The sequence below is a fragment of the Macrobrachium rosenbergii genome, chromosome 29, assembly GCF_040412425.1.
Source record: "Macrobrachium rosenbergii isolate ZJJX-2024 chromosome 29, ASM4041242v1, whole genome shotgun sequence".
In the NCBI taxonomy this organism is placed as follows: domain Eukaryota; kingdom Metazoa; phylum Arthropoda; class Malacostraca; order Decapoda; family Palaemonidae; genus Macrobrachium; species Macrobrachium rosenbergii.
In genome coordinates this window covers 4,999,831-5,144,009 of record NC_089769.1, presented here as the reverse complement: position 1 = coordinate 5,144,009, position 144,179 = coordinate 4,999,831, and the positions used below count along the sequence as shown (strand labels likewise).

At 36.1% G+C, this 144,179-nt stretch overlaps 5 protein-coding genes and 2 long non-coding RNA genes across 11 annotated transcripts in view; 2 read left to right on the top strand and 5 right to left on the bottom strand.

Moving 5' to 3' along the window:
• LOC136854521 (uncharacterized) overlaps nt 1-6,726 on the bottom strand; it is an 8,289-nt gene extending 1,563 nt beyond the window's left edge. Inside the window, exons 1-6 of the mRNA XM_067130860.1 lie at nt 6,093-6,726; nt 2,115-2,204; nt 1,659-1,805; nt 1,083-1,274; nt 530-631; nt 203-322 (exon numbers count right to left, since the gene is read on the bottom strand). Of these exons, the coding sequence (XP_066986961.1) occupies nt 203-322; nt 530-631; nt 1,083-1,274; nt 1,659-1,805; nt 2,115-2,204; nt 6,093-6,222 (781 nt within the window). The 5' untranslated portion in view covers nt 6,223-6,726. The remainder of the gene's footprint in view (nt 1-202; nt 323-529; nt 632-1,082; nt 1,275-1,658; nt 1,806-2,114; nt 2,205-6,092) is intronic.
• A 1,059-nt stretch (nt 6,727-7,785) lies between these two features.
• LOC136854520 (micronuclear linker histone polyprotein-like) lies at nt 7,786-25,810 on the top strand. The gene is made up of 5 exons (XM_067130859.1): nt 7,786-8,101; nt 10,581-10,687; nt 11,509-11,695; nt 19,706-19,912; nt 20,924-25,810. The coding sequence occupies exons 2-5, from the start codon at nt 10,584-10,586 to the stop codon at nt 22,037-22,039; spliced, it is 1,614 nt and encodes a 537-aa protein (XP_066986960.1). The 5' UTR covers nt 7,786-8,101; nt 10,581-10,583; the 3' UTR covers nt 22,040-25,810.
• A 1,394-nt stretch (nt 25,811-27,204) lies between these two features.
• On the bottom strand, nt 27,205-44,867 carry LOC136854519 (sphingomyelin phosphodiesterase-like). Of its 2 annotated transcripts, none has more exons than XM_067130857.1 (12): nt 44,746-44,867; nt 42,626-42,811; nt 40,998-41,161; nt 37,529-37,690; nt 36,067-36,181; nt 35,370-35,482; nt 34,089-34,261; nt 33,485-33,679; nt 33,191-33,361; nt 32,366-32,549; nt 29,505-29,689; nt 27,205-27,748 (listed from the first exon to the last, which is right to left on the bottom strand). In XM_067130857.1, exons 1-12 carry the CDS (start codon nt 44,807-44,809, stop codon nt 27,586-27,588), a joined length of 1,875 nt encoding a protein of 624 aa, XP_066986958.1. In that variant the 5' UTR covers nt 44,810-44,867; the 3' UTR covers nt 27,205-27,585. The 2 variants fall into 2 exon arrangements, with proteins under 2 accessions (XP_066986958.1, XP_066986959.1); XM_067130858.1 differs by lacking the exon at nt 44,746-44,867 and adding an exon at nt 43,445-43,556.
• Nucleotides 44,868-45,401: 534 nt separating this feature from the next.
• On the bottom strand, nt 45,402-56,781 carry LOC136854518 (calcium-independent phospholipase A2-gamma-like). Of its 2 annotated transcripts, none has more exons than XM_067130856.1 (10): nt 56,647-56,781; nt 53,501-53,733; nt 52,385-52,554; nt 51,904-52,041; nt 51,606-51,760; nt 50,912-51,030; nt 50,090-50,295; nt 49,756-49,947; nt 48,730-48,928; nt 45,402-47,143 (listed from the first exon to the last, which is right to left on the bottom strand). In XM_067130856.1, exons 2-10 carry the CDS (start codon nt 53,727-53,729, stop codon nt 46,887-46,889), a joined length of 1,665 nt encoding a protein of 554 aa, XP_066986957.1. In that variant the 5' UTR covers nt 53,730-53,733; nt 56,647-56,781; the 3' UTR covers nt 45,402-46,886. The 2 variants fall into 2 exon arrangements, with proteins under 2 accessions (XP_066986957.1, XP_066986956.1); XM_067130855.1 differs by lacking the exon at nt 56,647-56,781 and adding an exon at nt 55,839-56,118.
• Nucleotides 56,782-69,276: 12,495 nt separating this feature from the next.
• LOC136854374 (uncharacterized) lies at nt 69,277-73,395 on the top strand. Of its 3 annotated transcripts, XR_010857682.1 has the most exons (6): nt 69,277-69,477; nt 70,723-71,206; nt 71,439-71,709; nt 72,339-72,474; nt 72,527-72,603; nt 73,095-73,395. It is a non-coding gene; the product is annotated as an uncharacterized lncRNA (long non-coding RNA). The 3 variants fall into 3 exon arrangements; XR_010857681.1 differs by having other exon boundaries at nt 69,277-69,408; nt 72,339-72,603; nt 73,095-73,393; XR_010857680.1 differs by having other exon boundaries at nt 72,339-72,603; nt 73,095-73,391.
• A 12,971-nt stretch (nt 73,396-86,366) lies between these two features.
• Nucleotides 86,367-94,817, bottom strand: LOC136854515 (uncharacterized). The gene is made up of 3 exons (XR_010857720.1): nt 94,562-94,817; nt 90,430-90,596; nt 86,367-90,096 (listed from the first exon to the last, which is right to left on the bottom strand). It is a non-coding gene; the product is annotated as an uncharacterized lncRNA (long non-coding RNA).
• A 9,915-nt stretch (nt 94,818-104,732) lies between these two features.
• LOC136854343 (RIB43A-like with coiled-coils protein 2) lies at nt 104,733-119,060 on the bottom strand. Its single transcript, XM_067130641.1, has 9 exons — nt 118,791-119,060; nt 116,864-117,004; nt 112,689-112,810; nt 112,022-112,147; nt 110,102-110,216; nt 109,155-109,309; nt 106,591-106,663; nt 105,832-105,938; nt 104,733-105,519 (listed from the first exon to the last, which is right to left on the bottom strand). Exons 1-9 carry the CDS (start codon nt 119,058-119,060, stop codon nt 105,378-105,380), a joined length of 1,251 nt encoding a protein of 416 aa, XP_066986742.1. The 3' UTR covers nt 104,733-105,377.
• Between the last annotated feature and the right edge of the window lie 25,119 nt (nt 119,061-144,179).

Genomic DNA, 144,179 nt, shown 5'->3' with positions numbered 1-144,179 from the left:
ATTGTGCATATAGAGAAATGATGAATGCCTCATTATTCAAACATTATGCAAGAATACTCTTCATAATTTACACGATTGTATAAAATATAAACCACGAACTATAATACCTTGTTGTGACAAGCTTTCAATTATCATCTTGCACAGTGCGTTCTGTCGGCATTCTCTCAAACGAGAAGCAAAGGGAAGGAAATATGCTACTTACTGTGTCTAGCACAGTCAACCATGGTGACCTTAATATTCCACCTTCTCTGGACAGAGATTCCTGATGTCAGAGAGATCTGAAGCTGCGTTGGATTACTCGCTTCCTCGACGTCTAGGTAATCTGAGTTGGGAGATTAATAATAATAATAATAATAATAATAATAATAATAATAATAATAATAATAGGAAACAACTTGCCCCCACGAAGACTGAGCAGTTTGATTAATTTTTGTGTCACTTTGATAAGAAGAAGAAGAAGAATGTCACACGACATAGAAGGGAAACGAAATGAGTGGAAAGAACGACTCTAATAAATATTGTCACTCACAGTGCCATTCTGCTGGCATGCTTCCACACAGGTACGTCAGCGTAGTGGTCGAAGTGCCTGAGACGACCGTGAATTTGTCGTTGAGACATTTCCCTTGGTTACCTGGGGAAAAAATGGTGCTGCAGATTAAAATAAAGATATATTTTATGACTCTATGGCGATTCTTTCAGTATTTGAAGGGAAAGCATTCTTTGTTAATGGCAAAATATATTTATAAACCTTCCATCAGGTGAATGGATGTCATAGATCTTAGCTCTGAAATAAAAGTCTTAAATTTTCGAGTGACTTATTTTTTTTCTTTTACCGTTCGGTATCTCGGCCTCAACAACGCCCCTTCCCACAAGACTTGGCGAGAAGAAGAATCACTGTAGCGGAGATGACGAGCTAGAAGCGCAATAAGCCTAAATACGACTAAAATAAATCATGGTAGCACGCACTCGTAAATCACACAAGAACTTCATGCTATTCGAGGCTGTCACGAAAGTTACTTTTGAAATCTTGGTATAAATGAGACGAAGCTTTCTCCCCTATAAGACTAATTGCAGCAACTCACTGGATGCTGCTGTAGCGTCGGGCTGCGACAGCTGAAAGTCGTAAAAGTCAAGCCTAAGCTGACAGGACGACGGGGATCTCGTGATGCTGTAGACGCAGGTCTGGGGAGAATCTGAGGTCGAGGCCGGGAAGTCTGGGTTTTGCAGGTGGGTGATGTTCATTGATGTACTTCCGCCGCAACTTCTGAGAGCCTCTGGAACCGGGAAAGAGGAAGGTTAGCGGAGCGTGTGGTCGGGTTCGATAAGGCAAGTGTTAATGATCATAATACGGTTCCAGAAACTTTTTAAAGCAAAGAATAATAGAGGGAAGAACTACTTCATAAATTTTAAGATTTGGGTGTCGTTACTTTGCAACGCATTATATTACTCAAAATTTATGAGACTAAATTTGTCGCTCACAAGGCACTTCAGTATTTTGAAGACTAAGATCAGAGTTATCCAAACTGGAATTAAAATTGATAAAGAAAGTTCTCGGCTTTATTTCCCTATAATATTAAACACAAACTAGATGAATCTAAAGAAATATGGATTGATTCGTCCATTCGCATCTCTAAACAACAGGTCCGGAATCCACTTACTGTAGCAACAGGTTCCGAAACCCAGAGCACAGGTTCCGATGCGCCTCCCACCGTAGTCTCTACACTGGCTCTGCGTCACGCAGAATCCATATTTCTTCCCAACCGTGCATTCCACGTTAGCGAACACCACCACAGTGAATATACTGACTGAATAATGAATAATCCACCATTGCAATTATGAAATGTAAAACAGAAAGGTTGAATAAGATCACTGACAAAACTAAGGAAGGCCATTAGATGCCACATATCCCTGAAATAGGCGTCTCAGTATAAAACACTATATGCTTTAAAAATCACTTCTGTTGACAAGGCTGAGGGTTGTAATTAAAAGAATTACTCATGATCAGTAGAGGAGAAAATTATCATTTGAGGAATTGTGTAGTTACCATATAGAGAAGGCGTTGTTTATTTACTTTAATGTGTGTGTTATGAAGAATAATATTTTCAGGTACTTACGTAATTTGTTCACACGCTCCGCCTCTGCGAAAGATGAGTTTTTGTCCGCCTCATTTGGGACGGTTTGTCGCCACGTAGGGCTGTCTCGCACTGAAAGAAAAGAAATCAATTATCTATCCATCTATCTATCCGTCTATCTATATATCTACCTATCTATCTGTATATATAATGTGTGTATGTATAAATACACAATCGTGTGATTGCATGGGTGTATGAGTAGCCTATCTGCTTTGTTGTATATTTGTGCCTGTTGTTTGAACCTACACACATGCATCAATAAGCTATATTACTGAAGAAAGTATAAAACGCTCTCTCTCTCTCTCTCTCTCTCTCTCTCTCTCTCTCTCTCTCTCTCTCTCTCTCTCTCTCTCTCTCTCTCTTTGTATTATATGTTTGAATAAATGAAGTACGCTGTTCTTTTTACAGTTAAAGGACAAGATAATGCACAGACGCGTGCGTGCATACGCAAAGCGCACAGTGATGCCATGCGCGGCACCTCCCATCGGTATACTTTGCCACAAAACCTCCATGAAAGCCAGAAAGATGAAGAATTATAACGGAAATGACAACCACAAACACTCTCATAATCATTCTCTGTTTAACAGTAACGTTCTCGCGCTATAATGCTCCGTAGGAAAATCGGTGTGGCTAAGCCAGCGCATCTAATAATAGTAAAAATAAAAAAAAGAACTATAAGTGGTGTAGATTCTCGTCCGACACGGAAACAAGATGCAGAGCTGTTTTGCGGTTTCAAAGAACGTTTAACCTAATTAAGAAGAAGAAGAGGAGTTGATGATCTTGCTCTCACAAGAGGAAGGGTTGGATCTCTCTCTCTCTCTCTCTCTCTCTCTCTCTCTCTCTCTCTCTCTCTCTCTCTCTCTCTCTCTCTCTCTCTCTCTTACCTATAAACCTTTTTTTGCTTTAAGAAGAGTAGCGCCAAACGAGTGTTCGAGAACCTGACTGTATGAACCAGTGGTGAATGGCTTTTCTCGGCAGTCAACTCTAGATACTGACCAGACCCACACCTGTTTAACTTCGCTGGTCGTACATAACAAACGCAAAAAAAGGACATATAAAAGAAACCGTGTAGGCAATTACCCCCACGAACAAAGCAAAGTAACACTTTTAAGGTGCGTAGTTTCACACGTACCATAAGTAGCCGCTTCCAAAATGTGTGTCACCTTTGCCTTGCGGTTCAGCTTGAGGATTCAAAAAGAAGAAACTACGAGCCACAGACCTCAACTGTTTGTAGGCTGATGAGACTATAAGAGTATACTTGCAAGTCGAAAATATAAATAGGAATAGGCTATACCTTGGTTGTTGCTTTCTCTCCGTACCGACTGTTTCCCCTGGAAAAATCTAGTTGTACTTGCACGCATAATTATGAATAACAGCAATTTTTAGAATTTCAAAGAGGCTTTCTTCTTCGCATGGCGTTGGCAATGATGCACAATTATAGACCCAAAAGTGTGTACATAAGGACATATGCATACTTACATCCATAGAAGGTTTTTACATGTACACAAAGTATTGTATTACAAAATTAAAGGAAGTTTTATACGTACATTGAATTTAGTCTTCAAACTTACATTTTCCCCGTAGGAGCGGTAGTCCCGTCAGTGCACCTCGTGCGAAGCACTGTAGGCACTGCTTAAGGTTCTCTGCAGCGTGCCTTCGGCCCCTAGCTGCAACCCCTTTCGTTCCTTTTACTGTACCTCCTTTCATATTCTCTTTCTTCCATCTTACTTCCCACCCTCTCCTAACAATTGATTCCATAGTGCGACTGCAAGTTTTTCCTTCTGTTACACCTTTCAAACTTGTACTATCAATCTCCGTTTCAGCGCTGAGTGATCTCACTGGTCTCAGTGCTTGGTCTTTGGCCTAAATTCTACATCTAATTCAAACCTACATTCGACCACGTAGAAATCACAAGGATTACGAGATTCTACAAAGGTAATCGGCTCCAATAGTAATTTTTTCTGCGTTGCTACTGGAATATCTCGACTTAGTCTAGAAATAAAAATTTGCGGGAAAGGGTTTAAAAATTTCCTGGGCTGGGGAATATGACATCGTAACGCCTCTACAAGATGAAAACCTGCGCTGATTTCAGAGGTTCAGCACCAAAGGCCAAAACATAAGTTCTCCACTGAAAGAAAGATTGATTGTTGGAAACTACTAAACAGGACTTCTTGTAAAATTATAATAAAAACAAGGTCCCGGAACACTACACACTATGTCCATGTTTATTCTATTCACGATTATATAAATATACACAAAAAACGACTGTCTGTTATCTATTGTAAAAGGCTAAATAATGTAGAAACGGCCTTGGATGCCAGAAGTTAGGTCTACTAGGCAACCACACGTGCCTAAATATTTGTTGTAAACATGCTGGCAGACAGGATGCGCCTAGACTCAAACGGCTGGATTATTAACTTTTTGAAAAAACTAAGAAAGCACAAGGAGAATTGATATTGCCTGCTAACTGTATTTCACACATTTTCTGAGAAAAAGTTTAGTTTAATAGAAACCCCTAAATATATATATATATATATATATATATATATATATATATATATATATATATATATATATATATATATATATATATATATATATATATTATAATGTGAAAGCTCAAGAATCTTCTTTGTAACCGGTAAGAGTTTCTTATTTCTCCAGAGCTAAAAGCTATATGGTTTGATAAACAGTTGCTCCTTTTGACAGGCCTCAGGTTGAATAACTCTCACGGAACACTGTTTAGCCATCAGGTCCCAAATGAAGTAGCAACCTGACTTTTCCTTATAGTTCGTAAACAGTTAATAGTTTACAATGTTAGGATACTATATGTTCTAGATCCAGAGATGAAGCTTTCAACTTGGTTGACCAAAAACGTGGGAGAATTAATTTCTTAAGGTTAGGTTTGCAAATCATAGTTCATTTAAGAATATCTGTGAATTCTATATGCTTATTGGGCACTTCCAGTAAGGTCCTGAAAATTCATCTGGAGACGATTATGTCGCCTTCTGTTGAATTTGGTTTGTTTTATCGTACAATACCCCTTTTTACATCATTCGTCAAATCGTAGTTTGTTGTTAATACCAAACTTCGATAGTTTTTCTTTTGATGGAAAAGGTTGAAATTCCAGGCAAAATCTAATCATTCTCAAAAATCTTTTAGTGGTCAAATCACAATCTATAGTTTTCCAGTTTGCCTGAGTCGTCTTCTTCTTTTTGTTGTATCCGAGAATAAACAAATTCATGCCCAGCCCTATAGGACAATGCCAAAAAAATCAAAAGATAACAAACCGCTGCCCTCGAGAATAATAGGTAAAACTTAGTGAAACAAAAAAACCTTTGCACAGAACTTATGGCATGACCTTGTGTTTTTGGTGTGATATTTTTCAATATCCTATTTGGCATGGAAAGACATTAAGGGCATGTTTTCATTCTTGCTTACATTTATATAAAATGAAATGAACAACAAAACTGCATTTTACCCTCTATTCCGAGGATTACTCTCCAAAGTATATTTTGATGGTTACTGGCCATATATCATGAGTACCACTTTAACCTCATCTAACTAATTCAACCAGCTTTGGGCTTTACTTCCTGATCTCCAGCGTTCTCATGAAATGCTTTCAACCTGTTTAGATACATTACGATACACCTTAGAAAGCACTCGGAAACGAACTCATTTTTACTGAGAATCATCACCTAAAGTTCACTTTTTTTTTTTTTTTTTTACCTAAAGTTTGCGATATGTACTAAGAATTCCTGTCAAAAATTAACAAGAATCTATATTCAAAATCAAGACATGCACCAAGAATATCCGTCTCAAGTTAAGATAAATTTACTGAGAATCTCTATCTAAAGAGTGATTCATCAGTAATCTGTCTAAAGATAAAATTTACAATCCCTATTTAAAATTAGCTAATTTTTACTGAAAATTCTTACCTAAAGCTCATATATTACTCACTGTATTTACTGTTACGGTCTCTCCTGTCAGTTGCAACAATGCTGACGTTATCTGCTGCCACAGCAATCGCAACCGTAATGCAAAAGAAGAACAAATAAATTCTTCCTTTGACTTCGTTTAATTCATCCATGGAAAGTCTGAATCTTTGGTCGAACCACCTCTATGGAAATGTGGGTTCGCCTGTTAAGTCTAATTTTGTCCCAAAAACGAACACTTTTCTGGACAGTCCTTTTATTATTTTGATGATTAGAATTAGCCTCCCAGGCTGGTTTAAGAAAAAAAAACTTGAATCAAGTCACTACAAACTTTTACACTGCAACGGCAACTTTTCAAACTAACCAGATAGCCTATATAATTCGTTACGTTGCGATGCTGCTGGTAAAATGCACTTAATGTATTAATAAATCTTAAAACTTTTGCTCAAGGTATAAAGGCTTTGGTCTTGAACTTTGAGATCACAGCACTCATCACTTCACAGCACTCGACAGAAAACAAATAGATAAATAAGTAAAAAAACTAGACCTAAGCAGAAGGTCGTTCGCTCTCGACTGCGAGCGAGAGGAGAATAAGACCTATTAGAAAATGGATCAATTCTGCATAGCCGTGGAGATGCGCGATCGTTCAGTATGCTAATGGCGCTGGCAGTAAACCGCCTTCGCATTTCGACGAGAACCTGCATCACGACGATTCGGAACTATGCTTCGGTTCCGTAGCTTGGAAGCAACAGAAATATGTGTATTTGCACACGGTATGATTAAAAGAATTATTATAAAGTAACTGCATAATTCTAAGTTACTAAATTTCAAATCTGTCATTGGATGCTTTAACGGCATGATTAAAAGAATTATTATAAAGTAACTGCATAGCGGTAATTTGCTAAATTTCAAATCCGTCATTGGATACTTTCTTGTGGTAATTCGTAGTCGAAATACGCGTGAAAATCAACACATTTTGCGCTAATACCATATTTTTCCTACCGCAGAAGTAGTTTCACTACGTTGTAGCCAATTATGGGATCCAAACATTTAATGGCCATTAGCATCTGTCATGTCTTCATCTGCATATGCTTTGTTGGAGGAGAAGAATGGTTACAAATTTGCATGTAGCCTTTTTTTAATAGCGTCGAAACCAGCAGGGCCCAAACGACCAGATTCTGGCTTGCCTTCTGAGAGAGAGAGAGAGAGAGATTGGTTTACTTTTTACTGGGTCTGAGAATATATTCCTACTAGTAATTTTGAAAAATAACTATTTAAACTGAATAATTTTGAAATTCATTACAAAAATTAATTTCTCCAATTACATAAAAACCGCATTGTAATGATATATGGCTTAACATATTTAACTTAAGGGTTGTGATTGATTCCGTTGTTTCAGTAATAAATTTAATAAAGTTACAATATGATTGACCCTCACTTTTGTGATTCTCTCTCTCTCTCTCTCTCTCTCTCTCTCTCTCTCTCTCTCTCTCTCTCTCTCTCTCTCTCTCTCTCTCTCTCTCAGGTTTAATTAGTAGCCTATGCATGATTATCTTTGAGTTAACATAATAGATCAGTGTAATATTCAGCTTATATTTTGTATTTTTTTATTTTCTAACGGTAATTCATATATTACCTTAATGAGAGAGAGAGAGAGATAATAACTAACATGGAATATATGAAAAAAGAATGAAACCTATCCACTTGCTTTTGTGACCATTTAAGGACTGAACTTATCGTCAAAACTTCAATCATACTATCATACACTGAACATTCCATGCTCATTATTTGTCTCAGATTACATGTTTTAACCTCAAAAAGTAAAAATGAAATAAAGTTTTATAAAACCGTAATTAAATAAGTGTCAGTTACCACGTTCAGGTCGTGCTCCGCCCACCCCCAATTTTAGAGAGGACGAATTCCCTTCGGACATAAACAAACCGTCAACTGTCAATTATTGGATTTAGTTGAGCCACCGAGCAGGATTTGCGTAAATCTTTATCAATATTCTTATTGGTATCATCATTTACAATCGTAAGTTGCTTTTTAAATAATCTTTTGATTTTGTAGTTATTTTTAGTAAAAAAAGTCAGGTTGATAAATTACGGCCATGAGACCTCAAGGTTACAGAACCTGTGCTTTGGCCAAATGGAGGTCCTTGATTTCGGCTAGTCTAGCCTTTATTTGTGTGTTCGTTTGTTTGTATGTTTGTTTTTCTGTTAATATACAACTAAAATTCTGTGTTTTAACTTTCAGTTCTCCAGTTACGTTAAGTTTAAACCGTGGTAGATTGTGCTTTTAAACCTGGAGGCCTACTCAAGGCCAAGTACTGTATATGTATAGTTTTTCTAGGATACTTATATGAATTTGACCACATTTCATTAGCTGTTTTGATTAACCGTTAAAGTGCCTCATTTTTGTGTCAAAATCTTGATTACCCATAATCATCCCTACTAGGCTTGTGTAAAAAATGGGTCCCTCGTGAAAAACTCCCAAAATGTAAGTTGTCCCTACCCCAGTACATCATGGAAATTTAGATTTTCCAGTAGTTTTTCCCTGGATTTTGATAAATTTGATATTCATTTTCTTGGAAAATGCATAATTAACCATCTGCGTCGAAGAATAATGGGGCCCTACAACTGGAAACTCAGTTTTTGGGTTGGGAACAAAATTAAGGGAAATACAGGGATGCATCTAACTTAACCTAACATGGAGTATTGAATCCATGCCTGCCTGGGAACTTGGGGTGGGGTGACACCCCATCCTCCCCCTCCCTGGTCCCTCACCTAACCTGATGTAGAATGCCTAAAGTCACAGAGTAAAATGCACAGATACATCTTTATCTAAGCTAACCCAACCTGGGGTTCAGATTTTTATGCATCCAAAACCCCCTAGTCCCCCTCCCATACCTAACCTGGGGTTACCATGAAACCTGTAAAAATCCAGAGATTTTTTTCTCTTTCTTGAAAAATTGTTGTGGTACATCTTGTAATATATGCAGGAACAACCATCATGCGGAGATGTAATGGCCAGACTGATTTGAAAACCATTTCCTATATGAAGAACAAGTGTTCCAATGGGTAAATTAACAGAAGCATTCGCAAGATCACTTAAGACACTGCTGTGTCTGAAAAGTCCTATCAAGTAAATATGGAGTTATGTAAACAGACTAAAGAATTTATGCATCTGCCCAATATCACAGAAGCTCTAATTAGTGATGAAATTGACTTAAGAAAAGTTGTTGCAATTATTGAGATTAAAACTAAAATGCACACAAAAATTATTTATTTAAATAAGCATGGGTAGCTTGTAAAATTTGCTGAAAAACTAGGGTTTTTGTGTTGAAGAGAACAGAAATAAGTGAATTAGAGGTGTATCTTGTGATTTCCTAACCTGCCCTGATGTTGGCCATACATACCCTACTTGACAAGGGTGGGGTTTCCAGTTAAGGAAAGGGTTCTCAAACTGAAACCCGTTCAAATTTGGCTAATATGGTTTATACATATAATTTAGTGCAAATGTTAATTATTACTTTTCTAATATTTTTTTGTTTGACATTAAAGAGGTTGATAAATTAATGACATTAAAGAGGTTGATATTAATTTTGATTAAATCTAATAATATTGGGGGACACTGAAATTACAAGGTTTTGGTTAGGGAATATGGAAACGAGAGAAATAGAAAGATGTATCCCTACAATCATAGTCTAATCTTTCCCATTTTGAGCTAAAATAGGTTGCCAGATCTTGGCTAACAGGAATGACCCTTACCTAACCTTACTTTGGGTGATGTAAATCTAAGAGTGAAATACAGGGTTGCATCGTAGTCTCAAGTATATTTAGGGCTTAGAGTCCTACTTGTTCATGAGTCCAGATAATCTTGCTCTGGCACAGAGCCCTATCAGCACTGTTGACTTGTATCAGGATGCTTAGGAGCTTCAGAAACCATAGGATCCCTTATCATTCTCATAACCAGCAATTACATATCGTGTTGATAAGCAACTTGGCAGACAAGAGGAGTAATTGCAATTGTCTTAGGACTGCAGACCAGAGGCTGTTATCCTTTCATCCATCTGCATAGTCCAAGAAGCCAAAGGGAAAAGTGCTGGCTTGAAACCTTGGGATTGTTTTGGGGGGGTCTCCCACTCACCCATGCACAACTAGTTTAACACCTTTTTTTATTTCAGAATTCAATATTTGTTCCTATTTTAAAAGGCTCTGATTTGTATATTTTGGAAAAACACATTACTTTTAAAAATCTGATGTGTACCACCTTTCATTTTGTAAAGATTTCATGCTATGGTCAGGAGACAAGCAGCCATATTGTATAAATTTGGCCAGATACTTTGATTTGAGAATTTCATCTTGGAGGAATTTTTCATTTTATAGTTTTGTTTCTCTGTGCATGGTTAGTTATATCTATATATATATGATATGGCCATCAAAATATCCATATGTAATAACTTATTGTGAAACTATTACGTATAGTGATTTGAGTCATTTTACTTCCACAGCCCATGAGTGACTGTTATTGGATGTGGCGTGGCCAATTATGTGTTGGTTCCAAGAACATTGGTCCCACAACAATATGGTCAGACAGAAATACACTCATTCCAGATATGTAAGTATAAACTGCATTGAACTGCAGTTAAATACATTCATAATCTTACTTCTTGATTTTTTTACAGAATTAGACTGCCTTTATATTGTAATCCATAAATACTTGTGGTATGGAATACATGAATAGTTTTTCATGCCTCGTTGTACAGTATTTTGGTAAATTCATGCAATAGTGTTCACTAAACCATACTTTAAGGAATGTTAAACATTCTATTTAATAAATGCTGTATTTTTATACTTTTGTTTTTAATCAGCACCATTAATTTACACAAAGCAATAAAGTTGATAGTACCTATGTTAGCTAATTGTTGTTGCTGAGTAACACATACTGTCTGCATAGTGTAAATATGTTTTGCACATTTTTATGTATCCTGCTGTTACTTAGCTAGTTTCCTGCTACAGGTGTAGGTAATTGATGTCTGTATGTTTCTACTGAATAGGCTACATATGTCCACACAAAATTTATCAGTGTCGAGATGACATAAGAATGTTATACACTGCGCTCTATTTGAGTATCATTTGATTTAAACAGGCATTCCTTGCATGCCATACATATAAAAACTGTAAATATTTAACTCAAAAAAATTTTAGTATTTGGGTAAATTTGGATAAGAAAAAAAAATGTTCCAATTAAACTCTAAAACTTAACCTGTTTATTGGGTTATAAAGTGTAAAAAGAATATCAGTGAATTAGGTTTGTCCCACAACTGTCCAATTAAAATGATCCAGAAAGGTATAAGAAAGTAGTTTCACTGGAATTTTTTAGGGGTAGAATACTTGATACTATATTGCCTTTCTTGTATTCTTACTATTTCATCACAGTGGTGTTGACCTCAAGATGACCTCATTTGCTGAGTATACTGTTCTGTGGGATATAATTGGTACAAGGAACATTGATCTTTCTGATGGATCTGTGAACATCAGTGGGAAGGATGTCAGTGTCTTTAGTCTGGAAGGTCATGGCCCTCATTTTGAACAACTCTCACAGGAGTTGACACAAACGTCGAAGGTAAGATTTTCATCAGAAATGTTTATTTACAATACCATTTCATAAGATTTAGGTGTATTTGTATTAATGAATCTTTGGTTTTTGGAGAGAACATTTCAACTTTGACACTTGTGATGCTCTAAACATCCATCTCTCTTTTGGTGAAATTTTAATCTTACTTGGGTAAAAACTGGTTTTAAGATTATTGAAGTGGCCTTGAGGTCTAGAGGACATTTTACCCTCTTTTGGTCCAGAGTTCCATAATTGTTACATACCCTTTCTACTTGGCTTATTGTATGCTTTATATCATTTTGTGAGTAATGGACCATTAACCCATTTTCATTACAACCAAGGCACCCATTTTCTTTAATTTGAGCCATCTAGTGAGTGTTTTAGGAACTACAGTGTAAACAAACACATTGTCTCCAAGTATAGCAGTGTACAAGGTTGGTTTACTTTCTGTCATATTTGTGGTTTGTCTTCTAACCATCACAATAAAATTTAACAGTTTGTGCCATATTTAGAACACAGATTTTATTTTGTTAGGCACTTTTGTAAAAGAAGAAGACGAAGACTTTTGTAAAAACACATTTTCCCATTTAATAATATAGGTCAGGATAGTAGTAGTAAGGAATTATTTATAATGAATGATTTATTTTTTATAAAAAGAGATGGTAAAACTTTACGTTAGTTGCACAGCCTGATTCCCCCTAGTCGTCAACAGGGACAGGTTCCTCATGCCTAACTTTTCCTATAATGCCAGGTCCTGACCTAACCAGATCTTACCTACCTAACCTAACTTAGGGTGGCATGCCCTGACCTGGCTGGGGCTTTGCCTCCCCCTGGACCCCCCAAAAAGGCTGCAACCTGTCCTGGCCGGCGACTGGTGTGAGTCAGGCTGCGCAACTAAAGTAAATTTTTATCAGAGAGACTTACCGAAAAATTTAGATAGTGCTCTCAAGACTTTCCAGGTGATAGTGACACATTCACATTCACCTGGTAATACTTCAGCATGTTTTGTGCTAGGTATATCGTGTTCTGGAGAGTCTAGCTCTTTTTTTCTTATCTGGCTGGGCTGCGCTATTTGATGCCTTTAAGACAATTCTAGCACGAAGTATAGTGCTTATTCAGCTGATAACATGTATGGTACACACTGATAGCCTTTCATAGTCTTTTGCCCTACTGTATTGAAACAATTTCTGCATTATCATTGTTATAGGAGACCGCTCTTCCTCTCTTTTCCCGAACTATGCTGTAGAGTCGTAGGCTACTGTAAGATAAAGTCAAAAGATTGGTTCTGTTAATGAGAATACTAATACTGAACAGATGGCGGTGGGAGGAGAAAGTTGAGAGTTTAACTGGGTGGGAGGAGAAAGGCAAGGGGTTACTTTGGTGTAGGATTAACGAAGCTTTTAATTCGACTCAAAACATTTTCTATCACACAAGATGCGGTCCTAAAACAGCAGAAGCAGACATCGTGTTATAGAGATACTTTTACTATTTACTTAAAATTTTCTATTCAAATAAGAATTAATATGTATTATCGGCATGCATGCATCCAACACTTTATGTGCTTCTGTTTGTTATTAATTTCATTTCATTTAATCTATTGCTTTCTTCTCTATCGATGATTTTGTCCATGTTAACAAGCACAGAATCTACATATCTAAAGGAATTACCTGACCTTACTAACTCTACTTCTTTTCCATTCGCATTGGCATTAATTAACTGTGACCCTTCAAAGAACAAATTAGCGTAAAAAGAGACGACCTACTCTGCATTTCTTCATCCCGCTCTTTTATTGTACTTCCAGCAATGCCCTTTTCTTTACAAAGATTATGAGTATGAAATCATACAGCCAGTGTTTTTGAGAAATGGCTTAAGGACTCCAGATTTAAAGATTGGCTCAGAAAAGTAGGGGGCGATGACAAGAAAGGACTGTTTAGTAAACATCGTCAGAGAGTAATCGCTTTCAAGAAAATTTGTCGAGTCATGATCAACAGATTCTCTCTTTATTGCAAGTCATTGCTCAGTTAGTGATAGACCATCTCACTGATTTATGTAAAACTTATTTCTCTGACAGCAAAGGTTGTAGTGACATCAAGCTGCATAGATCTAAGTGTAGTGCCACAATATTCAATGTCATTGCACCACATTTCACTGAAGATCTAAAGTGTGACATAGGGAACAGAAATTATAGCTTGATTATTGATGAAAGCAATGATGTGTCAGTTACAAAACTGTTGAGTGTACTGTAATAAGATATGATTCAGAAAACGATAGGAAATTTGTGGTAACATTTCATGCAATGGTTGAATTAAAAGAATGTAATGCTGATGCAATTTGTTGTGCTTTAAAGAAGTGTCTTGGTGATAAAGGATTATACAAAAAAAGTTACTTGTTATTGGTACTGCAATGCATCTGCAATGACTGGCATAAATAGTGGTGTTTATGCTAAGCCAAAAAGTGAAGTACTATCTAATTTGATTCTAATCAAGTGTGTTTGCCATTCATTACAATTAGCAGTGTCACATGCAACTGCTGAATGTCTGCCATGCAACATAGAATTTCTTGTTAAAGAAACTTACAATTGGTTTGCATATTCATCTGTTCGGCAAGGCAGATATAAGGATGTATATTCATGTTTAAATGATGGACTGAAGCCACTAAAATATATACAAGTGAGTCAGACACGTTGGATGTCTGTTGAGGGAGCAGTTGTTAGAATTATGTAACAGTGAGTCGAGTTGCTGGCTCATTTTGGAATGGCAAAGGGTAATGAAAAATGGGTCGAGTTGCAGGCTCACTTTGGGATGGCAAAGGGTAGTGAAAAATGTTATGCAGCTGATATGCTCCATTCAGTGTACAGTGACAGAAAAAATGATGTGTACTTAATGCTTCTAAAATCAGTGCATGGGGAAGTCCAAAGAGTTAACAAAGCCTTTGAGGCAGAAGAAAGTGATCCAACGAAACTTTTAAATGACCTAGTCATTTTAGTAAATTTACTGTGCTGATATGCTCCATTCAGTGTACAGTGACAAAAAATTGTGTACTTTTAAGGCAGAAGAAAGTGTTCCAACATAACTTTAATGACCCAGTCAATTTAGTAAATTCACTGTGCTCAAAAATCCTAATTCCAGGAAGGAGAATTACAGATGACCTTGTTGAAAATCATTTAGACCCAAATCCATACTTTAGGTATGAATTTGAGACATGTGCAAAATCAGTCTAACAAATTAGGAAAATCCCACATCAGGAATTTTTGCTTCAAGTTTTTAATTCACCTGATTAAGCAACTTCGGCAGCGTTTACCCGACAATGCATCTGTTACGTACAGTGTCCTCTATAAGCGTGAATGAGTGTTTAAAACCAAAGAAAAGAGACATCAGTAATTCATCAAAGCTGTTAGTTAGTGATCCCACAGTTATAACAAATACTGTAGTGAGTTTCAGTGGAAAAGGCTTCATATAGAATGGTCGGAAACCAGTACAATTCTTTAAGATTTTGGTCAGAAGTGTCCAGTTACAGAGATTCAATGGGTGAGAATCCTTTGGAAGATCTTGCTAACTTAGCAGTGTCGATGCTATCACTGCCTCAGTCCAGTGCTGTAGAATGAATGTGAAAACATTGAATTCAGCCCTTTCTGCGCATTATGGATTGAGGAGAAATGGAAAATGTTGCCAGGAGTATAAGCTACCTAAAAGTGTTGTCGATGCAGTTGGAGAGATGGAAGAATACTGAAATCAAGAGGAGCCTGGAATGTCCCAAGGGATGGAGATGGAGGCTTCAGCAGCAGAGATTGCATTAGGTGAAGACTTTGACATTCCTGAGCTTAGTCTAGAATAATTAATTAGTAAATTGGCTGAATTTGTAAATATACACTAATGTTGAAAGGTGATTCAGTAAAGAACAGATTTTACTATAGCATTATTTTCTTTTCCTCAGTATTCTTTTTATAAACATTTTTCCTTAATTGAAAAATAGAAAATGAAAACTTCGATATTCCAGAGCTTTTTTTTAGTAAATTGTGAATAGTCACAATTTTTTACTTATGCTATTCATGATATAAATATAATTAAACAAAGAACAGGTTTCACTACGGCATTATTTCCTTTTCATCAGTATTTTGTTTATAAGCATTATTTTCTTAAAATTTTGGTGAAAATGAGAAACTGAAGACTTTCATATTCCAGAGTTTAGTCTGTTGGAATTGATAAACTGGAACAATTTCTTATCCACTCAGTATAGAAATACGATTAAATAAAAACCAGACTTTCATTTATTTTATTCATTGTTCTATTTAAGAGAATTTTTATCTGAATCTTAGTTAAAACTAGTTTTAAACTAGAAATTTAAGTCTATAAATTACTTTGGCATTTCAAAATATCCTAGTCCTCCTAAGAAAGGATTTAGCACATTTTGGAAGCTCCTGCACCGTGTTTTTATCTTTGATGAAAATGGTGCACAGTTATCTAGAGAATCAGATTCAACTAGGTGTTTTCCTGTGATAAATCTTGACTTATTTGTCATCAAACCAAACTAGATAAAACTGCAGACTGCTACTACTTACTGATGCACACTAGTCCCTAACTGGAATATTTACTACCTTTTGTGTATATTTTTTATGCTTTTTGTTTATGATTGATATTTACCGTCATCTTTTTGTGTTTGTACGTTCCTCTCCAAGGGGCCGGTAGTAAACACGGCATCCATTTTGCACGTAAACTGGTAGTTACCGAACTAGAGGGACGCAGCAGTACTCTGTAGTTTCACCCCAAACTACAGTATTTATAACTCATCTATACCTTTTTTGCCTTTATTAGCCAGAACTCACTCACTTCATCAAGGTGTTTTGGCTTGGCTTAACCTTAACCTTTGGTAATGTCTCTAGTCTATTCTAGATTTACTTAATCAATCATAGCCAAACTGTGTTTTGACCTAGCCTGGTCAAGCTTTTACTTTGCACAGCAGTAATACTGTTCAAAGGAAATCGGAATCAAATGGTATAACCCTAAGAAAACAAATGGGGATTTAAAAGATCTGTTTTATTTGATGCCCAAGGGGCTAGTTAATAATTTAGATTTTATACTGGGAATATTCAACAATTAGTCTGAACTGGGAATGATGTATCGAGCATTATCATCGTTAATTTTTTTTGTAGTGAAAATTATGACAAACACCAAGAAATAAAAAATGAGCCATGATAGAAGAGATGAGGAAAGTGCGCGAGTGTAGGTTCTTTTATTTCTTAATTAAATATTGGTTTGCTTCTGTGTCTGACTCTGATGTGATAGCATAATAGTGAAATGGAAATGTTTTGCTTGATCGTGTTTTGTATGGTACCCATAGTTGAAAAGCCTTTTAAAATTTTTCTCCTGGAGCGGACCTCGGGTAAGTGGATCTGCAGATACGGGGGTACAATTGTACTGTACATGGTTTCTTTGTGTTACACAACTAAAAATTGCATTAAATTGTGAGTGTATGATAGCATAATTTACTCCTAATTTTCAAGTTGAATTTGAGGATTGAATTGTTCACAGTTTTCATAAAAAATTGTATGAAATATATTTTTGAGTTTTGTTGTGATCTGCTGTAATCTGCAAATGCTTTTTTGTTGAGTAGGTTTGCAAGATTCCCATTTGATATTTTAATTGATTATCTCATTTATTTGGCCTTGTTAATCCTCTTATAAAGATTACTACTTTGCATTTCTTTTTCTGTACGGGGGCTACTTTCCTTATTGGAACCATTGTGCTTGTAGCATGTTGTCTTTGAGCCATGAGCCCCTCGTTTTGAGACAGTCTCCTCAATCACAAAAAAACTCGGGAGAAACAAAACTCATGGCTTCTCTCTCTGTTCCTTTATTTGTCTCTGTCTCTCTACCAAGATTCAAAAACATCTTGGGGAGCAAGCAAGTCCCATAGTTCTTTTACGTATCTCAATTCATTCTAAAAAATCACATTCGTGGTATGGACAAGACACACAAATCAGTTGGTACACCAAATCGGAGTTTCAACAGCAAAAAATGGCAATAAACTACCAAAAAAAGGTATAAATACGACTAGGCACAGGTGGTGGCCGGCAAGGCATGGGATGGGGGAAAAAGATGCAATCATCAAATACAAGGGGAAACTCTGTATTTGTTTTACAACCCAAATACAATTTACAAGGATTATGCACACACTATAGTTGTCATATAAGAAAATATTTACCAGTTATTCAGTACGTGCTTCTTAAAAAGGGTGGATTTTAAGAATAATTCAAATGTTTTGATAAAATATAAACACAGGGTTGGGAGCGTTCTGTTTGGACAAAAAACATACATTTAACATAGCATTCTGCTTTTCCAACTAGGGTCGCAGCTTAGCTAGCAATAATATACGTTGAGGTTGCCTGCCGTTATGGCATCAATGAGTCGACTGTAAGGTACAAACACGAGAGAGAAGTTAATCTGCGAAGCCATTGCTCCACTTACACTGTGCTATCTGCTTCTGGCATGGGAGATCCCAGACCTCCCCAAAGTCGGAGCTGAACCCAACATTCTTCTTCCTTAATTAAAGTGCAGGAGTCCTGCTGAAAAGAAAAACGAGATAATCGATATAGTACAAACAAAGATTGACCAGAAGGAAGATCAGACAACTGATAACTGGAGTCCATTCTAATGGCTAGTCAATGAGGAACCAGTCAGGGGAAGTATGTACCCTGTTTGTAAGATCTTAACACATTTATGGCCCATGTCAGGATGAGTTTTGATTGACAGTGATCTTGTTATTATGGCGATGGTAAGAAAAAGGTGTTCACATTTGTGCTGGTTTTTAACGGAAGAAAATGTACCAAAGGTTTAATTGAAGGAAGGAATCTCCTGTGATCCCGAGTTTGAGGTAAACCAGGTCTTGTTTATAGTTGCATCGCTTCTCTAGCAGAATATTTGAGATGGGCAAAAAGTAGTCCAGCAAAGGCACCATAAACTTCTGAGGTGGGCATAATTGAGACCAAGATGTCAGTCTCTTGTCTATATGCACTCAATGTGAGGAGAATCTGTGTACAGTATACAAGTATCATGCACAGTGCTAAGCCTCATTTGACAATAGGTTGAAAGGATTATGCTCTAATTTTGAATTATACGTAAGAATTAATTGGATGATAAAAGTTAAGTTTTACAGCATAAATTTGTGAGACTGCCTTGAAAAATTTTGTACTTTTGTTATTGTATTGCTTAACCTAATCTGGTGTTGAATATCAAGAAGTAAAACACTAATCACCTTTGGTGTTTTAGACAATAGTTGGATCCTATTTATTTATTTATTTTTTATGGTTATTTGTGAAGTTTAGTTAAGATTTATCTTTTATAACCGAGTTTAGAAGAGATGTAAGTCATCTCTGTGGATGGTCCACTGGCAGGTTAATAAGTTCATATTTGCATATCTAGTGACTCATTTGTCAGTGTTTATATCATAAATATTAAGACAAATATTGACTGTTTTGATGAATAATCCCCATGACGTAATCCCTGAATGCACTTTTGTTGTAATTAAACCTGCTTATAACAATTACCCAATTTTCATTCAACACTTTATTTCAAGTAGTATTGACGAATCTTTGACAGAAATAAATATAAGAATAATCAACATTTTTGGATGATCTAATTTTAGATTTTATGAAGGTGCAGTTTATCAAGTAAGGTCTAATATGTATATGCGTGAATAGGAAACCTTGTTGCCTAACTCTGGGAGATAAGAACAATAACTCAGTGGTCTTGTTCAACTTTATTTGTAAATACTGATACTATAGTAATGTATAGTACAGGTAGTCCCCAGTTATCGGTGGGGGTTTCGTTCTGAGGGTGTGATGATAACCGAAAATTGGTGATTTTCGGCGCTGAAAATTGGTGATTTTCGTTGCTAGGCAAGCGCTGTGAAACCAGATTGCCGTTAACTGAGCCCGCTGTTAACCGGGGACTGCCTGTTTTGGTTTAAGAGTAAGGTCTTGACAGTGCTTTCAACTCCTAATTGTTTGACCATTATTTTACAGCCTCAGATTCTCATTGGTGAACTCTACAATCCTGGGATTCGCTTTGTTGTAGTAATATTCCCCAATTGCCCTGAAGTGGAGAAGATAGGACTGAAAGAGAATTCGGGTAAAATTGTTTCCTCCATGAATGTTATCTTTATATCATGCTCTAGTGCACAGAAGCAAGAGGACATTTACAGAAGTGAAAGAAGTGTTCAGTTACCCAAGGTAAATATTCATACAGTGAAGTTTCTTTTGTTGAACTTTTTTATAATCATTTGGATTTCTTTTATATTGTAATGCATTTTTATGCTTAGCTTACAGCAAAAGAAACCTCTTATTCCACAGCCTGCATAACCTGTAATTGTTTAAACAATTGAGACAGTAATAACATAGGGCCAGACTTAACACAATGGGAAATTTCTCATTTTTCTTGCAAGATAATTGCTTGCTTGTACTATATGACATGTTCATTGCTCTTCTTTATTGTTATGGTACATCGACCTTGCTCCCCTCATGCTCCTAGAACCCATCACAAATGAAATTCACACCTTTCAATATACTCTTCTCACCCTTATGTGCCCCTCACATTGCTTTTCCTTCCATTTTAGATTGTGGAAAAAATGAGTGGGTTTAGGATTAGGGACTCTCCTAGACATTGCAGATTGGTTAGTGGTATACAACACAAACCAGTTGTTCTGAGGCCTCCTCTGGTGTTGTATAAGATGCAGTATGTCTCAAAAAGGGAAATTCAAGTTAATTACTCTGTGTTTTCTCAGTTTGCCTAGCAGATTGTCTCAAAAGTTTGTCCATCACCCAAAACCCGTTATAGATACAGTAATCATATGAGGATTCCCATCCATTAAGGGTTAACCAAATTCCTCAAAATTTTACACAATTTAAGACTAGACCTTTCTTATGGATGACATGTGTTTTTCATAAATGAAATTATTACATTTCTGCAGACTATTTGGTTTTTAAAATAGAGATTAAAAAAGATTACATTTGTATTTTTCAAACTAATGCTTGAAAGTTATTAAGGGACTCTGTGCCTTACTAATTTAATTTCTCGTGGTCTTTTCTCAATTAGCTGTTTAATTTCACATTTTCACATCAGATCCTCAGGAAAAGCTCTCATGAGAGTCTAGGTATGTGACTTGGTGGTCAGTCTGTGCCATGTATTTTAATTTAACTCAGAATATTGACTTCTTGATCTCCAGGTATGTCTGTGTTTTTCAGATGGAAAAGGCAATGTCATGTCACAAGAGCAAGGAAAGCTATTCCACGAGGATTGGTGCGGGGAAGACCATGACAGAATATGGTAACGTAATGCAAAGTAAAGAACAAAATGATAAGGAGAATGACAGAAATAATAGCCATTATTGTGAAAATCAGGATGATGTGCAAAAGCCACCTTCAGAAGTGATCCTAAAAGAGCCACAGGACTTGGAGAAGAAGAAAACCCCCAAAATGGGTTTGGAAAATGGAGGAGGTGGGATGGAAGAGAAGTCGATAAAGGCCAAACATGAGAAAAGTGAAAAAGGTGGTAAGGATAAAGATAGAAATGATAATAGTGAAGGTACCTGTCATAAAAGAGGCAGAGAGAAGTCAGTCAGGTCTAGAGAAAAGTCGGGAGAGAGAGCGGATAAAGCAATCTGTGAGAAAAGTGACAAAGGATCCCTTTCAAAAGACAGAAATAAGAACGATAGTGACCAATATCATAAAGGCCATACCGGTAAAATGAAGAGTAAATTTTTAGAGACAGTTAAGGGAGATGGAGAGAATGATGGCGGCAAGTACCAGAAAGACAAGGCCCAGATGGCTGAATCTCCTAAAAAGAAATATGAAACATCTGCTAATAGAAGCAAGCTCAGGAATAAAAGAGACGGTGAACGAAGTGAAGAGCGCACTCGAAAACCGGATAGAGATGAGAAACACCATAACAAGTGTCAAGACAGAGAAAAAGCAAGTCATCATTCAGGTTTTGCAGATAGTTCTAATGTCAGTGAAGTAAAGGCAGATAAAAGTACAGACAAATTTCATCGGAAATATAGTGGTAAAGAGAAAGAAGAGAGAAATTTTGATAAAAAGGATAAGAAAGAATACGTCCCAGCTGGAGGCACTAATTCCATCTCTGCAAAGCATAGTGAAAAGAATAAAAAGAATGAGATGAAGGGAGAGGGGACAAAGATGGAAAATAAAAAAAAATCGAGGTTTTTAAAAGAGATTGGGGATAATGCAAACCACAGAAGTTTGAGTAATTCAGAGGATACACAGGAACAAGAACATTCATTGAACAAACGGGAAAAAAGCGTCTGTTGCCCAGAAAAGTGCCTTATCCCGTACTTTGAGTAGCTTCTCATTAGCTGGGATTAAAACCCACAATGTATTTAAAAAGAATTTTAGTAAGAGTTCTTTTTGCATAAACAGTCCTGATTATACCTCTGTACCTAAAGAGATGAAAAAACCAGACCTTTTAAAAGGTTGTTTTAAAGATGACTCGAGGTGCTTATCATTACCAGATGTGCTGTCAGTCTCCAAGACAGCCAACGAAGTCGGTAAAGAAAAAGAAAAGCTTCGTATCAGGAAAACATTAAAATCCAGTATTTGTGATATCCTGAAGAAACTCGAGTCACCAAAGAAGAATGACAAGAAAAGGAATAATGGGAGTGAAAGGAAGAGGAAACATGATGGTGTGAGTGCCAGTTCCATATCAAAAGAGACCAAGCAAAGCCCAAAGAGAAACAAAAAAGATCATGAAAAAAACGAATGCTTTTTGGCACCAAAGACCGACTGTAATGAGGGGAACTCTGACAAGGAAAGTGGAAGGAATCGGGATATTGCCAAGCAGTGTTTTACTGAATTTGATCAAAGTAAAACACCTGTGTGTTCTGAAGGCTTAAAAAGTGGCGGACAAGTTTCTGAGAGAGTTAAGGATGTTGAGAAGTTAAAGGACACAGTTGATATGCCTACAGCACCACATGGTGATGTTTTTGATCCTAGCAGCAGTGGTATTCGATTCTCCAAAGAATTCACAGGTACTGCATGATACTTGTAGTGGTAATAACAGAGTTTTTAATGTGAAAGTGAAATCTCCTTCAAAAATGTTGGCACGGTCTAGTTGTGAGCAATTAGAGGAAAATGCTATAAAGATGAGAAATTGCAAGGTTAGACTAAATGACATCCTGGAGAGACCTGAATATGTGTACTTGAAGTATAGTCCACCTGTTAGTAGTTTTCATAGTCAACTTGACACTGTGTCATACAATGAAGAATGTTTAATGTGTCAAAGAAGTTGTTTATGTAAATTTTCAGCTGTGGGTCAGAGCATAGCTCACAAACTTGATGTTGAAACATTGGTTGATGACAGAGGCCAGGAGAATATACAGTTTCCAGTAACCATTAAAGAATTTACAAAAGCCAGTGTAAACACGTACATGGATATGTTGGTTGATGCTACTGAACCTGGAGCGTTAAGTGCATGTGATGAAGTGGGTGATCCCTTGCAAGACCAGCCACTAGACCTCTCGGTACAATGTAACTTTATAGGGAAAACTGGTGTTGGCCTCCAAGAAAGTTACAAGAGGAATGATATGCCAAAGGATGTTGATGAACTTTCACTGAACCAGAAGTCTGAGAAACAATTTCTGCTCGAACGATTCTTGGCAACCATGAACTCGGATAATATCAGTCTTCAAGAGTCTTGTATAAATCTATCTGAGAAGAAGCAAGAGGATTTGTCATGTGAAGGTGAACATTCTGTCTTGCATGATGTTCATATTCCTGAAGGACAGCATCCACATAATGATGGAGTCAAAGAAGAGTCTCTGGCACTTCGTGTCGAAAGTCAGGATCTTTCAGTTCTCCCAGTCTTGCAAGATAATCTAATCTCAAGTTCTGGACGATTGGGGCATACCCCAGAGGTGTATGGTGCAGAGATAGGTTTTAATGACAATTTCTTGTCAGATGTGTCACCCAGTCCGCATAATTTGAAAAGCAGTGCTAATTCCATATCTTCAAGCGATCATGTTGTTGAAAGTTTACCAGAGCAGTCTAAACCAGTACTAACCAGTCCTGGAGAAGGCATCTATTCACATTTATTTCCTGAAAATTCAGGAAATGCTTATGTTCCAGATGCATCAGCCTATAACAATGGTGAGGACAGAAACAAAGCTGAATCATTTCAGAAACAAACTGAACCCGAAACAACTCAGTCAAGTCCAAGTTCAGGAAATGTTGCTGAAGGGGAAGCGAATCAGCTGGATAATGCTGCTACTTACTATGATGGGGAAATTATTTTTGTGTTAAGTGTGATGCTACCTCAGGTCCACTGCCTAGGTGTAGTGAATCAGAAACACATGTCACCCCAGAGAACTCTGAAAGAATCTCAAAGTTGCTGTATACACCAACAACCTTCGGCATTGAAAACCTCTGTAATGTTATTAGAAATTCAGTATCGACAAACTGTAAAATGAAAGGGAGGTTCACAGGAGTGGAAGAGGATTCTGATGAAAGTGACAAGTATATTCAGAATGTTAATGCTGTTTTGATAAAAAAAATTCGGATGTTACAAGCAGATGCTAATCAGTCTGGAGTGGAGAAGGCAACAAATAGTTTCTCTGTCATTCCTGATGTAGCAGTGAATGAGAACATTCAGGTTGCAGGTACTAATGACGAAATGGCTGATGATAATGATTTTGCTCCAATGGATACCAGTTCAGTTTTTACCCCAGACGTGGACTACCATCCAAACTGGAAGGAAAGAATTCTTTTTTATTTCTGTCAAGATAAAACAAAGCCAACTGTACAAAAGTTCCACCTCATAAATGCTAATCAGAATGATATTGCTAAGCTTAAGCTTTTGGCCACAAGATATAAGCTTGTTAACACTACAATGAGTGGTGTGATGAATTCAAGAGGTAATGTTTATGTACGTCCAGAACACATGGAAGATCTGCTTGAGAATGATCAGCTGCAGGCTGTTTGCAGCTGTCCTGACATAAATTTTGGGGTGTGTTTGTCACTAAATGACATTTTAAAAGTTGTTGGACGTCAAATACTAAAATCAAAGTTCCTTTTGCTTATTCACCATACTTCATTTCTAGATATCTCCTTAGCAAAGTTAATAACGACAGTGGTTAGAGATTTTGAGCGCGACCAAGAGCACCACCATCAGATTTTCATAACTTCCTATACTTTGAAAGTATGTTATTGGAGTCTTGTGAGCAGTCAGAAGGCGGAAGGTAAAGAAAAAGAAGCGTATGATATTGTTGTAAAGAACATGTGCAGTTTATTAAAGTGCATTAGTGCAGGTGCTGGGAAAATTGTTGATGGAGGCTTGTGGAAAAAATTAGGGCCTGACTCATCCATATGTGAATTTATCACATGTTTAAGAGTGACTCACAAAAATCTAAATTATATTCATAGACATGCTGCTGTAGTTGTGGGTGAGAAGAATGATTCTTTGAGATCATCATCATCATTATTTTATGAAATTGCCACTGCCAGAGGAGTTCTGTCAAGAGTTTGACCCTGGAAATTTAGTCATTCATCCTAAGTTGTCGTGTGTTCTTATTTTAAAACCAAAGAGTTTATTTGCAATTGTATTAGAGTATATTTATCTAATACATACATGTTATGTGGTGCTGCTTCCTCCTCAAATATATGTAGTTTGTATGATTTGAAGGTGGGGAAAACACACTACAATTAATACTTAAGTCATTCTGTGTTTTAAACTTTTTAGAATATGCAAGGTGGCCACCTTTGCTGTAGATTAACTTTAGTCTAGTGTACTTTTCAATTACAGTATTTTATTTTTCTTGTCTTTTTTGTAGCTGATTTTATCTTGTTTTAATTTGTATGAAAATTATATGTTGTTTTGGTGGCTTATAGCTCAGGCAGTGAATGAAATTTGCTATCAGTTATGTTGTATTGTGATTTTCAGATCAAACTACTGTTGACAGTAGACTGTACAGTACTTTGAATCTCTCTCTTTCTCTCTCTAATATTTTCCTTTTTCCAAGTTGCATGATATACTTGTCAGGTTATCAGGGTAAGATATCCTAGCTCAAGGATATTTAGTTTCTCTTTGTAAGTGCTTTACATAAAGATGTGTGTCAGGTATAACATTCTTTATTAGAGAAATTAAATGTCCTTATGCACTTACTTCCACCTTACTTCCATCCATCAAGCACAGATTATGGTTCCAAACACAATTTTGAATTTTTTCTGAATCGCTCATTACAGTGTCTGGTTAAACTACTGAATAATAATATCTGGTTGAATTTTGTAAAATTTGATAACACTTTTTAGTTAGTCTCTCTCTCTCTCTCTCTCTTGATAACACTTTTTAGTTAGTCTCTCTCTCTCTCTCTCTCTCTAATTAGATCCCACCGAATTCCGAACTTCTTTTACCTTTACCTTACTTAAATTTCCACCTCTCACTGTAAGTCCTCCAGGTGAACCCCATAAAAGTTAATTAATGGGAAATTACAGTATATCCTATTAATTACCACCTGCTCTCTCATTCTGAATTCTAGGACTGTAATTTCCCTTGATTTCTAAGTTATTGTCTATTGTGTCAAGAAGGTTTTACGTTCGGGTTCTTTATCTAAAACACTTTTGGAGTCTTGAGTAATTTTCACCATTGAAAACCAGGAAGTACTTTGCATTTTTTAAAATTAATTTTTGTAATTTTTTTTAGAAAGAAAATGCTACAGTGAATTTAAGGTGGTAATCAGTGTAAAAGTGAATTGATTATGGCTTTCACAGAAGACTGGATTTCAGTAACCAAATCTAAATTGCCCTCGTGAACGTTGCTGTTGCTCTCCCAAAGCTGGTACTATACTGCATAGAATTGTATATGGAAATAACCATGCATATGGCTCCCATTGAACTTTGCACAGTTGGTGGAAGGTATGTAAAATAGAGCATTACATCTTGCCATAACTTTGCATGTTAATTTTTGTAACTCGAAGTGCCTACACAGTATTCAGCAGTGATTAGGATTTATGATTGCAGATTCCATAACATTATTTTAATTACATTATCACTTTCTCATTGATCCTAAACATAGTTATACAGTATGATTCGATTTTTGCTTTGTAGAGAATCCCTGATGCTTACTTGAACTATGGATATTGATCCCATCCTCTGCCCATACTTCAAGCTAAGCTCTAAAGCCTTTGTTGGAATGTTGGCAGAGGGCATCTAGTGTAGAAATCTCTGGCTCTAAAATAATCTCCATACTTCTTTGTTTGTTTTGCTTTAGTGCCTGAGTTAATTCATCTACATTGATGGGAAGTGTGTCCCTACAACATTGCAATCAATTGCTTTTTATGGAGGTGTCTTAAGATTCATTACATGTATTGTAGATTAGAATTAAGTACACAGTGTGTTATTTTGTAATCCATTTTAAGGAACATTGATATATTTTCATGATGTGAGTAATTATCAAATGATATATTTTCATGATGTGAGTAACTATTTGATAAAGCATAAATGGAAAGAAAGAAGAAAAATTCTTATGTTCTGGAGTACTATATTGCTTTATAAAGTGTTAAATAAAGTATTTAACAGTTTTAAACAGTTTCAAGTCTCAGTGCGGAACTGTAATGAGCAGCATTGATTAAGTTGGTTCTGATTCATTGTAAATTATATGATACATTAACAGAGTATGCAAATAAAGGTGATTAAATAATTTTATACTTTTTAATTTTACTGTAGCTCCAGTTTTAATTTCACTGTAGTGCCAGTGGTGGGTTATATGACCCAGATTTCACACATTCATTTATTCCCAGTTATATGCTGTCGAAGTTAGGTCATAGATGTGAGTAAAGATAGAAATTATGGTTACCTAAAGTTTTACATTTTTTGTGTTCCCACAAGTAACAAAACGATCTCTAGTTACTTGAAATTTTATCAAAATTTTTCTTTCTCTGAATGGCCCCATAACAGGCATCAAGATCATTACGATCTGAAGTCATCACATCACAGAGTCGTTGTTCATAGCACAAGTCATCACAGCCCATAGCCAAGTAAGGGTCTCCGACGCTGACGAAGTTCCTGTCAGAATGCAGGTGGATAGAAAGATTAGTGGATAAATGAATAAGGGAAGGTCATAATTCTAAATTATTCCTACAGGAATACAAACCATTGCTTTATATAGGAGTATCTTTCAGCGCAAGCTGGAAACCAGTTGAAAGTTGGTAACAAGGTAGTTAACCAGGCGAATATCCCTCTCACTCACTCACCGTCACCTTCACTTTTCTTTCGGCCGCTGCGAGAGTGATGTGCTGCTGCTCTTCCCTACTGACTGATTGAAAGGTTTGGTGGATGAGTATTAATCATTTCTTCCCCTGTTTTGGTGTGCTTGTCCATTTTTTTATATTGCTGGTCTCTGAATTTTATTTTATGGATAAAAACAGTGTTATGACACTGTGAGGGACAGGGTCGCCCTTGTGGGCAATTCATGTTGCCCCAAGCAAGGGACCCTCCTACTGTATGTGCTCCTTGCAGGGGAATGACTTCCCCCTGCAATGAATGAATATTATGGGAATCCTCAGTGGCTCAAGTTTGGGATGAGGAGGAAAAGAGAGAATATTTCTGCCAGAGACACCAACGAATCCATCTAGCTCCTTCCTTCCCGCCATTTTCCAGTCCTTTTTGCTCTGTTAGTGTTTCTCCCTCAAGGGGAGTAACACTTGGCCTAAACACAAAATTGGTCATGCCCTCACAGTTGAGGACATAGCTGTTTCTGATGGAGTCACTCCATCAGCATCCCTGTCACCCTCGAATGATTCTGACTTGACACCGATGCTCCCAATTCTGGAAGAAAGATTTTGTTGTTTCAGTACCTCGGAAAGACATGACCTTCCATTAATATCCCAGGAAACCTGTAGTGGTGGTTCTTCCAGTAGCAGACCTCTTGGTGCTTTGGAGCAGTGTCTGGGCTGAAGTGTGTGCTGGAGTAGGATGAGTTAGGGGTGAGCACACTTTGGGTATCTGTTCTCTATCTGGGATGGGGAGGCTTTCCCTCATCCTCTCTCCTACAACAAGGGGAAAGAGGGCATGGTAGAGTTTACACCTCAACCCTTTCCTTGTGATGGCCAAAAATGAACTGCCTCTCAAAATGAACGGTTCTCCCTTATATTCTTAACTTGAGTACTGTAACCCCTTCTTGCTTTAGGAGGGGCACTGTGTCCCAGGACCCTACAGCTCTGACCAACATTTTTGCCTGGCTGGTAGGAGGTTACAGAAACCGTGCTTCCCCTGCTTGTAGCGCAACTGAGATCATGGAAATTCTGCAGTGGCTTTCAACTCCTCTCAGTTGTAGGGGACTGACTTCCCTCCTAAGGAATAATTCCCATATAAAAGGTGATGGTTTGCATTCCTGTTGGAACGATAACAAATTTTTAATAATTTGTGTTTTTCCTAGCACAGTAATACAAACCAGAGCCTTTTATATTTCTTCCCGCCTCAGCCATCCCAGCCCATGCGACTGAAGGAAAAGCAAATGTGGTGGTTGGTGAGTAAGGGTTAGTTACTCCCCTTATCACCCCCATCTCCACCTGTTAACCACCTTGTTATCAAGCTTTGACCGGTTTCCAGCTTGTGCTGAAAGACACTCCATAAAGGCTGTTGTTAGTACACCTACAAAAAATATAGATGATTATTCAAAATTTTTCATATTAGGGATAAGGTAGTAACAACTACATTTTTACACGCTTATTGGATAGAGCATCTTTTGTGGTTGACAGAGATAACTTATATTTCCAAGATCAATGTGCATAGAATATTGTTGAAAATGATTAGACATTACCTCCAGTAAACATCAAACAATGTCCTGTCTTCAGCCATCCTTAGACCCAACTGGTGCCAGTCTTCAGGCTTGAGACTTTGCATCCCATAAGCATCCTTGGCACTGTAGAGTTCATACCACCTGGTGACATTTGTTTCATGGGCTTCTGTCAGGTTCATGACATACGTTGAGTGGTCCAGAACCATCTGTAATGAGAAAGAGAAAGCTTGTCTTCAGATTCAGATTAGTTTCATTTTTCCATATAATGTGAATTTCATGCACACAAGGCCTGTTGAAATGTTCTAAAGTTGATGTATCCTGTCCCCTTAATTGGCAGTACCACTGGTGCCAATATGAGAAATTTTGAAGGTAATTTGTATTTTTCCTAACTATACAAACCTGAGGTCTTTGTTATAGGAATTACCATCAGTGTAGCTGGAACCAGCTGTTAAACTTTTACGAAGGTGGTATGGTAGTTAACTACCGAACGACTTGCGTGGGAGTCCTGCCCGCCTGCCCGGCAGAGCGTCACTTTACTTTCGGCCCAGGTAAACTTTTGTTAGCTTGGGGGTGGCATGAGGCAGGCATGAAACTACAGTATAAAGACCTCAGGTTTGTATGGTTAGGAAAAATACAAATTACTCTCAAAATATGTCATCTGTTCCCACACAATATACAAACCTTTTGGTCTTGTTATAGGAAGACATACTTCCTGAGGGAGGAAGCTCGGTAAGTTTCTGAACTGACTTTTAGTTCGCCACACCCAGGCCATCTCCCTGGTCGAGAGATCAAGGAAGAGGACCGTGCCTCTGACAAAATGAACAAAGTATAGGAACTGTATAGTCAATTGTCAGACTTCTGGGCACTTCTCGAATAGATGGGTATAAAAGCAACATCATTCAAGAAGAAGGGCTAAGTTGAATCTTGTTGGAGACAATGATAAGGCTATGTGTAAGCAGTGGGTTTGTATTGTCTGTCCCTCTCTCCTCTTGCTAAGAGAGAGAGAAAAGGATCTGCCTCTATATATCTGTTAGATTATAGAAAGGATGCTCAGTTATATAACACTTGCCTGCATTGACACCTGTTCCAGCTTGTGAAGGATCAATAACCTACCCTGCCTGCAGGGGAGGGTAATGTCGAAGGAAAGAGGGAGGGGGAGAGGACCAGTCACTCAACACACACACTCGTCTGCAACCGTACACCTTAGGTGAGATGCTACCTATCATCTTAGAGGAGCCTGGTAAGCTACACAACTTGAGCAACCACTATAGGACCAAAGGAAAACGTGTCCAGGGACTTGTGGGCAATATCCCGAAGGTTCGTGTACTCAAAGCTTCCATGGGACGCAAGAGCTCCATGGAAGACCTCTCAGCTCTGAAGTCCAAGGAGATTCGAACAAAGGCAGGCATAGTACTATGCTTACAGACAGAGATCTGAGCAGAAGTGCTGGGGGTTCCGTACCTACGCCGCATCATAAACCGAAAATCGTCATAAACCAAAAAATTGTTGAAAATCGTCAAAAATCCAAAGAAAACCTTACTTTTAATGGTTTTGGTGCATTGAAAATTATGTAAACTGCATTTTTATTGAGTTTTTCTTCATAAAAACCTCAAAATTTTTATTATCTGCCGTTCTGGAGCCATATTTCTTCTGTCGGATCGGTGTCATAAGCGTCGTAACCCTGGAACGTGTCGTAAACCGGGAAATAATTTCTGATGAATACATTTGAAAAGTGTCGTAACCCCGGAACGTCGTAAGCCGGACCCATCGTAAACCGGGGACTGCCTGTATATTTGTTGTAAAATATTTAGCCTACATAAATTTACTGAGATCAGGAGTTAGTTATAGATGATTTGTTTAACCAAGCCTCTGAACTCTTTTAGGGTTCTTCTCGGGCTGGAGTCTGAGATCAGGAGATGCAGTAAGTTTTTTGGAGGTATACATGTTTTTTCTGATATTTCTTTGCACTTTTCTTTGCAAAATTACAATTATAAATGACATCATATCATAAAAGATAAGAACTAAAACGAACAGCATTCCCTGAGAATATTTATGAGCAAATAAATAAAAAGATGTCATGGGAGAGAGGAACAGACATCACCCCATCATGGGAGAAATGAACAAGACATCACCCCATCAAGTCAAGAACAATACTGATCTACCTGAGATGCCCACTAATTGAGCTGAGCTGAATTCTAAAATTGCCACCATTCATTTTGGGGCCATTGAAGTGATGGAAACTCTTTCCCGCTCGATACAGCCAAATTGTATGGCGCGTAATATTAGTACCCCTCAGAGGGGACCCTTTCACCACCCAAAACCTGTTTGAGATCCTCTCATGAGGGGATCCATCCACTAAAGGTTAGTGGAATAAAAAGGACAGTTCTACCTCTCTCTAGTTGGATACAGAAAATAAAATTTCTTTATTACGACTATAGACTCCAATGGCTATTTACGAGGTTATGAAAAAAAGCAAATGAATCTTTTGGTGACGGCTGACTGGCCTTGTCTTGAAAGTGAAATTCATTTCATGTTAAAGGGTTATAAGTAAGTTTTCAATCTGAAATAAGCTTAAATAGCCAAATACATGGTTGTATACTGTACTAGGGGTTGTATACATGTGGTGTACAGATGGGTGACACCCTATATGACCTAATGTATTCCCCACAACATCAAAGAAAGATAATGCATACGTTATGTTATTCAATTGTCTGGCTAGCCATCCATCTATATTCACATGGAGAAGACAGATACCTACTTCTGGGGAAAGAACATTTTAATGCTACCTTTGAAATTTGGATGTTATAGCTGCACGCGCAGTGACATTCAAGTTATATTTATGCGTTTGAATTATAATGACCACGAAAAAGTACATAAATTACCCTGGTTGTCTCTGGTCTCTCTCCATCAATAGTGTAAACCCTGTAAGCTGGGTTGAGGTAATACCATGGAGTTTGGCTTGGTGCAACATACGCCACGCCTATAGGCCTATCACCATCGTGGAAAACTTCGAATTCATCGTAGTGTGTGTGACCAAAGAACTGTCCACGAATGATGTTTTCGTACCTGGAAACCAATATTATTTAGAAAAAAAAAATGAGGGATACTTTTTATTGATATGACTGATGTCAAGTTCTGGACAACCTACTCATTTGATTTCCAATAATTGAAAGTGCAACTAATTGTTATAATTGCCATTTTAACTTGAGTTATATGAATATCCAATTCTATTGCCATTCACCTCCAAATTTGATAATCATATTCACTTGCTTGAATGAACAGAATAAATTAGACTTAAAATTACTTTCCATTTGTATTAATGTCTACCTGGTATTCAGAAATAAGATACGTACTTACGCCCACAGTATCCAAAGAATTAAGCATTGCTAGAAATCTCAAAATGAAATTAGAGTTTATAGATCTTGGAAAAAAACCCTACATATTCTTCATAGCTTTTTCTCAGTACAACATTTTCTGTCTATCGGGCCATCCATAAGTCTTAAAATTCTGATGATTGTAAATTACCTACAGGCCAACAGATCTAATTTAAAAGTTCTAGTTTCACTGGCAAAATCTAGGTCTTAAAACACATTTTCACTACTACCAGCATTTCAGAATGATTTCATTAAAACTGTTGTGAGATACAAAGATTAATATTAGATACAGTATAAATAAATACTTCACACTGAAATTGTGTCAATCCTGACCTCCTGATAATCCTGTTGTATTCTCTGGACCAGGTCCTCTCGTTACTCAAAAGCCCTGGTGGTATGTGACCTAGCAAATGGACTAGTTCCCCTTCCTGTTCAGCTTTCCAGAGCTCATTCTCAAGCCAAGCCAACTCATGAGCAACGTCATTGGAATTCTGATAAAGCCATCTGTCAAGAGTCAAATTCTTATTGCTCTGATAATTAGCATGCTGTTTTTGCTATCAATATCATTACTACGGCATGTCTGCAGGTGTGTATATTTATCATCAAAACTTCAAATGGTACACTCACACATCAGCACCATATCCAAACATGGAGTTTACAGAAATGATCCTGAATCCAGGCATTATTGGAACAGAGTAAAATCCAGCATATAGCACTGTAGAGATATCAAGGTCTGGAATGACAAGTGCCCACTGGGCTGCAAGAGATTCGTATAGCCAATCAGCTGCTAGTTCTGCTGGAACATTGTCAGGGTCAGGATACCTGTTGTAAGAGTGAAAATGTGTAGATATTAACTATTCCTTTAATTCCTTATGCTGTAGAGTAAATGAAATAATAATACTGTATACCCTTATAAAATACTGTGTGTAGGGTAGTGGATGAATTGTTCAGATTTCTCTATTGCAACATGCTGGTCACTGGTAAAGACCCACTGGAAAAATAGGCTGATAATGCTGACAAAGCCATGTATTCAGGGAGTGACACTGGTGTCCATATAGTCTAAACAATCATGAATGAAATATCCATGAGTGAAAAGAGAAGAAGGAAACACCTGTCAAACCAATGAATGGGTCAATAATAACATCAATAAAAACCAAACCAAAAACACACTGATACATAACTGTTCTGGATATGTAAGCCTGCCAAATAAAAAACTGTAGGAATATCTTACTGATCCAGGGGACTCATTTCATGGTTTCCAATAACAGGAAAGACGGGAATGTCAGGGAAGTAGGCCTGGATCATTTCGTTTGTCTCCTTGACGAGTCTCATGTTCCATTCTTTAGATGTTGACCACATGTTGTGAGGCACGACGTCTCCTGTCCACATCACATAACTCAAATCCTAAAAATACAGCTTTTTGAGTTTTGAATTTATATATCCTAGCAATAAACAATAAGAGATGATGGGTAAATTGGGAAATGGAAAGCCTAATAGACAATCTTCACTGAGTTAGAAAAAACCAAGATTTGCCCTAATAAGTAAAGAAAACAATGAGAGCTGAAATTCTGAAAAAAATTAGGCCAAGATTGTCTGTAAAATGTAAGATGTAAAAACATATTTAGGTAACTTCTAGATAACATTCAATTCACTGTCTCACTATATAAAAATCACTGTGAGATTTCTCAAGTCATTCAAGGCCATGAGAGATATATTTGACTGTTATCAATAATGAATGCCTTGGGAACGTGTGAAATACTCTTTAGCCGGCTAAAGTAGCAGCTGTCGTTGTTATCAACACACTAGTAACAAGATAAAGTAATTTTTTCCCACTGTATAAAAAGATAAGTAAAAAGATAAGTGTTTTGATATTACAATATATAGCATGGAATACAGTCATGGAAAGACAAGTAAGCGCACATTTATATATGCAAAAGTACAAATACAAAAAAATATATTTAAGAAAAAAGCATAGGCATACAGTACTATTTCCCTGTCGTCATTTTCATATAAGATCAAAGAAAAGATGAAAAGAAGTCTTACAAGAATTTAAGTTGACTGTGAAAGCGTAAAATTCATACACATCTACTTTTGATGAAGTTAAGATAGCATGTACTGTGTGGTGGAAATAAAGAGAGAGAGAAGAACTGAAGACTTGAATATTAAACAGGTTTCATGTATTTAAGAGGCTTGGATTCAGTGTCCAGTGTGATGAAGGTGGCTATATATGTAAACAAGATTTTATTTCAAGCAATAAAGAGAAAAAACAGCATGATCTAAGATACAGTCTTAATATTTAATACAGGTTTTTAAGAATCCTAATGGAAACAGACTTAAACTGGTGCTTTCTTTAACTTAAATGTCTGTGAGTTAAATTCAGTTTTCCACATAACAGTCACTACAGAGGGCACTGAACATACCTTGTACTCGCATATACAGAGACATCCCCTCTCATTCAAAATACTAGAAATAAAATACCTGAATATCTCTGGCAGCATAAAATCACTCATACCTGATGCTCAGATGTGATGTGAGCCAACATGTCTTCCAGCATCCATGGAGGGGAACCACAAGAACGGTAGTCGCCCCAGAACCATGCCTCTCCATCTGGAGTTGGTGGTTCTCCTGTAGAAGGAAGCCCTTTGTGAACAGTGACACCATACCAACAGTGAAATCTACTCTCACTTCATTCTCATCTATTGGAAAGGGAAATTTCAACAACAACTAAAGTACCCAGTGGACATAATAGATAAATAGTTTCTTCAATCTTTCTCAGCAACAAGCTGGAATATCACAAGTTCAGTGAACTGGGTGCAAGTTTCTATTTTTCTATCATTTCTTGGGAAACTGTCATCTCATACAAACTGTGATATGGCTTTGCTGATTACAGAGAAGTCTTGGAGTACCGTAATTAAGCAAGATGAAACAGAATTTAAAAATAGAAGTAAGGGAAGTACATTATCTATGTTTTACAATTATTAGTGATTACTAAATGAGAGATCCCATGGCTTTGCTGATAACAGATAAGTCTTGTAGTGTGACAAATAAGCAAGACAGAAACAGAATTTAAAAACAGAAGTACATTACAAATACCTACTGTACTGGTATTTGATAAACATGAAAGAGAGAATAGGTAATGTGCTGAATTATTTCCTGAGAAAGAACAGAAACCATGGGTCGGAAGGAAGACCACACAAAGCTCTCCTTACCCCATTCTGACCTACAGCAGAGTGGTTCCCCACATTGAGCATTGGACCCTGGGACATATAAGGGATCCATGTGAGTATCCGAAATTTGTAGTACCTTTATTGTGGGATCGGTTGGCTGGATTGCATCACATACACCAGGAGCACAGTTATGAAAAATATGGAAAAATACGAGTTCAAATATAATCAGCTTTGGGGATCTTTTTAATTAATTTTTCCTATTACCATTTAACTTTCATAAATTTTTTCATATGGCAAAGTTAAGTTTCATTATCAGCCATATACAAAAAAATTCCTTTTACCAAATGTAAAATTAAACTTTCATAATTTCTTCACCCTACAAGAAATCACACAGCTCATGGATTGAAAGTAAATCTCATTCTTACAATCTACTTCTCAAAGAATTCTAAACTGAACATCCATTTTATTAATAAGAATTCTAAACTGAACATCCATTTTATTTATATGTCATCAACCATTCTCTCTGTTCAAAAGCAATAATGGCACAAAATAATTTTTTCAAGGAAACCCTAAACTGTTGCAATCTAATGGGGAGCACCTGATGGACCCCATGAGGCCATTAGGAGGGCCACCTGAAAATAAAGCAATAAGATGATGATGAAGATGATGATTATACTATACCGTAAAACACTGATCCATCTTTTCACCCATCTTGAACCATCTATGACATTTTCATTTTATCTTTCATTAGAACCTCCTTCGCCTCATGCAATAAAAAACAGACATTCAAGTCTAGATCCTCCAGGTTGATTCCTTGTGTTCACACTCGTCACACTCACTTCACTTCCATAATTAAGACCAAACTAAACAACCTCAGCATATGTCGTAACTGTTAGTACTTCTCTTGACATTCCTCTGCTGTCTGTAATTCTCTACTTTAAGTTCAACTGTCCTCTCATCATTAGATTTACTTTTAAAAAACCTATCTATATTGACAACTAAACTTTCATTTCCATATGTTCCAAGCATTCAGTTGCAATCACTACCTTACAATGACTAGCATTTGCTTTCACCATTGTCATCTTAAAAACTGAAGAACTCCTTATGCGGTCTTTGAGACATCTCTTCACTTTCACCAGTCAACACTCTCATTCATACTCATTAACCCCTCTCCTTGCCAGGGTCTTAATTAACAAACCTTATATCTCACGACTCCATCTATATAAATATCAGGCAGTCATAATATAAAACATGCCCTTATTTGAGACACTGCAACACCGTACCAGTCACTCTCCTTTCAAGCATTGTAGTTTCTGAATTCTCAGAAGCATACTGTAACACCAGACCATTCACTCTCCTTTCCCGTGTTACAGCTTCTGACTCGCCCTTGTCTGAGACATTCTGTAACACCAAACCAATCACTCTCCCTTCCAAAGTCAAAATGTCTGAATTCTTGATGGAAAACTAAAGAAGAAATAGAAAAAGTATGATCTTAATTTCTTACATCTGGTAAGATGATGGGAACAACAGGTGGTTTTCCATCATGAATTTCGACTGACCAGTCTCTCTCTGGCCGGGTGGTGTTGCAGCCGTTGGAACTCATAACCATACCACAAAAATCCGCTGGGTAGATGGGGTCATGGGTAAAAATATAGTAAAAGATTGGCTGGAAAGAAAAATTTGAGTTATATCATTAATCATAGGTTAAGTATTCTACTGTATGCTTAAATGTTACTCCATGGACACATTAACATATGGCAATTCTAATCAATAAACTTATGTCATTTTCGATTTTCATCTAAGCAGTGCGAACTACTCTTAGAAATGGTTCCATAATGCAAAAGGAAAATGCAGTGAAAAAATAGGAGGTTAACTTGAGTAAGCCAGTCTTGTGTTGATAAACACAGGCAGATAATGTACAAGTGACAACATGTAAATTCATCATAGCAATGAGTTCAAATAGGAAGTCAAAACTGTAGGCCTATTCTTGTCACTATCAGCAGAGGACACAGTGCTGTAGAAAATGAGAGGCTGAATCCAGAGACACCAATTCAAGATAAATGAACAGTTGCATATAGAAGGAAATTGAAAACTTAAAGGAAAAGTTAAAAAAAAAAATACATCAGAAACAAATCAATTTAAGGCATAGCCTCTTGGAAAGTGAATAAAATTAGGATTGAGGATGAAGAAAGCATTAATAAGGAACACTTCTCAGTACAGTCTAAAAAAATCAGTCTCTGAACAAATGCAAACAGGATTAACAAAATATAAAAAACACAGCTTCATCATCCCCAACTTTGTGAACATAAGGTAAGCTACAACACCACATTCTGTGCATCAAGCATAAATCTTGACCAAGGGACACCTAGATTTATCAATCTTTAAAGATTATTCTACTAGTTTCAAACATAAACATAGTTTAACATTCCTACAGCATACTGATATTTTCAAGAATGATTAGAATGTGGGCTTTTCTTCAGGGCCTAAATGGATGAATTTTTAAAAATATTTTTTAAATGTTTAATATCTCAAGAAACATACCCTAGAGTGAGTAAAAAAAAAGCCACAATAATGTAACTGATAAACTGTATTTTTCAAGATACAAAAAAATACAAAAAAGGATAAAAACAAGGGAGCTTTCGGCCGTTTGTGCAATGGTCCTCTTCACCCAACAGTCGAACGCTCCCTTGTTTTCATCCTTTTTTGTATTTTTTGTGTCTTGAAAAATACAGTTTATCATTTACATTATTGTGGCTTTTTTACTCATTATTTTCGATCACAATATAGTGATGCACCACAGATACCCTAGAGTATTATAGCACACAATAATTGGTACAATTTTACTTCAAAACATTATCACATTTTTTACTTGAAAATATACTTTTCCTATATTTTAATGTGGGCTTTGAATATATCTGACATTCGTTTCATTAGCAAATGACCTACCCAACCACACCTAACCTAACCTAACCTAGGTACCATATCCTGACCCTAGTGAATGATATATTTAAAAATATTCCACCAACTTACCACAATCTGAATGAGAACTATAAACGGGATTGAGGTCCTTGAATTTCACTCGTTTTGTGTCTTACCCCGTCCAAATACACTGCTTTCCCACATTGGTCCCATTAATTGTAGGACATAAGTTTGGGGTCCACTATATAAGTACTCATTTGCTAAGAAAACAAATATCAGAAGCGTTCACAGCACACATTTAAAACTAGAAAAAACTGTATTCAAGTCTGAAATGCAATGTAAAATAATAACTAATAACTTTCTGATAAAATTATTGGCAATGTTTTTCCTTATTTTCTGACCCCGTCAGTCACCGAGGGTCAAAGTCAGTGACTCCGTAACGAAACATTGCCAGATATTTTACGTGAGTAACCCTCTCAAAGGGAACGTTTTCTTTGAACGTCCTTTACCTTTATCATAGAAAACGAGGCACATTGACACTATGAAGGTAAGCCGAATATAAATTTTGTCTTTTTCCAATATTTAAAATACTAACATACAAGATTTTATGAATTTACACATAGTGCATAATAATAATTAATATGTAAATCGACAAATAAATACATGTAAATATCTATACACATATGCAAAAACAGCCACTTTTACTGCTTTTTTTTTAGGGCTGTAAATTATTTTCGATTTTCAAAATGAATATCCATAGTAAGTTTTTCTTGAACATTGAAGTATTTTAGAATATTTTCCATAAGGAATGGACTACTTATATGCAAAAATCAACTTCCTGTCTACCAAAGTTTTGGAGTACTAAAAAAAGGCATGTTTTTCTTTTGCTGCTATCTCATAACAAATCTTGGTGAATCAAAAGTTCGTTTCTCAGGGATCAGTGAATGAAATGCAATGGAACCTCCTCATTTCTTAACATAACTACTGAAGTTAAAAACATGGGAGAGAAAAGCATTTTTCGAAAGTATCCTTTTAAAAATTTAAAAACAAATTTATCAAAATATAATTTAAATCATACATAAATTATCATTTAAATCATAGATAAATTACAAGAACTTATGACAAGTTTAAATTTTGGGTGTCCCTACCTACATAAATTAAACAATGGTGGGGTAATATCAATTAAAAATTTAAAGCAAAGTTCAAAATATAAATTTAAATTAGATGGTCCTTTATGATGTCATTCCTTAGAGGTAAACATAAACTAGTAATGAGCACTTTCTCTCAAAGAGGACGTTTTCTTTGAAAGACTTTTACCTATATCATAGAAAACGAGGCACATTGACAGTATGAAGGTAAAACTAATATAAATCTTGTCTTTTTCCAATACTTAAAATACTAACATAAAAGATTTTATGAATTATACATGCTGCATAATAATATGTAAATCGATAAATAAATACATGTAAATATCTATACACATGAAAAACAGCCACTTTTGCTACCTTTTCAGGGCTATAAATTATTTTAGATTTTCAAAATGAATAACAATATAAAGTTTTTCTTGAACAATTAAGTACTTAAGAATATTTTAAAAAAGGAATGGGCTTCTTATATGCAGAAATCTACTTCCTGCCTACCAGAGTTTTGGAGCACTACAAAAATAAAATTTAAATCATACATAAATTACAAGAACTTATGAGGTCAAATTTGGGTGTCCCTACCTAAATAAATTAAGCACTGGTAGGGTAATAACTAAAAATTTAAAGCAATGCTCAAAATACAAATTTATATTTAGAGGGTCCTTTATGATGTCATTCCTTAGAGGTGAATATAAACTAGTAATGAGCACTTTCTTGCCATTCCTTAGAGGTGAATATAAACTAGTAATGAGCACTTTCTTGCTGGTCAACATGGTACACTAAAAAGCCCAATAAAAGAACAAACAATGAAGCAACGATTTAGAAATCAGTTCTCATCAAAAACTAATTAAATTTCTAGAAAAAGAAAGGGGAAAAGTTTCATTTACCACTGCCTTACTCTTGAATACTCACAGCAAGAAGCTCCACAAACCCATTACAGAAGTGTTTCGTGTAGCCAAGAGCAGTTACGCAGAAGAGTTTGCCTTCTTCGATCAAAGTTTCATTGGACACGCCAAGGTCAAGTTCCTCTTTCAAAAATGCCACTGCAAGTTCACATCCCAAACACATAGCTTGCACTGAAGTAAAACATGATACTGTACGTATTTATTACAAGTAAATAAAATGGTAGAAACAATAAAAAAACTTTCATTACTATTAATGCAATTGCCACTATACTTGTACTTTTGATAGGTTATGCAATATTGCACATGCATGGTTATCCACTTTCTGTGGGATGGAAAAGAATGGTAATTTTCTTACTTTATTTATTTATTTTGCATAATTTTTTATTATCGATTCAAGATATACATTTACCTCAGGTTTGTCCTAGGAATCTTTTGATATGCAAATAGAGATACACAACAAATACTGATTATTTTGTTTCTTCCTTACCAGATAATTATGTTTATCAGTCTCTTTCAGGAGACTCCTAATCCCTTGCGATATGTTATGTGGCTGGTGTATGAAAGGAAGACATTGCACATACATTATTGCTTACCAGAAATGAGAATACCTTCCAGATCTTTTGTACATAAGAAACATCTCTTTTTAGGAGGCACCATAGCAGAGCAGTATGGAAACCATAACTATCAATTATAAGAATTTACTATAATCTCTAAAGACATATTAAGGTGTCACCAAATTTATCAAAAAATAATTCAAATTCCTTCTAACTTCTCTCATGTTTTGAGAATTAAGTCATTCATCCAACATGAAGACAAGAAAAATATGACAAAAATTTAAGAAAGTCATGAGAACACAGACGTATGGTGTGATAAGAGAGATACCAATGGACCCCCAGGGACTTGAGATAACCATGATGCAAAATGAAAATTTTTTCTCACCAGGAATGAGGTCCCATGATTAATTTGTGACTTAAGTCTATAAGGACTGTTCATGATTACAGTTCAAATTTTTTTTCTGGCACACCTGTGGAGTTAAATTGGCAGACCTTAAGGGGAACCTTCATTTTTATTAAAACTGGGAATTCAAAGTTACATTAAGCTGGAAGCAATGTTTCATAAACTGAGCAATATTGATGGTCTGTGATAATCTCTCTCTCTCTCTCTCTCTCTCTCTCTCTCTCTCTCTCTCTCTCTCTCTCTCTCTCTCTCTTACTTTTTGCATTTACACATGTGACATAACATTTGGAAAAGTAATAAAACACAATACACCTCATGTAGTCTATATAGATCAATTTCTTTTGGTCAGAATTTTGCAATGATTATTTTGTTCCACAGCAAACTAAGCCTAGGTTCACATACAAACACACATATACATATGCAGTGTTAGTTTTTTCTTGTTTTGGGCCTTCTATGATATAAACTACTGTACAAAATTGTACTAATATTTGCACTGATAAAATAAGGGGTCTATTTGCTTTGGTCTTCCTACCTTACAAAAAAAAGTTTTTACACAGTTTTCCTCTAGATCTTTAATCAGAAAAATAATACCTATGTTTCTTTTAGCCTTTCTGCAAGATAAATTTAGTTACTCTTCACATCTCAGAAAGCAGAAAATCAACAGCACCAAAATCATACCATTGGCCTCCTCAAAAGCTGGAACAGGATCTTCAGGTCCCAAAGAAGGGCTTCGAAGGCGAATCCTAAGGTAATCGTCATTGAAGACATTATCTTTCAAAAGTAAGGATGGCTCCCAAGCTGGCAATGCACTGACAGCCAAGGATGCCAATGCTACAAGAAGAATTGTCTCTGCAACACCCTGACCTAGCGCATAAGAGAAAAAGTCACGACTCAACTTGGTATTTTGTCAAAATAATAATGAATAAGAAATCAGTAAGGCTGAAGAGGTCACTTATGTAATTTGTAATAATGTTGTGGTAAGGAAATTTGATTATGATTATTTATCAGGTTACTTTCAATAGAAGGTAAACTTTAGTTTCTTTATGTAATGGAGAGCTATACATTAGATTTACAAAGAGCACACATATCAAAGTCCCAAGATATAATCAAAATCATATACAGTAATCTGTACAATAGTCCATGTTTGATATGACATGGCACTAGGTGTCTAAAACACTGTATGATAGTGAGTGAATGGAAAGGAATATAGAATCTAGGCCAAAGACCTAGTGCTGGGACCTATGAGGTCATTCAGTGCTGAAACAGAAATTGACAGTAAAAAGGTCTGAAAGGTGTAACAAGAGGACAACCTCGCAGTTGCACCATGAAACAATTGTTAGGGGAGGGCGGATAGCAAGACGGAAGAGAATATGAAAGGAGGTACAATACAAAGAACCTTAAGTAATGCCTACAGTGCACTGCGTGAGGTGCACTGACGACACTACCCCCATACGGGGGATAATGGGTGAAGCAGAGAAAAATTAGACAAAAACTTACCTCTCATTATGTTGACCAAAATGAACTAAAGAGGGTGGCAACAGGGAACACAGCTGCTTTATATATCTGCTCAGGTCAGATTTTCCCAGCTGATAAAAATGATACTGCTAACACACTCAGTTACATAACTACACTTATGGTTTTTTATGCAAGAACCAGATATATTATCAGGAGCAAGCAATGCTCTTTTTGGGTAAATTTTTGGAGATTTACTACAATTTTTAAATAAACGTAAATTATTGTACAATACTTACCCACCATGCATTACACAAACAACAAATCACCTCAACTGTTTTAGTTTTTTATTCCTATTTCATTTTTATAATTTTTTTTCTTCCACAGGTAAAATTGCTAAAAATTCCTTTCATACTTCGACTTTGACATATAAAGACACTCTCCACTTCCATAGTTTTTAAAAACACCCTGCTATCTTCCATGGTTCTCCAGTTTATAACTCAACTCACCTCTTGTCCTACCTTCATCTATTATATTTATTTTGATGAAATATAAATCAATTGCTTCTACATTTAATCATATCACATCAACATTCATTCATTGCTTCATCTTCCTCCGTTTCATTACTCTTACATTCCTCTTATACAAACACTTTCAAACTATTTCTCCATCTCTGCAGTTTCTCTTCACTATCTTCAGTCGAGTTTCACTGGTCAATACTATTAATAAATAATTGACCACACCACTAAATTAAGATTCTTCACTCTCCTAAATAAACGTAAATTATGGGTGTTGCAGCTGCTTAAAAATTGAATAACTGATTAACTGGAAGTAGCATCAACAAAAGTATGCTTGGGAGATGGCCAATTCAAAATTCAAATTAACCACCTGGCTACTTTCAATATCTATGCCACTACTTAAGTGATTTTATAACCTTTTCAAAACCAAGAATTTTCTAGATTACTTTGTTATTAAGTAAACTTATCTGGATTATTAAATTTGTCATCAGACAGCTATCTGGGTTGTTGAGAACTATTTCAATACAGTATGCAATTCTGTGAAGCATATTCTCTTATTATTTTCACTTCATTGATAAAGCCTGTCCTGACACTATGTGACAAACTCATCATCACCAGTGTCCTTGCATGTACACAGTGAAATAATAAAAATCAAACCTCACTCGACCTTTAGCATATTACGATAAAGTTAGGTAGCATTTCCAGTCCTTTTTAATGAAAATTTCTACACTGTTCTACTGTAGAATTACAATGGTGCTGCCATGGGTAAAAATGCTTTTTCTTTATATTTTACTTATCCGAATTAACTTTTCTGGTCTACTTCCTTACCTCTAATTGCTTTCCTCCTCTGTAGTGTTTGAATGTGCATCTTTATGCTGTTTCTGCTTTTCATAAAATATGAACTCTCTTCTATGGAAGCTTGTTTCACAAATTAATGATATTCATGACTTGTTCCCTGTGAATATGTGCATAATAATAATAATAATAATAATAATAATAATAATAATAATAATAATAATAATAATAATAATAATAATAATAATAATAATAATAATAATAATAATATGACACTGACATGAAAAGAAAAATATACAAATCTACAATGAGCTTTTCAGTCTCCTTATCTCTCATGATAGAAACAATAAAGCTATTCAGATATATACTACAATGCTATAAAGTCTTTGTGTGTGGATGTGAGAAATAATAAGTCCAATAGACAGTTTATCACAGGGAACATCCTTGAAGCAATATCAATCCAGCATTGGATGAGTCCATGCCATATGAACTATCTCTGGCTTCTAGATACAGTACATGGCTTAATAATAAAATACACAGAAAACCAACTGATTATCTGTGTGTTTTATTATCAACCAGAGATCCTAGTACTGTACTGGCAGTGACTCGTAAAATTTCCATTAAATTTTAATGGAAATATTTATGACACCTACATCCTTAACTGACGGTAGGTACAAAAACATACAAAATCGAATATTTTAATATATTTGTGTTGTTATAGATAACATATATCTCTTTCTGACTAGAATTACATTGGCAGTTTGTTGCACAATATAAACTAACTCTCATACACTAATGCACAGAGAAATTTATGAATAAATTTCTAAAAATTATTAACAAATAAAAGGTCATAAACGATTCTGGTATTTTTACAAAATTTACATAAAAGAAAAACATGAATAAAGGTATGAACAGCTATGAAAAACATCATATCACATATTCCAAGTACCTATATTTAAAAATAAGCCTGACTACGTTCTATAATGGAATGCCGTCTAAAATTCAAGAACTAACGTAACCTACAGTACCTCACCTGCCAAAATCCACATCTATGAAATTCCTCTAAAACCGAAAGTGTAGTAATACAGTATAGACAAACATGAGCACATTGTGGTAGAGGAGAAATGGTAAATTCTAAGTTGGGAGAAATGCTAAATTCCAAATTCCAAGTTCCAAGTTAACTAAGATTGTCCATACTAACAGGGATCTTTGGAACTTGAAGCTAACCATAACTGAGCCATGGCTTAATGACATACTCTGATCTGTCAAATACAATGTGAATTTCATAAGATGTCCTCTAGCAAATGGACATCACTGGCAGTCAAAAAGGCAGTGGAGACTGACCCTACCAATCAAGCAACTGTATAAAACCGAGCATCTGGGTATTTTCAACTGTATTTCATATGAATGTATAAATATTTATGAAATGATTGACCTTGGATATAACTTTCCAGGAAAAATGGTCTCTGATAATTGCACAAGCAGATTGACATAACGAATAAATGAGTATTCGTACACTGTCTTAAGTGGATTTCAATTCACACATTGTCTTAAGTGGATTTCAATTCACACATTGTCTTAAGAGGATTTTACAATAAATTTTAAATTTTCATTTCACACAAATTTACATCTAAAATAACAGACATATATCACAGAATAAATCTTATTCTAATAATAAATTTCAGTCACCTGTATTATAAAATTACAAAGTGCTTGTTGTTCTATAAAGTGAACAGATTTACAATAATTGGTACATAAATTGTAAAGTGATGATGTAAAAAATTTAAAATATTTGCCCACAACATCACTTTGCTTAATTTAGAGGGGTACCGGCAAACATACATCACTCATTTGTAACTGTAACATCTCATGTAATCATAAATGCAAATCCAGATCATAGCCCAGATCTCATGCTGGCATAATGCCAGTCTTTTGTTATACAGATACACAAGTGACAGCTACACTTTCTTGCAATTGGATTCCAGTCTGTACGTCCTGAAACTGTGACTATTTAAAATATACATAATGCGCTGCTGCTCTCAAGCATAGCAGTGGCATATTTTGCCCGTCTCTTAAAATCCTTATTTGATTACAAGAACCCAATAACAAACATCAGTTAAGTTTCTCACTGTTTATCTGTATTGGAAAAGTGTTGAAGAACTGTAAGGGAAAACCTAGATTACAGTCCATACCTGACGCTGATAATCAACCCAGTCTTTTACCTTGTCCAAAGGATTTTTTGCTTTAGTTAAGGCCCGAACAGCTTCTTGAATCTTTAGCTCATTCTTGCGGAGGTATAGATTTGTGTCTTCCATCATCATTGACAGACGATTTTCTCCTATCTCATCAAGTCCAATCTCATCACTGAGATATGGATTGAAACGGAAATATACATTCCCTGGTAACAGGTCATGCATAGTTGTGTGAACACCTGCAGAGCACAAGAATTGATTAAGCTTTTTATACTTTTTCATAATGTGAAAATGTATATATCACAAATTTCATATTACAAATTATGAATTTCATAGTGAAAATTCACAAGTGCAAAATTAAATCTAAGGAATCCTCAAAAAAGTATAATCTAAAGCATTGGGCATATTTAATGAAAAAGAAATCACAACAACATATACCTTATCTCCTGACAGGCAACAATATGTTCAATTGCCCTTAAATATGTCTAGTTAAAATGCAAAGTTTGCCAGAAAAAGTTAGTACTATGGATCTCTAGTTTTCATACTACTGTACTGTAATTATTACAGCAGGCTATTCAACTCAACTACTGGTACCAGTACCCATTCTTTGCAAGCTAAACATTAATAGTAATACTCGGGGGTTTCCAGTCATTTCTTTTTGTTTGTGCTATTCTCAAGACTCTCATCACACAAATCTCGTCAATAGTTGTAGTTTTGCATGTGACCAAGACCAATCAAGAATGAAGGAAGATTATGCGAAACCAATGGATTTTCAACACACTGCTGGATTGTTCACAAAAAATGCCATGTAGCTCTGAGAAAAATCAGATTCAGACCACAATGTCTATTTAAGTGAGCTCAAGAATATGAAGATTATTAAGTACCATATATGCTGGCGAACAAGGCAACCTTTTAACCTTAAAAAATCTCCCCCAAAATGGGGGGGTCATCTTATATGCCAAGTATAAAAAGTACACCTTAAACCCTGCCAAGATTTTTAATGATATGCTAACCCCTGAAGTGTCGATAGTTGTGATGGTAATTACCATAGTTAGACATTAGGATGAGCAAGCTTCCACTTTGTTGCTAGCTTTGTCAAATTTACCATTATTATAAGACAATAATATTAGACAATTTTGTAATGAATATTTATTATACAATGCCATTTTAATATTGATAAACAATTTGAAGTTACGGAGAGGGTAAAGTGGGATAGTCTAACTTTCTTATTTACAAAACATAGCCATGTTCATAGTTCCCAGTCATGCTCGACTTACCAGCCTTGTTCACTAAAGGCCAATATTTCCTTGGTAGTATTTTACAGTCAAACTATAGGGTTTTGTGACATCGATAGTTCCCCAGTTATCCTGGATATCGGGGTTCTTTCAAATTTTGAAGGAATACATTCATGTTTATCTATTTCCAACGGATATTACTCTGCCAATAGTGACGTCACAGATATTGAACATTTGTCATGATGTTTATATTTTTCATAAGGGAATACAAAAGTATTTTTTTGTACTGTAATTGTGAGCATTGCCAAATATTTTAAAATCTTGAAGATACTGATTTTACAAATTTTTAGTATGATAATTTCAATAATTATTGATTTTACTTATGTACCAACTAATTTAGGGCCGTTTTATAAGGCGAACATGCCTCTAAACCTACAATTTTACATGAAAAATGGGGGGCCATCTTATACGCCAAGTCACGTTATACACTGGCATATACGGTAATTCAACCAGACCGCTGAGTAAGAATATGCAAATCAATGATTTGTACTTTCAAACACCAACAAAGAGTATCTAAATACTCTACATACCTTCGGTATCTGTAGCACTATTAACCACAGTCCTAATTCTAGTGGCCCAGTTGAAAGTTGACGAATCATTTATCATTGCAATTGGTTCATGACGACCAGTGCCAACGGACACAACACACTGCAAATCAACATCAGGCCATAACTGCTTAGCTTCATGTAAAGCTATAGCAGTGGGATTGTTAACAAATATACCTCCATCCTGCAAAAGAACACAAGTCGTTTTAATAGAGGTGCAGAATAGTGCAACAGGAAGCACAATTTTCCACTGTTTACATTTAATACACTTTGCTCCATGCTGCATTCTGAAATGCTACCTTTGAAATAACAATGTACTTTGTTTTAATATAAATATTTACTGTTATCCATTATCAACTACATGTAAACTGGCTATTGACAACCACTGGATAAACACTATGAACTGGAAGCATTACATACAAAAACATTATGGAAATCTTCACATTATATCCCTTTGTCAATACGCTACTTATACTGCACAGTTCCTGACAAATAGTCATGTCTAAAACAGAAGTGAACACATATTGAGAGAGAGAGAGAGAGAGAGAGAGAGAGAGAGAGAGAGAGAGAAGAGAAAGAGAGAGAGAGAGAGAGAGCACTGAATATATTCCTCCGTACGACAGCCCTTGAATGAAATCAAATGAGCAAATTCTCAACACTTGGTCACTGCTATTAATCCTATCCCCATTCCTAATCAACCAATCTGCACACTTTCTCAAGCATTACATTTAACAAGAAAATTCTCTCTCTCTACCATCTATACCATCTAACTGCAAAATTCAATTTCAATCTGTCTGACTGCAATTCCATCACTTATATGCAGTACATGTATTCTTATCTTCATGTTATCTGTACGTCCCCAGGTAATGCACTCTTTTGCTTCATAGACTGAAGAAGATTGGTACTTAATCAGCATACTGTAATACCCAACCCAGAATCTTTCTGCACTTCTTAAATTATTAGACGTAAAAAATCATTTATAATCAAACCAAATATGACTTTGTCTCTTACCAAGAAAATAAGATCACCGATTTTGAATTCCGAGAAATATCCAGGTGCCGCGGCAGACGCCCTAACAGCTTCCCATAACTGCGGTTGCGATGAACCCTGGTAATGGCTGGAGACTCTGTACGGAAGGTTGTAATTACGGAAGAGGTAAGCCTGTACTTTGTTTGTATTTGCTGAGGTCGCAACAAGACACAGCTGCAAAACAAAGTAAAGCATGAGAAAAGTGAACCCTCACTCTATCTAGGGTTATGTACAAAATAAGCATGTGTAAATAAAACAAACTGCCCACAATGTGACATCTTGAAACACCTGGTATATAGAGAGTGACATGTCTTACCTTACAAGCATCCACATCTCTTGCAGTCTCAATAAGCGATATTTCTCCCATATTTGCTTTCAGAATATTTGTCCAGGCATCAGAATCGTAATAAGAACTCTTCATAAAAAGCCCTTTAGCACCTTGAAACGTTGTCTGAGTAAATATTTGTGTGCTTAATTTACGATATAATTTTTCACATTCGTCTATCGATTGTTGATGAGCACCTGCAAAGTAAAGGTGTAAGTCATGCAAGACGTAAACACTCAACTAGAAATAAATAGGTTACTCTGGTATCTTTTCTACATTACCTTTCAGTGCTCAGCAGGATTATACAGTTGTTTTGAATACATGTACAAAAAGTTTCTTTAATGCCTACACAGTACACCTTAAAAAATCACTGAGACTGAGTTGTCAGCACTTTTCCATGACCTTTAGCCTGTACTGTACTACAGCCTAACATAATTACCAAGACACAACACAAAATTTGCAATATGATTCTCTAGCAAAACTATCTTGGATTACAATGTACTGCAAAGCTGACTCTGATAACTGCTTTTGTAATGTTTAACAATTAACAAAGTCATGCAAAACATAAATTGGCATTATAAGAAACAGCAGCAATACATGAGCCTCACATTAGGATTGTTCCAAATCACAAAAGGTCTTATGTACACAGTTACATATGGCACAAACAAAGGCAAATTAACGAGAGGCATCGTCTTTGAGTTAATTTCCTGAAATTCAGAAAACTAAAAATCAGCTACAGAATCATGTACAACTAATTCAATAAAAGCTTCTAATATGGTAGACTGATAAGGTACGACACAACACAATACTCACCAATTAAAACGGCAAGAATGGCCCCTGTTGACACCCCACAGATATAATCGAAAAGTTCGTGAATTGGCTGTCCTGCCTCTTCTTCAATTCTTCTAAGTACTTCTATAGCTACCAAGCCCCTGCAAAATATATGAACAGCAGTAAGAACTGTTGGCAATATCTAAAATATTTCAGATATTGTCAACATTCCATTACATATGATTAAGGTTACCTACCTAAATGACACTATGAAACAATTTGTAATCATAAAGGCTTCTATGAAGTACCCCCTTCGTTAGAAATCCCTCAATCTGTACCACTTGAATCACTTTAGTGAACAGGCCTTTAATTCAAGGTCAGTTCCACAGTAATATACAATAATTTCCGCTCAGTAAAATTTAAATCTTGTCTCTAAAAATTACTTTAAGAGTGTGCATATGCACGTATGTACTCTAAGCAGAACAATGAATCATTCTACAAGGGGGGAATAGTTATTACTGAAAATTCCAAACAGACTTCCTTCAGCCAAGGAATTGAACAAAAGCCCACAAATTCCATTAATAAAAATGAGCGAATTACAAAACAGTCCTGCAAAGATAACAACTTAATTATAAAAATCTACATGCAAATGAACTCTATGACTCTACTGTAGGTACTTGAAATCTCAGGTGCTTAGGACTTTTACAAGCAGAGTAAAAGTTCACATTACGCTTACCTTACACCTCCTCCGTCTATTGTAAGCAGCCGTATACCGTGACCAGAAACAGGTGGGGTGTACCCTAACAAGGCAAGTGCCTCTCGGGCTTCATACTCAACGTAACGGTCCTCTGTTCTTTCTAGTATTCTTAAAAGTTTTGATATACCCCCTTGCTGAAAATGGACACAGCATGTTAAAGAGTCATCTTTCCAGTATGGTAATTTCTCATTCCAAATGATCATCTATTTCTGTAATATAGAAAACTATAACAGAAATTATTTTACAGATAAGCTGCATTGGTAACATAAATACTTACCTTTACAGCAACGCCCTTAGCCTGAGGAAAATCCCGTATGTGTTTACACAGTGACTCGAGTTTTCTTAGACGACCTGCTTCCGTTAAATGATCCCCTATACCTTTAACCAAGAACCGCGTTCTGGCATCTATGCTAGACTGAAAATAGAAGGAAGTAATTAACACATGGAAATGTTTTTACTTCAGACTGTATCGCAACGCAATGTAAGTCTTATATTCTATCATATGCTCATATATGAAGTCTTTTATGAAAGGAGATATTTTTAATGCACTTACGGCAAATTTACATCAGAAAAAAGATGCTTTAAATGAGACTAATTGCAAACTACACTTTTTAAATCACAAGAAATATTACATGCAACTATCAATACGCTCCACTTTTTAAATCAGAATCAGTCTTCAACTTTATCCCATGAATTACAAAACCTATGAATTAAGAGTGCCAACTGTACTTCAAAAACACACTTCACACAATCACTACCTTGGAAATTCTGCCTTTTTGTACTTTCCACTTGGGAATGCTCTTCTGTTCGACAGGGGGTTCGTTATTTTTTGAAAAATGGAGACGTATTTGTGAAAAGTATAAGGGGATATACGAACTAACAGCACCCAGAACTCTTTGCAATTCTGTGATGCTTCCACTTGGTGAGTCTGAAAAAATATAAAAAAGAATATATATTTGCATGAGACAAACCAAACAACAAAGAATGCCTTCAATGAATGCTACTGAAAAATAGTAAAAAACTAATGTCTGCTCATCCAGGCTTCATGAAAGAAGAGTTAGGCTACATTTTGAAGAAAAAATTTGTTGTAACTGATAGGTGGATTACATTAAAAATCATGATCAGCAATCCAAAAAATGCCATCACAAAGGAAGCACAACCACCATTATTCTTACACAAACCTCTTAAAACCTAGTAGTGAATGCAATACTGACTTCTCTGAACCCTGAAATTATTCAAAAGGTAAAAATTTGACAAAGAATAAACTAAAAGGTCTGACAACAAGAAGTATTGCCAAAACTAATTCTCCCTATTATATCCCTCCTTATCTGCGGTAGTATCATCTCTTGTCCTTTTTAGTCAGCAGTGTGTCATGTGAAGACATCTGTGAGCAGTATCAAAAGACACTTAGCAACATTCATTCAACACCAGATGTATTGCTTTCGGCAATTTGCTTATCATCTTGAATCATATGAATGCCGTGTTCTCTCAGAATTGCGTGTTACAGCATAATTGCCTAATAAAAAGCTGAAGTTTGTGAGCATATTCAGAAAAAAGCAAAGGAAATGGAAGAAAAGTAAAACAAAGCAACATAACTAAGGCCCAAAGGGATACTTTAGAGGGCATATTTTACTGATCTAATAAGGCAGACTGCAAGTAACTGTTAAATACTACAGTTAAGAAATTGAAAGCCTTTCTTTCAAGATGGCCTGTATGAGCCATTTTCAGGAAAATTAACTGACTACTGCATTTCATATGAAGAAAAATAAAACATGGTCAAAACAATACAGCAATGCTCAAGTTAATCAATTTCAAAAGATTATTAATTTAAGTAAAATAAAATATAAAGCCAAAAAACATATTCTAGTACAAACCTTCAACCTTCACAACATCTTCATTTTTGGTTCCTGAGTTTTGAGGTGGATTTCCCGTACACTGCACCCTATCATGGGGGTTCACCTGAGATTGAAAAGATTCTGATGCTTCAAAAGCTTTTGGAGCTGCCTTCGGTACAGCACCTAATGCAGGTGTTATTCGCTGAAGGTAATCACGAAGGCCAGCAAGTATTCGCCACTGAGCGAGGCTGCTACCACTTGATGCCATGCCTCTGTAACCCACATGAATACAATTAGTCAATAATTTCCACAAAATTATGCACAAAAATCATGAGTATAACCTAGTACATTGCTGTTCAACAATTTTAAAATAAAAACATCGGTATTCTACAATATTAAACAATATAAATTCAAGTCTCAATGTCAAAAGAAAGACTACTTGGTCATCTCAAGAAACGAGCTCTCTTCACTGTCACGGATACTCATGAGGACTGTCAGCTACAGTAAGGCGGTAAATGAAAATGTCACCATATTAATGGGACGACAACCACAAATCCCACCCAGACATATCAAATTAACACTTATGCAATGCCTGAGATAAAAGCAGGCAAAGATGAAATGACAATGCTACAAGTCTGCCTTATGAGCTTTAATTATATTGATGACAAGCTTACAATACAGTAGCTCCCATTGTTTTCTAGCATTTCTAAAGTTTGTCTTATCTCAAATTACAGTCTGCCTTTCAGAAAATAAAAAGGTGCTCACCACCATTTAGCTCAATGAAGTTTGAACATTCCCAAGTTTTACTACATCCTGTTTGTAAATATGTTTGTAATAATATAAAAAACGCAAATGTATGGTACCAGTGTTGAGATTCTTCAAAAAGTTTCATTCCAGTCATTTTACTTACTCAGCCACTTGTGCATGTTGAAAACTTTTCCCAAAAAACTAAACAATTATTTGATAATTTAAAGAAGATTATTATATATACAATATACTTTTAATTTTGAATTAAATATGTTATGATGGTTTTTTATGTGATTTTGGTGAATCACATTTATTTCTGACACAAATGCTTATTTAGTTTTTAAGGTACTAATTCCTTTTCTAACAAAGATGCAGGGGGCAAAAGCAGGAGCCACACTTTTGGTGAAAGATTGGGTTCAGATGGTCTGTCAGGTTACTGCATATTTTTTTTTTTTTACTTGTTTTGGTTCTTCTCCCCCAAAAACCCTGGTTCCTACTGTGATTCCCCCTTTACTGTTAAATATCATGGGTTTTCCTGGGTTAACAAAGAACTTGCAGTGGAAGTGGATGTCCCTTTGATTAAAATTAATTTTCTGAACTCAAAACCATATACCAACACTAATACTTATTTTGACTGTACTCTTCAACTATTTCTTCTTACAACATTAAAATTGAGTTTGTGTTTTTCATCTATGCAGCAATCTTTGGAACCAAATAACAATACATATAGGCAGTGAGTCAGTTTATGTTTTAAAGTTATTCTTAATATGTGCCACATGTTCAATCAGCCTAATGCTCTTTTATGTCTGTACCTAGGCCTATTGGTTTTCCCATTTACATTATTTGGTGCAAAATATTATGCCCATTTACAGCTGCAATAAGCAGTCCTGTGCCATGTATTTGAGTATATTCTTTACTTTCTGTTTGCTGCATAATACCATTCATTCTTTTTTTTTTAATTGCCCACCTGTGCATGTGTGATGGCAATATTATGCTAGTTTAGAGGTTTTTTTTCACTTTTGAAATGAAATCCTTCAGTGGACAAGTATCACGCAACTTGTATCAAACCTATACTATTTCTTGGTGCCTGAATCTATGAAATGATGTAGCCTATGCAACATCATGAAGCAAGCTTTCATTTATAGCTTTCAACACAACATTCCCTTTAAAACTGGTAAAATAAGGTTTTACAACAGTTACTGATGTGAATCTAACAAGTTTAGATTATTCTGTAGTATAAATGAGTGGTTAACTCATTTACGACTCCACATCTAAATTTAAGTTACTTTATATCCCTACTTTTTAACAGCATAATTTTTTCCCTTTCACAATTGTAAACCTAGGCTAGCCTATTATGGTTCCTAAATAATAATTCGTCCACTTTATGTTCCCTTTCCACAACAGACTAAGCTAGAACGGTTCCAGGATACCAGAATAACAATATTTTCTTTAGGGCTGCCCAAACTACGTTAACCTATCGTACCCCATATTGTATATCGAACATTTAAAGTGACGTAGCCTAAAAACAGAGCGAGAATTAAGAAAAGGCACTTAAAGATCCCATGGATTACTCATGTTACCGAAATTTTAGACAACGGTACATACTGATTTCGACAGGTAAGTTACTCACCTTGGCACCTTCCGACAAAGGAATGAATCAACAAAACCAACCGAATAAATTAAAAAAAATTCCTTTCACTTCACGGTCGAAAATCTCTCGATAATTCAGACTTATTTCTTCAATAAATTATCAAACCACACATCCTAAAAGGTCATCTCGATTGCCCGGTGACACCTTCTTCGCCACTGAGCCCCATACTACTGAGGATATAATGTATATTTCCTCCCGGGTACACCTTGGCACTGTTTACAAATACGCAGCTCCTCGTGTGTCGTCATCGGACGATAGCGTTCTCGACCAATCACGAGCCACCTGTCAAAGCCAGAGGCGACGCTGATTGGTCGGTGGGCCTCACACGCCCCGTCATGGCCTTGTGACGTCATGTTCGTCATCCTCTTCTTCTTCTTCTTCTTAGCTTTGATCCGTTTGTATACGTTCCTTTTCTATTGTACGCAATCCCTGATGCGTAAGGTGTTTTATGCGTGTATAAATTATGGAAAACACTAATAACTATTAGTGACACATTCTAAGTCTCGAATTACAGTAGAACTTGCGTTATGCTTGCAGTGTTTCGGAAGGAGAAAAGATAGCTGAGGTTAAGCTCATTCTTTCTGACATATAAGGATATAATACTCACGGAAGAAAGACTCTGCCAGTATGCGTTACCTTATTTGTAAGATTTTTTTATATTTGTATTTACTTACTAGAATATATATATATATATATATATATATATATATATATATATATATATATATATATATATATATATATATGTGTGTGTGTGTGTGTGTGTGCTATGACACTCACCACTCACCTTACAGCAGGAGTACCTGTCGAGGACGGAACAACATGGGGACGTTCCTTAAAAAAAAACTCTTGTCCAAAGTAGTAACTTATGCATCTGGTGGTTAGTCAACTGTACTGCGGCGCAGCTATGGTCGAAATAGAACTGTAGCAGAGGGTGAGAAGTATAATACCATCCGGAGCTTATTCTATAGGTCTATGTTGAAAAGACAGCATATACCCAGTTCCAAGTAGAGGACGACGGCTTCTTGTTAACTACAAGTCAGCCGATTTCACTGATTTCCTTTACTAATTTTGAGGAGATTACCATAAGACTGCAGTCGTTTAATCTTATCGTCCCATGAATGATTACGGAGAATTCCTTTTAAGATTATGATAACGATCCCTCTTATCTCGTAAATGACATTTTTATTCTACGCCTCTCAAGATAGTGTGAATAATTATACAATCAAGGGTACAAATTTCATCCAGAGCGAAGCGGCGTCAATAACCTAGGTGTTGTGACGCCAGTTTCAAGACATAAATCATTAAATCAACCTAGAACGAAGCCGATCTGACAACATTTTCATTTTGTATTCACGTCAGAGTTATTGTTAGTCATGAGGATTATTTATAATGGAATAGGAAGACTACTGAATGGGACAGACCAGTTTGCTATTTTCGTGACTACTTGAAGGCCTTCTCTTTATATATTAAAGAGCGCATCAACAACTCCAACTTCGTAGGATATATTTACATCAGTGCCAATTCGTATTAGATCAATTGCTGATGGATTCCCAGTCACAAACTTATTTTTTTGAAAGAGAAAGCGCTCTTATCTACGCGTTATCTCACAGGGGATACCTAAAATGAGTTATCTCTAGATATCACAGATTATCTTACGAATTATTCTATAAGTGATCCACGGTGATGTAATGAGTTACGCAAGGTCCTCGGCACTGCTGTACTTTTATTGTTCAAAATTATGTGATTCTTTTTTTTTTTAGTTTTCTGTAAAAGAAAACTATTGTGTTGGCTTTGTCGGTCTGTCCGCACTTTATTCTGTCCGCATTTTTATCTGTCCGCACTTTTTCTGTTCGCCCTCAGATCTTAAAATCTACTGAGGCTATAGGGCTGCAAATTGGTATGTTGATCATCCACCCTCCATTCATCGAACATACCAAATCTCAGCCCTCTAGCCTCAGTAGTTTTTATTTTATTTAAGGTTAAAGTTAGCCATACTCGTGCTTCTGGCAACTATATAAGATAGGCCACCACCAGGCCGTGGTTAAAGTCTCATGGGCCGCGGCTCATACCGAGACCACCGAAAGATAGATCTATTTTCGTTGGCCTTGATTATATGCTGTAGTGGCTGTACAGAAAACTCGACTGCGCAGAAGAAACTTGGGCGCAATTTTTACTTGTATTCTACATAAATCAATATTTTTTCAAGAGGGGTCATCTAACATATTGTCTGTGGGACGCCAATAAACTTAGCCTACGTGATTGTCTATCTGCATGTGATAATTGTGAGGTAGACAGACTGGACGTCTGAAATGGACAAATAAGACAGGTGTGCAAGTGAATGTGTGGTTGATAAGGCTACCTGCCATAATACTTCTCTTATGATAAAACGAATAAATACGAATTTTATGTCCTTTCAATAAAATCACATACGCCCTTGCGAAAACACAGTAACTCACGGATGTTTATTAAGTGAAGGTCACTTTCCATCTAATTATATACTAATATGACAGTGTGCCAATCTGCAAGTGCACGCCAGAATTCGTCAGAAATAACGATTGCATCGCAAAATAATTAAGATAAACCTGTTCAGATCGCATTGACTGGTATTCTTGCGCACACACACACACACACACACACACACACACACACACACACACACACACACACACACATATATATATATATATATATATATATATATATATATATATATATATATATATATATATATATATATATATATATATATATATATATTTCTTTGGCCTCACGCTCAGGAAATACTGTATTTTAACTTCATACTAGTAGCGTTAGAAGCAGGATATCCTGACAGTACTCAGAACTAATGAGGAAAGCGAATTATTATTTTTTGACGCAAAATGGTCAAAATGGTCACAGTAATCACGCCAGTGTTTCCTGAAAGTTGCTCGAAGTTTTTTTCTCGGCCACTGACTCATTTTACACAAAGGAAGCTCCAGCATCTCCGCTGTGGCGTGACTCGAAAGTTGTGTGTGTGTAACTCTTCTTGCAGACATTAATTTATAAATTAGGCCGATGTGCCTCAATTTCGCGAATGTAAAACTGCGCCGTATTCGGTCCCGTCTCGGGATAATGAGTCATGTGGTGAATAAAACCCAGCTGGTAATTACAGGTCATCAATTGGCTTGTAGCCTGCAGGCAGAGATTCCTTTTGTTAGCGCCAATTAGAGTGTAACTGGAAAACGCACTTTTTTAAAGAGATAGTAATAGCCAAATTACTAGAAGTTGCAATGTTCATATCCTCGGCATTCTAAACGGTCATGCGCAGTAACCACCGTCTTTTATTACGTGATAAACAAGGCAGGAATTTCAACGCACGTCATGGTACGTGCCCAGAAACCACTAGGGAAAGACTGGTCTTCTCCGGAGCAATCTTAGGGGGCTGAACCCTCTTTAGAGCCGTTCCATAGGCAAGTCTCAACCACCGCCTACTACTGCTATTCCGTGGCTACTTGCCATGCCGTCTCAGTCTTACGATTTACGTAACTGTTTGGCCAAACCTCGTGGGGCTTGAGGTTGCGGTCTTCGCACAGTGGGGGTTGAGGGATAGAGGACCTTGGTAGAGGGGTTCATGGCTAATGTTTTTGTTGTGTCTTTGGGCCTGTTTAAGATCAAAAATGCAATTCAAATAAATGGGAAACGTGAATGAAGGTGTGTTGGTGATTGCACAAAATCTGAACGGAGTATTTTAGAACATATGCTTACTTATAATCTCAATATAAATATTGAGTTTATTATAGCTCCTTCCCCGTTCGTTTCATGTCAAATGAGCTACTGTCATTGAAAAAATCTTGGAACCAACTTTAGGAAGTTACGCAACGAGGCAGGCCGAGAGCTGAGTGCACAATCTATTTATACAACTTCATATTCCTCCTAAGAGATGCGCTGTTTGTTTGTTTACATCTAGCCCCTACATCTGCACACGTCGTCACTTGCAATTATTGTTGAATAAAAGAGAGAGAGAGAGAGAGAGAGTCATTACCAGTCGTTTTAGAACGTTGTGCACAAGAATGAAGGGTACTTCTGATGAAGAGAGACTTTCATGCTTTGTAAATCGTGGATGTGATGATAACCTTGTTAGTACCTGTACAGATTAGATATACAAACATTCTTCAAAGGAATTATGTGGTGTACAAACAATTTGGTGAGATAAGATCGCGTTAACACAAAGCTAATGAATCAAAGCAGTTATCTTTGTGACCTTACAACAAAAGCAAGGTCATGCATCTCCCACGATCTCATAATACCCACCAGGTCACTTACCTCTGGTGACCTTGTAACACAAACAGGTCAGTTACCTCCTCGATCTTGTACAGTAAATCCTCCAGGTCATATACGTCTTGTGGCCCTATGATAAATCTTGCCATATGTGATCTTGTAACACCCACCAGGTCACTTATCTCTCTTGGTTTTGGCACTGAAATAGGTCACATATCATCTTGCGACCTAAGACAACATATTTCTTCCTGCTGACTACAAAATTCATTTCATGCTTCGGTGTTGTTTCATTTCAAAAAATTTCTGTTTAAAAAGAGGAAGATCTATCATTTCTTGTTTGGAAAGACCACGCCCTCTGAATGCATATATAATATATCGATCTCTTTAGAGATGAATTTAGAGATGGAATACACTTTATAGAACCAAGCATAGTTATGCATAAATATTATACACACACACACACACACACACACACACATATATATATATATATATATATATATATATATATATATATATATATATATATATAGATGAATTTAGAAACAGAACATACTTTATAGTGCTAAGCACAGCCTCACGTTGCAAATACATCATCTCCGCTCTTGTGACTGTGTTACTACGGCATTGCAACATCCAGTCACGTTGATTGCCGCATGCAGCGCTTATCAGGCCTCATCGTTGCCAAGATCAATGGGGCGTGGGCTAACGAAGTTCTCTACTGATGAAGTTACGAGGTTACGCGTCTTATGGTACTATGCATTTCGACTTTAAAGTTATCTCGTTCTTGACAGCTTTATGTTAGTGAGGGCACTTAGCTAGCTCCGTTTCTGTACCGTAATTCTTTGCGTGCAAGAAACGATTGAAGGAACATTATATCAAGCCATTATTAACGACTTATTAGAATGTATTAATGTTTTACCAACTATGGAAATAGTGATACTTTTATTGACGGTAGTATTATACTTTTGGATTTTGAGAGTGTTTTTTAAAGACCTACCAACGTGAACTGAAAGCTGCACCGTCTTAAGTTGATGGTAGGGTCGTCATCAAGAAAGGCAACTAATCTGGTGCTTTCACCTTCAACCACTGACATTTGACCGTCCCAAAAATGTTTGACTTCGGGCCAAAGGCCAAAACGCTCATGCATCTGTTAGTCTCGACTTGCTGCTATGCGCTTTGCTTGTTTCATTTCTGTGTGAGTTGATCAACCTACGATTCTGAGTCAGGATCCAAAAGAGAGACACAGTTAGTTTTCATTTGCTACAGCAGATACGTGACAAGACGAATGTTTCCTGGGGTCACGTTTCGAATGTAGACGTGATCAGTTATTCAGACAAAACCGTGGTGAAGACAAACGTTTCCTGGAGTCACGTTTCAACCGTTTATTTTTAACATGGTGACGTACAGGTAGATGTGATTCTTTTATCGTATTGGTCCCGTTGCTAAGTAACCAATTGGTTCTTAGCCACGTTAAATAAGTCTAATCCTTTGGGCCAGCCCCTCTCGGAGAGCTGTTAATCAGCTCAGTGGTCTGGTAAAACTAAGGTATACTTAACTTTGTTTAGGGAAATGTTCTGATGAGCCAACCACGCGATTTCCTGTCGAAATGCATCTTATTCGGGACTTGCAGGATTCAGAATGAACACATGACCGTGAACACTCATCTCGATTCCGGGCAGGGACCCGTCTCTCTCTCTCTCTCTCTCTCTCTCTCTCTCTCTCTCTCTCTCTCTCTCTCTCTCTCTCTCTCTCTAGTGGACTAAGGGGCAATCGTCCTTGACGAAAAAAAACTCGTTTGTTCTGTGTTTCTTAGTCTGCACCCTAAAAGGCTCCGCTAGGTCTGCCCGTAGTGGCGATGCAATGGGCATTTCAATGGTATGGTGATACTGCAAATGTAATTTATTATTAGCCTTACATTGGGAAATACCTTCTCTCTCTCTCTCTCTCTCTCTCTCTCTCTCTCTCTCTCTCTCTCTCTCTCTCTCTCTCTCTTCTGAGATAAGAGAAAGTAATAGTGATAATGAAAACCTAAAATTAAACAAATGAGGCAAATATAATCAACTCAAGCTAATGTGATATCAACACCATAGTTATTAACATCATTACTATTGTTATCACCTTCGACAGTATTGATATCATTAAGAACTCCGTCATAAACAAGATATGCAGATGCCTGCCAAACACACACTCACACACAAACATACACACACGCACAATTGTTCCCAGGAAATAAAGAAATCCTTGAAAATAGATAGAAAGTAAACAGAACGAGCTGGAAAACAATGGTTAATTAATTCACTTGAGAATAAAAGAAAAACACCTATCTCAGAACAGCGTTTCTCAAACACGATTCTTACGAAAAACGAAAAACATTTTAACCTGAAAATATCTCTTTTTCTACGTTATACCGTATCAAGCAGTGTCAACTGACAGCTATAGTAATTGTTTTTTGTTTTTTAGAATATAATTTCCTAATAATGTGATTCTAGTTTACTAATATAGTTAAAGGCACCTAATTCTTTTAAGTTTAATTTGGTTCAAAGCAAAACATCGAAGTCATCATATAATTAAAACGAAGGTCAGAGTTGTAGAAATGAATGTCAGAAGTGAAAGTCACATCAAAAATAAAATCACAAAATCCTTCGCGATTCTAATTTCAGAGCAGACAAGTCTCTAGGGCGTTCGCCTAAGCCAACATTTTCGGGGGCGTTTGCAGCTGAAAACCAGAGGAAAAATACAACACAATACTAAATAAAAATAGATCTGTCTTTATACAACAGACTAGTGACGACACATTTACTAATTTATAACAAAATCAAGTGACTTCCGTAGAAGAATATTAAAACAATTACTGAGAATCTGACGTAGGGTGAGAGAATAACCTTTGGAGCCATTTCAAGCTAAATTCCCCAAGAGTACAGTCCAGGCCAGGTGGCGCTCTTGGGTTAAGTTGGCCTTATGCCAGCTGGACAACGTCTGGCCTAGTTTTGCTGGGTAGTGGGCATTCTGCAAGAGTAATGACTAGACTATACTTGGTACAGGACAGTGGTCATATAGATTCAGGATGACCAGTATAGCTGAAAGGCGCTATTTTCAGAAAGCATATCCGAGGAGAACGGTATAAAATAATTATGGCTTCAAACAACTCAAGTCTGTTGTTTAATTCTCTCTCTCTCTCTCTCTCTCTCTCTCTCTCTCTCTCTCTCTCTCTCTCTCTCTCTCTCTCTCTCTCTCATTAGCCCCAGCTGCGGGATAAAAGCAGTAAAATAACTACCAATTACACAGCTCACTGACTGGGTCAACATTCTCTCGCTGAATTCCAAATGAACGCACCTATAGGCTACCGTGCCTCCTTCGTCTGAAATCGACCGCTGGACCACTGAGTAGTCAGCCTTACATACCGCTGCTAGCTCCTTGAAGCTTTAGAGAGAGAGAGAGAGAGAGAGACGAACTGACCGCAAGAACGGTAGCAGTACCTTTTTCTCAGAGCGAAGAATTTAACAGTGGAAACTATGCACAGAACTGGCCGTTTTCCTTTCGTTGCCTGACGTCAAGATGCATTTTTTGGCTCCGTCCTGATCAGTCCCGTGAGGTTCTAGCAAGTACAGCAGACGACAATGCGAGTTTAGTTGTCAACAGAAATAGCTGTATACTTATGATTTTTTTTTAAATCATCCTTTTTATTAGTAACAAGCACCACTGCACTACAATGTATATTACAATGTATACCTTTGGGGATGGGATAACTAATGCTTTCCGAAATCCCATACAGTGTATGTTATCTCAGCCGTCTGATCGTTCCCTGAAGTACGTATTTAGGCGAAAACATGGTTACTGCTCGTGTATAAATCAATAATAATGTCATCTCGCCACTCACAATATCGACAAACAACGTGAGGCAAATAACTAAGAGCAGATAAACAAATAGGTGACAACTTGTTTACCAGTTCAGGAGAAGGCCTTGGCGACAACAAAAAAATTGCATTAGGTAAGTGGTGGCGCCCTCTATCGAACGGATAACCATCATAATATATTTTCTTTACAAAGACCTACGGAACAGGAAGACTGAATGGAGTTAAAAGGTCACAGGCTTGAGAGAAAGTAGAGCAAAGACTGTAGAAGGAGAGGACATATAGGCGTCTCAGGGAAAACAGAGGAAAGAAGAGAATTCTATGATTGGGGCTGCAGAGGAAATGAGTGAGGGCGTGGTCGTGTAGTCTTAGGGCGTGGGAGGATGAGGAACAAAGGTTGAACTGTGGGGTTTGAGGTCTTATTCGGTTTTATTTTAGAGACAAAGTCTTTCCTTAGGAGCTTTGCACTGTGCATTATCTTAGGTTCTTTGCAGCGCCCTTCGACCATAGCTTCTTTCGTTCCTTTTCCATCCTTATTCTCTTTCTTCCATCTTACTCTCCACCCTCTCCTAACAATTGATTCATAGTGCAACTGCGAGGTTTTTCGTCGTGTTACGCCTTTCAAACCTTTTACTGTTAATTTCCGTTTCAGCGCTGAGTGACCTCATAGATCCCAGTGCTTGGTTTTTGGACTAAATTCTGCGTTCGGTTCAACTCAGCTAACATGAAGAAAGAGTATTTGTTTATTTCTTATAAGGGTGAAATAATTTTCGAAGCCTCCTAACTTGAAATGATCGAGTGTTTTAACTTTCACCGAAGTTATGATTGCTATTATTGCCGTTCTTCTTCTTCTTCTTCTTCTTCTTCTTCTTCTTCTTCTTCTTCTTCTTCTTCTTCTAATAATAATAATAATAATAATAATAATAATAATAATAATAATAATAATAATAATAATAATAATATCCTTTATTTCAGCCCAGGACTATATACAGACAAAAACGATGTAGAAACAATCCAATACACAAAATTTATATAAATATATATGTGTTAAGAAGTTATAATAAAAAAATGGCCACACCCAAACAGTTGCTTAGACTCTAAGCAACTGTTTGGTGTATTACTATTATAATAAAACTTCTTAACACACACACACACACACACACACACACACACACACACACACACACACACACATATATATATATATATATATATATATATATATATATATATATATTTTTATATATATATTTATAATTTTTGTATTGGATTGTTGTTAATCATTTATGTCTGTATATAGTCCTGGGCTAAAATAAGGATGTTTTGTTATTATTATTATTATTATTATTATTATTATTATTATTATTATTATTATTATTATATTATTATTATTATTATTATTATTATTATACAAACCTCCTGTAAGATTTTGTGCTAGCGATTTTAATATCGTTAGCATAATAATAATAATAATAATAATAATAATAATAGTAATAATAATAATAATAATAATAATAATAATAATAATAATAATAATAGAGCAGCTATATTAAGCATTTACTTCTAAATTGTCCCTTCAGCTATAAATTTCACCGGTGAGTATCTGAAACGTTCATTCAAAATACTACGACCGTAAAACTCAATTGAATGATCAATATTCCAATACATTCATTAGCTAATCAGCTCATTCAGGGCTTGAAATGTTTATCTGCAGGCACACCTACAAGTTCGATAGCCCCCATTCTCTCCTTATCTCTCGGGTGAAAGCAAGAGTGTTGACGAAATGTCAACACGAAATTTTTTATAAACATTCTCAGGAAAATATGTCTTTTTAAGCTTCATTCTTAAAAATATCGAGTCCTCTTTCATTCACAAATTGGTATAGTACTCTTATGTGTCTTTTCTTTGCTTATTTCTGTGTTTTGAAATAGAATTTATTCACTCTGAAGACCAACATTCTTAAGACAGAACTTAGAGAAGAAGAATTAGGTGGTATGCCAGGTACAGCCTATAACTGCAGAATAGAGGAGGACAGCACAGAACATTTGTTCAGGTGTAAAACCGTACAAAAAATAGAAAACTTAACATTAGAGACTCTGAAAGCCCCGAACAGAAAACTAGTGGAATACATAAGAATAGCCATGAAAATAAAGGACGTCACCAACCCAGAAAACAACGGCACCAGTTAAAAGTAACAGGAACGTAAAAAGGAGGAGTCATAAAAGTAAATAAATTGAAATATTAAGGATCATTTGGGAGGTTAAGGGGTAGGGTGCTAAATTAAATGAAAAACTGTTAAATAATATATATAATGTAAAGAAAAAATAAAACTGGGAAAAATTGTATTGATATAATGTAAAGTAAAAATAAAAGTGTAAAAAATGTATTCAAGGGAATAAAGCTTCGCACCTCATGAGAATCGTGTAGTGTGTGCAACTGTGTTTGCAGGTGAGCGCTTAGGAACCAGGAACCAGCTCGTAGCTGCTTGCCCGCCTTGTCCCTGCGTTGGTGTTGAAGGTCTCTCTCTCTCTCTCTCTCTCTCTCTCTCTCTCTCTCTCTCTCTCTCTCTCTCTCTCTCTCTCTCTCTGTGTGTGTGTGTGTGTGTGTGTGTCAGAGCAGGATATAATATGTGAAGGTCATTTCAGTGCAACCACATTATCGCTTTTTGCGCTAGACGTCTGAAGACCAGGCTGTTGAATATCTGTTGTTGGTTTTAGATCCGTCAGGAATAAACGGTTTATTTCTATCAGGCGTTATTTGTATTTTGACTAATACTATTCATGAAGGGATGCTGTCGATTTAGACCACGAAAGACGTTTTCTGATTTTGATATTGTATCATATCAGTCTTAAACTAATATGAAAATAGCATTTCTTTTTTAGTATTTTTTTATCAGTGTTGATCACTAAGAAAGTGTTCAGGTTAAAATGAGTGTTGAGGATTTTCGTGAAATGCAAAATCTAACTTTATCCTTCGCCTTGAGAAATATTCTGGCATTCACCCGACGTTCCTTACATCTGCAACGATTTCTCTCCGAATATTTGGAGCCATCTTAGCTTTTGTAGTTTATGCCAGTTTTATCTTTGATCAGGTTTCTCGTAATGAGGAAACGCGCGTCTAAATTCTCGCCTCAACTTTGCCTACTTTTAATGCTATGTCTCTTGAACCTTCAGTACGCTTTTAGACCTTCCTTTTCCTGTGTTTGTTGAAGGGTAGTCATATATTGGTACAAAGCAGAGGTTTCAGTTCTCTTTAAAGGAATATTACCTAAAATTAATGACTGTTTGCTGAGGTCTTGTCTTCCACAGGTGTTAGGGAAGTCTTCTATACACCTGGAAAAGAAATTAGAATTTTTTTTTTTTTACTTAGTTTGAAAAACAAGAGTTAGGTATCTTGGCCAACTTTCTCTACGTTGTCCCTAGTTTATCATTTGGTTAATTTTTTCCCTAGAGCTTGCATGTTAAATAGTGTTAGATGACTTTTATTCAACAGTTAGCCATGTTTTGTAATCACGTCTCACATTTCAGCTATGTCGTAATTCATTCATTCGTATAGGTATGTATTTTTTCGTACTTGTTTGAAAGCAGGGCCGAAGGGAGAGAGAGAGAGAGAGAGAGAGAGAGAGAGAGAGAGAGAGAGAGAGAGAGAGAGAGAGAGAGAGGGGAACCCATCAGTAGTACAGATTTGATGTCAACAAACAGATCCACTGCCAGAGAGCGACCTTGAAACTCGATGTTGGTAAACAAGGCCGACCTTAAGTGATGCCAACAATGAATGTACAATTGCGTAACGGCTAAAATTCCATTCGTCATTTTGCGTACTGACCCAAGTACTGACCCAGATGCGTCGAGTGCGCTTCAAGGAATCGCGGGAGATGAGGCAGGCAATGTGAGAGTCATTCTTGGACAGTGATGCGTATTACTGGTTACGAAAATCTTGGTATTAAAAGCAGGGATATAAATAAATTTCAGATACTTATGCGGTCTCGACTATAGGTCTAGAGAAGGGGATTTTGGCAATGTTGAAAACACGACAGATAAAAAATGTACACAGCTGATAAAATAAAGATAAAGAAGTCTAGAAAAACAAGTAAACAAAGCTCTCGAGGGTATTTACGAGAGAGTAATGAGCCGTTACATAGATAGCTTCATCCACTGCCTTCTTATCCTGCTCACTACTACTAAGTTTGTACATAAAAACATTAGACGTCTGGCAATGCCAAGGTCATGTCCTCAAGGGTACTTTTCTGGGGAAGCATTCTGAGCCAAAAATGAGGTAAAGTAAGGTAAAGCTGAGACGGGAAGTCTCAAATGTATGGAGTTTACGTACTGTCAGGAAGCCAGGTTTAGGGTACCTCTATTCAGCACACTTTTATAGCATGAAAGTAGTGAGAGAGGCTTTCCCCCGGGTTGGATAACGGAAATTTTGGCTAAGGAGTGTGGTTCCCTTGCAGTATCAGCATTACACAGAGAAGAAATAAAATAATATAAGAATACACGCATTGTTTTACAGAACAAAAGTACTTTTTGTGTAACATTTAAAGCTGCTGTTTTGGTATTTTATCACTTTTAAAATAGTTTTTGAAATATTTTTAGTACTATTCCTGCATCTACGAAGATGATCCATATCATTAGAGGTTTAAGTTTATCAAATAAATGCTTTATTCAAGTAATACGTTTTTATATTCCCTGATGAGTTCTGATGCCAGCATCATAAGGTGCGCATGTTACAAAATCTAACACCCCCCCCCCAATAGCATGAGGTGAGGTCCAAATATATTCCACTGTTTACATCAGAGGCACTATTGGCTCACACCATCTCTCATGCGCAGTACGTCTAAATGAGTCTGCGATTTTTTAAATAAGCATTTCTAGAAGTCTTCGTAATGGGGACTTGTCAAAGTGCTTAGGAGGTGAAAGTAAACGTCAATGATGACGATACGTAGCCAATAAAAATCTTATAATAATTATTTCTAAATGGATGTATGCTGATATAAAGGCATTTAGGAAGGAAATGAGATTTTGTAGTCTATATTTTGTAACGAATTTAATTTTTTTTTTTTTAGTATTACTCAAGAGTCCTTGGATAAGAATAAGCCCCTTATACCATGAAAAACAAAAACTGGCAACTATTCGATGAAGGAAAAAGACGAATAATTAGCACGTAAAGGTACTCCTTAATTTATATATATATATATATATATATATATATATATATATATATATATATATATATATATATATATATATATATATATATATATATATATATAAATCTTTTGAATATATGATAGGACTTTAGGGCAATATACATACGCAGCAAGAGGAAGTATGTATGGTCGTCATACCTACGCATGACCGAGGACATCCTCTATTTTAGGACGCAGTAGGTCGTGGCTACACGACGATCCATTTCTTCAAATCTTCTAGAGGAGGGTAAGGAGGAGATTCCCGCCGTTCGCTTGTTTTGGTCAAAGGCTTCTTTATCCTGACGGTGACACTGGTGTACGTAACCCATAGCTTTGTTAATTCTTTGTTGCCATTATTTCTCGTAGTGGAGGGCTCTTGGTACTGCTTGTTTAGAGTCGAGTTTACTTGGTTGTGGGTTTCTCTGTTTGTGACGCCGTTATTGACGAGAGATTAAGTTGCAATGTCAATTTTCCCTTGTGTTTCCTTCCACACACAGCAGATTTAGAGGGCTTTCCTGACTTAAGTGCCCAGGATGTTCCTCTTATAGACGCCAGGACACTCATCCTGTTCAGTGACCCTGGTAGTTGCAAATTCCAGATGACCCACAATCAATCAATCAATCCTGTTGAACAGAGGCCGGGGTGCAAATTCCTGAGATGTATTCTATTATTGCACCAGCCCCGGCTTTTTTTGCCATGCCTCTAGGTTAAGTTAGTTTAGGTTAGGTTAGGTTAGGTTAGGTTAGATTTGCATCTTGAAAGGAATTTGGGTGTGGAAAACATAATGAGATTATTTTCAGGAAAATTCTATGGTTAGTTTTTAAGATATGACGTCCCGCTTCTTTCAGAGAAAGGTCCTGGGTCTCAGTTACATCTCAGGAAAATGCGGCCGGGGTTGGTCAGTTAAGATTAAAGCATCTTAGGGTGTCCTTCTTGGGTCTGTGAGAAAAGGCTAAACGAACAAATAACGTTCCAACATCAACAGTTGGACTGGACAGATGAAACTAAATCACCCACCTTATATTTTCTGGACTTTATTTTTCCATCAGAATTAGATTTCTGGTTCATTTGTGTTCTGTTAAGATTCTTATAAGCTGTTTTGCTGACACTACATAGTGTTCCATCTAAATTGTTCATGTCTTGGGGAGCAACTGACCGCTTTATCTAAAATCAAGGCTATGCTCGGGCCAATATTCTTCAGCATGCTTTTAAATTATTATTATTATTATTATTATTATTATTATTATTATTATTATTATTATTATTATTATTATATACAAGCCTAGACGTCGTGCACTTGTAAGGCATCCTTCATTGGCAAAAGGATAAAAACATACACACACACACACACACACACTGTATATATACACACAGACACATTTCAGCTTACATTAAATAAAAGCAGAAACCATTAAATAGAGATGACTCTTCTTCTTCGTAGTAATTAAAAACAACTAACAATAACTCTTTGTTTTGTGCTCCTCCTTGAGGGAAAGGTTTTGTTCAGTATACCTGTGACGTATTCAGTGTCATTAATTTTACACTTTCTCTTTTGGCTCAGGTTTATCCACACAAGATCCAAGAAGGACGTTACAGATCTTGCTGCAATCGATTTCACAAGATCCTAGCAACCTGTCTGACATTGGTTTGTGTAAAGTATGCAATTTTGCAAGATCAGGCAATAAAAAACAGATAATTGGACCTAACCTGAAGATGCTGGTGAATTTAATAAGTGCTTGTTGCAATTGCTTGCCCTCAAGAAGGTCTACTCTTGAAGTATTATGGCTAAAGTGTGAATTGGATACCTTATGGCATACCTCGTGTGCACCAGATATTTGAGGAGGTCTTGTGGCATTGGACGTCAGATTCCCCTTCAGTGAAGCAACAAATAGGGAGTGAAAAGATGGAATGCTCTCACGACTGGAATGAAGAAAGGATGAAGAATGTGGTCCAGTCATTGCAGACAGTAAGACTTCTGTGGGAGGAGGTCTTTATTACCTCAGATTTTAAGGATGAGAAAATAAAAGAGTAAAAAAGGTGGAATTGTAAGTATTAGTTTCATCAGATCTCTATTTTTGTGTTCGTCTTTATAGAGCACATTGAAAGTAGTGTTATTATTTTTTATCCTATCTTTGTGTTCATTTTCATAGAGCAAGTAGAAACTAGTCTTTTTTTTTTTTATCTTCCCCCAGTGCCAAAACTTAACTTGTTGGGTCTTACCCACTCCGTTTTTAAATTCATTTTTAGCCTCTTATGCTTCCTGTTTCTCCCACACAGACTTGAAGCTGCATCTTCATAACTGTTAGCTGGAGCACCAACATTAAGGTCCACTTAAAGGAAGGAATTAACGAGGTATTTGTGGAAGTAAATTGATAGGTTACAAACACTGTTCAACAGCATCCGGGTGGCAGCTGAAATTGAGAAGCACTGAAGTGTTTTCCTTGATGGTCAGCCACAAAGTAGCAATGTGAATGGAGCCTATAAGCAAACCAGGAAGAACTTTAGCCCCTAGAGGTCATCACAGTAAATCGGAGTACTGAACATTAAGGTGAGATTGCCCCAAGTTTTTGTGAAATATTCAAAGATTCTTCTCACTTCTTCATAGTAGCCCACAGAAAATGAATGTTAACCAACTTCTGTAGGCCTGAAAAATATGTATTGTGGTTATGCACATGGGTTATCTTTGCTTTATTATTTTTACTTTGTTGTGGCTTAGTAAAATACTTTATACAAGAATAAAGTAGATATGAATGAAGTATTGACACTAGGAGACAGATAGGATATAAGGTGAATTTGATTACATTTTGCACTCTGGAAAATTAATGTGTTTTCCTGTAATTCCTTATAAGTTTTCTGCCGTTATATTTTGATGCCATAGGACAGTTAAGCTGAAGATACAAATAAAATCCTTGTAATTAGAAGAGCATTAGTGTAATGTCTAAAGACTAATGTTGTTATAGATATCTTTATTATTAAAGAATATAATGGCCATAGGATCACAAAGACTTGCGGGCTGACTCAAAAGACATATTCTTCAATTGAAGGTGGAAATTAAGAGATGTCAGTTTGCTTAACACTGCCAATGGTAGGCATGGTAAAATGTGGCTGCTAAACTTAGCAGCAATAAGTACAGTCTATTTTTCAGCAATGTTATAAAAGTATTTGAATTATTTACAGGAATGTTTTGCTGCATGCTGAATAAAGTAAACCTTTTTATCAGCAAGCAAGACTAATCCATGAGAAGCTGACCTTGCTAGGACAACATTGGAGGCCACAAGAATAGTTCTATAGGTCTGGAGTAGACATCAAGAAGGTCTTAGAGGCTACAGGAATAGTTCTGCAGGTCTGGAGTAGACATCAAGAAGGACTAAGTTAGCATTCTTAGACTCAGCTCAAGAGACATGAAGCAATTGACAATCTAAGAAATGATTTATGACCTAAGGTGAGCAGTGTACTTTTTATTTACATGTACTTTAGATTTGTGCACCTCATGTACATATACTGTATTAGCTCCTGGTGTGATTATGTACTGTGGAAAAAGACTATATGTCATAACTTTACCTTAGTAGGTTGTAAAGGATAGGATACCTATGCAGTTTTAGATTAGAAAAAACGAACAAAAAAACTAAGAAATAAAACTAACATGTGAAGTGTGGTCTTGCATACTCTGTGGATGGATCTGTATCAAAATTCGTTTCTTTGATTGATTAAAAGAAATAGACAGCCTTAATCACATTTTAGGAAAGTTCCAGAATGTGGGCTATAGTTTTTGAAAATTCAGTGTAACCAGTATGCATCAAGAATAATGAAGAAATGTCATTATGAAACAACGGCATATATAGATTGAGAGTTTTTTCAGCTTTAGCTGCTGTGAAATGTGTTGTTGCCTTTAGTTATTTTAAATTTTACAGCTAATTGTAAAGTTTCTTTCAGATTATCAGCTATTACACGGAATCAGCAATCATGAATGGAAGTTCAGGCATTTCCATGATCACTTTAGTCTTCAGTCTTGATTCATAATAGGATCTACTGTCGCTGGTCATTGGAAGCACACCAGTTATGACATCCAGTGCACCTCTACCTCAAACCTCCATCAACTCACCTCACCAGTAAAGCTTATTTTGACTTGTCTCCAGATATATTATTATTGTTATTATTATTCAGAAGATGAAACATATTCATATGGAACAACTCCCACAGGGACCATTGACTTGAAATTCAAGCTTCCAAAGAATATGGTGTTCATTAGAAAGAAGTAAGAGGAGGTAAAGGGAAATAGTACATAAAGAAGAGGTCCCACTTGTTAAAAAAGAAAAAATCAATTTATAAATTGATAAAAATGTATTGAAATGCAAGGAGAATACATAGTATTAGTATTGTTTTATAATTTTGTTTTGGTCATGTATTATTTGTTTGTTAAAATGCATGGTCTGCACATCAGTCTGAATTTATAAAGTTGAATGCTGAGTAGGGTGGTATTTTGAATACAGTAAATAATTGAAGACCTAAAGACTAGTTCCATTAATAAATCAATTTTCGATTGTTTAGCGAAGTTGGGAGAGATGATATATGTTTTTATGTACGTGTATGATAGAAATGTATGTCAGAGAGTTGAATACCTGTATGACAGAAATGTATGTTGAGGCTTTAGTGCCTTTTATAATTGAAAAGTATTTTAAAGGTGTGAGTTAAAAGAATTGTCATAGTATATAAGAAAGTTATTAGAATCTAATAATGTTCAAGAATGTTATATTATTTTAATTGCACTTTATGAAAAGTGCATTTGTTAATTAATGTTGATTGATATTTTGTAAGCAGCACAAATGTTGGGAAGCTTTATCTTGCCGTGGGGTTAGGTTTAGTAAGTGTTAATGAGGATTTATTCATATTTTCTGTTACAGTAATGAGTTCCTGGTTATATAGATTTTTGTTATATTAACTTACATTTCTATATTTTTATTCTTAAATTGTTTGACCAGACCAGTGAGGTATTGTCATAACTTTCTGAGGTTAAATTTATTTATTTTTTTTGGTTTGAGAGGTAAAGTTTGAAAACTGACGAAGTTAAAGAATCTAGTAAGTTAATGCAAAGAAATTAAGAAGAATGGATGAAAATTCAACATTTTATTGCAAGCTAGCAATACTGTTCATGTTGCTTATTGTCCGTGATCTACCTTGGATCTGATAGGATACAAATATCTTTTTGTAGCATGCAAGAAAAGAGCTTCCTGGCAGTCTGTGCATTACTTGCTAATTTTATTTGATGCTATTCCAGTGTGAGTGTTAGGTTATTAGGCTAATTGTAACAGGCAGAACACATTTTGATTTTCAGAAAAGGGTGCTTCAGGATGTTTTTGATAAATGGAATTGGAGTTTTTATCTTTAAAATTATAGAATTTGCTCCAGAGAAACCAGACGTCAGTTTAAGAAAGCTGGATATTAATTGTCTGGTTTAATTAAGATGCCAGAATTAAAAACTTGTGTTCATACACTCTTGAGAAAATAGAAAGAAGATTCATTTCAAGAAAGTCAGAATTCCAAATTTCAGTCCTCGTCTTTGTGTATTTCCTAGTTACTACTTAATGATAATGTAGCCCATCAGATTTGTAATCATCTAGAGTTTCAGTCCTGGCCTTAAACCATTCTTTTAAGTGAAAGGCTTTTAATGCTCACCTGGTTAGTAAAAAGTTTAAATATTTTGTTTATGTTTGCTTGTGCACATTTTCATTTTAGTTTATCAAGTGAATTTCTCTTGCCTGTGTTTAGGGAAAGATTAGACGAGTTGAAAGACCGTGTGTGTGTGTGTGTGTGTGTGTGTGTGTGTGTGTGTGTGTGTGTGTGTGTGTGTGTGTGTGTGTGTGTGTGTGTGTGTGTGTGCACATGTGTGTCTGTGTGTGCATGATGTTTATGTGTGCATTTGTTAACTTGTTAAATAAATTAACTCTCCTAAGTTAGGGAAATGTTGAACAAGTTGGAGGAGTGTGTCTATTAGTTTTTTCACTTACCTGAATGAAGCTGAAATGCCGGGTGTTTGTGCATGTATGTGTATGTGTGTTTGTTTGTTAACTTATTAATTGAATTTAATTCACTTTGCAATAGGAAAATGTTGAACAAAGTTCGAAGAGTGTACGCATTTAGGTTCGTTAGTGTTTCAAGTGAATTTTGATAGAACCACATGAATTAATTAAATGCCTTTGTGCTGAAGCCATGTAAAACTAGTTAAAAGAAAAGTCATTTAAAGTCATCTTGGTCTCCACCAGTTTTTGGAGAAAAACATCTACTCTTAAAGTATTTCAAATGTGTTCTGCCTATTATACTGCAGGTAGGGTTTAGTGGCAGCAGTGGCCAAATTTGAATTGTATCGGAAAAGTAATTTTTTCTTGACTGGTCGTAAAGTAATCTTGGGAAAAGGTTCTTACTTGTTAAACATAAAATCCAGTTATTAAAGATATTTTTTATGCATGTTTAGCACTGGTGGCCCTGTGTATTTGCAAATTTAACCAAATGTGATTTTGCTCTTTCTGTAAATAGTTTTATGCTTTCTGACTTTGGAGAAGAGGTTGAAAGGTCTTGTAAAAAATTGCAAAAATTAATTCAGGCTTTAGAACCCTCAGTTTTAAATCTGAAACTTGGTGTCGTTTTTAAATTATAGTCCATTATTACATTCCCACCTAAAATGGTTGCATGCAAACTGAAGTTTTGCATTTATTGATAGTTTTAAAGTACAGATTTTATATACAGGTACATATTTATCTGAATCTTATGTGAATATTCAAATTTTATTAATTTTAAGGATGTTTAACACAGTTTGGTGAAACTATTTAGAGTTTAAATTTGCATGAGTCTGGTTAAAAACCGACACACAAAAATTCTTTGTATTAAATAATTTTGGTCACTTCCTGCTGTAAGGCACATAATTTCAAAGCCATATATTGTATATAGTCATATTTTAGTCATGTATTGTAATTTGATCTTTGTAAAAGAGAACTTTCTTTTGTGTAGAATTGGTTTCTTTTGGCATGAGTCTGGATATGTTATAACCAGTTATTATTTGTAGCTTTGAGGGAGGGTTATTTGGTTTCACTTTTATGAGGTTGTAAAGAAAACTCAACAACTTGTTTTTTGTTTAAAAATTATCAGGGAAAACCAACTTGTTTTCTCTTTAAAAGTTATCAGGGAAAACTCCCCAACTTGTTTTCTCTTTAAAAGGTAGTAGGGAAAACTCAACTTTGTGTTCTGTTTGAAAGTTATCGGGGAAAATTCAAGTTTGTTCTGTTTGAAAGTTATCGGGGAAAATTCTAGTTTGTTTTCTGTTTAAGAATTATCAGGGACAACTCAACTTGTTTTCTATTTGAAAATGATCAGGGAAAACTCAACTTGTTTTCTGTTCAAAAATGATCAGGAATAACTCCCCATTTTATTTTCTGTTTAAAAGTTATCAGGGAAAACTCATTCTTGGTTTTGTTTAAAAGTTAGCGGGGAAAACTGGATGTATTGTCTGTTTAAAAGTTATTAAGGAAAACTCACTGTTGTTTCTATTTAAAAGCTTGCAAGGAAAATGCACCCTTGTGTTTGTTTAAAAGTTAGCAGGGAAAACGTGACCTTTTTTTTGTTTAAAAGTTATCAGTGAAAACTTATTATATTTGTTAAGGGACAAAAAATGATTTTGTAGAATTAATTTTTTAACTTCCATGTGGGAATGGTGTTGGATACTGTGCAGGCTGGGAAATGGTTACAGAGTTTTAGCACATTTCATTGTACATTTTCAGACACAGGGTAGCTCATAAATTTCATTATCATAATACAGGGTTAAACATGGTCCAGGCTTATGTCTAAGGGAAATGTATATACTGTGTTGCAATCTCTGACGTGGCTTTTGTATTGAATCTTAAGATGAAGTTCTCTTCCAGGAGTAGTTGTTGTAAAACTGGAAATATTTTTAAATAAAGGCATGTGCCTACACCCCAAGGGGCTGGCCTCAGAGGACTTATTGGTTGGCGCCATTGGGTAGCCCCCTGCCGCCCTGCTATCAGAGATGCTATGGAAACCATAAATGCTCTTGGGGTGACTCCTGTGATGAGTATGAGTTGTGCCTCTCTTCGCTTCATGAGGGAACAGTTTGGTATGGGACGACTGTATTTGGTTATTTAATGCTGTTTTTGTCTCTTGGATGACTTCCTGTTTGTTAATATTCATTGAAATGGATATAAAAACAACTTTATAGTATGTTCTAAAGGTCATTGTAGATTAAGACAGTGTTGTTGAAGTTTTTTCTTATTTGTAGAGTTTATTTTACTTAGTAGGACTTAATTCTCAAAGATGTTTTGAAGTTTCACAAGACCAAAGTTGATTTTGGACACAGACTTGAGAGGAATATTGAATCTCAGATATAACTTAACCAAGTCAGATTTTTCCAGTTCCATTTAACTAACTTGGAAGAAAGTTACCTTGCAATGTTGACTCTTGAGGAAGTAAAGTCTGGAATTAGTTTTTCAAGAAATCTTTCAATTACTTAAGACCATCTTAGACACTGTAGTTCATAATTTTTTTCACAATGTTGGCTGTTGAAAATTTCCTCCCAACTAACAATATGGCTAACATTAGATTACAAGGAAATTGTTGGGTATAAGGCCAGTGTTTGGTTATTTTATAATGAAGCTGAACTGCTTTCTTTTCCATGAGATGTTTCATTGATGTAGCTGAGTTTTGCTTTTTATCTCCCATAATGCAGTGCATAATCTCAATGCAGCATCCAGTGTATGAAAACAGAATCTTGAGAACACGCTGTGATTATCCATAGGTTCACCACACTGCTTCAAGAATAAAACTACTTAGATAAACAGAATGCTTCTGTTGTGAAGATGTGTAATTCACCAAAATGTGTCTTGAATTGTACTGTCATTGTTATGCAGACTTTTTTTTGTATTTTAACTAAGTGTATTGATTACCAGCAAAACATTTCTCTTAATTTTCATGTAGATATATCTGTCATTTTGTATGGTCTGAAATTGAGCAGTTTGTAGTGTTTGCTCAACTTAACACAAATGTGGGGATGCAGTATTGCTCTTTCTGGTTATGCAATATTTGATGTGAAAATATGTTTGTATCACGGTATCTGAATGAACATTGTAAAGCCAATAAGAATGTGATTTTGAAATATATTAACTGTAAGGCGTATTTAGTTTATAGATGTTACAAGTCACACTAGTGTAAGGAGAATTTTGTGTATTTTTGTTTAAATCTTCAGGCTCTTAAAAACTTTTTTGGAAGGGGACCAATGTCATTCGATATATGTCTGAGGTTTCTGGGCAAGTTAAGCTTCTCGATATGGGTAATTGAGTGAAGAAAAACTTAAGGCTAATGGTTGTTTGCTGATCTGCATTAAAAGACCGGGCAAATGGCAGATGATTTCAAAGCAGATTCATGCTATTATCAGTGTTGTTTTTTGAGTGTTAACCATTAATGAAAATACTTGCAGATGTCACAATTCTTACGGGATTTTTTTTCACATGAATATTGACACTTGTGGAAGCTTTGGTCAGTCTAAGTGTTGTGACCATAGATCTGTAATTACTGTTGAATTTTATAGGTCATGGACAGGGGGTGCACTTTGTTCCTCTATCTTCAGTGCTAGCTGTCTCATACCTCCTTGTTTTAGATGATGCCTTTTATGTGCATTGTCACATTCAAAGTCAGCGCTGATGACAAAGTGAACTGCAGACACTATGTCAGCTGAATGCCTTTATCTGTGAAATTCTTACTTGAATCACTTTGCTGGTTTTGCTGTTTTGTTATATGTTGACTTGCTTTCTTATGACCAGGTGGTGTGGAAGACTTAGGTGATGCTTGTTCATGTCAAAAAGGTTCTAAAAGACAAAGTGTACAGTGGATTCTTGCTGGCATAGCAGCACATTGTTACTCTAAGATCAAAGAATTAACACTGCAGATTTTCATCCTAGGAAGAGTTGAGTTAGCATGATGCATTCCAGCTGTTGTAAAAGAATTTGCTTCTGTATACAAAATAGCAAATTATTATTGAAGTATACAGTTACTGACAGTGTGTCAGATGTGTAACAGTCTCAGCTTCCTAACATGCTAGACTTATAATACAAGAAAGTCTAAAAGTTGTAGCTTTTATTACTCAAATTGAATGACTGGTAGTTACAGAAATCTTATCCAAGAGAGTTGAGACGAATTTGTAACTTTCTGTACAGCAAATAACCTGTATGATATTTGGCTGCAAAAACCATTTTTGATTACATGTGGTTTACATTGATCCATGGAAGGACACGTTTTGTTCAGTTTCTCATAGCAATTGAAACTCACTTTCTCTCTCTGTGAATATTTGTTTTTACATAAATGATTTATGCCCTATATATTGTGTAAATTTTTCATTAAACTTCATGATAACATTCTCTCTCTCTCTCTCTCTCTCTCTCTCTCTCTCTCTCTCTCTCTCTCTCTCTCTCTCTCTCTCTCTCTCTCTCTCTCTCTCTCTCTCATTGTGGTTTGTTTTCTCAGTATAATGGGAGAAGTGTTGTTTCATGAGCTTGAGTTTCTCCGTCACATCAGAAAGAGCTCACTTCTTTTGTACAGCACCTGTAACTGGAGAGAGAGAAAGAGATTGTTTGTGCCCCTCCCTACATCTTGTAAGCGCTGATGATTTTGTCTTTGCTGGTTACAGATGAAGGTATCAGTAGACATTACCTCTTTCGTTTCCTCAAATCACCAAAATGCTCTTAATCTTAATTGTGTTTGAATCCAGGGTGACTTGCATTCTTGATCATTATGTGAGGAAGTTCTTGGATTTTGATTCTTGGCTTCCAAAATATTCTCAGTTGTGTTTAAATTCAGGTTGTCTTGCATTATTGATGGCTAGGCCTATTTGAGGGAGTTATTCTTGGCTTGTGGATGTCACTGATTTTGAAACCGACTTTGTCGTCAGTACTTTGCTTTATAAATGAATCTAGCTTGGGTCATATTTTTGGCTGAATGACATTGGTTTTTGTTAAAGTGAGTGGTTGTATTATGGGGTTCTTGCTTTTAGAATGTGCCAAATATGCCGAATTCTTATTCTTATGCATATTCTGGTTGTAGATCAATTCATGAGGTGGTTGTTAGGTTTGATTACCACTGCACCATCCAGCACTCAATCAATCATAGCATTTTTTGCCAGGAGTTCTTGTCAGTATTTATAGAGCCAAGAAGGAAAGATGGAATAAAATTTCAAGGCATATGTGATATGAGCAGTGTTTCCCTCATTTTTGAGCAAACTCCAGCTCAAGTTGTGGAAAAAGGTTGGAGGAGAGTCTCTAGAAAACTTGGTTTATAAGGGAATGGAATGTTCTCTTTGAAAAGCTTTGGTGCAAAAAATTTTGTGCCTGGTCGCAGCTGTTTTAGAGGAACATTAAAAACACACGGGAGAAAGGTCTTACTTGACTTAAATCATAGTCTTTGTTGGTTCATACTAAGGTGTTTATTTTATGGTTGCAGAGATGCCCCAATCATTAACTGGTGGAAGGTTTTTAAATGGCCCAACGTTTCATATATTTAAAGTTTTATCTACTTGCTACACATAGCAGTGTAGTGTTATTGTTTAACTTTTAACAAATAGGACTTTGATACAAGCTGCTGTAGGCTTGAGTACACTTACAGCTTTAAGGTCAGTTCCAGTATTTCCTTGTATTCTACTGTGACTAAGAATGTAGCTTGTGGTTACTGAGATCTCTTTAAAAGCATTGCAGATTATATTTTCCCAACTCAGTTGTAAAGGAATCCATTCATTGTTTTGGCAGTTTTTTTGATCTTTATGTTGGATCCTTTTGACAGTTGCTTAAATGCTTTAATCACCTGATCCTTTTGTGTAACAGGTGGTGATTACTGGCAGCCAAATATTAGCTTTCTGTCCTGTACTTATATCTGTAGTAGGGTGTTTGGTACAGTTGAGTTGACTGATGAGGGAAGTTTCCCCCTTCAAATTTGTATCATTTCTTGACATTTGTCTGCAGGTATCTGGGATATTAAACAGTCTAACCCTTCTCCAAATGATGCCTGCATTGTACGTTTCAAGTCAGTGGATACTGGTCATGAATTATTATCAAACAATGACCTCTTATGTGCATCAACAGTTTGCTCATGTTTATTATATATCTAGTGCCTGCTTTGTGAGCCAGAGCATGGAGATTGATGTCTGCCTGCAACAAGGGCATTGTAGTAACCATTAACATTGCAGTGGTTGTCCTCATAGCCATGTTTTGTGTTGTTTCTAGAGAAGCAGAGAGATCCCTTTCATAACCTGCTTGTGAGTGCCTTGCTGATTAAGAGGTTGGGCAAAGGATTTAGCTCATACCACAAATCAGATCTTTAATGCTGTAATAGCTTGTACTAAATTGTGCTCATTCCTTGTTGATGGCATTCTTGTATTATTTACAATGGGACTTTGGTATTTGCTGCTACACAATTGAGTGTACTTTTGGCTACAAGATTGGTTTCCTTATCTCCTTCCAGTTTGTCTGAGAATCCAGTTTATATTCATTGTCTTGGTTGAGGTGTGAATTGCTCATGTGCTGTGTGGTGATTACTATATGTTGTCTCATGCTCTGTTGCTGAGGAGACTTGATGCTTCCTTTAAAGTAATTGAGGCTTATTGTCTCCCTACCTAGTGATAAATGGTCCCTCTGTTGTCTCAACAATTGTTTGATATGTTTGTGATGTCAAAAGTCTTTCCCTCATTTTTTTAGTAAACTTTAGCTCAAGTCGAGGAAAGAGGCGATGACACCTGGTATGTTTAGATGTTTAGGAACCAGTAAGGTTGGAGGAAAATCTTTAAAAAAAAAAAACTGGTCAAATTAGGCCCAACTGATTACTTCTGTCACTTGTAACTGTATTCTAGCTAAAGTTTGGCAATGTGACAGAATGATTGATAGAAGGTCATTGGTCAATTGATGTTAGGTTTATAAGAAAATTAATTTTCTTTTTGCAAGGCTTTGATGCAAGTGGTTTCTTGCCTGGTTGCAGCTGCTTTAGATGAAGGGTAAAAATACCCAGGAAAAAGGTCTGTCCTGATTTGAATCACAGCCTTTCTTAGTTCGTATGAGGGTCTTTATGGTTGTAGAGATATGCCAGTCATTAACTCTCTGGAACTCTCTTAATGATAGAGTTTGGTGAAAGACTTTTGACTTGCTCTACAGAGAATATCTTTAATGTTTCAACTACCTGCTACAAGTAGCATTGTAGCATCATTATTTAATTTGTAGCAAACAGGACTTTGATTCAACTGCTACACATTTGAGTGCACTTTCACCCTGGAGGTTAGTTCCATTACTTCCTTGGATTCCACTGAAGTGACTTGAAATTCTCTTTAAAAGCATTGCAGATTATACTTTCCCAACTCAGTGATAAGTGAATTCATTAATTGGCTTGGCAGTTTGTTTATCTTTGTTGGGTAGATTCCATTTGACAGCTTCCATTTTCCTTTGCTGCTTCAGTGTTCTAGTCACTTGAACCTTTTGTGTAACAGGTGGTGGTTACTAGCAGCCAGATATTAGCTTTGTTGCCTGTACTTATATCTATACTTATTTTTCATTTTAGGGTGTTTGGTACAGTTGGCTGGTAAGGGAAGTTTTCCCCTTCAAATTTGTATTGTTTCTTGAGATTTGTCTGCAGGTATCCAGGATATCAAGCAGTATAACCCTTCTCCAAATGATGCCTGAATTGAGCATTTCAAGTCAATGGATGCTCATGTTTAATATATTTCTAATGCCTGTTCTGTGAGCCAGGGAATGGAAATTGCATCTGCCTGGAACAAGGGAAATGTCGTACCCATTGACATTGCTTAGGCTGTCCTCATAGCCATGTTTTGTACTGTTTCTAGAGCCCTTTCATAAATTATCTGTGAGTGCCTTGCTGATTAGAGTTTGGATGAAGGATGTAGCTCATACCACAAATCAGATCTTTAAATCTTTAATAGCTAGTACTAAATTGCACTCATTCCTTGTTGCACATACAGTACTAGCTTGGCATTCATGTATTATTTAAAATGGCACTTTGGTATTTGCTGCTACACAGTTGAGTGTACTTTTGGCACAAGATTAGTTTCCTTACCTCCTCCCAGTTTGGCTGAGAATCCAGTCTGGTTGGATTCACTGTCTTGATTGAGGTGTGAATTGCCTATGTCTTGTATGGTGATTATTGTATGCAATCTCATGCTCAGTTGCTGAGGAGACTTGATGCTCCCTTAAAGTAATTGAGGCTTATTGTCTCCCTACCTAATGATAAATGGTCCCTCTGCTGTCCCAGCAATTATTTGAAATGTTTGCTGGTTGGTGGTTCGGTCTGACAGCTTCCACTTGTCTCCGCTGCATTAGTGTTCTGATCAACAGAACCATTTGTGTCCATTAATTTCGTTGCATTTTGTATCTATAGAAAGAAATGCTTGATTTTATTTGTGGATTAGAGTGTGGTACACTTGTTGACTGCTGAGGGGATTTGTTCCCTTCAAGTTTGTAATGTGGGTGAGATTTGTCTGCTGGTGGAATAACTACAAGTGTCTTGCTATTCAACCCCTCACTAGCTGATACCTGTGTTAAGTACAAATTGATTGATACAGACTTCAACCTTATGGTTAAATGAATGGTCCCTGACTTCCTTCAATAGTCAGCTTGTAATTACTATACAGGGATTTGTAATGGCTATTCTGTAAGCCGAGCGAGGAGTTTGGTGTCTGCTAGCAGCAGGGCAGACAAGTCTCCATTTACATTCCAGTGATTTTCCTCATAGCCTTGTGTTGTGTTGTTTTTGGGGAGGCTAGTTGTGGGGCTAATTTTGCTGGTTAGGAAGTGAGCAGTATATTTTACTAGGGACCTTGTTTCCTATACAGTATTTGAAAGGTCTGCTGTACATTGTGCCCACCTTGTTGAGCGGTGTGATGCATTGAATAACATTTAATCTGCTCTCTTTATTTAATATATTTAATTTTTCTTGTTTGTCATCATCGAGTTTGTTGGTATGCCAAAATAGACAATGTTTTCTAATTCTTCTGTGGAGACACTGTATGTGGAAGTACTTTGGCTGATAGACACATATGATTGCCATTGGTATGCATATTTTTATTTTAAACCCATTCTGGTTTTTTCAATGAGAGTAAGGCCCTTGGCATTTTAACTTCTGGTTTCTCAAGGTCTTTGCAGACAACTGCTGTATCAATTGGAAATAGGAAGATCTTAACTTCTGAGAAGTTTATGGTGGGTAGATGATCTTGAAGCATGTTAAATAAAAATGAACAGGGAAAGTTGCTTTTTGATGTGCTGGTTGAAGGAAAATTTGCTCTTGGATGTTTGGCATTCTGATTTCATGTTCATCAGTGTGTTGTCATTGCTTGCCCAGACAGTGTTTTCATTTCCAGTAGGATATTGGTATCTAAGATCTTAAGATTCCTATTCGCTGGTGGAACTGAGCTGCATTTCAAGTTAGGTTGCTTTTTTGGAGGTTAATCTTGGTACCAGTGGCAGGCAGAATTGATTAATTGATTTATAATCACTAAAACTGGTGTGGCAACATGTGGGTTATTGATGCTGTCTTTCAGAACAATACCCTGGTGGGTATGTTGGGTCTATGCTAACTGCAGTGTAGGGTGGGGCAACAATTGTCTGATCAGGCACTTTGTGACCTAGGGGGAGGCCGCTGGGATGTCAGATCAGAATACCTATCTAGATGTTTTCCCCTTTTCAGAAGTCTTTTGCCCATACAAGAAACATGGGCCAAATTAAATCTTTTGGGACATATGTGTAGTTTCACTACCTGGTAGGAAGTTTTTATTAGCCTGATTTAATAAATTGTACATGAAATGAGGACTCTTGACTAGAGTGGTGACTTGGGACTGTATTGTGAACTAAAAATGTCTGAATGTTAGTGACATTAAATTCACAATCAGATGCTTTGCAATGTTCTTAATGATGCAGTGCTACATATGTATTTCATGTCTGGTAAAGCACAGATCAAATAAAGCAATACTGCAGTCTGTAATCCTTGTGTCTTAATTGAACAAACACTTCAGAATATTCATATTCAGGGACAAATTAGAGAGATATATGTGCTGGAAAAATGGAGGAAATAGTTACGTGGTAACCTCTACACCCCGAATTAAAAATGCAGATGTTTGCCCAACAATGACAGATATTCAAGATACTTTGTTGATATAAATGCCTTTACAATAGAAAGCATGATGCTTATCCAAGTGTTGACATTCTCCAAGCATTTTGGAAAAGCTATTGCTAAGATATCTGTTGTCTCTCAATTCTGTTATCATAAACTGTAAAAGAGCTTTGTGGGCTGTGCAATACACTATGGGTGTTTAGATTCACAGCAAAACTGAACTGCCTCTGCTCAGCATCTCATGAAAAAGTCTTATAGCTTTATTATAACATACCCAAGCACTTGTATATCCAACAATCTACATGGTACTCTTATGTTAATCATGTTGGTAGTTAGGAGCCAATTTTGACTGCCATGAATTTGAAGGGATTATGAACTCTTTGTTAAATGATGGTCTTATCATTGGAAGGTTTTACAAAACCCTAATTTTAGCTACTACTTTCCCAGGAATCAAAACTGTACAAGGTAACAGTGCTTCAGGTTAGTCAAATTGAAGTGGGAAAATTTGGTTATTGGTCAAGTTTAGAATCTGAGACTCAGATTCCTCCCAAGACCTTTAGTGTTCAAGATTGTCACTGGTTCTGTGTCACTTCAGAAACCTCTGAGAGAAATTTTAAGTTCAGCTTTGTAAAGTAAGTTCTCTACTAGTAAGACAAAAATCTCAACAGCACAGCCCTAGGCTACAATTTTCTCTAGATCATATTATGAAGCTGTTTTTCTATATCCATGTTAACCAGTTGGAGGCAGTCCAAGTGACAAAAAGGCTTCCAGTAGCCAAGTACAATTGCCAGATACCACCAGACTAACTCCCTCATGAAGTGAAGAGTAGGCACAACCCATACTTGTCACAAGTCACTCCAAAGAAATAATGTTTTTCTGTGGCATCTCTGGTGGCAGGGGAGGAGGGAAGCACTAATTGGTTAGCTAGCCAACTGTCTCCTCTGAGGTCAGCCCCTTTTTGGGGGGGGGACACTAATGTATTTTTAAGGAATAAGGTAAAAAAAAATTGTGTGATTACTGTAAGTTTTGTATCTTGGGAAATAAAAAAAGTCAGAACTTTCAGTTTTTCTTTATTCATAATAAAGTATATGATTACTTTCTCTAAAATATATTTCTCCAATGATATTTCATCTGAAATATATGATTTTGATACTTATACATCTCATTTGCTATAAGCATAAAGCATAATTTGATTCTACTACGGTCAAATAACCCAGAAAAAATACTTGAATAAGACATTTATATTGCATGTACAGATGGCAAGAAACCTGGCAGTTTTATAAATAGTAATTTTACCACTTAACCTGTGATGAAGGAACTCAAATTACTGAGTAGTTTAACTCTGTACTTTGCTTCTGAGCTTTCTGGCAGACAACTTGCTGAATTTCTTATTAGACTGGATTAAAAAACACCAATAAAACGTGGTTTTAATTGTCCCTAATCTAACATTCTTGTTACCTGACTGTCAAATTCTAGACTTCTGCAAGGATAAGTGGTCTTGGAAAAACGGCATAGCCCCAGTCCAGTTATTGCTCTGACACAGAACCTATATTTATGACTTGCACAAGCAAGCTATAACACAGGTGTCATGGGTTTTCATAAATATGATAGCTCTGAATCACAGCTTTAAGTGGAATGAGGCCATCTGTTTATCAAGAACACTTCTCTGTACAGAATACTGCATGGAATTTGCCATCGAGGAAAGCAGTAAAACGAACCTATCAGGTTGGGCAAAGGAAGCCACATTTTACTAGTGTTTTGTGACCTATTCTAACAAGCGATTTAATAAGCCATCTGTCAGACTGGCCAGAGGCAAGTTACAGAGGGCTAACCCATTCAGCACTTAGACATATCATGGGGTTCAGTAAGTTAATGACCATTTACAATGCTGCAGAAGTTACATGCCATCTTTATGCACCACATAAATATCTTATTCACACCTTGTACATTTATCAGTGTACAGAATAACAGCAGCTAACCAGGTGGTTTTCTCATGATCATCAATTATAACAGCTCCATTAGCCCTACACAGTGGACAGAACTTGACATGAACAATGTACATCATTATGTTGACAATATTTACTTACAGTCTAATGCACGTTAAAAGTAAGCACGTAATCCTTAAGAAATACCTAAGATGGAGATTTCTGGATATCTACCTACATTTGCTTTACAGTACCTTGAAAATAATTGAACACATTACTACACCAGAAAAGATCAACTTAGGGATTACTGATTACAGGCTGAAAGCAACTTGGAAAAATGTCTTTTGTCAAGTGTAAGAACTTCAAGTAATTTAAAAAAACAACAATTACTCTGATACAATGTGCTTTTTATATTCTACTTTTTTCACAAGTTCATAGCCTTTTTTTTTTACCTTGCTAAATTTTAAAGTGTGAACTCATTATGCAAAATATATAGTTCCATTTATCAACACAATACTTATGGACTAAACTACAAGTATACCTTGTTGCTAAGGTATTTTAAGAGTTTTGGATAAGAAATTGCAGTGTGAATAAATCAAGATGGTGCCTATTCTACAGGATAAAGAGTAATTTTAACCAAACAAATCTTTTAAAGGTTCAACTACAGTATAAATGTCTGGACTATTAGTGAAATTACTTTAATGAGGCAGTACTTATAAGCAAAAAATTTTATTGCAACTCTATAATTTTTTTTGGAACAAAAAATATGGATTTGAAAGCAATGATTTTGGAGCAACTTAAAAAATTCACCTCTTTGAACATAGAAAAAATGTTCTGGCAATTCCATAAATTTTTGGGAAAATGAACTATTATCTAAAGTGTTTACATCTACCTTTTTCAAATATAAATGATGTCATGACTGAAGTTTGTAGTCCCAATGCAAATTCCAAAATTCTTAATAAGGCAAACAAGACAAACTAATCTATTTACAGCCAGTATACCACAAGGTTACTAGTTCTAGTCAAATGTTTAAATCTAGATTTTTCTGACCAAAGATTCCAATTTTCAGGGCTTAGGCAGATTTAATTTTCTTAAAAGGCACCACCTGATTTCACAGACTTTTGATAAAGATTACATGAATAAACATTGGTTTTTACTCAAATGAGTTTTTTTTTTTTTTTTTTTTTTTTTGAGAGAGAGACTGATTACACTGGTGAAAAAGCAAGGAACTAGTTTTGTAAACTATACACACTGCCTCTGTGGATGCTCTGCATGAGATCATGGGGGTAAAATGGACAGCTAAAATAAAATAAGGAATATTCAATGGTCATAGCTTATAAGAGCACCAAATATGGAGAAAAAGAGGTGGAGAAAAGAATGGGGACCATACATGTTATTCTAGAGGGAGGAGACTGGATTGTGGAGCAGGACAGGCCTAAGCACAAACAGACATCCAAGTAGACCAATACTACTCCAGCTTACTGGTTAAGGAAGGAAGAACTAATAGTTACCTCTACCAAAATGAACAGAACAGACTGAAATGAGTCATGACATAAATGGTGCTGTATTCAGGATGTAAGCACAACCACTTAACTATGACTCAAATTACACCACATGAAATCAACCAAGACAAACAAAAAATATTAGGCTTACATTGGCTCTGCATCAGGATCTAGGAGCTAAAATAACATAGAAGGGAGTTTACGTGACAAGCAAAAATTATGCCTGTTAAGTATTGTACCGATAGGTAGCAAGCCCAGAAGTGGAGATATGCAGGGTTAAACGAAAAGTTCTGGATTATCCAGATATTAAGCGAAAGGTTGGGACTGAATAAAATGCAATGAAACACTAAAACAAAAAATGAGGAACCTAGAATCAAACAGAATATAGTAAAAGAGTGCAATTAATAAAACATTAGTCTAGAAGAATGCATAGGAAAACTAGACAACAGCAGAGAAATGGCAAATGACTTCAAAGCTTTACTTAGACAACTGTTAAGATTAAAATGAAAACAGAACAAGAAAAACTCAGAAAGCATAAAACTTCAGACTGACGAACACAGAAACCTAGCTCACAACTTAAGGCTATAAAGATGCACAAAAGTCTTATATACTGTACTTTAGTAGGCCAATACAAGAAAGGGCAGAATTATAACCAAACACTGGATGAAATACCATTATGAAACAACAATTACAAGAAAAGTCTTGTGACCAAAGTTAAGATTAAATGCCACTAAAATAAAGACCTGGAAACCTGGACAAGAACTGCATTAGTGAAAAGAACAATAATTCTGAGACAAAGTACAAAGACTATATAGTGCAAAATAAACAAAATGAGAAAGAACTTGGACAAGAGATGCAAGAGAGAGGATATTTATAGCAAGTCAAATTACAAAACCTATGGACCCATGTATTTATAATCACAGTGCATTTTTATAATACCAGAAACATGATTTACAAGTTACAATATAACAGGAATGGTTTACAAGTGGTGACAGCTTAGCACCTCCATTAAATCCTGTGTCATCTGGAGTTATGGGGAAAGTGCCAAATATCCACAGAGTACATTTTGCCATTGCTCTTCTAAAAACCTACAGCTAGCAAGACATTACAGGCTGCAAAAATGTTCCAATTTCTTATACACTTGCAGGAAGGTGGTAGATGAACCAACAGGGAGATTGTTTGCTTAGTTCCATAGTATTTCAATGTGTGCATCCTTCCTCTGCTTCTTTGTATAGTACTTGGATTCTTGAAAATTGTAGTTTCCATCACGTTAGAGTGATTTTAAGGGATAATTCCCTTTACTACTACTTGTACTGTTGGAACTGCTTGCGGACTTAAAGGTCTTCTTGTGGTAATCTGAAAAAATGCATTGAATATGGTGAATACAGTAAATTGATATACTAAGTAAGGTAAAACCAGCTGAATTAATGCTAAGTGTTCAAATAAAGTGTTACTGTTTATAAACTGTACTATGGTGGAATTTCAGCCTATCCAGAATCATTAATGTTGAGAGATGCCAAGATACAAATGGAAAATGGGCCTACATTTTCATATTACTCATACATAAATCAACAATTATTACTAATGTCAAAATTTTATGGATATAAAAGAATATTCTTAAGCACTACTAATACATTTATTCATCAAATTTGTGACTGTATTGCACATTCAGAATTACAAAACGTTTACCTTCAACTTATTGTTAGGGAAGTAATTTTCCCTGAGGTCTGTGAATCAAAGAGGCTTACTCACTCTTTATCATTGCTGTCATTTATGTCACTATGATGGGTAACAGCAACTAGCAATGACCAGGTGCTCCCAATGCATTGCAGGGTCACTTGTCAACTGCAAACTACCTATAAAAAAAATAAATTTTCAGTTTGTACAACTAAAAAAATTAACATTACCGTATAGGCCTGCCAAGGTTTAAAAATCTCGTCACAGTAGCGATTAATGATCTGTTAACTGGCATTTCATAAAGTATACTAAGTTGTACAATAAAAAAAAAATTGAAATTACTCAAAAACTCACAGGCCTACATGACACTCATGTGAACAGATACTATCCAGTTAAAACACAGACAATTTACCAAACAGTCCAGGAGCAGCTCAGCTGACTGTAACTGCAATAATTAAATGGCAGACAGGTTCATCTGTTTCTTATTAACTTTGTTAATTAATACGAGAAACTTTCTATATGTCTATGTTTGTATAATAAATACCAATAGGTTTATTTATTTATAACTGCAACACTTTCCTGGTTACATTACACAATACATTGATTAGAAGCGGTTCACAAGTGTTCTAAAAACTATGTTAAATGCTTGGGATTCTGATGCAACTGGTTAGGCTAAAGCTTAATTATCTAAACAGAAAATTACAAACTACTAAGAATCTTCAGAACCAACTGATATAAATATACTGCCAACATATAACATCCCAATCTAATTCACAGAAAATGGCTACAGTCACAGCAATACCTGATAACGTAAAAATCCTAATTCAGGATGCTTTGGCCTAACTAAGGAGTGTCAAGTGTTGGTGATTGAATATGGGCACTAAGGTATCAGATTTTACCAACTTGGCAAAAATGCTCCAAAGGGCACCTTGTTTAGTACCAGCCTTCAGGGATGGACATAAAATCAAATGAAAAACAGAAAATTTTCCAAATTATCTCACCTGTACTTCACTGTGTACACCCATTTTCATACTTCTGTCAATTTTATTAATGAACAATATCTCTGTGCAGAGCTCTACTGCAGACTTACCCAGAACTTTAACATGTATGGTCTTACAGTTCATAAAAGTCATGAATTTAAGCAAATTGCTGTTAAAACAATCATGCTTAATGAAGTACATGGCTTCGAATCCCATAAATTTAGTGACCTAGCCATGGCATCCCTATCAGGGCCAAATGAAACTGCCTAACCTTTCAGCACTGTAGTCAGGAAAGTTAGGACTCCTTTGCAATCTTGAAATGAATCAAAATGGAACTTATAGCATGACTTGTGTATTACATATGCCAGTGAAATATTTGATTTGAAGTACACCAGTACTAGATATTATAGTAAATTTTATTTATCCAAGTTGCATAACATAACCTAGTATATATAACCACTACCTGATATAATTTGCATGCTCATGGCTTCATCTGACCAAATCATTTAGAATGTATACAAGTTATATATTAATACCAATCAAAAATAGTCCATATATATTAATTACCCCAAAATATAGTTTTTCACTGACTACTTCATTTCAGTTCTACATAAAACTGAGTACCCATGAAGAAAATCAACCTGGACGAAACAACTTCGGGTGAAAAACAACACTGGGGTACAACAGCAAGGATCCCTGAGGTAAATAAGTTTGTGGTGATAACTAGTCATGACATCAGCTGCTTACCCTACCAGTCCAACATTGTAGCATCAAGTTTTCTTGCATTACAACAGACCTTTTGATTGATTTTTTAAACCTTTAATGCAAGAGATATGCATGGACTAATCACTACAGTACACTGATTTACAATAAATTAACTAATGAATTACACTATATTCTTACTAAAATCCACTGAAATTATCATTTAACTTTTAGATTTCCTCTTAATGGAGTTAAACATCCTAAAATTTCTAATTTTTTAACAATTATCAGCATAAGACTATTATGTACTTAGTCTGACATCTTAAATACTCAAATACCAACACGTCCACAGGGGAAAAACTACAGTGAACCCCCATATTCGCAGGGGATGCGTCCGACACCCCCGCGAATAGGTCAAATCATGCGAATGCTTAAAACCCATCTAAAACCACTTAGAACTGCCCATTTTGATAGCTTAAACCAAGAAAAACCCTGTAAAAATGCTTATACCTGAGTGTTTTAATAGTTTTATCACAAAAGTGCATTTATTCAAGAAAAAATATATGAAAATACAGTAATTAGTGAATATTTCTGGTGAAAAATATTGAATGGGCGAATTTTCCGCAAATGATGGCTAGATATGTTCCACAGAGAAATGAAATGCCTAGCGAACCATGAGAACGTGAATACGGGGGATTTACTGTACAGTTTAAATGATATATGCCACAAGAACAGAGTACTGGGTGTATGTTGCTTAGTACTTGGGCTTGCTATTGAACAAAATTGATATGAAATGCCTAGCTAATAAAATGTTACAGAACTCATACAATAATCACATGCATACCATTACTGTATTGAAACATGTATGCAAATTTAAGACCTCATAGGGATTGCTCATTTGTTCAGTTTTGAGCGAGCGGGTCTGGATGATCAATAAGATTCTAAACTCTAAAAATCACACGTGTACACTCAATTTTAATTTTCCCTAGGTTGTGTTTCAGTTGCACAAAAGGTCCAAATGGTCTGTGCATTCCAATTTAACCATACCTCCTACAAACCTCACAAATCCAAAGGTATTATTTTATAAGTTGCCAATACATGATGTGAAAGTGTAAACTTGGTTTTTGAAAAGAGCTCTTCATCAAATTACAACTTATAAAGACAATACCAGCGGCCCTCCATAACTAATTGGGCAAAATTGTAACCAGCAAACACCCCTAGGTTACGTGGTATTATTTTATATTTTCAACTTATAAAATTTTGCCAGTCCAAGGACATACCAGCAAATACAAAGTTGCCTATCAAAATAATGTTTTATGGCAGATGAGGACACAAATCAAATACAACACTGCCCCTTTAAGTATTTAGGGTGGGGCAATGCACTATCTAAATTGCCACTGCAGTTTTGAATATGGTTAAGATAATTAATATTAAAGTATAATCAGCTAGTCTTATCTAGTTATGTAACTGGTCTTCATTACAACAAACTTTCATACTTGCACACTTAACAGGAAATGTAAAGTACACGTAGGTTCAGGCCCTAAGATAAGTTAGGTTAGGTTTTGGGTTAGCCGTCTCACTTCCCTAACCTCAAAACTGGCATAAAAAGTGGGGGGAGGGGGGGGGGGTAAAATCACGAACCAACATGGAAAACATCAAGTTAATGTCAAGCTATACAAGTACATAAACACTGACCACTAAGCAAAACTTTTGAGTACTACTCTATGTGACCCAGGTTAGGCTAGTTATGAAAATTAATCTAAAATTACACCAAAAATACTTGAAACCAAGAAGTACTGACCTGGGTTTATATAATTAACACCTACTAAGCCATGGGGTCTTCCTAGCCCACCACTACTGATACAAATAGACTAGGCTTGATGCCACATTGGTAGCACTGTGGGGTTGCTATCATTGGTATTACCTTGGAAATTGACTTTACCTGTAGTATTTTGTTGCAACAATTTACCGTTATTATTTGGTGGTCGACTGTAATTAACATCAGAACTGATGTGTTTTTGTAAGCCAGGAGTCCTGGAATGCCATCCCACATGCAGTTACAGGGGAGGTTTGGAGTAAAAAGTGGAGTTTCTAGTTTCTTTTATGATGGGTTTCCTTTTCCAACTACAGTCTACCATCCGAACACGTGGCTCCTTGCGGCTTAATGACTTGCAAATGCGAGGAACCATTCCATAACTGGCAGTTGTGCAGAGTTACCCTGTAGTTTTTCCGGGCTTTATTTCACCCATAACACAATAAACCTTTATATAATACTTACGGTACATTAAAATCACGTCATTTTCACGGCCAGATTAGCGGTTAACCATATGTGGAATGAATTTGTCGGCCATGACACCCTAATATCACCAAAAATAAAAAAACATTCTACCAAATTATGTAATTTACAAATGAGATAGTTAGCTTAATTGGACCTATTACACAAAATTGTATAGAGAACTTACGGGACATTATATCACGTCACTTTTACGGGCAGTTATACCTACGTCCTCATTGTACGAATTTGAACGGAGAAATAATTTGTCAATTGTCAGTGGGACTTGGAACCGGCAGCTGGAATGGCTGTCTGATGCACGAGAATACAGAAGGTTCTCTTTTTATATACCTCGGTAATAAACCTTTAGTTATAATTTTGGTTGTACTGAGAGCTTTCTCCGAAAAATATATACGGAAATATATAATATATATACGAATAAAGACGTATTCGAGCCCGAATGAAGAAAGGATATTCAAATTTCTAGGCATTTCCAGTGGGATCTAGCGGAACTTTGGAGAACTACAAAATAGAATGCATAAAAAACGACGTGGCAACTGTTCGGTTCACACGAAAAATCAATCTCAATTTTAGAGTAGAATGCTTGATAGTTCATTGTTTTAACGTATGGAAGTTATAAGAATATATATAAAGAATTATATGGCGTGTGGTTAGCTATAAGTTGTTCACGAATACCTGATGTTAAATCGGATATTAAAACATTAACTTATAACTCTTGTAGGTCGAAAGCTTGTTAATCAAAACACTATTGTATAACGAATATATATTCGTATAAAAATTCATTTTATGATAAATAATGAAACAAAATTATATAAAAAATTTAATTTTTTAAAGTTTCGTCAATTTTTATTCCAATTTGATGATAATTAAACAATCTCTTTTAGGTGTTCGATTTTTAAGGTTTGGTAAACAGAAAAAGCGGGAATTATGAGCTTGGCAAAATTGAAAAAAATAAACGTTTTAAACAGTTAAAATATGTCAAACTGAATAAAAGTAGAAAATAGAGAATTGTGACCTTTAATTTATACATCTGATTATAACATAGGGTATCTTTTTATAATATATTTCCACCTCAAGAAGATTTTGTTCTTGTTGAAAGGTTCGTCCCTAGGGGAATCGAAGCTCTAGTCAAAGACAATTCGTTCTATCTCCTTTTTTTTCAGAAACCGCCGACAGTATCTTTTTTAAAGCGGGATAAATTATGAAATATCTGCGTTGTCGTACACAGTTCATTGTGCCGGGACTTTCAAGGGTAAAGTCAATTTTGTGAGATGGGGGAATATTTTCTTTCAATTTTATATCAGTTTTATTTGTAAATCGTATGAAAATCTACTTTATTTTTGTAACAATAGAGAATCCATAGGACTTCGTTTTGAAGAGAGAGAGAGAGAGAGAGAGAGAGAGAGAGAGAGAGAGAGAGAGAGAGAGAGAGAGAGAGATTTACAAAATCTGGCTAATGAGAGAGATTTTACAAAACCTTTGTTAAGAGAGAGAGAGAGAGAGAGAGAGAGAGAGAGAGAGAGAGAGAGAGAGAGAGAGAGAGAGAGAGAGAGAGAGAGATTTTACAAAATCTGGCTAATGAGAGAGATTTTACAAAACCTTTGTTAATGAGAGAGAGAGAGAGAGAGAGAGAGAGAGAGAGAGAGAGAGAGAGAGAGAGAGAGAGAGAGAGAGAAAACGATCTTACTAACCCATTTTCTCACACTGCACAATATTCCTCGAGAGAAAAAGTGTTAGAGAGCTGCCTCCTACTTTTGCCGTAGCCGGACTGTTTAAAAGAGGCATTTTTCTTGTCTATCTTATGAGCCTTGAAAAGGACCAGCTGATGCCATCTAGTGACAACTGGAGGAACTATAAATAAACATTAACTGGTAACTGTAGAGTTAATGTCGAAGCTTCATTCTCTTATTCTTCAGCAGATATGTAATATATTTATGATTAATTTGCATATTATATATCATGAATTTATCTAAATTGATTATAATATGAATATTGTCGTCTGTATTGACGGAAATATGCTAAAAAATATAATTTTTAAAACACTTATTAGCATCTTAGTCTATACGGGCAGTTCAAGTAAAGTATTATAATATATATTTTGTATAAATTAAGTGAAAATTATAATTTTATAATATCTAACGACAATTATAAAATAATAATAATAATTATAAATTATCTATGATGTAAATGAGTGTTTTATGACTCAAAATAAGGAATATTTGTTATCTTTCAAGATTTTTGTCAAATACGTTTTGGTAGACATCTAAGGCAGACGAACATCTAGCGGGGTTACAGGTCTGAAATTAATACTCGATAACTAATGAGAAACTGGTTTAACTGCACCTATAACATAGACATACATAAAAATTGCGGGGCATTAACTAAATCATGTTTCTTTTACAGGCAGATATACGGCCGTCCATCACTCAAGGAGGGAATTTGAAGACAGAATTTTCCAACCGAGTACAAAGGGAATGACTGCCAGATGCACGAGAATTCAAACGGTTCTCTTTATATATATCTCGTTAATAAAACTTTCTTTATATTTTTGGTTATAGCGAGAGTTTTCTCTGAATAACATATACGGAAATATACAATATATATACGAATAAAGACGTATTTAAGCTCGAATGAAGAAAGGATATTCAAATTTCTAGACATTTCAAGTGGGCTGACACTTTGAAAATAGATGACTTGGCAACTTTTCGGTTCACACGAAAAAACTCAATGTCAATTTTAGAGTAGAATGCTTATAAAAATCACTGTTTTAATGTATGGAATTTATAAGAAATTTATGTAAATAATTATATGCCGGTGTGGCCAACTAAAAGTTGTCACGAATACATGATATTAAATCGGAAATTAAAACATTAACTTGTAGGTCGAAAGCGTGTTAATCAAAACGCTATTGTATAAGGAATAAATATTGTTATAAAATTTCCTTTTATAAATATAATGAATACAGAATTATATAAAAGCTAATTTATTTAAAGTTTTGAGCAATTTTTCTTTCAATTTGATGATAATTAAATAGTCTCTTTTAGATGTTCGATAACTAAGGTTTGGCAAACAGAAAAAGCGGGAATTATGAGCTTGGCACAATAAAAAAAAAATAAAGGTTTTACTCTTAAACTAAGTCAAACTGAATAAAAGTAAAAAAAATAAAGAATTTCGACCTTTAATTTATTCATCTGATTATAATGTACGGTATTTTTTTTTTTAAATATCTCCACCTCAAGGAGATTTTGTTCTTGTTGAAAGGTCCGTTCCTAAGGGGATCGAAACTCTAGTCAAAGGTAATTCGTTCTACCTCCTTTCTTGTCAGAAACCGCCGAAAGTATCTTTTTAAAGTTGGTAAATTATGAAATATCCGCGTTGTCGTACACATTTCACTGTGACGGGACTTTCATGGGTAAAGTCAATTTTGTGATATGACAGAATATTTTCTTTCAATTTTATTTGTAAATCGCATGATAATCTACTTTATTTTTGTAACAAAAGGGAATCCACAGGACTTCTTTTAATTGAACACTTACTTATCTCACATTAGCGCAAGAATTAAATGTAAAAGTTTATTTTACTAACACAGCACGAACATTGATGTGAAACTTAAATATGTAAGTGATTTCCAATAGCAGAGAGAGAGAGAGAGAGAGAGAGAGAGAGAGAGAGAGAGAGAGAGAGAGAGAGAGGAGATTTTTACAATAAAGTATACTTACCAAACCCTTGTTAATGAAAGAGAGAGTCCGAGAAAACGAAAATACGAACCCATTTTCTGACATTGCACAATATTCTCCAGAGAAAAAATTTTGAAATACTAACTTCTAGCATGGCCGTAGCCGAACTGTTTAAAAGAGGCACTTTCTGTCTATCTTATAAGCCTTGAAAAGGACCAGCTGATGCCATCTAGTGACAGCTGGAGGAACTATAAAAACATTAACTGGTAACTGTAGAGTTAATGTCGAAGCTCTATTTTCGTATTCTTCAGCAAGATATGTAATATATTTATGATTAATTTGCATATTATATATCATAAAGTTATCTTGATTTATTATATGCATATAGTTGTCTGTACTGACGGAAATATGCTAAAAAAAACATAAATTTAAAACCCTTATTGGCATCTCATCCTATACAGGCAGTTCAAGTAAAGCATTATCATATATATTTTGAAGAAACAAATTAAAAATAATAATTTTATGATATCTTGAGATAATTATCAAATAATTATAAGAAATATTAATTAACTATGTTGTAAATGAGGGTTTTCTGACTCAAAATAAGGAATAATTGATATCTTTCAAGATTTTTGTTAAATACGTTTTGGTAGACATCTAAGGCGGTCGAATATTTTAGATGGGTTACAGGCCTGAAGTTAATACTCGATTACGTGACATTTTAAAATAAAATAATTAAACTAAATGTAATAACTGAATGATTAAACAATTATGTTTTGCTTTTGATATAAGCTAGGCTTGCTTAACATGTATTTTTAAGCTTATGCTCATTTTTTCTCAGATATCCAAAGTTGGAACACTTAAAGGGTTATAACTTGCATGTTTAAATACTTAATACGATTACAAATTGATTAAATAATTCTTGGAAGCTATATATTTAGAGAGAGGGAGAATTTAACAACAATAAGCAAAATTGAGGGGAAAAAACATATTTTGTTAATTACTCAGACAATTTTCCATATTTTCATTTTCTTTGACAATAAGACCTTCAAAGAAAACTGTTTTCTTGACTTTTGAACGTAAACATAAGTATATCTCGTGCTACGTGTTCTAATTCATGTTCTATTTCATAAAATATATACGTCTTATGCTTTTCATTTTATAATTAGATATTGATATGAGTCTTGAAATTTAACTCATTATAATAAAAATTGACCTGAAAGATTTTCTTTTTGCTCACGGTTTTAAATATGGCCTGATTTTTTTTTTTACCTTTTGTATATGCCGAAGGATCTCTCGATTTTGGAAACAAATGTATGGCTTAACTCTGCATTCTGTGGATGGATAAGCCTATATTGTTATTAAAGTATCTTTTTGATACTGTAATCTGATTGTAATATGAGTCTATAGTTGCCCAAATACAGATAACTCAAATATCTTTTCGATTACTGTAATCTGATTTTATATTGTGAGTATATAATTGCCCAAAAATACTTAACTCAGTCTTTGACCTCATCTTTTGGAAAAAACTAAACAATAGGCCTATCGACTATAAGGACTCAACCTTCGTTATCTCCAGGATATTATAAGAATGCTAATCACTCTTACTGATCAATGATCATTAGTTTGCTGAGCAGCATGGATAATCCACTGTGGGAAATCTGTTAATCTCTTGGCTGGGCAATGAATAACCATTGCAATGATGTTGTGAGTTCATCAGTAATTCTCCTTAAAGGTATGCACACCGCTTACAGTGTGGCTTGCTTTACATCTGTTTAATTTTTGTGTCTAACTTCTTTGACTCTGAAGAAATCACTTATTTTAAAGTGAAATCCTCATGGAGAATTTTATGGTTCTAAGAATGCGATTCAGTGGTCCTTCCTGGTTTGTACTTTACTTTAAAAGTTGAAAGGCTGCAGTTTCAGAACCCATCTTTCAATACGCAAAGAAGGTTTTGATTTGGGAGAACAGATTACTTCAAGTGGTTTGTGATCACTTATAAATTCAAAATGAATACCTAAAACAGCGAGTGTCTCTTTTTCTGTCTGAGAATAACGACTTTCAACATTTGTCGATGACCTAGTAGCATACATTACTGGTTTGAAACATCCATCATTTTGCTTTTGTACTAAAATAGCTCCAAGTCAAACTGGACTAGCATCTACAATCACCTGGGTATGTGCTACAGGTTTAAAATATGCCATGCTTTCAGCAGACGCAAGCCTCTTTTTTAATGCCTGAAATGAATGTTCCTGTTTACTTCCCCACTGCCAAGTTACATTCTTTCTTGTTAACCTTCTTAAAGGCTCTTCTGCAGTTGACAAATTGTTGATAAACCTACCACAGTAATTTACAAGACCAAGGGAACTCCTAACCTCATTTACATTCTCTGGCCTTTTAGCCTCTTTTACAGCTTTAACTTTGTCATCAGTAGGTTCAATGCCATTCTTTGAAAGTTTTCCATAAAAATTAACTTTTCCAATCCAAAACTATATTTATCTGGGTTTAGAGTTAAATTTCGACTACACAATGTTGCCAAACCTTTTCCAATCTTCTGTCATGCTAGTTAACATCTTAACCAAACACAATTATGTCATCAGCTAATACTCTGACTCCTTCACAGCCCTGCAAAACTTGTTGCAAAATATGTTGATAAACTCCAGGAGCATAGTTAATTTCAAACAACAATCTTTTGTACCTGAACAACCCTTTATGAGCAACAAAAGTAGTCAAATATCTACTCTTTAGATCGATTTTCAATTAACAATTCGTCTATTGTTGGAATAGGGTACCTAGTTCTTAATATAGCCTCATTAGCTCTCCTCATACCAACATTGTCTCAATTCATCACTGTTACTTGGTTTGGGGACAAAAACAGGAACTGAAACCCATTCAGTAGGACTTTGAATTGGCTCAATAATATCTAAATCTAACAAATCATCAAGAGTTTTCTCAATCTTTTCCCTGATATTAGAAGGAATTCTCCTCAAAGGTTGTGTTACAGGTTTCACATTAGGGTTTACATGCAATTTCAATTGGAAATCAGTGAACTTACCAAGACCTGAAAAACAAGATTCATACTTCACCTTCAAATCTGAATATTGATCACATACAGTACTTGCTTTAATTTGGTTAACATCCTCACCAATTCTTAACATATTTAATGCTATGGCTGTATCTGTACCAATTAAGTTATTATCAATGACATCATTTTTCTCAACAACAATGAAACCTGTTTCAACACATGCTCTTCCAGATGTGGACTCAATCTTTGCCCTAAATCCTCCTATTACCTTAATGGGGTCTTCACACCATAATGATATAAATGCTTTTTCCAACCTGTCAAAATTACAGACTCACTTAACTTTTCAAAATCACTTGCAATAATGATGTTAAAGGACGCACCTGAATCAATCAGAAATTCAATAGATATATTATTGACATTAAATCTGAATACAGTAGATATTTTATTTACATTTTTACATGAAATAGATAATGGTCCTCATAACGATCATCATCTTGTCTCTCAGCCTGTAAATCTTTTACTAAATTAACATGCTGATTGTGCCTAGGTTGATCTCTTTGGCCACTGGTGTAATTCCTAGTACCGACATCTCTTCCTCCGGAAATTTTCATACCAGGTTGCGACACTGACACTTTCTGATCAGAGTCACAGGTAGTTTCCGGACATTTTCTGATCAGTCACAGGTAGTTTAAGAAACTATGTTGGACCTACAAACACAAGCCAAATGACCTATCTTACCACATTTCCGGCAGGTTTTATTTCTTGAAACACTGCAATCGCTCTGCCAATAAACCTTGTAGACCACAATGCCAGCAACTTTGATTCATGCTAGGCCAACCCAAACTATTTCTCAGCCATTTAGAATGCAAAAAATTTCTTGTATTTCCTCCCCTTTGCATGAATAGCTCCACTACCTTGGGGTTGGTAACTCTGAGATTATTATCTTGCCTAGATCTCACAGAATCTTCGTCAATTTGCCTTACCTGGCTCTCAGCCATTTCATGAGCCCTTGCCATTTCCATATCTAATGTGAAGTTTCTCTTTCTCTCTCTCTCAAAAATCTTAACTCTTAATTTCTTTGAAAAGCACTTTTCAATCATCTGATCTCTAAGGCTCAGAATCCACTTCAACTGTGGGATACTCACATGATTCAATCAAATTTCTTAACCAAGTCAGGTAAGAATCTATACTTTCGGACGGGCCTTGGCAAGCCTGCCTGGAAACATGTCTCTCATATGCCACATTGTTTTTAGGCATAAAATGGTTATCTAACGCTGTAACTGCAACATCAAAACTATCTCCAGCCACATTCAGGGTTCTAAAAATGCGTTGTACCCCCATACCTGCATGGTGGAGTACAATAACTTCTTTTGGTTTTGGCCATCTTCAGTGACTTCACTACCTTCTGCGAAGTAGGTAAAAGACTCCTTCCAATCTGTCCATTTCTGTGACACATTTAACGTCTCCTCTGTCTTCGGGGGAAAATGCTGCTAGGGGCGTTAACTGTAGGTAGCCATGGTTTCCCTTAGAGCTAATTCGTCTACCGTTAGGTTACTCACAGTATGCTGTCTGCTCTTGCCGGCGCCTACAATTCTTCAGTTTTCTTGCTTAACAGGTTCTTGTCACCTCAAAAAATATATCCTGGTCGCTATTATAGGACTTGTACCCTGACTCGGCAAGGTTATGGAGGATGGCTTAGATGAAACTAGTTAAATTCCTGTGGACATCTTCCGTTCCTCAAGTCCCCTGCTTCTATCTCTGCAGCTACAAGAACAATAACAACAAAAAGGCGGCAACACGCCGAATGTTCCCAAGAGTTCCGGATACAGCATACTATAGAAAACTGTTCCTTTTGAAACATTAAGGAGCACATACTACAATTACTTTCTCAAGCGTTTATTCGGAGGGTTAGACATTCTGGTGTATAATTCATTTGCATAATTCACCTCATTTTCGTCATTACTGAAGTTCATTGACAGAGAAAAGCAATGCTTCATGTGTAAAAAAAACATCCAATGGGATACATAAAGAAGAATAATATACAGATAAAAAAAAGAATGACTATAAAATAAAATGAAGGTAAGGATGCACGATGCTGTAAATGCGGTTAATCCTGTTACGGCCTCTTAAACTTACGAGCGTTAGCATTCATACCAGTGTAAGGAAGAGTGTTGTACAGCTCTGCCATAGAGGGAATAAAATACTGATTAGTCCCGAGACGGAACGTAAGTGACATAATGAACTTCGCCATTAAAATGTAACTTTTGAATGAGTGGTCAATGAATTATTTTAGATTTGTCTTTCCTGTTTTTAGGAACAAAAAGATCATAACTTCAAGGAACGTTGTCGAAAGATAGAAGACGAAAATCAATAACAGTACTGTGGTAATGGTGGTGGTGATCACGAAGAAGAGCAATAATGTTGTTGTTAATATCATAACAATTCTTGGTTATTTTCTGTTGGTAGAAGTGCAAAGGAACATCATTAAATGATATGGCAACATGTACATTATCAACTAAGATAAATGCATACCTTTTACAAATGAAAAATATTGCATTTTAAATGCAAAACAAGGGGAGCAGCATTCCTTTACCCTCTCCCGTCGACGTACACGCCTACACCTTTTTGATTTATGTTTACGCAACTACGCAACTTATTTACTATACATCTATGAATTTACGTAAGCACACTCGATCACAGGCAGGCTGAATTTCTGGATGGCTAACTCCACTTCTTGATAAAACGAAAACCAATTCGTTCTTCTAATACATCAGTTACGAGGATATTGCCATTAGTTTTAATGAGGAATTTTCTTCATTACATTAGTTAAAAGAACACAAAACCGTATATGAAAACACAACGGAACTACAAACACTTGCAGTAATTAAAGTACGGGTCGACACAAGCAATTACGAAGTGGTCTAAAAATTAAAGGTAAACATGGAATTCACCGGAAGGCTGACGTCTAGCAGATGGTTCATACTTTTTTTTTTTATCACCAAACTCAAGCTCAATTGCCGTAGTGTAACGACGGAAATCCAGAAAATATTATTGACAATCTCATCAGGAACCCATGAAATGAAAACGAATTGGTTTCCAGCTTATCAAGACGGGAAATTGAAGGGTAAAAGAACACAGACCATTTCTTTTGCATTTTTAATGCAACATTTCTCCCTTGTGGAGGGGATCAAGTTATAGGAGCGAGTAATAAAAGAGAACAGTTATTTTTAAGAAGGATTTCTCCCCTAGTTAGGAATCAGATATGGGAACGAGCATTAACAATATCTAGCAGAATGTAACGCTTTAAAGAACAGAAGAAAACTACGAAAGTCGACTTTCCATTCCTCAACCTTAACATCAAGATTCTCCGGAATTTTTGTATTTGTACTTGCCCAGGCCTAGGTTAGAGTTGATATATATAGTTTAGTTAAATGTCATGAATGTTCGGTAACCTGAATGTTAAACACAAAAAATTGACATATATTATCAATTTATATAATTTTTTCTAAATAATAATAATAATAAAATAATAATAATAATAATAATAATAATAATAATAATAATAATAATAATAATAATAATAATAATAATATAATAATAATAATAAATGTCTAACATTTTGCAACAAAACCGCTCAAAACAGACGTAACTTATAAATATATGAGTTTGCCATAAAATATCGCGAGATTTTAATTTTCTATAAATAAATTTTATCCAAAGAAAACTTTTAGTATATACTACGTTATTTTTTTCATATGTAATCTCGCTTTCTTTTTCTATCAAATGAATACCATGCACAGTTGCACTTTTATATTTCAACTTCCTACGAATTACCACAAGTTCATAGAAAGAACCTTATTGAATTTAAAATTAAAAGGCATAAAAATGAATCTATGTAAATGAATTCCTTATTAATATAAAACAGGTTACGCAATTTCGACAACGACAGTTTCACGATAGTAACACCAGAAAAATCCTCCTAAAAAATTATTAATCTAACCTATCATCCCTCAGAAAAGCTAGCCTACTTATTATACTTATTATTTTACATTTTAACTTTTATTGTGAAGGTGGACGGGGAAGGCAACTAGATTCATTTATCCCAACCATGCCTTCTTAAAAATGTCCAAAACACAAAAGTACCTTTATGCAGCCCAGAACCCCACGTCCTTCGAGGACGAGAGAAGAGCACAAGTTATATAAAAACAATTGAACACTGAAACAAATAAAAAGTTCCATAAACTAAGAGCATGATGAGAAACTATCATAAAAAAGACGATTGTTTATCTCGGGTAAACACCGAAATGCTTGTAGTATTCCTCGTTAGGGATGTTTGTGGTCAGGATGGCATTGAGGCGAGACTGGTTCAGTTTCTGATCCTGGGCGAGATGAGAGTTGGTGGCTAGTTGCTTGTTCTCTTCGTCTCTGTAATAATAATAATAATAATAAATAATAATAATAATAATTATTATTATTATTGACTAGTTCTTCAAATAATATCAAACCTCTTACCGAGACTATTCATAAAAAATAACATAAGAGTAGCCTAAAGATGAATCACATAAATCAACTAATCAGATTAAAACCTTGTATCACGAAAGACATCAAGACTTATCAAGGAAACTGTATTAACTCACAAAGCGAAAGTTAGTCAAAGTAAAGCTACGATTATCTGTTTAATGAGACGGAAAGGCGATTAAGAAAAGGCAGGTGTTAACTGGAGGTAACTGTGCTCACCTGCGGTGAATCTCCTCTCTGTGAGCAAAGAGCAATCCTGCCCTGTCGCATCTCAGGGCTTGATCACTCCAGTCTCTCTCCCGCCTCCTCTCGTCTTCCCCTCGTCTCTGTTGATGGATAATAATAATAATAATAATAATAATAATAATAATAATAATAATAATAATAATAATAATAATAATAATAATAATAATAATAATAATAATAATGCAAAGTTGAAAACTTGCACTCTTATATTCTCAGGAGGTCGTCTCAAGTGACAAGAATGAAAGCATTATTTTCGATTTTTTTTTGCTTCTGTTGAGTTTTTGCTTTCATGTTCTGCTTTTATATATACAGTATATATATATATATATATATATATATATATATATATATATATATATATATATATATATATATATATATATATATATATATATCTATATATATATATATATATATATATATATATATATTACACCTAAAGAAGTGAGTTCATGAAGTTCTTTAGGTAAACAGAAAACCAAATTCAACATTAACTAGTCATGAAACAAAAGTAGTTTAAATAAGGATATGAAAAACTACCAGTGACGGAATATACCAAGTTAAATAACAAAAAACGTAAATATATAACTATCAGTCATAGAATCTAGTTGAAACTTCTTATCAAGAAGAAGAAGAAGAAGAAGAAGAAGAAGAAGAAGAAGAAGAAGAAGAAGAAGAAGAAGAAGAAGAAATGCAAACTGGCGAACCAGTAGGAAGAAACTGACACTTTACCTTTTTTTCTTCGATTTGTTTCGCTTGGATGCTTTGAATCTCCTTCTTCTGCTGTGGAGACATTCCTTTCCACCTGTGAAAAGAAGAAGAGGAATGAATAAACGGTGGTTAATGATGTGTGTGGATAAATACAAGCTGATGGCAGTATTAAAATAGGCAATATAATGGCAAATGTTACTGGCGTGCAGGATACATACAAACTGTTTATGAAACATCTAAGAAAGAGATGAACATGGAGAGTATGTTATATATATATATATATATATATATATATATATATATATATATATATATATATATATATATATATATGTATGTATGTATAACTGAATCACGAAAATATGGAACGTGATGAATATATAAATAAAGATAAAATCCACGAAGGAAACGGAAACACTGGAGTGCTGCGAGGCCTTTCGACACTGGTCCTTTCTGACTCACATCAGGATCGAACCCAGGTCTTTCAATTGAAAGACGAGACTGCTGTCCACCAGAACACACAAGTCATAAAAGAAATTGGAACCTGTGTACCACTGTACTTAAAGCTTTACCTGCATACCAGCGAGTTTTCCCCAACTTCCCAACTCAGCAGTGACCCAGTTGACAGCATTTAATTCGAATTAAACTTTCTGAGTGAATAAGATAGAAATATCAACACACAACTACATAATTGTGTGTTGAGATATATATATATATATATATATATATATATATATATATATATATATATATATATATATATATATATATATATATATATATATATATAGGGTCCTCCGAATTGCCATTGCAAGGATAACCAAGGCTGCCGAAGTTGCAAAGGAAACTCGGGAGTGATTGCAGCAGCTGTTTCCTGGTGAAGTTTGTCGTGTTCTGGCAATTGTTCAATATCCACTTTCGATTACATTTGAACTTCAATTTTCAATTTTACTTTATGTTTTTGCAATAGATTTTACATTTCTGTACTTAGTTTTATATTATTGTACTTAGTTTTCTATTTCTGTACTTAGTTTTGTATTATTGTACTTAGTTTTATACTTCTGTATTTAGTTTTATATTTCTGTATTTAGTTTCTTCTCCCTGCTAAGCAGATACCTTAAGTAGACACCATATACATACACCTGCTCTCTTTGCATGTGTGCCTGCATGTATGTGTGTGTGTTCTCGTTTGAGTGTGTGCGCATGCTTGTATGTATGTGCGTGCGTGTGTATGAACGTGCATTTATATTTAGGAAATAGTCGTTATCAGACAGAAAAAAGTATTTTTCCAGTATTGTGAAATATACATGAACAAAACAATTCCAGGTATTAAAAAAACAACAGTGAATCCTTTTTCTTGAAGGAAGACAACGTTTTTCCCATTCCAACACCAGAGGACAAAACAAGGAAGAAAAACTGAGACGCACCAACGCCATAACAATTTCGATCTCCCCTTATTCTTTCCAGTCATGGAAGAAGAAGAAGAAGAAGAAGAAGAAGAAGAAGAAGAAGAAGAAGAAGAAGAAGAAGAAGAAGAAGAGGAAGAAGCCGAAGTCAGCTGACAACAGTTTACGAGGACGTAAAATCCTCTATGGAAAATATTGAAGATTGTAAGAGCTTACCAACCAAGGGGCAAGTCGACTTCGGCAGAGTGGAAGGCGGGAATTATATAGACACGTTCGGGACACGAACGTCTCGGGAATTCTAATGCGAAGTTAAGATGGTGACCAGACGTGGCAGTAAAAGGGAAGGACTTGAACAGAGCTAGGTTATTTCAGCTGAAATGTTAAGGGCGAAAGCTGAAAATAAATCAGGAATCCCAAGAAGCTGCTGAGGAAATATTATCTAAGAGGATTTCTGGAGAAGCTATGGGGAGGAACATACATACATACATACATACACCTTGTGCATAAAATGTCCAAAGCATTAGCTTGAGAACATTTGAAATGTGTTTAGCAGTATCAGATTTTGTTATGGACTTACAATCAGCATGATTTTACGGTGCACAAGAAATAACAACACTTGTTATCAGATACAGATAATCACAAATTAAATTTGGACCGAACAAAGTTGTAAGATATACGAAAAATTCAATCATTGCTTTTCTCGTCTTAGTGTTTTATGCATTGTATCAGTGCAAGCTACTGAAATCTTATTAAAACTAAATAAATGAAATAAAAATTTATCATCAATTGTAACAGGATCACGTAACCAATTCCATGACAACTGAGTGATTGGAAGATCAATTATCTGGTGTCTCAGCGATGAAATTCATCGACAGTAAATAACGAGTAACCTTTTGATAACAGACTGAAGACTGAAAAAAGGCACACGGCTATGATTGGTTCCCCACGATTATTTAAGCAATCAAATGAAATGATACCCTGTACCGTCAAACATATGAACCTGATTGACTAATTGGGCTAAACTTCTACACATTAATGGCCCTAGTTAGATGGGCTGACTACTAGAATCCAGAACTAGGACCCAGAACAAAATTTAGACAATGCCTCAGGTTGGAATCAAGAATCAAACTCGTTTTCAGAAAGAAGAAGAGTTCAAGAATACCAAGGATTCCCGCTTACCTGTCCACAATGACTCGATGGGGGCCAAGCGCGCTTCTTGCCATATCAGGGTCCTCGTTTAAAAAGGTGCCCAAAACGGCGTTCCTGACTTCTTGCGCCTCCGCTTTTCGCTCGGCCGTTCGCTTCTCCTGCTGGGCGTTGGATTTCTCGCGGCTCTGGAGGTCAGAGGAAGAGTGGTTGATTACTGGTGTCGTTGTATCTAAGTTTTAGTCGTACGTATATACGCACGCACACACATACATACATATATATATATATATATATATATATATATATATATATATATATATATATATATATATATATATATATATATATATATATATCAGCATGAAACTCTTTTCTAAACAACGGATGGATTGCAAAAACAAAAAAGAAAAATACAATTAACGCCAAATTTACACTTACACTGCTGAGTCGTGTATGTGTGCCGGTGTGAGTGTGTATGGTATCTACATAGAGAGAGAGAGAGAGAGAGAGAGAGAGAGAGAGAGAGAGAGAGAGAGAGAGATTGCTCAGACTTACATGAAAGTAAACACTCCATTATCGGAGGGAAAATTCATGCATCCAGAATCTTATCATAGTTCCCAGAGAGAAATTTCCGTTGCTCCTTGAAATCTCTCAGCGATGGAGTGGATGAAGAAATGTTATTATCGCATTATCTGAGTTATTCCACTTCAAAGATGGTGCCAGGGATAGGCAAAGTGGTCTGATAAGTGAGTTTGCTTTCTGAGATTTGGGGGAGAATCGCTGGAGAATGAAAGGATTGCACATATTATAATATTCTATATATATATATATATATATATATATATATATATATATATATATATATATATATATATATGCATACATACATGTATGTATATTCATATGGCTTCAGCGTTTTATAAATTTATATTATTATTATTATTATTATTATTATTATTATTATTATTATTATTTACCAGGAGCCTGTTGTATTGCAACTGCGCAATCTCCAATGCCTTTCTGCATTCTTCATCCGCTAAGGCAAGTTGTCTCGTCTTCTCCGCATGCTCCATTTCTTGCAATCCCTGCAGTCTGAAATTGAAAAGAAAATTAACAGTGTTGCAAAAATGATATACTTTTAGTTTTCTGAGAAGAAAATATTGTGCTGGTTTTGTCTGCCCGTCCGCACATTTTCTGTCCGCCCTCAAATCTTAAAAACTACTGAGGCTAGAGGGCTGCAAATTGGTATGTTGATCATCCACCCTCCAGTCATTAAGCATACCAAATTACAGCCCTCTAGCCTCAGTAGTTTTTGTTTTACTTAAGGTTAAAGTTACCCATAATCGTGCGTCAGGCAACGATATAGGCCAGGCCACCACCAGGCGGTGATTAAAGTTTCAAGGGCCGCGGCTTATACTGCATTATAGCGAGACCACAGATAGATAGATCTATTTTCGGTGGCCTTGATTATACGATGTACAGAAAACTCGATTGCGCCGAAGACACTTCGGCGAATTTTTTACTTTTTTTTAATTATCTTTCTTATTTATGAACTGAATCAAATGTATTATTCTCCGACTCGAAACACGAGCGTCGTTTGATGACAATATTAAAAGATGAAGTCTTCCGTACGTGTCACCTTTATATAACATTCATCTCTGTTTGCCATCAAGTACTAAAGGCGATTTTATCTCTTCCTTACTTTCATAATTTTTTGCTTTCACTATTTTTACTTTCACATTTTTACATTCACATTTTTGTACTTTAACTTTTTATTTTAAATTTTTTGCTTTCACATTTGTGTACTGTAATTTTCTTTAACTTTCACTTTTTTACTTTCACAGTTTTGTACTCTAACTTTTTTTTTATTTTCTCATTTTTACTTTCACGTTTTTTCTTTCATATTTTTGTACTGAATTCCTCATAGCAGAAATTTTTTTTATTTAAAAAAGTTTTTTTTTTGAGAAATAAAATTTCGAGCGAACTAAATTCGGCAGTAGTCTGCATTCTGTTTCGACGAGAGGGATTTTCTATACAAAAATAGAAGAAAAGAATATTGCAGTAAGTGGACATACTTACTCTGTGACGCATTTTTGCTGAAATCTGAATTACTGACGCACAGAGAGAGAGAGAGAGAGAGAGAGAGAGAGAGAGAGAGAGAGAGAGAGAGAGAGAGAGAGAGGGGAGGGGTGCGGTTTCAGCAAGATAACACTGATGTTATGTATTTAAAAATCATGAATATTTTTCCATTGCAAAGATGGAGAGAGAGAGAGAGAGAGAGAGAGAGAGAGAGAGAGAGAGAGAGAGAGAGAGAGAGAGAGAGAGAGAGAGAGAGAGAGAACGTTTTTCAGCAAGTTAACACTGATGTCATGTATTTAAAAATTATTATGAATATGTTTTGTTATGAAGAGAGAGAGAGAGAGAGAGAGAGAGAGAGAGAGAGAGAGAGAGAGAGAGAGAGAGAGAGTTTCAATATGTCTGTAGTGATGAAATATGTTAAATAAATATATCTAGTTTTATTAAGAATAAACAGAGAGAGAGAGAGAGAGAGAGAGAGAGAGAGAGAGAGAGAGAGAGAGAGAGAGCTGCCTAACTGTCGCTCCTATCTCTGTATTAATAAAAAAAAAAGATACAGTCGGTAGGCGTTACACAAACCTGTCTATCGAAATAGACAGTCAGTACACCGGAACGTCTGCGTCACCCCTGACATCACAGATCTGTCGTGTCCAAAAAAAAAAAAAAGAAAAAATGAAAACTTAATCTAAAAAGGTATTGAAACGCGAAGCTATTTCACACTCGAGAAAAGAAATGAGTTTTTTTAATTTTTTTTTTTTTATTTTTTACTTCCTGGAAAATCTTCAAAATCTTCAAGTTTTGAAGTCTCAGGTTTACATTACCTGTCTTTTTCCTTTTGCCTAAGGTGTTGCTGCTGTTGTTCGTCCATCTGTTGCAACAACCAGGACTTCGTCTGTTGTTGTTGCTGTTTGACGCGGTTCCTCAGGCCCAAATCTTCGCCATCGAACCTTCAAGAGATAAATGAAATTAATCTACGCGTTGCAGTACCAGTTCACTTGGAATTTCACAAAAAATATACGTAGGTATTTTAATCAGTTACTTATTTACTATATTCCTTTTTCGTGGTTTAGGCGAAGTGTTTTCTTATCTGGGTGACTGTAGATATTCCATCTTGATTTAGAGCAGCAAGTGAAGTTATTAAATTTTGTGATTGATTTATAATTTCCAAGAGAGAAGGATTTTGTTTTTGAGAACTCAATAAAATAAAAAAGAGAATAAAAAGAAAATAAAAGTGACAAAACCTATGGAAGATACTCAGACGTTCAGGAAGAATTGCTTCAGCAAAGATAAGTAAGTCAGGGAAAACCACTGAAAAAAATGGCAATTCAGTAGATATGAAAAAAAAGGTACTTTTGGAAACTGTAAAACTTCAGTCAAACTATAAAACACCAGATTCAAACTATAAAACACCAAGGGGATCCCAGTCAGTCGAATGTAAACTCACTTCAGCAAGCAGAGTGACGAAACGAAACGCGAATAAAAACTCACTTCAGCAAATAGAGGGACGAAATGACGTGATCATGGCTGTTCAAGTCGTACTCTCTCCTCTTCTCGAATTTCTGGTCGTCCTTCCAGAACCTCGTTAACTGCTGCTGCCTGTTTTGGCGGTCCTGCAATTACAGTAGATAGATAGATAGATAGATAGATAGATAGATAGATAGATAGATAGATAGATAGTTTATTTATTCCTCTACATAGAAAAATTATACAAAAGAGGCCAACAGAGGCACCAGACCTACTATGGCTAAGTGGCCATCTGAGACAGTAAGTGATCTACGCGCCTACGATATTCTCGTTTTCTATGACGCATTTTATCGATATCAGTCGTGTAATAGATCTCAGGGCCCAAGGCGATGTTGTGGTAAATAATAATGTTTAGAAAGGTATCGAATTTCTCTCTCTCTCTCTCTCTTTTTGTCTCTCTCAATTGCCACTTGACTTTTTATCATATTTTATTTGTGACGCCTAAAAGATCTTGATGTTACAAAACGACTGAGCTCTTTTTTTTTTAGTTATGGAATGGGGACGACTTTAAGTAGCATAAATAATGAGGGTCATTTTTTAGTGAAAGAGGACCTTAAACGAATCAGGATTATGAAGAAAAGCAACTTGATAGATAAATAAATATATATATTACAGACGCCAATTATTGTAAAATCAGTCAAAGAAGATATCAGATATTATGCAGTGGTTACTTGAGCTTAAAAGGAATGCATATATTAATTGTAACGACCTGAGTGGGCCGTTATGCAGGTTCTTTAATATACTCAGGACGGGGCTGTCATGACTGACGGCAGATGCAACAAACAAAGGAGGGGAAACAACAAAAACAATATAATGAGCTCAAAATTAATTTATTTACAATATTTATAAGTGAGTCAGGTCTGGTAAAAAGATAAAAACCATAAATACAAAAATAAGCCAAAAGGCAGCACTAAACAAAATCAAGTTAAACAAAAAAGTAGCTTAAAAAAAAAAAAAAGGCAAAAATAAACAACAGCAGGCAGAAAAAAAAACAAACATACGTCCTTCATCGGGTCACCAAGACAGCCCTCAGCTGCACAACAGGGACAAGACCCCACAAACCAGAATACCCCGATGGAGACGTCAGGACAGCCTCACGCTGTCATCAAAGATGAGCAGCTCGTGGTCACACTCATGGTCACACTCCACCTCTACGAGCTCCACTTCGTAGGCGTGCTCCAATTTGTTGCTCAAAAACTCGACCAACGTCGACTAAAAACTGCCTGCTGCTGCTGCCACTGCCGCTACTCGCTGCCCTACCAGACCCGACTGACGAGAGAAAAACGGCAGCTCACCAACGAGAACATCAAAACAAAAAACTTGAAGGTAAGGAGGCAGCAATCCACAAAGGGAACGAGCGGGAACCAGCAGTTCCCGCAAAACCATCACTTAACGTGACACCTCCCCACCTAAAAGAAAAAAAAAATTATTATTTTTTTACACTCATGATCCTCCAATGTTACAACCCTCAGCCAAAACAGAGCCATCCTGTCACGGTCATTGTAACGACCTGAGTGGGCCGTTATGCAGGTTCTTTAATATACTCAGGAATGACTGACGGCAGATGCAACAAACAAAGGAGGGGAAAACAACAAAAACAATATAATGAGCTCAAAATTAATTTATTTACAATATTTATAAGTGAGTCAGGTCTGGTAAAAAGATAAAAAAACCATAAATACAAAAATAAGCCAAAAGGCAGCACTAAACAAAATCAAGTTAAACAAAAAAGTAGCTTAAAACAAAAAAAAAAAGGCAAAAATAAACAACAGCAGGCAGAAGAAAAAAAAAAAACAAACATACGTCCTTCATCGGGTCACCAAGACAGCCCTCAGCTGCACAACAGGGACAAGACCCCACAAACCAGAATACCCCGATGGAGACGTTCACGCTGTCATCAAAGATGAGCAGCTCGTGGTCACACGACTACCATGGTCACACTCCACCTCACGACGTGCTCCACTTCGTAGGCGTTCCAATTTGTTGCTCAAAAACTCGACCAACGTCGACCTAAAAACTGCCTGCTGCTGCTGCCATGTACACTCTCGCTGCCCTACCAGACCCGACTGACGAGAGAAAAACGGCAGCTCACCAACGAGAACATCAAAACAAAAAAACTTGAAGGTAAGAGGCAGCAATCCACAAAAGGGAACGAGCGGGAACCAGCAGTTCCTGCAAAACCATCACTTAACGTGACATTAATTATAAAAAAAACTAACACCAAGTAATGCTGCTTTCCAGAAGCCATTGTTATACAAGCTTCCTTTATGTGATACTTCAGTGTAATATAAGGTGCTCTTCCTTTTCAACAACTTATTCTAAGAAATGTAAGACACTAAGCAATATATCTTACTAGCTGACCAACCCGGCGCTGCCCGGGAAAACTTGCACTGTCGATACGAAAGTGTACGAACCTACATTCACGACACTCCACGTTTTACACCAATCCAAAATGTTATCCCATGGCTGGGTCTTTGCCGGGACCCGCAGTAAACAAGATACCCCGAGGGACGGGGGTATGGGTTTGAAACCTACGCGAAAACCTTCCTTGGGTCAAATGAGAGCCGCATGCAAAATTTTGTCTAGATCGGTCAAGCGGTTCAGGTGGTTTCTATAGAGCACAGGTTTATGTACATTCAAGTTTAGAAGTTTAGATACATTAATACACATATATACACATTATATGTATATATATATATATATATATATATATATATATATATATATATATATATATATATATATATATATATATACACATACACACTCAAGTAGACTAAGCCTATATTCGAGATATTTCAAACACCCTTATTGGTTTGTACATTAAAATAATGTACGTACAAAGGATTCACGAAAGCGTAATCGTACAGTGTGATTCGACTCCAAGTTGTTTGTGGAAGACAAGAAACATCAACGATTTCTAAATACATTTTGTCTAGATATTAAGATAAAATGAATTCCTTAATTTGTCCTATATTAAGTAAAGTACAGGTTGCGAAGTAATATTATACATGCCTTTTGTAAATACTTATAAAAAGCTGCATGTTTAAAAATGATAAAAAAACATATTAATTTTTCCAGATTAACTCACACAGTCTACCGATAGACAGTGAGCAGTATAGTATACTCACCGCAGTTGCAAAATAACTTGGATGCAGCGTCTAATATCCTGTGTTGCTAGGAAAATATATATTTAATGAAATCACAAATAAATTTTCGCAATAATGTACTTAAAAATAATAACATAGAAACGAAAGAGGGTACTTTACTTCTTAAATTATATAAAAAAATCCATAACGAAATCACATCGGCCTAAAACCGCTTTTTTTCTTCGCGCCTTAAACACATGAAGACGGTATTTAAACTCCCACCAGTCAAGAGCCCCGTTACAGTGAACCCCGGGCGCGATTTAAATATCCTGACGGGGTTCCGAAGGTCCAGGTGTTCGCTGTCTCACGCAAATGAATCGGGGGGGGGGGGTGGGGGTGGGGGGTGTGTGATTTAATCCATTCGTTCGCCGGGAAGAATTTAAAGGTATTCAAACTGAGCTGAGATATTTGATTCAACGGAGTTTAAATGGCTCTCCCCTTTTTAAAGCTAGAAGCGGTGTTGCCATTTGGTGTAAAGTGATGAAATTTTACTAAAATGTAATTTTAAGTACTGCTTTTAATATTTTAATGAGATTTTATAGCTTAAAATAGTTTTTAAGCTTAAGTTGGAGTTAATATTGTTTAAAATATCTGATGAAATGGTAACATATATGAGGTATTTCATGTTTAATGTATCTCCTGGCGTGAATTAGTTAGATCATAATATCAAAAATGTAAGGGGATCGGGGAGGGGAGGGGAGGGGAAGAGGAAGGGGAAGGGAGGGCAGAAGGAAGAGGGAAGGGTATGGAAGACACCAGGAGCCTTCGGTGTGTGGATGTATAAAAGTGACTTACCACACCCATGTACACCTGTAAACTCGAATTATACAGTTAATGCGATTAATACACAAACAAACACACCCTTACACACACACACACACACACACACAGACAGAGAGAGAGAGAGAGAGAGAGAGAGAGAGAGAGAGAGAGAGAGAGAGAGAGAGAGAGAGAGAGAGAGAGAGAACCAAACAGGCCATTTTCTAATACTTTGCTTTCCTGATGCTCCAGAAGAAGGGCTGCTTTGTCCTGCGTCGTCGCGAGGCGCCCATAGTCCTCCTCCCGTCGTCTCTCCTGGTCCTCCTGCCGCAGGCGCTCATTCACTTGATGGGAAAGGGCCCCCACGTCAACCTGAAGGGTTGGAAAGCATGACATAAGACTCAGGGGTCCCTGACGTTGGCTAAGAATAGGGTAAACTATCTGGAATAATTTTGTGTTGTTTCTCATTGTTTTGATTCGTGAGTTTTTTTTATGTAAAATTTGGTGTGATGTTTTCTTATTTTCTTTCTTTTTTTGTTTGTTTTATCTTTATTTCTTTAAATCTTCAGCTGAAAATCTTTATGGAACAGTCAACAATCTGTAATAAGCCCAAGAGGGTTGAGAGAGAGAGAGAGAGAGAGAGAGAGAGAGAGAGAGAGAGAGACGTCTTCAGCAGAGAGCAGAGATCAATTTTCTTCTTCTCGCTCAAATATTTGGAGAGCAGAAGATTCGTAATAAAACAGAACGCCTTCTGGTACGTGCTTGGTATGGACTGTGCCAAGTGCATAATGAGGTATGACGTCATACGTCAAGATCTGTGAGTTTATGTAAATCAAAGTTTAGCAAGACTGCATTAGTTATGTTATCATTGTGATAAAATTGACCTCTTTCTGGTATGTACTTGGTAGGGTTATTTTACAGTTACTTGCTTATTCATTTTTTTGTGATGGAATGGTCTTTAATTATTTTATATCATATGCTTTATTAATTTTCTACATAATTCATAGCCAACTACAGTTGAATGATATACTTTTCTCCACATTTTCGTCTTTCGTTTTAGAATGTAGGCTGCAGTGAGGTATGAATTATACATAGATTTGCCTAAAAGCTGGTCATTATTTTACTATTCACTGAAGCATAACAAACATAATATATATATACACATATATATATATAATATATATATATATATATATATATATATATATATATATATATATATATATATATATATATATATATATATATATATATATATATATATATATATATATATATCTGTGTGTGTGTGTGTGTAAAAATAATGATCTTCATTTATTAATTTCCACTTGGTTTTAGTTTTCTGAAAAGAAAACTATTGTGCCGGCTTTGTCTTTTCCGTCACTTTTTTCTGTTTTCTGTCCGCCCTCAGATCTTAAAAGCTACTGAGGCTAGAGGGCTGCAAATTGGTACGTTGATCATCCACCCTCAAATCATCAAACATACCAAATTGCAGCCCTCTAGCCTCAGTAGCTATTCTTTTATCTAAGGTTAAAGTTAGCCATAATCGTGCTTCTGGCAACGATATAGGACAGGCCACCACCGGCCCGTGGTTAAAGTTTCAAGGGCCGCGGCTCATACAGCATTATACCGAGACCACCGAAAGATAGATCTATTTTCGGTGGCCTTGATTATACGCTGTAGCGGCTGTACAGAAAACTCGATTGCGCCGAAGAAACTTCGGCGCATTTTTTACTTTTTTTTTTTTATTTCAGAAAGACCGAAAGAAGGAAAAAATGAGAACAATGGAATTATCTAGGCATTGGAATCGTAAGCTTTCTAGATTCTACTACTTGCTGGAAAAATAATAAGCGTAATGTGTAATTCTGTGCGATTATCTCAATAAGCCACGAGTTTTCCATAAACAATTATGATCTAATTGATATAATCCATGTTTTATCCGGTTCTCAGTTTAATTCTATTTCAATAAGAAAGAAATAAAGTAAAACATTTTCATTTAAATTCAGAAGGAGAAAAAAATATCAATTTCATATTGATTCAGAAAGAAAGAAATAAGACAAAACATTAATCTGACATCATTTCAGAAAGAAAAAACGTAAAAAGAAATATTAATTTCATATTATTCCAGAAAGAGAGAAATAAAATCTAACAAACCAACCGCAATGGAGGTCGTCCTGGGCTGGTGGATGCGGACAGCTCTCTCCTGAAGGAGACGCCTTCTGCGCGAGATCCGAGCCGCCTCTCGTTCGTCCAGCACCCAGGAAGGGAGCGCCGGCCCCGCCGGGTTGGTGGTGACGTTCGACGGCCCCGTATTGATGGTGGAGGCGTTGTTGGTGAAGTGTGTGATGGGGATGATTTGTTGGAGATTGCTCCCCTTCTGAGATGACTTATTGTCCGCTGGGGACGATGATAACTGCGTAGGAGACATCTGCAAAGGGGGAAGAGCGAGTGAGAACTCGGTTGAGAGAGAGAGAGAGAGAGAGAGAGAGAGAGAGAGAGAGAGAGAGAGAGAGAGAGGAAAACGTTACACAGTATATTGGAGAAACCATTTGTGCAAAAGAGAGAGAGAGAGAAGAGAGAGAGAGAGAGAGAGAGAGAGAGAGAGAGAGAAGAGAGAGAGAGAGAGAGAGAGAGAGAGGAAACCTTACACAGTAGTAGGAGAAAATCATTTTGTAAAAAGTAACTACTGAGAGAGAGAGAGAGAGAGAGAGAGAGAGAGAGAGAGAGAGAGAGAGAGAGAGAGAGAGAGAGAGAGAATGAATAAAATCAAAGTCAAAATCCTTTATTCCATTAAAAATGTTATTACATACAAGAGAAAGAGAGAGAGAGAGAGAGAGAGAGAGAGAGAGAGAGAGAGAGAGAGAGAGAGAGAGAGAGGAAAACCTTACACAGTATATTGGAGAAAACCATTTGTGCAAAGAGAGAGAGAGAGAGAGAGAGAGAGAGAGGAAAACCTTACACAGTATATAAGAGAAAATCACTTGTGCAAAAGTAAGTACTGAGAGAGAGAGAGAGAGAGAGAGAGAGAGAGAGGAAAACCTTACACAGTACGTAGGAGAAAATCACTTGTGCAAAAGTAACTACTGAGAGAGAGAGAGAGAGAGAGAGAGAGAGAGAGAGAGAGAGAGAGAGAGAGAGAGAGAGAATGAATAAAATCAAAGTCAAAATCCTTTATTCCATTAAAAATGTTATTACATACAAGAGAAAGAGAGAGAGAGAGAGAGAGAGAGAGAGAGAGAGAGAGAGAGAGAGAGAGAGAGAGAGAGAGAGAGAGGAAAATTACACAGTATATTGGAGAAAACCATTTGTGCAAAGAGAGAGAGAGAGAGAGAGAGAGAGAGAGAGAGAGAGAGAGAGAGAGAGAGAGAGAGAGAGAGAGAGGAAAACCTTACACAGTATATAAGAGAAAATCACTTGTGCAAAAGTAAGTAGAGAGAGAGAGAGAGAGAGAGAGAGAGAGAGAGAGAGAGAGAGAGAGAGAGAGAGAGAGAGAGAGAGAGAGAGAGAGAGAATAAAATCAAAGTGAAAATTCTTCAATCCATTAAAAATGTTAATAAATACAAGAGAGAGAGAGAGAGAGAGAGAGAGAGAGAGAGAGAGAGAGAGAGAGAGAGAGAGAGAGAGAGAGAGAGAGAGAGAGAGAATGAATAAAATCAAAGTCAAAATCCTTTATTCCATTAAAAATGTTATTACATACAAGAGAGAGAGAGAGAGAGAGAGAGAGAGAGAGAGAGAGAGAGAGAGAGAGAGAGAATAAAATCAAAGTCACAGTCAATATTCTTTATTACATTAAAAATGTTAATACATACAAGAGAGAGAGAGAGAGAGAGAGAGAGAGAGAGAGAGAGAGAGAGAGTCAAAGTCAAAATTATCTATCAGTTGAAAAATCCCATCTGAATATTAGTTCTCATTTGACTACGGTGGTTACATAAACACCGATCATTTTTGAGAAATCAGAAGATATTAAATTTATAAATCACTTTTCACGTAATTCAGGTTTATCTTTACTAAATCTAACAAACACCACCTTTTACAAAAATCAAGTTTATTGTCAGCAGAAGCAGCAGAAAGAGAAATATGAGTATAAGCAGAAGCGGTAACAAATTACATAAATAAAAAAAAGTAGGTTCAGCCAATCAGACGGTACAAATGGAATGTTCCTCCCTCCTCGACGCTTCTCTCTCTCTCTCTCTCTCTCTCTCTCTCTCTCTCTCTCTCTCTCTCTACCAACACGAAGATTAATAGCAGCCGATATTGAGAGAATTCCCCAATCTCCAAACATTAATCTTCAATCAACGTATCCGGGAGAAGATTATTGGCAGAATGGGAGTATATTAACAGCTTGCATTTGTGGTCATTGTTCTAATTACTCCTGCTTTGATGTATTGCCATTGTTCATGAGACACATCAATCAACGATCTAATTACGTATGTGGCTATGAAGCAAATACGGACACACGTAATGAGTCTGCTAATCAATATGCTTGTATACGTAATAAACAAAAAAGAATTTCTTAGGGGTTTCCTAAATCTGCATATGATTAGGGTTCATCCTCTGAATAATAATAATAATAATAATAATAATAATAATAATAATAATAATAATAATAATAATAATAATAATAGTCTCTTACAGTATAAGATAATCAGATAGACAAATAGATAGATAGATAGATAGATAGACAGATTGATAGATAGATAAGATATTTCATTACAAAATAATTTGGAAAAATTAACTTCGGGCTGTGGAGGAAGAAACATCTCTGAATTCTGAAAAAAATATGACAATGAAATTGCACAACGGGAGGATGCCATTAAACCTTTTGTTATTTATCGAATACAAGTTCCTTGTTTGTGACGCCAGATAGTTTCAAATCAATCAGGAAACTTCCTGTATTAAGTCGAGAATCAGCTGCAAGTATTGGCATTGTTTTATAATTCTGATTATTTCACCTTTATGCCAGTGATACCAATATGCAAAATTAGTGAAGAGCTTTTCAAGAGTTTAATTTCTAACTGGAATCTCCAATTATTTTATTTTATTTATTTTTTTTGTCAGTGGGGATTCCTTCCTTCATCTCTGATTTATTTCGTATTTCTGGGTATCCGCAGATTCTTCAAGGGGCATTTGATATAGAAGGGTATCACGTATTTCTCTAAATACATATCGATGAATCCAACTCCTGAGGAACTTAGAGAAGCCTCCGCTAATCTATTTCAGGGCTAGGAGGTATAGACATCTTTTGTATGTGTGTGTGTGTGTGTGTGTGTGTGTGTGTGTGTGTGGCTGTATAAAGTAAAGCATAAGCCTTGCTCATTTTGTAGTTCATCAAAACTATGGTAACCTCTATCCCCACTTCCTTTCTGCAGTCTTGCTGGCCAACCTCTCTAACTGTTACTTCTTAGTGTAACTGTTGGGTTTTCTCTTAGCTCTACCTTTAGGTCCTTGTATTTGATCTCATTTATATTCTGGATCTCTGTAGAGGTTTTGCTGTCCAGCTACTCCAACTCCCTCTTTTCACTGTCTTAATAGTTGAATGGCTGAATGTACCCCAGTGACTGGCTTTGGCAGCCTAAATTTCACAAAAAAAAAAAGACTCATATTCATTGGATTATTAAGTCTTCGATTGATGTCTTAATTTGGGACAGTTCATATGCTGAAGAATTCCCATGAATCCTTTAGAATCCTGTTTATAATTTTAAAGTATCTTTTGGTAGTTGAAGGACGATTTTCTCTTTTTTTTTTATTCAACTCGTTTTTTTCCTATCCTTCGGCCGGTGAAATCCAAGTTTCTCAAAAGACCAATGACTTTTTTTCCCAACAATTTTTCATCCTAAAGTTCGTAGGACTCTGTAGCTCATCCTAGAGAGATTGATCCCGGGAGGCAAATTCCTGAGATGTATGCTAGTATTGCAGCAGCCGATGTTTTTTTGCCATGCCCCTAGGTTAGGTTAGCTCAGGTTGCAATAAATTAGATTTGCTGAAAGAATTTATTTCGTATTTCTGAAGCAGAATCTTCAAGGGGGTGTGGGAAACAATAATGAGATTATTTTCAAGAAAACATCAAGAAAATTCTGGTTAGTTTTAAGATATGGCGTCCCGCGTGTTTCAGGGAAAGGTCCCGGTACTCGGTTACATCTTGGGTAATTGGTTCTGGGAGATGTCCTATGCGTGTCTGACTTTGATATGAAAGGACAATTCTAACCCCATCCCAGGAAGCCCTCTATCCGTAAGGGTCACGTAACCCTTAATTAGTGGAGGAATTTTTTGCTCTGGGTATGTCATGTCCATGAGACTCAACTTTCAAAAGAGGTGGAGGGTGACATTTTAGACTTTATGAGAAAATGATTTTTAAGAGAATCATTTAGATCTAACTTGAGTTTTATTTAATCCATAACCTAGAAGACTGTAAACTGTTTTTGACGTATATTTTCTCCAGTCATTTACAACACCCAGAATGAATTGAGAATAGAATTGAATATAGAATTTAGGCCAAAGGCCAAGCGATGGGACCTGTGAGGTCATTCAATGCTGAAACGGAATGATCGAGAGGTGTAACAGGAGGAAAACCTCTCAGTTGCACTATGAGATAATTGTTACGGAAGGGTGGAAAGGAAGATGGAAGAAAGGGAATATGAAAGGAGGTACTGTAAAAGGAATGAAAGGGGTTGCAGCCAGGGGCCGAAGGGACGCTGCAAAGAACCTTAAGTAATGCCTACAGTGCACCGCATGAGGTGACTGACGACACTACCACCCTACGGAGAGAATGAATTGAGTGAATATGAATGGACAGTGGAGAAAAAATCTAATGATATAAATATTAATGATATAAATATTAACGAATAAAGTATTTATTAATGAATAAAATAATTATTAATGAAATAAATATTAATGATATAAATATAAACGAAAATAAAAATTTTTCAATGAAAAAAAAAAACACTACTTGTCCTGGTGGCTTCGTGACCGTATAACTTCTGCGCAATCGAGTTTACTGTACGGCCGTTATAGCGTATTATCAAGGCCACCGAAAATAGATCTATCTTTCGTTGGTCTCGGTATAATTCTGTTTGAGCCGCGGTCCACGAAACTTTAACCATGGCCCGGTGGTGGCCTATCCTATATAGTTGCCAGAAGCACGATTATGACAAACTTTAACCTTAAATCAAATAAAAACTGCTGAGGTTAGAGGGCTGCAATTTGGTATGTTTGATGATTGAAGGATGGGTGATTAACTTAACAATTTGCAGCCATCTAGCCTCAGTAGTTTTTTAAGATCTGAGGGCGGACAGAAAAAAGTGCGGACGGTCAGACAAAGCCGGCACAATAGTTTTCTTTTCAGAATACTAAAAACTTACGTAACTGACAACGTATTTACGTAACATACCCACCAACCAATCCTGCCATGCCCTGACGATAGTAGAAATTGTAAGTAAGACATCCGTGGCGGCCTCGGCCGAGTCTGTCAAGAGAGCGAAGCGGTTTCACTAATTAGCGGCGTCTCAGGCAGACCGATGTCGTTCCTTTGTGGAGGCTGTCGGCCCAATTAGCTGCGTATTGCAGATAACATCAATAGATAACTTCGTTTCCTCACGGATTTAAAATCGATGCGTCGCTGATCGGCGAGTTATTTTATAACACTTTTTTTTTATACTTTTTGTTTTCTGTGCGCACTTTTTTCTGTCCGCCCTCAGATCTTAAAAAAACTACTGAGGCTAGGTGGCTGCAAAGTGGTATGTTAATCACCCACCCTCCAATCATCAAACATACCAAATTGCAACCCTCTAGCCTCAGTAGTTTTTATTTTATTTAAGGTTAAAGTTAGCCATAAGCGTGCGTCTGGCAACGATATAAGCCAGGCCACCACCTGGCCGTGGTTAAAGCTTCATGGACCGCGGCTCATACAGCATTATATCGAGACCACCTGAACGATATATAATACATATAATATATATATATATATATATATATATATATATATATATATATTAGAAGGCCAAGCGCTGGGACCTATGAGATCATTCAGCGCTGAAATTGAGGTTTATGGACAGTCGAAAGATTTTAAAAGTTTCACAGGAGGAAAACCTCGCAGTCGCGCCATGAATCAATTGTTAGGAGAGGACGGAAAGTATGATGGGAGAAAGAGAATATGAACGGAGGTACAGTAAAAGGTCTAACTTTGTTAAGTGCCAAAAAGATGTTCGCTAGTGATAAATAAACGAGGTTTATATTGGTGAATCTGTATACTTTGAACGAGGAAAACGGGAGCGCAGCACTATTTTTAAATATCTGTCACTGAAAAATCATCCTTTAGGTTTTGATACGGATAAATTAGCGACAAAGTCAACTACACTTATAAGAAAGTTCTCGAAGCCATTTTAACCCAAAACTCCAAAAAATATAACGTTAACCAACACAATTTTAAATCAGATTTCGTCTTTTTGAATAATGTTGCCAAGAATAATGGAGGAATTGTGGGTACAAAGTTGAAAGAGTGCCCACAAATTGCCCTGACTGTTTTGTTTGAAGATAAATCTATTGTTGCCTCTTTTGTTATACAAATTCTATTGTCTCTTTTGTTAATACAAAACGTTTTTTTACCTCTTTTAAAACTCTACTCACTTTATTGTGAGGAGGAAATAGCAAAAATGAAATAACATTACCAGAACAGAATGGCCGAATTATACCTTTAGCAAAAACATATAACTACGTAATTTATCATACAAATTTGAGAGGGTAAAAAATACTAGTGTTTAAAACCTTCAACACTACCAACCACTGTTTGCTAGTGATATACACCAATCTAAATCTTCGTTAAAATCTATGCATATAATCTTCATTGTTAAAAAATGTCCTCTTCGTTAACTTCGTGATAGCAACGCCAGATTCCCATTTAACTTCCTGATGAAGTTTCGAAAGTCTGGAGATCACTCTCGCTAAAAATAAACAATAAACCTTTCTAGCTCCACGTCCAGCACTTTCTAGAAAGCGGTTTGTCATTCCGACAGACGACGTAGTCGACTTACCTTCTGCGTTTATAAAAGTTTTGGAGGGGGAAAGAGATTCTTGGATATGGGGTCTTCTAGAATCTCCTTTCACACAAATCCCAGAGGTCCCTGATTCACGCGGAACCTTCCCTCTTCCTAAAAACTTCCTTGATGAAACTTCGCTGGCGAATGAAACTCGGAATTGTGGCTCTCGCCGTGAAACTCTCCCAGACATCTATTGTGTGTCGACCGTAAACTAGCCAACTGCTCGAATCGACTTTAACGGCCCTCCCGTCCCCCATCCCCCCTTCGACTGATCGATTCCTAATCCCCGCCTTCCCCTTCTTCCTCCCATTTCCCTTTACAATAAGCACGGCCCGGACGTCCCCATGCGTTACCCATCACGAATATGAGGTGGTTTAGGTCCACACACGCTATCCTTGGCCGGATGACTTTGTCCCTTCGAGTGCAACAAAAGGACATTTTTTTTTTTCGACGTATGCCTGAAGAGCAACGAGCTGTTTCAGTTTTGACGTGGAAATGGGAGGTTTTCTAATGGTTGTTCGTCACAGTAAAAGCGTTTGTTTATATCCACGACAGCAGTAAAAGGCCGTCAATCAATTTCTCATTCCAGTATTGCGTATGGCCTTCACGATGAGACTAATCGGTATATTTAAAGTATAAACGTTACATTGACCAGTTTTCGAGTCTTCTTTCCATTAAACCTACACCCTTACATCCCGGGCTACTTTCCTGGATAACCTCTGAGGGGGAAATCTGTAAGAGACCTTGGATAAAAGTCACAGGAGCAGAGGATTTAGATTGAAAAAGTAAGACAGATGACAGAAGTTTTGATAGGGGAAGAACAGCGTGAGTTTAGATAGGTAGGAGGGAATGATGTATGTGTACTCACAAAACTTTTTGACAGAATCTACGAAGAGGCAATATGGAAGTTATTGGTGATGTGCGTTACAGAGGAAGAGTTTTGTGAGCAATTAGAAGTTTTTTTTTCCCAATAAACACAGTGTATGTTAGGATATTCAGTGGGGAGAGTGACTGGTTTAGTGTAAAAGTCGATCTGTAGCAAGGATTGTGTTATGTATGTCCCAGAGTCTGTTTAACATTTTCATGACTGGTATAATGTGACATCTCAGAAGAAGGAGAGTAGTCACAGAAGTAGTTTGAACACACACACACGTATATATCTACACTAGCAAAGCATGCCTAGGCCTACACATGAACGCACCCAGGCCTTCACACGTATTTAAACAAAAATAAAACTCCATGCGACCACTGACATTCTTTTCCAGCCCCCTAGAGAAATCTACCGTTATCGCAAAGTCACACCTAATCTGACACGAGCATCTACCCACCTCCTGTGCCAGAGGCCTTATAGCTTTATTGTCCCTCCAGAACGCTCTCTCTCTCTCTCTCTCTCTCTCTCTCTCTCTCTCTCTCTCTCTCTCTCTTTACCTTGACGTGATTCCATCGATTCATCACGTCCGGTGGCGATACGATCGAGGGTTCTGTTTATTTTACGGTAATGCCGTTTCTGAGTCCGAGATTACGTCGTTATTTGCGTTGTGTTGACGCTCTGTTACGTTAATCTTTGTGTTCGATTCTTCGGTCGTTTGTTATTCTTCTGTGCCTGTTCCTTTTTGTGTACATTTCTCTTACACCTTCTTTAGTAACTGCCCTTTCTTTCCAACCTCCTCCTCTTCCTCCTCCTCCTCCTCCTCCTCCTCCTCCTCTTCTTCTTCTTCTCCGTATCTAGAATTTCATCTTGCATCTTAAGCACTCTTCTGCCAACTCAGAGATACCCTTCCTTCTATAGGGTGATGTAATCTTTCACGCTACATTTTTTATCTGTTTATTCTTTCCTACCACGTTTTTATTCCGAAGGCCGACGGGATAGGCAACCACTTTACGCAACACCTGTAGCCTAGGCTAGATAGATGCTCGAATGTGGAATAAATAAAAAGGTTTATTTACAACCAAGCACCTCATTTACATAGAGGCCACGTGGGAGGGGCAACTCATGACCCATAATAAAGGGGGACTCATTACTCTTACTCATCCGCACTCATTACTCATAATCATCACAGACTGTAGGGGAAATGAATAGATAAAGCAGAGAGGATAAGATTTAAGTCTCGTTAAAAGACCAAGAATAGGTCTTGGGGGATGAGCCCAGAATATTTGGAAGAGTTTTATTTAATGAATTATTTTTCTTCTAGGAATTATGAAGGATTTTACCCTTAGTTTAGCATATGATTTGATACTGAGGTTCTGAATTCTCTCTCTCTCTCTCTTTTCTCTCTCTCTCTCTCTCTCTCTCTCTCTCTCTCTCTTCCTTTTCTAGGTTTATTTTATAAATCGCCTCATTCTGCGCATGCGCTATTCGTATGCAAATTCTCTTTTGCAACTCTGAAAGAAATGGCTGAAGTCAATGATCTCGTTGCTGTAATTTTAAGTCGAGGACAAAAATCGTCAGTCATTCTTCCCAAGTCTCTTTGGTTAACTTCCCAGTTCTCGTAAGTTAGTCTTCCCAGGTATATTTAGTTATCTTCCCAAGTCTCTTTAGTTATCTTCCAAGTTTTCTTAATTCATTCTTCCCAAGTTCTCATAAGCCATTCTTCCTAGTTCTCTTTGGTTATCTTTCTATTCTTCCCAGTTGTCGTAAGTCATTCTTCCCATTTCTCGTAAGTTATTCTTCCCAGTTCTCCTTGGTTATCTTCCCAGGTCTCTTTAGTCATTCTTCCCAGGTATTTTTAATTATCTTCCCAATTTTTATAAGTCATTCTCCCAAGTCCTCATTGGTTATCTTCCCAATTCTCGCAAGTCATCCTTCCCAGATCTCTTTGTTTATCTTCCCAGCTACCATAGGTTATCTTCCCAGCTCTCACCTCGTTTCTTCAATTACAGAGAAGTTTGCCAAGCGTGACCAGAGGTTCAGGAGACGCACATAACGCTATTGATCGAAGGTCCAGCGTAATGAGTCACTGACTGACACTTAGTCAGCCTGGGTCGAGGGTAAACTCAATAGAGTATGGTAGGAAGGAGCAGCAATGGGTTTTGGCAAGACTTTGCAGGATTGAAAGAGGGAATAGTGATTATACATACATCCACACACGTATTTATATGTATAAATATATATTAACTTTATCACATACACAACTTGATAATGTGAACTGTTTGTCCATGAAAGCTTGTAACTTTTTCTGAATAAAAAACTCCGTTAGATACCATCCAGTTTGAATGAGGTCCTTTTAGTAATTCTAATATATATATATATATATATATATATATATATATATATATATATATACACATATATATGCATATATATATATATATATATATATATATATATATATATATATATATTTATATACATATTTACATAGACAATAGTTTTTTATAATATCAGTTATACAAACATCACTTCTAGTTTCTTTTTGATGCCTGATTTTTCTTTAAACATTTCTAACTTTGCAACTATCCCAGCATTGCGTATACAATTTTAACACCCACGTAGTCATAACAAAAGTTAACACGAGAACAAAAGTAAAAAAAAAGGGACGTTAGGTAAACAACCTGGAGAGACTTTAATTTCCTCACTGAGAGATTAAAATTTCGCAACAGAAGTCAGTCGGTGCGCATTTCATTATTAATATGTTGAGAGTCACTCCTTCTCTTGCAAGAGCTTTGAGGGAATGACCTGCTTATTAGATCAAAGCTTTCTGCGTTTTTCTGCATGGCATACAGAAAGAGTGAAAAGATGAAGAAGGAGAGAGAGAGAGAGAGAGAGAGAGAGAGAGAGAGAGAGAGAGAGAGAGAATCCATTACTCCTTTTTATGGCTAGTTTTCTCCATTGCTGTATGACATTTGCAAAGAAGAACAACAGTCAGGGGAGGAGGAGGAGGAGGAGGAGGAGAGAGAGAGAGAGAGAGAGAGAGAGAGAGAGAGAGAGAGAGAGAGAGAGAGAGAGAGAGAACATTCTTCCTTTTCATCGCAAGAACAACGAGAGTTTTCCCCTCCTAAGGAAAGAAGCATGCCCACGCCATCAAGCACTAGAGATAACGTATGAAAATATTACTGGAACAGGAATCTGCGCAGCCAGACATTGCAAGGGTAAATCACGATGTTTATAAAATGGACAAGTGCTTATATAAACTTCACACATCTACAAAAACGTATATATACTGCAAAGTCTACAATCACGTACATCTTCAATGAGCGGATAATCTTTGATTCACGGTTCCATAATGATTAAAATCTATTAGAATATCCTCAAGGATTTAGAATGATTTCGAAATCCGGGTATTCTCAGTGACATTATTTTTCTAATTTCATTTACACCAATGAATAATTTTTTTAGATGTTCTCCAATCAGAAAATAGATGTGTTCATACCAGATCTGATTCCAGATTCCATTTCAATAATTAATAGGCTTCTCGTAGGCCTATAGCCCAAAACTCTTTAACTTTACTAAAACCCATTAGAAAATAAATCGCTTAATCATATTCCAGTCTGCATCTAAAATTCGATGCTAATCCGGATTCTCATGCAGATGTAATAAAGTGTTCTTTAGAACAGCACAAAATTAAAAATATAAAAAAAATAAAAATGTAATCAGCGCTTACCAGCTTATAACTCATCGCTAAACAAAATTCCGGGTCAATCTCATCTTTCACAGATGTCGCAGCGACAGACAAACATACATACAGACTGGCAGACAGGTATGTACGTTACGTTTAATAAACCTTTACGATTTTTCACCTGAATTAATTAAGAGAGGCTCAGAAAGCTTCGACCTTAATGAGACTTTTTTTTCTGTTTTGTTTTTTGTCAGCAAACAAATTGACGCCAGATGTCATGGTTAGGCCTACGTTAGATCTGGGAGAAGAAGAAGAGGAAATAGAGAGAGAGAGAGAGAGAGAGAGAGAGAGAGAGAGAGAGAGAGAGAGAGAGAGAGTAGATTTTGGAGAAGAAGAAGAGGAAATGGGGAGAGAGAGAGAGAGAGAGAGAGAGAGAGAGAGAGAGAGAGAGAGAGAGAGAGAGAGAGAGAGAGAATCTCCAGTTAATTTGTTGTTGACGTCAAAACTGCATTGTGAGCAGAGGCTGAATAGAGCGACCCTATTTCCACGTTAAAGAAATAATTGACTGAACAGCCATAACTCAAGATAGAGACGAGACAAGCAAGCAGTCGAGGATTCTTAATTCCCACTGCGCCACTCAACTTCCGGACGAGATCGGGCAGATGAAGCATATCCCATTACCCCTCGTATTGATTTTTCAGCGTCTTACCCTTTCGAGAGGGTGTTATTGTTTCCTTTGTGCCTATTCCAATTTATCTTATTGTAGTTCTGCTTTCCTTTCACCCGACAGAAATCTGAGACGAGCTAAGCGCCCTCAGTGTTATGGTAAGGACTTTCCTTTCACCCGACAGAAATCTGAGACGAGCTTAGCGCCCCCAGTGTTATGGTAATGATACAAAGGTTCTCTTTACCTAGCTGCAACCCCTTTCATTCCTTTTACTGTACCTCCGTTCATATTAACTTCTTTCTTACTTTTCACCCTCTCCTAACAATTAATTTCTACATTACTTCCAGCGGTGAATAACCTCGTATGTCCCAGCGCTTTGCCTTTCGCCTGAATTTTATGTTCAGATTTCAAATTGTAGTCCCTAGTACTATACAGAAACTCCTTACACCTACGTAGGCCTAACAGAAAGAAAGATAACGAAGAAAAGGAAGAAAGAAAAAGAGAGGAACTGCTTGAAAACTAATATTCTTCTTTTTATTTAGGTTGAAGTCGTCTCGGCAAAAGCTTGTGTGCTATTTTTTGGTTTTCTGTAAAAGAAAACTATTGAGATGGCTTTGTCTGTCCGTCCGCACTTTTTCTGTCCGCCCTCAGATCTTAAAAACTGCTGAGGTTAGAGGGCTGCAAATTGGTACGTTTATCATCAACCCTCCAATCATCAAACATACCAAAGTGCAGCCCTCTAGCCTCAGTAGTTTTCATTTTATTTAAGGTTAAAGTTAGCCATAATCGTGCATCTGGCAACGATTTAAGCTAGGTCACCACCGGCCTGTGGTTAAAGATTCATGGGCCGGGGCTCATAGAATATTATACGAAGACCACCAACAGATAGATCTATTTCCGGTGGCCTTGATTATACGCTGTAGCGGCTGTACAGAAAACTCGATTGCGCCGGAGAAACTTCGGCGCATTTTTTACTTGTTTTTTAACATTCCACCTGATTTTACAGAAGTGTTCTGCCGAAATTACCGGGAATCCGAGACGAAAGCATTCGTTTGAAATCGGGACATTTGCCCTGATTTCTTTTGCAATATTTCGAGAAGAAGAAGAAGAAAACTTTGAAGTATGTTCCAAACATTTCTCTTGAATGCAAATATTTCTTTTATCATATTTCGAGAAGAAGAAAGCTTTGAAGTGTGTTCGAAATATTTTCTTTATATGCAAATATTCCATTTCACAATCAGGATTAACGTGAGAGTTGAGCATCAGAAGAATATAATATGCCGCCTACAGTTTTTGTTTACTGTCTAAACGTTACTAATTTTGTCAGACTTATCATCATTATTATTATTTTTTATAAGATGAAATCCTGTTCATATACGGAACAAGCCTACGGGGCCACTGACCTGAAATTCAAGCTCCCAAAGAATATGGTATTCATTTGGGATAAGATACAAAAGATAACATGAAATACAGAAGAGAATCAGTTATTAGAATACATAGGAAATTGATAAATTGGTAACTAAATATACAAAATATAAATAAATGAGTACAATACAAGGTGAATTGTTTTAGGGCAGGAATGCGTTACATCTTCGGTTGAACTGTTGAGGTTCTAATTGCACAATTTCCTCAGGGAGACTGCTCAGTGTCATTATGTAAATGAGGTTCTGCTTCTGAGGAGTTCTGGGAGTTCATCATAACGACATCCACATGTTATTTATTATTCATCTTCTCTAATCATTCCCCTATTAATCATACACTTTACCGAGTCTTCGAAAAGAACTGAATAATTAAAATGGATAGAGTGCTTTAAAGTAAAATCCAATTTTCCATCTGTACTGTATATAGATTATATTGAAATTTATTTTAGTCTTTTAATTTGTTTAAAATAAGAGTATTTAGATTTATTTAATATATTTTCTTTCCAAGCCAGTCGAGGGGTTTGAATTTGTATTCCTTTTACGAATGTTATGACTGGAATTTCCAGCCATGAATACAATTTTATATCACTGCAGAATTTATTTAAAAATTCTGGTTGTCCTGACACAATTTCATTTGCCTGGTAATTAAGCAAATTAGTTTCGTAATGGCTTTAATGATTCTTAATTTCGCAGCCACTTTGATAACAAAATTACCCCAGTAGGGGGAGGGGGTAGTACCATTAGTGCACCTCACGTGGTGCACTGTAGGCATTGCTTAAAGTTCTTTGCAGCGTCCTTTTAGCCCCGAGCTGCAACCCTTTTCATTCCTTTTACTGCACTTCTGTTCATATTATCTTTGTTCCTTTCTTACTGTCCACTCTCTCCTAACAATTGTTTCATAGTGCAACTACGAGGTTTTCCTCCTGTTACACCTTTTAAACTTTTTATTCTCAGTTTCCTTTCAGCGCTGAATGACCTCTTGGGTCCCAGCGCTTGGCCTTAGGCCTAAAGTTTATATTTCATTCGATTTCATAACATAATTTCCTTCTAGTTGATCTCATTTTCTATTTTTCTCGGAATTTCTGTACACTTTAATTATCCTTGTTTTTGTATCAACTTTGCCACATTATTTTTTTATGGTTTTGCACAATTCCCATTTTCCAGATAACGAAACATGTTTACGAATTCCTGACCCAGTCCAGTATATTTTAATTTTTCCATTGTTTATGATACGTTTGTGTTTTAATCCCAGTCTAAGTTGTTCATCACTTCTGAGGTATTTTTTGACAACTTTATCGTCGCGCTGCCTAAATAATCTCAGACGAGGATTGACACGCGCAGTCTCAGTCGCAGGTTGACGCACGCAATCTCATTCGGAGGTTGACGCACGCAATCTCGGTAGAAGACTGACTCACGTTATCGCGATCGAAGGTTGACGCACGCATTCTCAGTCGAAGATTGACGCACGCAATCTCAGTGGATGATTGACTCAAGCAATCTCAGTAGAAGATTGACGCGCGCAATCTCAGTCGAAGACTGACCCATCAAATCTCAGGGAAGACTGACAAAATCATCTCAGACGTAGACTGACGATGATTGCAGCGCTTTTTTTACCATCCTCAAAACCTTCCCTACTTCCTCAACCGCTGAGATGAGAGAAGATTCATCCTCATGTATCCCCGAAAGAAGATTAGGAGTTTAAGGAAACTCTTGCTTTTTAGTTTTCTGTAAAAGAAAACTATTGTGCCGGCTTTATTCTGTCCGCACTTTTTTCTGTCCGCCCTCAGATCTTAAAAACGACTGAGGCTAGAGGGCTGCAAATTGGTATGTTGATCATCCACTCTCCAATCATCAAACGTTTCAAATTTCAGCCCTCTAGCTTTAGAAATTTTTATTTTATTTAAGGTTAAAGTTAGCCATAATCGTGCTTCTGGCAACGATATAGGATAGGCCACCACCGGGCCGTGGTTAAAGTTTCATGGGCCACGGTTCATACAGCATTATACCGAGATCACCAAAAGATAGATCTATTTTCGGTGGCCTTGATTATACGCTGTAGCGGCTGTACAGAAAACTCGATTGCGCCGAAGAAACTTCGGCGCATTTTTTACCTGTTTTTTATATTATATTCTTTCCCCTTAAATGGAAAAAGTTTCTTCATTAGAGTACGGAGGTCCTCCATCACGGTAGACCTTTTGTGAAACAGCAAGAACGAAATGACTTTTCAAAGCAAAGAATCCTGATTTTCTTCGTTACAGAAAGTGGAGGAACTGCAATATTTTTTTTTTCAAGACGACAAACATTTTTTTTTTTTTGTGGAAAAAACCATCGTCGTCAACATCAAGACTGATGAGGTTGGTAAGTGGATAAGGATGACATCGAAGGAAAGATAATTTAGCCCTGTTGTAGATGGATATTTATCTATATTGAAGATGTATGGCAATATATTATTACCCAATGGCTCATGTAATGGGAAAAAAGAAGAAGAAATGGTTCAAGGAATGTATAAAAAGAAGCTCATGAGAAGTGAAAAATAATGAAAATTAATGCAACAGAGAAAGATTTAAAAACAAAAGACTGACAAAAGAAACCTAGGTAGGCTTACGATATATGTTTGATAGTTTTCTTCCTGTTCGGACGAGACGAAGTGGATGATAGAAGAAATTGCTTTACTAGTTGTTTTGGTTTTCTACTTTGAAACCGAAAGGCGACAGGTGCCTTGCAGGGACGAAGTCTAGAAGGAACTGAGAAACCAAAGAGCAGGCCACAGAAAGTCTGTTCTGGGACCAACCAGTACAGTACAGAAGAGTCACTTCTTGAAAGTCTGAAGCTGAAGAAGAACGTGCCTTGAAGACGGGATATTTTGTATGGTATCAAAATTTGTGCGTAAAGGCAGGTGTGCTATGTATAGGTAATGATATTTAGATATTCAAGTTAACGGTATTTAAGGTATAACAAAAGTTAATTCATTATTATGTGCAAGATGGTAGAAACTCAATTCTGTTTAAGGACTGGGTTTGCCAACCACCTGATTTAAATGCTTAATACACTACAATAATACAGCAGTTTTCGTCTTTAGGAAAATTAAATAAATTTTCTCTTATTAAATCATTCAAATTGGTAATGATAATGTTAAAATATATAAGATGTTGTGTAACCATATATTTTTTAAAGGTGCGTAACGCAGGCCATGATACAATCCTTTTTCTTGTTGGGTACATTTGTGCTTAGTGATAATTCTCTTTCACTGGTCTGTGCAAAATACATTACATATATATATATATATATATATATATATATATATATATATATATATATATATATATATATATATATATACATATATATACATACATATATATACAGTATACACACCAAGCATTTCAAGAACAGCACATTCAAAATTTCAGTCCTGAGAGCAATGTAAACACTCTTTAAAACGCTTCTCATGAGTGCAAACAGGTTCACGTAAATAGTGGATAAAATCAGGGATGCAATCTTACCCTGAGAAGGCATTGCCAAATATTTACTGGCCTCAGGTGACATTTTTTCGGCGCTATTGATCGCGAAATGGAGGTGGTATCACCCGTCAAGATAAGGAATTTCTCTCGCTAAGTTTAAGAGCATTGTAAGCAAAGCATCCCCGCTACTTTATGAGAGAAGAGAGAGAGAGAGAGAGAGAGAGAGAGAGAGAGAGAGAGAGAGAGAGAGGTGTCCACAGAGTAGCTTGATCTTCTGTGGTGACGAGGTCCAGTAGATGAAGCCATTTCAAGAAGCTTCTAATTCGTTTTTAGAGGTTTGTTGCTTTCAAGTAACTATTCTCAAGTAACTTATAATTCGTTTCAGAGTTTTGTTGCTTTAGACTAATGTTTCTTATTTCCTTTTTGCTTTCGTTTACAATATATCTTATTCTAAGGTGTCTTCCCTTGACTCTGAGGAAGCTCTTGGTAAGGTAAGAGATATCGATGTGAAAGCTGACATGGAATCTCTAAGTATTTGTATTTGCAAGGGACATTGTTCTCCATCTAGACAAGATTAGGCGAAATACGTTTGATCTTCCAATACCTTAGATAATTTGTGATATCTGTAAAGACGAAAATGAAAATATCTCTTCTGATAACTCTGTACATGCCTGGATTTACGCTGTATATATATATATATATATATATATATATATATATATATATATATATATATATATATATATATATATATATATATATACGTATATCTGTATCCTTCTCAGACTCATCAAAAACCAACCAAATTCTGTCAGTAATGAATGTAGCAAAATATATATTGAAGATTTCTGATGGCCTACATATAAAAGTGAACGGAGCATTTTTGATGATGCGAAAACATATCAACTTTTTTATAGGAAATAATTTCTCGGAATATCTATTCATAGGACGCTTCGACAGAAAAAATCGCTGGGGCTTCCTAGAAGTAATATACACTCAGTTAAGATTATTCTTCGCAATTTTGCTGAGTAAAAGTTATTCTGCAAATATTACGGTTAGCTAGCGTCGTGTGAGAATCTGTCTTATTTTTTTAATTTTCTACGAGAAGAAACTGTATATCCTTTCAGGCATTGTGCAACGAGGTCTATATTAGATATATTAATATATATATATATATATATATATATATATATATATATATATATATATATATATATATATATATATGAATAATGTCTTAAATAACTATACAATTATTAGTACTAACGTAGTTCCACCTAGCTGGAGTTACCTACAAAAAAAAAAAAAACACGCTAACTATTTTCCAAGTTATTTTGTCTGCATCACTGATTCACACATTGGGGGCAAGAGTCCTAAAAGCAAAATGCATTAGGGCAGTGGTGCCCAACTTTTTTTTGGCCATGCCCAACCTAACCACCTCTTAAAACCCTGATGCCCCCTGGGGTGATATATAATTCTTATTATTCAAAAAGTGGACTCCTATTCGCGCGGAGGAAGCCTAAAAGGACATTAACTTGGTTGGTACAAGCTTACATACACACATGTATTTTTAAGTATCCATACTGTATATACATCGTATGTATTAACTCGCACACACACTCATACGCACGAAGACTTGCTAGAGAAAATTCACCGTTAATAGCTCATTCTCGAATTGCACCCCCACCCCCTTAAAAATCAAATTAATCCCCCCGTCGTCCCATGTTGGGAATCACTGCTTTAGAGCAAGGTGCTTAATTATTTGGTCATATGCCGTTAAGGGGGGCCGGTGACGGCTGAATTTCGAGGAATGATCGAATTTATGTTATTAACAGTTTTGGACTGTTTTTTGCCTAAATAAACATATCCTGAAGCGTTAATGCTAAAAAAAATTTTTTTAGATTGGTTTATTGACAATTTTGTTAAATGCCTGTATGGCACTGTGAACTAAAAATTGTAAAAAAACTTGTATGACTAATTCTGGATAGGATCATGTCAGATATACGCTGTTTTGGACTCTTTTATATGTAAATAAACATATCTTGAAAATAAATACATAGTTAACGTAAAACCAATTTTGTTGATAACAACAGTTAAGAACGATAGTTAACAGAATAGTTTACGGTCGTTCCAACCCTGCCGCGAAAAGAAACGTCACCTAAAAAGCCGGTTGGAAATGTTTCTCCAAGGAGCCAATAGATGGCGTCAGCTTGCACTCTTTGCCACTTGGGTGATTCTATTTTAACACCGGGGGAGAGAGCGTTTAGATATATACATAGAATGGCATTTTTTTTCTCTACGGGTAACTCTAATCCAGTTTACAATAAATCTTGAATAAGTATCTGGAGTAAATGTTCATGTTACGTATGAATGAAAGTCATTTACTTTCGATATGAATAATATATTTTTCATGCTGACCGAGTTTTTCGTCCGCCGTGATAATGGCCTTTCCCGTGTGACGTCATGAGGTTCTCACTGAGAGAGCCCAATAGCCCATTCTGTTTGATCTTGTCCCAAATAAAAGGTGCATCCTTTGCACGTTGAAATATGCGTAACTACTTACTGGTGGAACTAACGTTCAGAATACGTTCTATTTAAATCTTTGAAAATGCGATATGATGTTTCTTAAAATAGGAATTTAATAGATTTTCATGAATACATTTAATCGTGGTCTTCAAACCTTTATTACTACTAGAACACACGAAAAAGAGGGAATTTTGAATAGACTTGTAAATAGGACACTTAATGAGCATAATACGTATTTTAATTGAGGTTTAATGGGAGCCTATTGAATCCTCCAATTACTGTCGCTACTCAGGCATTGACATTAAAGCCACAGAGAGAGGGAGAGAGAGAGAGAGAGAGAGAGAGAGAGAGAGAGAGATCTTTTTTTTTTATTAAGCTGGCTTTATGTCAGCACGGGCTCTTAGAGCAGCCCGTAGGTCATTTAGGATGAGTAGGCGATGAATTAAAGGATAGGAACGTGGTCTTCTTTGTTTTGATTTGTGACCATGCCAGTGAAATGGTCTGAAATGAAAGGTTAACAGGCGAGGTTACAAGCCTTTTTGAGCCCTAAGGCCCCCGTTAATAGGAGAGAAAGAGGGATGGTAGCGAGTCCTGGCAAGTGGTGGATAGTCAGTAAGGAAAATTGAAATGTTTATCGTCGGAGAAAAATCGAAAGAAGCAGAAAATCTACGGAGATTTAATACCGTATTTGACATTTAACTTCCTAAAAAAAAAAAGCATCGATCTTTTTAGTAGTAGGGATCGATGGAGGATGTGGAAAAATGATTTAGTCAGAGAACAAGTGATTTTTTTCCTACAAAACTGAAGGGAGACGCGTGGCTGTGTTCGTCTCTCAGGGAGAACTGTGTGCTGTCAGAGTACTTAATGGCACTTGGCTTGTGTTTGCCCTTTAAAGAGGATTGTAAAATGTCAACGTGGTAACAGTCTAAGTGGAATGCAGAGCAATAATTGAAAACTTCTGTCGTTAGACGAGAGAGAGAGAGAGAGAGAGAGAGAGAGAGAGAGAGAGAGAGAGAGAGAGAGAGAGAGAGAGAGGTTATGAGTAGTTTGTACATATGAAACTGGTGATGAACAAGCTATATACATTGATGTAGTGGGTTAATGAGAGGTTATTTAATCCGTTAATTACAGAGAGAGAGAGAGAGAGAGAGAGAGAGAGAGAGAGAGAGAGAGAGAGAGAGAGAGAGAGAGAGAGATACATTATACAGCTGTTCTGCGGCCTATTACAGCAAGTAACAAGGACTAGAGAGAGAGAGAGAGAGAGAGAGATACATCTATTCTGCAGACTATTACAACAAAAAAGAAGGAATAGAAGAGAGAGAGAGAGAGAGAGAGAGAGAGAGAGAGAGAGAGAGAGAGAGAGAGAGAGATATTGACTTAAACAGATTACAGGAGGCGTGGTACATGGCACATTAATTGTAATGTGATAAATCGCTCAAGGTTTTTGTTAATAAGTGTCCCTGGTATCTTAAGGAATCTCTGTCAATGAATTTATTTGTAGGCAAGGATATTATCTATATTATTTCCCCTCACAGTTTGCCATTCAACGTTATAAACCTTTCATTCCTTGGAAACTTGAATTTCGGGTCAGTGGCCCTCTTAGATGGACTTGTGCCACATGTATATGGATTTTATTTTCTGAAAAATGATAATATAATTAATTATTAATTGAATTCTTGGTATGAGCGCTGTATCTTGTTCTGATGCTGAGTGATTTCATCTTTTGTCATATGAAATTTTGACATCTTAATTGTCAATAACCTGGACGCTGTGACGCCAGTTTTGGTCGCCATAATCAATCAGTCAATTGTCTTGCTTTTGTTAATGTCTTCTTCAGATAAAATGTTTTGGAGGAAGTATTTCGACCAGTGAAGTATTCCTCTCCGAGTCTCTCAATAAATTCCAAATTGCTCTCTACATTTTTTGCATAGTTGTATCACATTCCTTGAGAGGAGCCGTTCCGAAATTCTCTGATATCTCCCGAGGCTGGCGGACTGGGAACATCTATGGATCTATGATAAGGAGTATTCTTGTTTTAGCTACGCAAAATCATACTTTTTTTCTTTATTGCCGTGAGAATGGGTTTTAGGAATACTTCTGAAGTAATAAGATTAAAAACATTGGTACATATATATATATATATATATATATATATATATATATATATATATATATATATATATATATATATATATATATGCTTTGGGGCAAAAGTTTTTCTTGTATACAGATTTCATTTTTTGGTTAGTTGATCAGCTTCTTATTAGTTTGATAATATTTTCTGAATATTCTAAGTTTTTCCAAATTTAGTTGGTGGATACATACATACATACACACACACACACATATATATATATATATATATATATATATATATATATATTATATATATATATATATATATATATATTATATATATATATATATATATATATATATATATATATATATATATATATATATATATATATATATATATATATATATATATGACTCTTTATCACATCACCGTGATTCATATACAATCAGTAAGCTACAAACGTCCTTTAATATCCAATTCGCTCTACCTCGGAAATAATATATTTTCATATATGTTACCGAGGGGGAATTTTTTAGTTGATAATAAGTTCGTCGTCCCGTGGGTTCGAACCAACGAAGGACAAGAACTCAGGACTACACAGTGGACGCCTTAATCCACACGGCCAGCAAGTGAGGTATAAGTGGATATCGGCTCCCATCTACAAATCCCCGTCGAACTCAGGTGTTTGTATTTAGAGACGATATCCACCCACCTCTGCCATGTTGACAGTGTAGTGCGTTTGTAGCACGCAGCCATATTATGACTTTTAATGACATCACCGTGATTCAGTAAGCTACAAACGTCCTTTAATATCCAATTCGCTCTACCTCGGAAATAATATATTTTCGTATACGTTACCGAAGGGGAATTTTTTAGTTGATAATAAGTTCGTCGTATATCCAAAGAACCACAAGGAAGAAATGATTTAGATGGTAAATATTCTACAAGGATCATCTTGTTTAGAAGCAACAAAACACTCTGTTACGAAGTCAAGTAGGAAAGTGGTCATTGTGGCTGCTAAAAAATTGTCTGAAGTGACAGCACAATATTTTCGTTATTACTCTGCCCTCTAGAAGAGGGAGAAAACATTTTGAATAACCCTCGTATAAACTCTCGTAAATTTAAAATGTCGTGACATTATGTACTCCAACATATATCTTCGCCCGTTGCAATATCATTGGACGAGGGGAGCTGACTCCTCGTGTGTAAATAACTCGATAAATTAAAGGAAATCCCTTTCCTTGTGGTCACGATCCCAAATATCTCCTATTGTTTACGAGGCAGATCCGAGCGATCAATTTTGGAAACTCCCTTCCCGAGCGTTCGGGGGATGCCACCGGTAGCGTCGTCTTCGTGTCTCTATGAGAAAGATCTGGGTTGTGGGAAGTCTTCCATGAGACGCCGAGGATTTCTGGTATCTTCTTATTCTTTTGATTGTATAAGTCTGCTGGTTTGTTCACCTGTGTTTGTTTGTGGTTGTTTTGATTTGAACTCGCGAAGACGGAGTCGATGATGTTGGCCAAGGCTTTAAAAGTAATTAGCTTCTTCTCTGAGTTGTTTTAGAACAATAACAATTTTTTTTTTCGTAAAAAAAGAAAGACGAGAACAAGGCATGAATAAAATTGTTTAAATTTGTCACTCAGTGGGAGAAAGGAACGAGAAATTGTCAGAAATACAAAACCTCCATCACGATTAGGTTTTACAGAAAATAATTTTTAAAAAAAAAGTAAAAAAAATAAATCTGTTGTATAAGACTGAAGTTTTAGAAAGACTGTAGTAAAGAATGTAAAGTTTAAAATCTCGATGAGTTTTAACATCAATGAAATCTCACTTTCGGGTTAAGAAATGTGAAGAACAGAAGATTTAGGAAGATAACAGCAGACTGAGGATTACACAAACACACACACACACACACACACACACACATATATATATATATATACATATATTTTTATATATTATATAATATCAATGACGTATTTTGAAGGCACTGGAAGGATATTATGCATCGTTACTGCTCTGTGCAACTATGTAAACCTTTGAATTGCGACACTTTACAAAACATATCGAACGCGGGGACCATTTATTCCACTTTAATATAAAATTCTCAGTGTATATTGCCCTAGAAATAGACACAACCAAATAAGGGCTAATGGAACCAAAACAGTGAGTAATTACCGTCTTATTGGATGTCATGTGCAATCTCATTGATTACACAAATTACCTTCGTCGGGGAGGTAATATTTTTAGTTCCGCGAGTCAGATCGTCAGTCTGTCAGCCTGTCAGTCTGTCTGTCTGTCTATTTTTTCTATCTGTCTGTCTGATTGTTTATCAGTCTGTCTGTCTGTCAGTCTATCTGTCTGGGTGTCTGTCCGATAACACAATATTTTTTTGAAAACGGGAATCCAAATTTATGTCTCTTTATCTCAGAGGTTCTTCGTGACTTCTTCTTCTTGGGATTTAGTGCAGGAAGGTGACATGTTCATTCTCTCCCGCTACGTTTATCAAAGGTGTTTTTCCAGCCTCGAACAGTCTCTGTGTGTTTTGCCTTATCGTTGTACATTTGGAAACGAAATAAGGCAGGATATAATAAGATAACGTTTGGAGACAATGTCTTAATTTAAGGCGTCGAGGAATGAATTGATTAAAATCTTCGTTTTCCAATCGAAAAAATGTAAGGCAAAAATATTATTTACGTACTGCTTCCATAACTTTGATTTTATTCCTGCTGTTTTAATGTTAGGTAATAAAATAAAATAAAATATTCCAGGTACTAATTGAATAAAAAAACATTGTAAAAAATTCAATGTACTGTTTGGATAAAATAGGGGAGTGATAGGACCAAAATGTCACTTAGAATTTTCGTGTAATTATATTGTTATCCAAATTAGAGAGAATGCATTGTATAGTATAGTTTAATTTATTCATGTATATATATAAGTATATATGTATAAGTATGTATATACATATATATATATATATATATATATATATATATATATATATATATATATATATATATATACTGTATATATATGTATGTATATGTATATATTTATTTGTATGTGTGTGTGCATAAATATATATATATATATTATATATATTTATATATCTATATATATATATATATATATATATATATTTATATATATATATATATATATATATATATATATATATATATATATATATATATATATATATATATATATAAAACTGGTAGACCAACCTCCTGGAAGATGCAAGATTACACGAATCAGGGAACACGGAATTTGGGAGAACCCTGAAGTTTACCCCCAATATAAAACAAAAATTGCAGATTCGAAGCAACATAAAACCGACGGATAAATTTGATACTGTTTTAAACTAAATGATACATATACATTCTTCTGAATAATAATAATAATAATAATAATAATAATAATAATAATAATAATAATAATAATAATAATAACAGTACAAGCAACATCTAACTTCCATTGTGGAGTCGCAGTTATATAAACTCGTCTTTCGCGTCTTTTTCCTCTCATTCTTCTTCTTCTTCTTCTTCTTCTTCACATGGTGTCCGGAGCTGCATCTTCAAAGGACCCTGGAAATGTACGAAGTTTTGGGCCTAAATTTCATAACTTTTTCCTGCGGACTTGATGAGGAAAAGTCTTTAGACTGGAACCCCTTTTCTAAAGAGCGGAATATGATTCAAGCTGTAGCCACAATGAGAGACGGAACGGGACGGTTGAGTTCAGTTGGGGGAATGCGCGCAGGTACAGGCGCGCATGCGCAGATACACAAATTGCACGCCTTGT

What these genes read in the sequence shown, in the direction of transcription:
- LOC136854519 (XM_067130857.1), bottom strand. Translation starts at nt 44,809, where the DNA reads ATGAAAAGCAGAAACAGCATAAAGATGCACATTCAAACACTACAGAGG. An exon ending in GAGGAGGAAAGCAATTAGAG is followed by an intron (nt 42,812 to 44,745) that starts GTAAGGAAGTAG and finishes CTTATGCGCTAG; the next exon opens with GTCAGGGTGTTGCAGAGACA. An exon ending in TTTGGATATGGTGCTGATGT is followed by an intron (nt 33,362 to 33,484) that starts GTGAGTGTACCA and finishes GACTCTTGACAG; the next exon opens with ATGGCTTTATCAGAATTCCA.
- LOC136854518 (XM_067130856.1), bottom strand. Translation starts at nt 53,729, where the DNA reads ATGGCATCAAGTGGTAGCAGCCTCGCTCAGTGGCGAATACTTGCTGGC. An exon ending in AGATGTTGTGAAGGTTGAAG is followed by an intron (nt 52,555 to 53,500) that starts GTTTGTACTAGA and finishes ATATTTTTTCAG; the next exon opens with ACTCACCAAGTGGAAGCATC. An exon ending in CATTCTTGCCGTTTTAATTG is followed by an intron (nt 50,296 to 50,911) that starts GTGAGTATTGTG and finishes TTTACTTTGCAG; the next exon opens with GTGCTCATCAACAATCGATA.
- LOC136854343 (XM_067130641.1), bottom strand. Translation starts at nt 119,060, where the DNA reads ATGTCTCCTACGCAGTTATCATCGTCCCCAGCGGACAATAAGTCATCT. An exon ending in AGGCAAAAGGAAAAAGACAG is followed by an intron (nt 110,217 to 112,021) that starts GTAATGTAAACC and finishes TTTCAATTTCAG; the next exon opens with ACTGCAGGGATTGCAAGAAA. An exon ending in CATCGAGTCATTGTGGACAG is followed by an intron (nt 106,664 to 109,154) that starts GTAAGCGGGAAT and finishes TTCTTTTCACAG; the next exon opens with GTGGAAAGGAATGTCTCCAC.
- LOC136854520 (XM_067130859.1), top strand. Translation starts at nt 10,584, where the DNA reads ATGAGTGACTGTTATTGGATGTGGCGTGGCCAATTATGTGTTGGTTCC. An exon ending in AATACACTCATTCCAGATAT is followed by an intron (nt 10,688 to 11,508) that starts GTAAGTATAAAC and finishes ATTTCATCACAG; the next exon opens with TGGTGTTGACCTCAAGATGA. An exon ending in GAAGTGTTCAGTTACCCAAG is followed by an intron (nt 19,913 to 20,923) that starts GTAAATATTCAT and finishes TGTGTTTTTCAG; the next exon opens with ATGGAAAAGGCAATGTCATG.